The following is a 144,179-nucleotide window of genomic DNA, read 5'->3' on the forward strand; positions in this document are numbered from 1 at the left end:
CCAAGCTTCAATGCATGATCATCTCCTCTATCAAGCTAATTACTAAGCTAAATCTATGCTAGTATGAGTGATTATGTGAGGAGATGTACATCTTTCTCGTAAGATACTCCTTCTTCCTCTCAATCTACTCTCATACCCTGCTAGCTCTCACCATCTTCGAAGGTGTGTGAGGTCTTGGGTCTAAGAACGGGGATAATTAAAGTTGTGTTTACTAAGTGTTTTGCTTAGTGCATGAAGCTTTCATCTTCATTGCACTAGCTAGTCTTGAAGGAACACAAAGAATTGTATTGTACAATGTCTCTCTTGATGGGAGAAACCATAATACAAAGCCTTTTGAAGGGGGGACCAGCTCCATGCAAATCCGGTCCTCAACTGTTGTCAATAGCTTAATTTCTCTCTCTTTTGAAAGTATTGTTGATGCTATCTAACTAGGCTTTTTGTTGCTCTCTCCACCCAAGCACTCTTGTAATTCTCATTAGGAATCTATTCTAATGAAATGCCCACTATGTTCATGCTAATTTCCGCTACACACAAGTTTTTAGGCCATTAAATGTTACACCGACAGTTAAACAGTGCAGAAAAGAACTACACAACCACCGAACAAGAAGGGTTACGAATGATTTATGCTGTAAAGAAATTCCGGCATTATTTGCTCGCAAACAAATTTGTGTTCTTTACAGATCATCAAGCTCTTCTGTATCTGGTAAATAAACCATGCAATACAGGGAGAATTGTACGTTGGTTTATTATATTGCTAGAGTTTGATTTCACAATGGTGGTCAAAAAGGGTAAAACCCATCTACGAGCGGATCATCTTTCAAGGATACAGAACGGGGAAGCTCCTGAAGGAGTAGATGATGACATACTAGATACTTATCTTTTCAATATTGAAATAATACCCAAATGGTCACAGGAAATAGTTAGCATTCTTTCCTTTGGAATTAGGTTTGATAATACGGAATACAGATCCAAACAACAAACAATTCGATAAACAAAAAACTTCCAGTTGATAGCAGGACGGCTGTATCATCTAGGATCGGACCAAATCCTACGATTATGTATAAATCCGAAAGAATTCGAGTGCTACCTTGAAGAAGCACATGTCCAGGATTGTGCATTTCATTGTTCAACAGTGAAAACACACCAGAGACTGAAACAGTTAGGGTTTTATTGGCCAACTATGTATGCGGACACACATTCTTATGTTACCAATTGTACTATATGTAGTGCCAAACGACCAGTGGATCACGCGACATTGTTTCAGGTAAACATTGCACCTACATGGAGTCAATATATCATTGATTTCTTAACCACCAGGACGTTTCCTGAGAACATCAGAAGAGCACGGAAAAGGGCTATAGAGTTGGAAGCTCGCGACTTTCAGATAATTGGGAACCAACTCTATAAGCGAGGAAAGGACAATCAACTTAGAATCTGTGCAAGTGAAAGCGAATACCTGCTGATTCTAGAACATGCACATAGCGGAATAAGTGGAGACCATTTTTCGAGCGATAAGACGCCAAAAATTGTCTTAAGCGCAGGTATATGATGGCCTACATTGCGTATGGATCTGAAGAGTTTGTAAAACGTTATAACGAATGTCAGTGCACCAAGGTGCCGATAAAGAGAGATGAGATGCCACTATGGCCAATGATGGGAGCACAAGCATTTGCAAAATGGGGCATTGATTTTGTGGGACCTATCTCACCCCCTGCATATCGCACCCATACCCAATATATCATTGTGGCTACGGACTATCTTACAAAATGGACGGAAGACAAGGCAACGCAAAAAGCAGATGCACAAACTCCTGCACAATTTTTGTATGAGAATGTTTTTGTACGATACGGTTTACCAATAGAAATTGTCAGTGATCGTGGGACACATTTTCTTAATGATGTCATTGAATATCTGCTAGAGGAATTCATGGTCATACATAGGAAATCTGCTCCATACCATCCATAGGCCAATGGACAAGCTGAGGCCACAAATAAAACACTATGCACGGTTCTCACTAAAATAGTGTCACAGTCAAGAACAGATTGGGATCAGCAGCTATACTCAACCCTATGGGCATACAGGGTAGCTTACAAAACATCGATAGGAACAACACCGTACAACATGGTGTTTGGCCTAAATGCTATACTACCCATAGAGTTTTTAATTCCAACTCTACGAGTAGCGAAACGCTTAGAATGGACAGGGCATGAGCTCTCTTCAAGAATAGATGATCTTGAAAAGCTAGATGAACTCCGCTTGAGAGCTGTAGCTTCAATCTATGCTAAAAAGAGAAGACAAAAAGAGTTTTTTGACAAGCATGTGCACACTAAAGAGTTCAAAACAAGTGATTATGTACTTGTTTATACTTTGAAGCAACATGCCAAGAAACTTAAAAAGCGAGGGATGGGACCCTTTGTGATTAGCGATATATCACAAAGCGGAGTTGTCAAGCTTGCTACATTAGCAGGTGAAGAATGCCGAACTGGATTAGTGGATGTCGACTGAAGAAATATCATCTACCACTCACACAGGAGATGCTCCAAAAAATCCATCAAGGAAAACAACGAATGAAGGAAAAACAGAGAGTACAAGAGGAATCTCAAGCAGAAGCACAAGAACGCATTGCAAAAAGAAGACTTCTGCGACAACAACAACAAAGTGGACCACCATTGCGAATCAATGCCATTTGACTAACGAAGTTGGATGAAGACACAGTGGAGCCAATAATTGCAGTCAAAGTGGGTAGCAATCAAGTTGAATCGACGGCATTGCTTGATTTTGGAGCTCAAGCAAATTTGATCTCTTACGGATTATACCAACAGCTCAAATCCACAGGCCAACTTCATCCTACTCCTTAAGTGCTAGAAAGTAGTACATCACACTCGTTGAAAACATTGGGCTGGACTATATTGCATGTACAAGTACATCAATATATTTACCCACACAAATTCTATGTGGTGGAGAATGAAAGCACACAACACCCAATGATGTTGGGACAACCTTGGCAAAAAGAGTACAATGTGCAGATAGATTGGAATGCGAATGCAGTCAAAATTCAGCATGCACAAGAACAACAGGTGATAGCCTTTGCTCAGCAATATCGGAATAATCAGCTGCCAGCAATGCAATCACTGACAAAAAAACCAAAAGCAAGAATGCCACCAAAGAACAACATAATACCCAAGGCCAATAGACAGGTAAAAGCCAACCATGCTAACTACATACATACAACGTCACCGACCGCAATGCAAAGATCTAGATTACCAAACAAGGGAAACAAGTATGGATGCGAAAGGATAGAAATGACATGGCAGACAAGCAACAATGCAACGAAAGAATTCAACCGAAGCAGATAGTTCAACCAAAAACCAAGGGCATAAAACAGATATGGATCCCAAAGAAAATGCTCAGCTATAACCCAAATTTTACTCGCATTTGGATACCAAAACAAAAGCAAAAGGAATTCCCTTCAGTACAAGCAACAACGGAAGGCAGACATCTACATTTGAAAAAGGACAACCAACTTAAGTGGATGCCGATCCGCAACAAAACAATGGCAACCAAGGAAGTAGCAAAACACCTACCAAAATCGGCAAAAACAAGCTACCAATGGACAGCAAAAGAAATACTATCCACGGCCATTCCGACCAAGCCAATCCTCTCCATAAAAACAACTACGGTTATATCAACAGTAGCAGCAAAGCAATTGCCTTTTGCAAAAAAGACAATTAAACAGAGAGCAGTAGAGTTACAGCTGTTACTTGCAAAGAAAACATGAAACCTCGACGGCGAATGTCAATAAGCATATGGTTTATTCCCTTCTCTTGCACAGCATTAATTTTTCCATGCATTGACCGAGTATGCATAAATTAGGGCCACATTAATCGGCCAAGCATTAGCAAAAAAAATTCAACCTATGCACGGCACATACTCCGAGGCGATACCTTGTCGCCCGGGAGGACTCCGGCTAGGAGGGGGGGAGGCATTCTCAAATGCGGAACCAATAGTAGAAAGAGCAAAAAAGGGGCATGATTTTCGACTATTTTAAGGGGTTGTTGTTTGATTGCAAAATTTTCTAGACTAACCCAAGTATATATGCCCTTATACAGCATGTATCTATAGGTATATGGGGCCAAACGCCAATCAAGCCCCTAGGAGTGTGTATATAAGTAGAAATAGCCATTTTTCGAACAAAATATTGGTAAAACGGAGAAATCCGACCATAAAAGTGAATGTGAGTGTATATAATGTTTTGCGGGATTTTTTGGGTTTGATTTGCTATTTTCCTTTTAATTTTGCTAATTTTCGGCAAAAAAACTCCAAAAATACAAAAAGCAAGTGAAAAGTGGTCGTAATGAAAAACAAAAAATATGGGGATGATCAGTGACTATAGGACAACCTATGGTACAGTGGGGGTGCAATTATGAGACTGGAGCGGAAAGCGTGTTTAGGCCAGGTTTTGATCGAAATGCCAAATTTGTTTAGGCAGGTTTTGATCGAAATGCCAAATTTCTGGTAAACAGAGCAAATGGAGTCCAAATCAAGAAATTTTTTAGTCTAAACCGCATCTTGCAAGAAGTTGGGAGCACATGTCAAATTTCATGAAAAGTGGTTCGGGGACCTCCATTATAAGAAATTTTCACCTCATTTTTAGCTGATTTTCACTATTGACCTTTTGGAGAGAGCTTCTGCCACCTAGAGCGAACGGACCTTCCAGTAGCTTCTATGACGCGCACGACTACCCGACGGGCTTCAGACATGAGAGGTAGGCTCACCACCTTGAGCTTTTCGCGCATGTTTGTCGTTTTGTCGCGAAAACTAGCGTAGGGTTCACACACAAAGCGGGCGGTAGAGACCTACAAGTAGAGACGGCGACCTAATGGCTAACCCAAAAGCAATGAGACTTCATTGGCAGCTTACCCTAGCATAGGAGACCAGTCTTGGATGTCCAAAGGCAGTAGAAAACCATCGGGAAAAACCCTAATTCCAAGAATCCCGCAAGAGGCCACCAAATGGGAAATCGGTGAAAAGACGCCCAAATGCTACCAAAATTCATGGGTAGGAGCATCTCGACATGCTCGACAAGTCTATGTGACCCACATGACCAAAAAGTGACCCGAAGCGGCACTAAACTTCAGAAACGGCATCAGACACACAAAGCGTCAAATTGCTCTCACGGCCAAACCGCATGGCCGTTTGCCACCAAACTTCACGAGCGGCTTTCCTAGACCATCAACAACAGAGTCCTATGGTGGTGGACCACCACAAATCATTGAAGACGCAATCACGGGTGCTTCTAGAGCGACAAATTGCCAAATGAAGCTCCGGTGAAGCCAAAGTCGACAAAAACCATACGGCAAGGATCCCTAAGGGATCGGGAAGCTATGGAGACCAACATCAAGAAATTTCATCGCCAAAAAGCACTCCAGAAGTCAGAAAACGGCTCGGAGGCTCTGAAGTCCACACGGGGAGTTACTTTCTATCCATTTGACTTTTTTGTTGAAATTAGGCTTAAAAGGGACTCAGGGGGACCAAGGGCAGGCACTAGTGGCACATTCCATTAAAAAATCATCAGGAGACATCCTACGCGGACATCCTACACATAGGATGTCTCAAGGGCCTTTCTGGGCACAGATCCCAACATTTTTCATCACACACATTTTCTGAATGACCTTTACATGCTAGCCACCAAGTTTTATCACAATTGGATCAACATTGACCTCATATGCATGAAAAAACACAAAGTTAGGGCATAGAGGCAATAATGAGCCATAGACCTACCAAATCTTGTCCAAATCACATGAAACTTGCACAACACATTCACAAGCACATCACCAACCAATCTGTGTGGTCAGAAGCAAAAATTGATGAAGTAGACATCCTACGCGTAGGATGTCTATTTGACATTTTTGGCCTACAAAGGATGTTTTTCATTTCTAGATCCAATCACCTCATCATCAAGAGCTCACATACCAATTTTGAAGCCATTCTAATCAATTTTGACCCCAACACCTTCAAGATACACTTTTTGAGCCCAAAAACACTACACACGCTCTTACAAGAATCAATCCTTGTCCAAATCCATATCCAAGAGCATAGCCATGTTCCATAGGCCAAGGACCACCCACAGAACAAATCTCATGCCATTTTGATGAAATAGACATCCTACGCGTAGGATGTCTCCAGCATAATTTGGACCTTCTGTGTAAAGAGTGACATCATGGGAGCCAATGCCATGGTGCAATGAGCCCATAGCACATGCACAGTTTCACAAGTTCCTTTTAAGCTTTATTTCAATTTTCAAGTCATTTGGATAGTTAAAACTCTGTTTCTCAGCTAATATGGAAAAAACGCTAACTTCGGACTACTGAGTGCAATAGGATCTATGGCAGCCGCGAAATCACCAGCAAAGAAGAGAAGAATGACCATTAAGGATAACCTAGAAGAAGTGGAGCCCTTCGTCATACCAGAAGGAACACTAAAGCCCACCAACACATGGATCTAAGAAGATCCGATGGCCGAGTACTTGGAGAAGATTGATCTCCACAACTATTTTGAAGCAGTGCCGGCAGGGGTTGACATAAAGAGAGTCTGGGAGTTTGTGACGACCATCAAAGAAGATGGAGTGGCCAGAGTAACTGATCTGCAAGGCAGGACAGAAACATAAATAGTCATCACCGAGCAAGTTGTAGCAGATGCACTAGACCTCTCCAACAAGGGAGATAGTGTAACTAAAAAAAGGGATGAGGTCAAGGTGTACACTGAGAAGAAAGGTAACTACACTTTTGAAGATATTGCCAACCAAGAGTGGCAATCATGAGCCAGTTGTACAACCGATACTTCCATATGTGTGCGAAGAGGCCACAAAAGTACAGAATGCCGCCAGGTGCAATTGCCACGACATTCACTTGGGCAATGATGAAGAGCACTCCAAAGATAATCAATTATGCAGCATATATACATGACAACCTAGTGAAGATGGGTAACAAGAAGCCAACGTATATTGTGCCAGGAGAACTAATCACTAAGGTGATTTATGGGGCATTGCACGCAAAAGGAAGATGGCCTGACCCCCCATCACAGAACGGCTGGCTGAGACTCAAAGAAGACAAAGAAGACGAGCCACAAAGAGCACCAAGGGTTTCCACAAGATTGAAAAGACGGCTAGAGCCTGTTCAAGAAGAGCAACCTGAGAAAAAGAAGGGAAAGAAAGAATTTGCCCAAGTGAGGAGTCTAAAGAAGTTGAAGCAATGCAAAACGCCAAAGAAAAGGTGGAGATAGATCAAGAAGCCAGCCAGGATGAGGTCCTTGAGCTCAAGGACCACCTTATAGTGAAAGATCAAACCATCCAGAGGCTGCTGGCATCTCCTGCCAGAGTCAGAGCTACTAGCTCGACTCACATCACTACGGAAAGCCAACTTTATGAAGAAGAGATGCAAGAACTCCAGAAGGAGCTGACTCTATAGAAAAAGCAACGATTGATGATGGCAGAAGGGTCAATTGTTATGCAAACACGAATGGAAGAAGACCAAAAAGCCCTGCAAGAAGAATTATAAAGTATCAAAAGAAAGCTCGAGGAGGCGGAGAAGATAAACGCCGAATTGAACGACCTCCTCGTGAATATGGGCGAAGAAGCTAAAACAAAAAAACAGAAACTCCTAAAGTAGATTGAGGAGCTGAGAGGACAGCAAGCTGGAGAGCAAGAGGGCACAGGGCTAGCGGCCGATGAAGGCATAGATTTAGAAATTGTGGCAGATCCAGTGGACACACCTATGCAAAAGGAAATCCTAGAAGGATCCTCTCAAGAGCCACAAGATCTGACAAAGGAAGAGGAGGAACAGCTACGTAAAGCAATAGAGGTGGAGATCAGAGAGACGACTAAGGACGCCTTGGAATGGGAGAAGAGGGTTTTCAAATCCATGACTATCCAGAAGATCGACGTCAGCAACCTCAGGCGCGAATGGCTTCAACCCTCTCTCGCATATCCTTTGTTGAAGTATGAAGCTTCCACCATCAATAAGAGGATTAGAGAAGAGCCTACAGTGCCACTCTACAACACAGATATCTCCCAATCATAAGGGGTCAGGCTAATAGTTGACTCTCAACCAAAATGGAGGAAGGCGTGGCTAACAAAGTACCCACAATACCTAATCCATTTGGTAGAGGCACCGAAAAACATCAAAGACAACCTCAGCTTTTGTCCTCTACCAAGGATCAGGACGTGGAAGGCCCAGGAGATATTACAAAGGAGCCAACCCACTTGGCTAAATTATCCTAAGCTGCCGGGCGTGAAGGTAGGTGAGAGAATAAGTGTCCAATACATGGTGAAAATCCTAACGAGCGCCATCAAATTGTTCACTGGCTCACCTGACCTTACGTGCATCATGATGAAGAAAATGACCTTACGTGCATCATGATGAAGAAAATCTGCAAAACTCTTTTAGCAGTATTTGAGACATTCAAGCCAGGCCAGGTGACAGACAGTATCTTCTTCTTCCAAGATACTTACAGATGTGCCTATGATCTGTCTGGTCAGCCTTCCAAGGAGGTGATACATGAGTTCTATCAAAGGATAATGTTTCTAGCATCCTATCACCTCCAGGCCTTTGAAGAAGCATTCTACACCGGCTTCTTCACAATAAACACTGATATTTTCGGCCCAACAATGATGAATCTACATGCAAGATAGAATCATTGATCAAGATGCGTGAAACCATACGATGAAGAAGCAGATCAGCGGCCATGTCGGGGACGACATGAACAAGGAGGGGGGGGAGGGAGTGTTAGAAGCTGGACACACCCCACGGAAACTAACTACTCGGAAGATTGTCATTTTTTGTAATTTTTCATTTATTGAGGAAACCCGATTTTTCACCTTGTAAATATTGGGGCTTACAGAAGTTTTCAGATTGTATCCCAGTTTTGATAGTTAGATTGAGTAGATGGTTGATTTTGGAACTTTAGGGTTTGAGAATTGTAAGGTATATATACCACTTTTTGACCTTAATGAAAAAACATTTTGTCATTTTTAAAAAATAAGTTTTGAAGTCTGTGAGTGAGCGTACTGTGTACGAGAGAGAGTGTGAGCTTCATCTTGACGCTACGTGTGCACAGGTGGTCGAAATCGAGTGCGAAGAAGTGCAGTGTGTTGCCCCCGACGAGAGCTACGCACCAATACCTACATTGTGCGCGTAGGGTCCGATTTTGTGAGCTCCTTCTACGAGCTTCATCTGGTGATTTGGTGAGCATACGTTGTCCGATTTTGCATTGCAGCATATCTATGCGTTCACATTGAGTAGAGCTACACATTAGGCACTTTAGATTTCGGAAACGAAGACCTGCAAATTTCGGCCAGACATCCTACGTGAGTTTGCACTAGGTGTTTTGGGTTGGGGTTTTGGTTCATAGACCTTAGGGAGAGCGACCTATTGGTATTAGTAGGGTCTCCTTCAAGTTCTATGGTGTTTCGAGATTGTTTGATGGGTGTTCGGCTCTAGAAAGCGTTGTAGGAAGTTTCCTCTTATGCACTCTTGAAGGCTGTGGCTTAGACAATTGGTAGAGACCTCTGTAGGAATTAGTTAGGAGTCGGTTGAGTGTAGGTTGACACCCTATGCTTGCTTCCACGCGCCTGCGGGTTGAGCTTCGTCATTAGCTGACAAATCTTGTTAGGTGAGTTCTCGCTGTGCTGACGTTCGTCATGGCGTATCCGTCCAACAGAGCCTGTTCTTGACGAGCTGATCAAAGGTATACAAGAATAAAATCAAACTTTGAAAGCAATTAAGCTTGAAGGGGTAGGCACCAATGTTGGAATTAGGGTTGCAGAGAAACATACACAGCTTGGAGAAGACAAAGGAAGCTCAAGGCACACAATTGAGAGTATGTTACTTAGTGTGCAACGGAAGATAGATAGCCCTAGAGTGATGGGCATATATACAATGCACGGGGGAAAAAATCTCCTAAAGAGGCAAAAAATGACCCCGCGGTCCTAGTGTGTTCACACACATCACTACCACATGTATATGGTAACAAATCCCCCCTGGAGTGATGCGGTGAACGAGAGCTGGCACATGAGTAAAGGGAAGTGCCATGCCCTAAGGACATGATCAGTCCACAAAGGGAGTAATCCCAAAGCTTTGCGAAAAGCTTCGAGCTTCTCACAAGACAATGCCTTTGTAAAAAGATCTGCAAGGTTGTCCTGTGCCTCTCCCTGACATAGTGGTAATGCACCTCAATGTGCTTTGTGCAAGCATGAAAAACCGGGTTCCTCGCAACTGTCGATGCGCTCTGACTATTAGTGTAGATAGTGTTGGCAGTGTCCTGTCCAACACCCAAATCAGCCATAAGGTGTCTGAGCCATACACACTCAACCGTAGCTGTGAAGACTTCCTTGTACTCAACCTCACAACTCAAAGTGGCCACAGTAGATTGCTTCTTTCTCAACCATGATATACATGAACTGCCAAGCATGAAACCAAAACCACTTGTGGACACTCGCGTGTCAAAACAACCAGCCCAATTTGAGTCCCAAAAAGCATGTAAATCTGTCGGCAATGATCCCCCCCTTGGGATAAAACAAGCCAAGATGTAAAAGTGTCACTAAGGTAGCAAAAAATCCTCTTGACAACCTGCCAATGCTTAGACCCTGGGCTATGCATAAATCTATTGACCTTTGAGACTGCAAACTAAATATCTGGCCTCGTGTTGCATACATAAATGAGGCAGCCAATAGCATTTTGGTAAAGAGTGACATCAGCAGGATCGTCAGCATCATGTAGACTCAACTTCAAACCTGTTTCCATGGGAGTGGCAATAGGTTTGCAATCCTCAAGTCCAAACTTACATAGCAACATCTCTATGTAACTTTTTTGACACAAGGTAATACCACCATCACACTGCTTAAACTGTATGCCCAAATAATGATGCAACAGTCCCAAATCTTTCATCTTGAAAGCAGCATTCAAATCAGCCTTAAATTCAGCAATATGTCTCTCATTTGGTCCAGTGATCAGCAAATCATCTATATAAGGAACCACAATGAGAAGTACATCACCCTCACGCTTTGCATACAATGTGCTTTTTGTTGGACTGTTACAAAAGCCTCGTTTGACCAAATGAGTGTCAGCTTTCTCATACCAAGCACGAAGAGATTGCTTCAACCCATACAAAGCCTTCTTACATCTGCACACTTTGTCCTCTTGTCCTTTCACGACAAAACCGCGAGGCTGCGTTACATAAACTTCCACAAATATGTCACCATTCAAGAAAGCAATAACAATGTCTGATTGATGTACATCCCAACCAATATGAGCTGCCAATGCATATAGAAAACACACAGTAGTCACACGACAAGTAGGAGCAAAAGTCTCTTCATAATCTATGCCTTTTTGTTGTGCATAACCCTTTGCAACAAGTCGCGCCTTATGGCGATCGATCTCACCATATGACTTGCAACTTGTAAACCCACTTTGTACCAATGGCCTTTTTGTCAGGAGGCAAATCACATAAAGTCCATGTGTCATTTTCTATAAGTGCATCATATTCTGATTGCATGGCAGCCATCCAATTTTCTGAATTCTGTGCTTCATCAAAAGACAGAGGTTCCTCAACATCATGTAAACTAGACACAACCAAAGCATAACAATCTAATGCATAAGATGCATGGTGAGAGCCTGAAAGAGTACGACTAGACAAAGGTACATCCAATTTACTATCACGCAATGTATGCAGCAACCATTTTGGCATACCTCTAGCCTGCTCATTTTCAGTCCTTTCCTCATCAAGTACATCATGTACATCTGCATCAGTAATAGGCTGATCTATAACATTTTCTGAAACCCCCATAGTTTGTACATTTGCCTCATCGGAATTTATGTTCGAACTTCCACCACTAAAAAGAGGCAACAAAGTGTCATAAATGTCCTATGAGCTTACATTACTATCTCTAGTACATGACAGCAAGGACTGAACAGAATCTTCCACAAACACTACATCCCATGAAATCAAAATACGCTTTGTTTGTGGATGATACAACCTATAACCTTTGCTTTCAGCACTATAACCAACAAAAATACATTTGACAGGCTTATCAGCTAATTTCCTGCGCTGTGTTTGTGGCACCAAAGCATATGCCAAACAGCCAAAAACACGCATGTGCTCGATAGAAGGCTTTCTATCATGCCATGCTTCATATGAAGTAACAGACTGCAAAGCTTTCGTAGGACACCTGTTAAGTACATAAGTGGCACACATGATGGCCTCAAGCCAAAAAGAATGCAGCAAAGCTTGACTTTTGATCATCCAATTTCCTGCGCGTGCCATTTTCGTAAGTGACGTGTTTTTCCTCTCAGCAACACCATTTTGTTGAGGTGTATAAGGAATTGTACATTGGTGTTTTATCCCACGACTAGCCAGAAATGCATTAAATTCATGAGACATATACTCCCCCCCTCGATCGGAACGGAGGGTGCCCATAGTACATTTCTATACATTTTCAGCCATAGCCATAAATTGTTTGAAGCACATAAAACTTCGGACTTTGCTTTAAGCGGAAATACCCATGCATGCCTGGAGTAATCATCAATGAAAGTCACGAAGTAAAGGTAATTGCCCAAGGACGGAGTTTGCATGGGCCCACAAACATCACTATGCACAAGCTGCAACCTGCATGTGGCCCAAATTGAACCATCCTTTGGAAACTTAGAATGCTGCATCTTACCCAAAATACAGCCTTCACAAACATGTTTGATAGGTGCTTCAATAGGTGGCAAAGAAGCAACCATATCAGATTTCTACAAACGCAGCAAACTGGCTTAACAAAATTTTGTCCACACTTGTCATACAAAGTGAGCTTATATAGCCCACGGCACAAAAGCCAAATGCAACGATTTCATCACCAAAACTGAGATCATGAATTGTACATCTGTCATCCAAATATTTTAATACTAGTCCAAGTCTAGCAAGTGCGGATACAGACAAGAGATTCTTTTTGATCCCAGGTACAGAAAGTGCATCAACAAGTGTGAAGGAACTACCATATACAGCAGTAAGCACAATCTTTCCAACTCCCTGAACCAGATAAGAGGCATTGTTGGCACAAATGACTGAATTCCCATGAGGGACAGACTTGAGAGAGGTGAACAATTCACGATGTGAGGTAATGTGCTTTGTAGCACCACTATCGAAATACCACACATGTGAATCTACAGCAAGTGACATGCATGCATCATGGACAGCAGGATTGTACGTGCACTCTGCACTAAAATCCCATTCTGCATCAACATCAGCATTACAGTCTCCTTTTATAGAAGACTCAACAATGACTGCATTTGTAGTGGAACCAGCATTTGCAGAGGAGCCACCCTCTTTCTTCTTAGCCTGTTTGGCCTTTAACTTAGGACATTGCTTGATCAAGTGATCATTAGCTTTACAATAATTGCAACGCATCTTCTTTTTGCCCTTATCACCAGAATTGCCAAACGATGTGCTGCCAATAGAAGCATTGGGACCAAAAGTTTTGCCACTTGCAGCAGAACCATAAGAAGTGGCTACATTGGTGTTACCACTCTTTCTTTGAGAAGCAATAAAAGCTTGTTCAACTGCACGCTACCTAGTCTTGTTTTTTCTGGTAAGTGACTCTTGCAACAGCAATGTGCATAATGCATCAAACTTGACAACTTCTGGATTTCCTTGGGTCATAGGTCTCCAAGTACTAGCAAAAGTCTGGTAAGAATCTGGTAAGGCATCAAGAACAATCTGCACAAGGGAACTGTCTGAAATGACTTCACCTGCAAAAATAAGTTTCTCATTGATATCCTTGACACTAGCAAGGAAAGTGTCCATATCATCTTCCTCATGCATAATCTTTGATTCCAGCTCTTTACGCAGCAAAGCAATTTTAGCCTCATTGCGGCTTGCATAAAGACCTGCTAGAATATCCCAAGCCTGTTTTGCAGATTTTTCTGAATGAATGCGAGGAACAATGGTGCACTTCACAAACAACACAATCAATGCATGAGCCTGTGCATTCTTTACATCCAACGAGCTTGTTTTGCCGTAGGTAGAACAACTCTAATAGCATCAATCCTTGCAGCAATAACTGTAACATCCTCAACATCGTCTACATCCTCAGAACTAGGACGTACATCAATGCCCTGCACAATATTCCAAAAGCCCTTTGACACAAGAACGTGTTGCATCGTATAAGCCCACATAGGGTAATTGTCCCCATCCAACTTGCCCTCTGCCAGCAAACATCTTGAAGACATTTGTTTTGTTGTCAGCCATGGTAAGTGTTGCAACTGATGTGAAAATTGCCCGAAAATAAGAGAAACGGAGCGAGAACAACACGTGCTATATAGCACAAACCGTAGAAGACTGTAAGGCACCTGTTATGCAAAAAACAGCACTAACAAAAATTCTGCACAAAATGACAAAATTGCCTATGCAGACCTGCCTGTAGTGGAAACGGAGGCCGAAATGAGCCCAAATCAAAAATCTGAGCAGCCTCAGCTCTACGAGCTAACCCGAAATATTTGTTGACCTACGAACGCTCGCGAAACCTCATTGTGATCGGAGAAAGTGAGCAGGCGTGTGCTGGAGCAACTAGCGACTAAGCCCGGGAGGACGTAACCTGCCTTGATACCAATCGTTGGAATTAGGGTTGCAGAGAAACACACACAGCTTGGAGAAGACGAAGGAAGCTCAAGGCACACAACTGAGAGTATGTTACTTGGTGTGCAATGAAAAGATAGATAGCCCTAGAGTGATGGGCGTATGCACAGGGGGAAAAACCTCCTAAAGAGGGAAAAAATGCCCCGACGGTCCTAGTGTGTTCACACACATCACTACCACCTGTATATGGTAACAACCAAGTGTTCCACTTTAGAGCCTCGGCAATGACCTCCATGCAAAGATTGGGATGACCACTGCATGTGGTGTGATAGTAAAGATCATGAACGCAAGGACTGTGAAGATTTTGATGAAGTTTATAAGAAAAATGTGGTCTTTTGGAAAGACAAGAAGATTCATCTCAAAGCGATAGGTGAGCCGCTCCGCTTGAATTTTGGGAGGGGTGGTATGAAGAAACTAGTGCATATGATGAAGGTGCAAAAACAAAAGGTGATTTGTGGCCCTATGCTTTGAAGACTACAGAAGCACGCAAGGTGACTCATGGACAATTTTGTCAGGTTGGGAATTGCATTAGACAAACTACAGGATGGGCAGATCCAGTAGATTCACTTTCAGTATATGCATTTATTGCCAAATCTCAAGCTAATGAAACTGACGGGTGCAAAGCGCGACACGGAGCCCGACGGCCTCAAACGCCAGAAGCCAATGCATGCCGAGCCAACCACGATGAAGCGAATACGTGCACCATCTAGCTTTGAGCGGCTAGGACGCGGACAACGGTGATTGGAGATAACACAAACTCTACACACCTAGAGAGAGAGAGAGAGAGAGAGAGAGAGAGAGAGAGAGAGAGAGAGAGAGAGAGAGAGAGAGAGAGAGAGAGAGAGATGACGCTGGTGATGAAAAACCTCGGGCTGTGAGGAAAACTATTTTCATGCATTATTTACAACAACCTTATTTCTGGCGAGGTGGCAACCATGGTGATAGAGATATAGAGGGAGAGATAGTGAGCCTAATAGTGCGTTCTCTAGAGGTGACTCACAGGCAGGGAGATTTTTGCTAGCGTGAGTGTGCGTGTGGAGACCATTGGAGTCAAGGTGTAAACATGGCTTCTTCACATAGCGCTAATTCCCAAAATGCTGCACTAAATCTCCTCTCTCGTTATGCAAGTGTTGCCAATCCCTCCCAGCAAAATGCTACCAAGTGATGACCCCCCCGATAGTGACCTCTCAATGCCTTTTTATAGGTGCTGGCTGCTTTAGGTTAGGGTAATCTGATAAGGTTTAGGGCCCTAATCAAGGGAGATAAATCAAGGTGGTGGGTCCTAGATGGTTGACTCTTGCTTTGTCTTGGGGAATTATAAAAATGAAAACTCCTAGGTGGGCCTTTGTGGCCATCACCTAGAGAGAGGTGATAATTTACAAATTGGGATTTTTATAAAATGTCTTTAGAAACTGGGGAAAAATGATGACAACCTATGGATTTCACTGAAGAGGGCATCGTGGATGAGATGTCGGCGAACGGCGGGGCGGGCCTAGCTGGTGCGTCGATGTAGCATGTTCATCAATTTCGGGGCCGGTCGGCGCATGCCTTCGGTGCCTTTTCTTGTTTCGGTGTCAGCGGCGTGCGACTCGGCCTTCTTCTTCTTTTGGGCATCGATGTCGACTCCTTCAAGTTTTTAATGTTCTTGTGTGTATATGCGTGTGTGTACTATGTGTGGATATGTGAGTGCGCATAGGCGTGTGTGCTTGTGGATGCATGTGAGTACGTGGGTAATGTGTGAGTGTTTTTCTTATAAAAAGTGTTGTGAGTGTGTGTGCGCATTGCTCGGGGTTGTATGTGTATGTATCCAGAGAGTGCGTGCGTGGGAACAAGAGAGTATACGAGGAAATATATATATTTAATATATATATTTTTATGCTTTTTTACGTGCTGCCTGCTACAGAGATGGCGTGAGTGAGGGTGTGTGAGTGAGGGCAAGATTGTGTGTGTGTGTGTGTGTGTGTGTGTGTGTGTGTGTTACGGCAAGGGTGCGTGTGTGTGTTACGATAGAGAGAGAGGGAGTTTGACTCTATGGTGCCTACGGGTTTTAACACACACACACACACACACACACAGTTTCCTTTGAGTAACACCATGCTATTGAGGGATACATGGCTCTATACATTGTCCTTGAATATGTTATCCTCCCCTCAATTAGAACTAAGGGTGTCTACATACAACCAAATATGTCTTTCACTATAAAAAAAAAAATATTAAAGCATATGATTAAACCAAATATTCTTTAACACTAGTCTATGGGGAAGCTATGGATCCATGAGTGCAAGAGGGGGAAGGAGAGAAAGGGGGAATAAGATGAAGCAGACACACAGACTTGGGTTAGTGAAGTAGGAAGTGAGAGCTCTCACTTTCTCTCCCTATATTCATTAGAGAGACAAAGTAAATATGGGGTAGAGGGTGGCCAAAAGTGGCATCAATATAGTTAGTCTACACAAAGTCAATGAAGCATTGCCTAGGCTTCAGCCTACACCCATAAGCTCTATGCAGTGCGTAAACCACTCGGAAGCTAGGCTCTTCGTGAGAGCATCTACGGGGTTGTCATCAGTGTGAACCTTGACAAACTCAATGCGCTTGCCAGCCAATACATCTCGTATGACATGGTATTTTACCTCTATGTGTTTTGACTTTGAGTGAAACACCACATTCTTTGCCAAAGCAATAGCACTTTGACGATCACAATGCAGTACTCGAACCTCGTGAATGCCCAAATCTCCCACTAGACGAGCTAAACATATTGTTTCCTTGCTGGCATTAGACACAGCAACATACTCTGCCTTAGTGGTAGATGAATACGTGCAGTCTTGGAGACACGATCTCGAAGAGATAGCACTCCAGCAAACATGAACACATAGCCATATGTAGATCTTCTATTATCCACACAACTCGCATGATCGGCATCCATGTAACCCACAATAGATGCATCATTGTTCTCGAAGCATAAACACTTGCTAGTTGTACCCTTCAGGTATCTGAGGATTTTCTTCATTGCTTCCCATTGTTTCTTGCCATGGTTTAACATGTACCTACTAACCACTCCCACTACATGTGCAATGTTTGGTCTTGTGGCTACCATAGCGTACATCAAACTGCCAACTGCTGAAGGATATGGAACTGGGGTACTCAATGACTTCCCCCCTGCATACTAAAATGTTGCAAGACCTTGTGGATGTACTTTTCTTGAGACAATTCAAGAATTCCACGTTGCCTATCTCTCTTGATGCACATACAGAGAAAGTGATTGGCATGTCCCAAGTCTTTCATGGAAAAGTGAGTGCTTAGTATCTCTTTCAATTGATTGATATCATCAATTGATTTTCCTATGATGAGCATATCATCTACATACAAGATCAAGACGATTGAAGAACCATCATTCAACTTTCTTGTGTATAAGCAGTGATCCTCTTTAGTCCTTATTTAACCTGGGACTGCATGAATTTGTTGAACTTTTGGTACCACTGCCTTGAACCTTTCTTGAGGCCATAGAGTGTCTTTTTAAGTCTAGAAACCAATTCTGCCCTCGTTGGCTTTTGATTTTCACATACAAAACCCTTTGGCTATTTCATGTAGACATCTTCATCTAGATCCCCGTGAAGAAATGTTGTTTTCACGTCCATTTGGACAAGTTCCATATCTTTGATAGCACGGAGCAAAGTGTAGTTATCTTTACTAATAAAGAGAAAATATCGTCAAAATCCACACCTTTTTGCTGCTTGAATCCCTTGTAAACTAGACGAGCCTTGTACCTAAGCTTGGGATCTTCCGATGTATACTTCTTCTTGTAACACACTTGCAAGGTAAAGCATGTTTTCCCTGTGGTAGGTAAACCAAATCCCATGTCTCATTAGCCACAATTGAATTGTATTCTGATTACATAGCCTGTTCCCACTTAACGCTATCATATGTATAGCTTCTTTATAGCAAGTTGGCTCTCCAGCGTCAGTGACCAAAATGTGGTATATACTTGGCTCAAACCTCTCGAGCGCAACGTGATACTCTCATAGAGTGTCTTGGTGCTTGACTGTTGGACTCTACTCTCTCTAGAGCAATAGTAGTATCTTGCACTTGAAGATTAGGTGCATCACTACTAAATTGAGTTAGTTCAGAGGCTACATCCTCAAATCAAACGTGCATGTACTCAATTTCTTTAATGGGCTTCTTGTGCATCTTTGATTCATTGAAAATGACATGTAAGTTGCGAATGACTTTGCGCGATTCTGGGTGCCAGAGATGATAGCCCATCTGTCTATCTACACCATAGCCAATAAAAATGCATTTTTGTGACCTAGGATCTGACTTGCGAAGTTCTTTGGGAACATGTGCATATGCCTCACATCCAAACACACGTAAATGCTCAGCTCGACCTATACCCCAGCCAATACCTATCGGGCTAGTGTCAAAGGTTAAGATCACTGGCCTTCCACACGTATAGTCAACCTTTCTCAAGGTAGGAGCCTCGTGAAGCATCGTTTTCAAATTTTTGATGGCCATTGTATGAGCTTCTTCCCATACAAACCCTTTACCCTTCCTTAGCAATTGGTAAAGTGCCTCTGCAACATGAGCAAAGTGAGGCAACCAAATACGATAAAATACACATGATCCCAAAAATCTTTGAACCTCTATGACCAATGTGCATGTTTCTTTCATCTTTTGTATAGCTTCAACTTTAGCCGGACTTGGTCGTCTTCCATCTAAGACACACATATACCCCAAAATTAAAACCTCTTTAGCACCAAAAGTTGATTTTGGCCCTGAAGGTTTCAAGTTAACTTCTTCAAGCCTAGATAAAATGGCATCACAGTTATGTTGGACAACAAATTGTCGACACCCATTCTAGTCTTTTACCTCATCTTTGAACCCTTCTTCACATTCATTGATCGACAAAACATTGGTGAAAGGCATAGTAATATGAGGAATAAAATCCCTTAGTACCTTATTCATACCATTCATCATATGAGCTACACAGTTAGTAGCACCTTGTGGTAGAGTGTCAATCCTTACTAAACCAAGAGGTGTACGCATTGTAGTAAGATCCCTGCTCTCCAAAGCAAGCTAAAATTGATCATATCCTGAGTAAAGATCACCCATAGAGTAGATAGGTCTTTCTGCAAAGGCTGCAACAAAACTCGTCCACTATTGGACCTATACCTACATTATGGATTGTTACTTTGTTGACTGGTTGCATATCCTAAATGAACCTTAGGGTACCATTCTTCTTCGGAACAATAAACCATCGATAGAGTATGGTGCACATGATGGTTCCAAAATTCCCACCCTTATCTTCTCATTTAACAAACCAATGAGCTTTGGCAAGTGAGCTTTGGGTACCGGAATAGGGCGTAAACTCCGTGGCATATGAGGAACAATAAATATAACCAAGGAGAAACAACATTTGGGTCTGCACACCCAATCTCATCATGCTCAAAAGCAAAGGCTTTACCATGATTTTCAAGCACCTCTCAAAAGCATTTGATCTCCTCTTCAATAAGAAAATCCTCCTCTCCAATTTTCAGCTGCTTCAATGTCTCTTCAGTGAACTTATGCCCAATATTTTTTGGATCTCTCAGTATAGGTTGGCAAGAAGCTTTCTCCATCACTTCCTTTTGGCAAAGGTGTAGCCACTGGTCTCACCTTTTTTGCAATAGATTTATATTTTGTCTCTACCTGGACTTCAACTGCTTCACCCAAGTCCTCCTTTATATGTGTAAGTGCTTCATATAAATCCAATTCTTCATACATGTCCATTGAATGTACTTTAACTATGTCAGTTCCACTTTGTAACCTGTATTGCATGATCTCTTCTAGCTCTGACATAGTATCCACATAAGAGACCTCTTCAAAGATCCCTGAAATCACATCATTTGGTTTAAGCACATTACATCCCTACAATTCACTTTGAATACCTGACACATATTTTTTTCCCATTTAGGTAGCACATTGAACTTCCTGTGTCATAAAATCTAATATCTAACCAACCCAAATGATTTTCTCATATTAAATTGATCACTTAATGTGGGAGAATAAACGGGAACAAGTGTTAAGATATAGATATGTGCTTATAGATCTATCTCAACACGGGGCCAATGGTAAAGGGGCCCAAAAGGGAGATGGTCTATCAAAGAGCAAGGCTAACCGATGGAGCATAAGACCTTAGGGTTAGCTTCATTGAAGACCTCCAATAAATGTGTGTAAAGGTTCTTTGACCTTAGGTAAGCTAGGGTTGAGCTTGAGGTGGGAACCCGGCCCAAGCTCGAGGTGCTTGTCCTGCTTGAGGTGCTTGTCGTGCTTGAGGTGTTTGTCATGCTTGAGGTGCTTGATTAAGATGCTTGAGGTGCTTGACTGGCTCCATGCTTGAGGTGCTTGACTTGCTGCATGATTAAGGTACTTGAGGTGCCTTGAGAAGCTTGACTGAGATGCTTGTGGGAACACCCCCTAGTTCAAGTGCTTTGTCATGCTTGGTGAGTAAGGTGCTTGATCACCTCAAGTCAAAAGCATTCCTACAAGAGGGGGGGCGAGCCCTTTTCCTAGGGGCTAGAGAGAGAACACCCACTCACACACACAAGGGAAGCCCCAACTTGAAGAGGCAGCAAGGACACATGTCAGGCCCCTACCCATGTTACCTTCATGTGTTGCTTGAAGCCTATTGGCTAGGCTTCAAAGGGGTCCAATGATAAATTACATGAATTATCTAATTGTTTTAGCATTTATCAAGTCCTCTCTCTCAAAGGGGAAAGGGGGACACTTGTCCCAAGGCTACCCATGTTGCTTGTAATGGCTCCTGCTTGTGATTGGCTAGGCCTGGAGGGGTCCAATGAGCTTCAAGCATGAGCTACAAGGGGGGGTTGACCCAAGCAAGCTAGGGGGGTGCCTAGGGGGTATACTCACCCACACACACTCACAAGCACTCTCATTTTGTGTACTATGCAAAGTGCAAGAGCTCCCTCTCCTTCTCCAAGCAAGTAGAGGTTGAGAGCCTACACCAACAATCTTGACTATGGAGTGCAAATCCAACCAAGAGCCATGCTTCAATGCTTAATCTTGCCATCTCCTTCTTCTTCATTACTATGCTATTATGTATGCTAGCAACAAGAGTATGATAAGTGAGGAACTAATTCTTTCTCCTACGAAATGTTTCTTCTTCCTCTTCCCTACCCTCATTCCCTGCTAGCTCTCTCCACCTTCGAAGGTGTTTGAGGTCTTGGGACTGAGGCTTGGGATAGTTAAATATTTCTTCAAGTTTATGTTATGTTTGTGATGCATGAAGCCTTCCATCTTCATGGCATCACCTAGGTCACAAGGAACACAAAGAATGTATTGTAACAAGTCTCTCTTTATGGGAGAAATCATAATACAAATGCCTATTGGAGGGGGGACCGGCTCCACATAAATCCGGTCCTCAACTGTTGTCATGTTCTCTAAACTCTCTCTCTTGCAAAAGTATTGTCTATGCCAAGTTAACTAATTGCTATGATTATGTTGCTATCTTCAATTATGTCTACCCGCTATGCTCACAAAATCATTTCTTGAAAGTACTCTCATTAAATTCCACTATTCTCAAATTGAATAGGCAAATTCCATTACATTGGTATCAGAGCATTTGGTTTCTCTTTTCTTGCTTAAGAAGAGAGGTCCTTAAGTAGCCTATAAATGGTTGATGTTGTTAATTATAATAGAGTAAGTGGAACTGGGATCTAATATCGGTTTTGTTAAGCCCACTATGTGGGGGATGGTGCACACCTCGGGAGCTTTGGACTTAATAATGGAGTCTTTTTAGACTTGCCTACGGCTTTACCATTATTGAGCCATAAGAAGTCCGAAAGGAGCTAGCCCTTGGCAACTCTGCTATGTTAGACCTACTCCTCTACTCTCTATAATTAACCACTTTGAGTCGTGGGTGTAGATACTTAAGAGCCAATTTTCAAAGGCTAAGAGGAGTGGCAACTAAGGTTTTGAATTGTCAAAGCATACACTAAGTACATACATAAAATTTTGTTAACATGGCTGACAATAATCAAGAGAGTAGAATGAACATTGATAGCTTTGATTTTGCACATGAAGGTGCTAATGATGATGCTCCCATGTTTGTGAATTATCTTGTGACTAGGTTGCAACAAGCTATGGGCAACCCTACCTTGCAAGCCGAAGTTACTCAACAACTTCGTGCCTATGGAATTTCCCTTCCTCTCCAAGAGGAGAGAGAGCTTAGGAGGCCTCTTGAAGAGACCCCCAAAAGAAGACTCTCTCCCATTCGAGAGGAGGAATTCAAAGAGAAAGAAAGCAATGAAAGTCTAAGTTCTTCTGAAGATGTGGCTCCACGAAGAAGGCGGTCTGGACGATCGCCTACTCCTCCCAAGAGGAAAAGAGCAACCCATAGTCCTTCTCCTCATCACTCTGAAAAGCAAGAGAGGAAACAAAGAAAGAAAAGGGCTAGGAAGAGGTCACCCTCTTCTCCTTCTTCTTCACCTTCCTCCTCTTCCGATGAAAGTTATGGCTATTCTCCTAGAGAATACAAGAGGGGAGGACATCGCAAATCATTTCCTGCATGGCGAAGGTCACAAAAGCTAAAGAAGTTCAAGGAGGGAGGAAAGAGTATCTCTTTTCTCACCTACGATGGCACCTTTGGTGCAACCGACAAAGTGTTGGCCTTCATCCAGCAATTTGATGCGGCCTTTGGGGACGAGGGCTTCACAGAGTCCTCCAAGCTACGCCATGTAGCTATGCACTTCCAAAAATCAGCTCGTCAATGGTGGGCTAGCCTTCGTGGCAATGGAGAAGCCCCAAAGACATGGAAAACTCTACGAGTTTCCATCATGAAGCAATTTCTTCCAAGCGATACTAAAGATAAAGTTCTTACCGAATGGCGCGGCTTGAAGCTTCTCTCTCATGAGTCTATCAACAAGTATGTAGACAAGTTTTGGGATTTACATCTCAAAGCTACTGTCTTTCAAAAGATAGACTTTGCAGAGCAAAGACAGCAATTCTGTGCGGGATTACCTGAAGAGATGGCCGAATACATCAACTCTCAACGGCCCGGTACTATTACCGAAGTAATCCACCACACCATGGTTGCTTCACGCATCAATTTCCATCAAGGGGCTAGACGTAATGTCAAGCCCATGGAAAACAAAGATAAAAATGATGCAAAGGGGAAATCCAATGCTCAAAATAATTCCCAAGGCACTTCCAACAACAACAACAACAACAACAACAATCGGTCCAAGGAGAAGGGAGTTTACAAAGGTAAAAACAAACTCTCTCCTGAAGAGCTTGAAGCTTTTCGCAAGGACCATAAATGTTTCGAGTGTGGAGAGCGAGGACATGGCTATCGTTCTTGCCCCAAGAAGAATACTCGCAATGAGACTCCTAGGGCTTCCACCATCGAAGCTCCAAAAGAGGATGCTCATTGCAAAGGATCATCACTCTCCTATGCTTGGGGAAAGGTAAGAGAGCATGATGCCTTCATCTTGTTTGACCCTGGCTCTACTCTCAACTTCATATCAATAGAGTTGGCCACCAAGTTGGGCATTCAAGCTTTTGAGATGGGAGATATAGTAACAGTTGATGCAGCTTTCAAGGGACAACAAGCCTCCGTTACTCCCTTGATTGGAAAGTTGAGGCTTCATGTCCAAAGCTATGTCGACAAAGAAGACTTCTTCATCTCTCCCCTCCAACATCAGGATGTTATCCTAGGGGCACCATGGTTTGATCGCATGGCTGCCAACATGAAGTTCCCTGAAAGGAGAATTTACTTCACCTACAGGGGAAAGAACATGTATATAGATGCTAGTGAGCATGGTCGCACTATTCCACTTGTAAATCCTCTTTCTTTTGATAAATCAATGAAGAGCTCAGTTTCTGCGTACATGATTTATGTCAAAGAGTCTCTAAAAGCCAATAATGTTTCATCAAATGAAAATGATAGGAATCAAGAAGAGTTAGACTTGTCTACTTTTCTAAAAGGATTCCAAGATGTGTTCATCGATGATATCCCTATGGACCTACCTCCAAAACGAGGGGATGATGACCATCGTATCGAGCTCCTTCCAGGAAGCTCACCACCTAACAAACCTCCTTATCGAGTCTCACAAGCTCAACAAGAGGAGATCATGAGGCAAGTACAAGAGCTGGTAGACAAAGGGATGGTGAGGCCTAGTTCCTCTCCCTTTTGTTCTCCAGTCCTTTTAGTGCAAAAGAAAGATGGTACATACCGTATGTGTGTGGACTATCGAGCACTAAACCATATCACTACCAAAAACAGATTTCCCGTACCTCAGGTAGAAGATCTGTTTGATAAGCTACAAGGCTCTACCTACTTCAGTAGGAATGACCTTAAGAGTGGCTATCATCAAATAAGGATAGTGGATGAAGATATCTTAAAGACCGCGTTTCGCACAACATTTGGTCTTTATGAATATCTAGTCATGCCTTTTGGCTTGACTAATGCACCAGCTACTTTCAATCGTCTCATGGAGAAAATTTTTAGACCATATCGTAAATTCACTGGAGTGTTCTTTGATGATATCATCATCTACTCCAAGTCTTTGGAGGAACATAAGCAACATCTCCAAGTGATTTTTCAAGCCTTGAGGGAGAACAAACTTTTTCTCAACCAAAAGAAAAGTGAATTCTTCCTTCGAGAGATTCAATATCTAGGTCATATTATCTCTCACGATGGTATTCGTATGGATCCATCAAAGTTAGAGGTAATAAAATCATGGCCTAACCCAAGGAATCTACATGAGCTAAGAAGCTTTATTGGTATGTGTGCATACTATAGACGCTTCATAGCAAAATTCTCTCAAGTAGCAGGACCACTACACGACTTAACAAAGAAGAACGTTAAGTTCGTATGGACTGCTAAGGAGCAAAATGCTTTTGAAAAACTCAAAGAGAAGCTTACTTCCCAACCAGTCCTCGTGCTTCTGGATCTCTCAAAACCATTTGAGGTCCAATGTGATGCTTGTGGTGATTGCCTTGGAGCGGTTTTGCTTCAAGAAGGGCATGCCATAGCATATGAGAGCCGAAGGCTCAATGGTGATGAACGAGTCTTGGGCATTTATGAGAAAGAGCTTTTAGCTGTTCTACATGCCCTAAACATATGGAAGCACTACCTATTGGGGACTCCATTTATCCTACGAACCGACCACCAAAGTCTCAAGTATTTCATGACGCAAACCAAGCTTTTCGACAAACAAATGAGGTGGGCAAATTTTCTTTCGCAATTTAATTTCCATATTGCTCACATAGTTGGTAAGCACAATCAAGTTGCCGATGCACTTTCACGACGACCAAAAGTTAATGCGGTGTCTATAGCTACTCACAATGATCTATCCTCTATGATAGATGAGTATGCTACTGACCCTGACTTTAGAGACATAATGTCAGCCCTTGCTTTGGGGAAGAAAGAGGAACCATTCACCTTGCAGGATGGTTATCTTCTCCACGGCAATAGGCTATGTGTTACCCATTCCCTTCGTGAGAAGGTTATGTATGAATCCCATGCTCCTCCATATGCAGGGCATAGAGGTATTCAACCTACTCTCCGAGGAGTAGAGACGTATTTCTATTGGCCTACCATGAAAGTGGACATACAAGAGTATGTTTCAAAATGTGTAGTATGCCAAAAGACCAAGTATGATAGAGGGAAGCAACCTGGATTACTCCAGCCATTGCCTATTCCAAATTCACCATGGGAGAGTATATCCATGGATTTCATCTTTGGATTACCCAAGTCTATCCATGGGAATACAGGAATATGGACAATAGTCGACAGGTTTAGCAAGCAAGTACATTTTATTCCTGTTAAAAAGACTATTAAGGCACATCAAATGGCAACTCTCTTCATATCTCAGATTTTCAAACACCATGGATTACCCACATCCATCGTGTCAGATAGAGATTCTAGAATGACTAGTAATTTCTGGAAAGGTCTCTTTGAAAATCTAGGAACAAGATTGAATTTCTCTTCGGCCTATCACCCACAAACGGATGGCCAAAGTGAGATAGCCAATCTTACGATACTCGATCTACTCAAGACTTAAGTTACCGAAGTAGATCAACGCTCACAATGGGAAAAGTATTTACCGCTAGTAGAGTATGCATACAATAATACTGTACATACTTCTACGGGGAAAGCACCTTTCGAGATCATAGAGGGAAGACCTAAAAGTCCCTTGCTATTGAAAGTACATGGGAAGATCTTCGCCGCCGATGAGTATAGCCGTGACCTACAAGAATCTTTTCAAAAGATTAGGGAGGCTATAGCCATCTCTCAACAAAGGCAAAAAGCTGCTACTGATAAGCACAGAAGAGCCTTAATGTTCAAAGAAAATGATTGGGTCTTACTCAAGTTTCCTAAGGCTCGATTAAGGCAAACGACGGGCAAAAATCCTACGGGCCATCAAAAGTATTATGCTAAACTAGCAAAAAGATACTATGGTCCTTTCCAAATCTTGAAGCCTATCAATGAGACGGCTTATCAACTCAAGTTGCCCAACCATTGGCTTATACACAATGCCTTTCATGTAAGCTTACTTAAGCCCTACAAAGGAGAGCCACCAATTGCACCAATTATTGAAGACCCTCCCGAAGTTGAAGACCAAGAAGAGGTGCTACAACCCGAAGCTATCCTTCGGCATAAAGACAAGGTACTACGACATGGTAAGATTATCCGACGGTATCTTATTAAGTTCAAAAATTATCCTTTTGAAGATGCTAAATAGATGCAAGGAGTACAACTTAAGGATAGTATGAGCCTTGTCAATGCTTACAATGCTACATTAGAGTAAGCAAATGTACAAATTTCTTTTAAATGACTCATGTTTTTGTCTTATATGACTAGTCCTCTTTTTAATTGTGCACAAATTTAACTACTATGCATGCTTAGAATCATGTTTGTGATGACGACGTCTCTCAAACACCAAGTAGAATTTGTCACTCTACTTTGGGAGAATGAAATGGACTAAAGAGCAGACATGCTTGCGGTAGCTATGTCTCCCAAGCACCAAATGGATTAGTCATCCATCTTGGAAAGATGTCGTAGGGTAAAAAGGGATCCTTTATCCGCTAAGTACGATTGACTAATGACTAAGACTTTATCTCTTCTACCTCATAGTCGAGGACGACTATGATTTCAAGAGAGAGGTAATGTCATAAAATCTAATATCTAACCAACCCAAATGATTTTCTCATATTAAATTGATCACTTAATGTGGGAGAATAAACGGGAACAAGTGTTAAGATATAGATATGTGCTTATAGATCTATCTCAACACGGGGCCAATGGTAAAGGGGCCCAAAAGGGAGATGGTCTATCAAAGAGCAAGGCTAACCAATGGAGCATAAGACCTTAGGGTTAGCTTCATTGAAGACCTCCAATAAATGTGTGTAAAAGTCCTTTGACCTTAGGTAAGCTAGGGCTGAGCTTGAGGTGGGAACCCGGCCCAAGCTCGAGGTGCTTGTCCTGCTTGAGGTGCTTGTCGTGCTTGAGGTGTTTGTCATGCTTGAGGTGCTTGATTAAGATGCTTGAGGTGCTTGACTGGCTCCATGCTTGAGGTGCTTGACTTGCTGCATGATTAAGGTACTTGAGGTGCCTTGAGAAGCTTGCCTGAGATGCTTGTGGGAACACCCCCTAGTTCAAGTGCTTTGTCATGCTTGGTGAGTAAGGTGCTTGATCACCTCAAGTCAAAAGCATTCCTACAAGAGGGGGGGCGAGCCCTTTTCCTAGGGGCTAGAGAGAGAACACCCACTCACACACACAAGGGAAGCCCCAACTTGAAGAGGCAGCAAGGACACATGTCAGGCCCCTACCCATGTTACCTTCATGTGTTGCTTGAAGCCTATTGGCTAGGCTTCAAAGGGGTCCAATGATAAATTACATGAATTATCTAATTGTTTTAGCATTTATCAAGTCCTCTCTCTCAAAGGGGAAAGGGGGACACTTGTCCCAAGGCTACCCATGTTGCTTGTAATGGCTCCTGCTTGTGATTGGCTAGGCCTGGAGGGGTCCAATGAGCTTCAAGCATGAGCTACAAGGGGGGGTCGACCCAAGCAAGCTAGGGGGGTGCCTAGGGGGTATACTCACCCACACACACTCACAAGCACTCTCATTTTGTGTACTATGCAAAGTGCAAGAGCTCCCTCTCCTTCTCCAAGCAAGTAGAGGTTGAGAGCCTACACCAACAATCTTGGCTATGGAGTGCAAATCCAACCAAGAGCCATGCTTCAATGCTTAAGCTTGCCATATCCTTCTTCTTCATTACTATGCTATTATGTATGCTAGCAACAAGAGTATGATAAGTGAGGAACTAATTCTTTCTCCTACGAAATGTTTCTTCTTCCTCTTCCCTACCCTCATTCCCTGCTAGCTCTCTCCACCTTCGAAGGTGTTTGAGGTCTTGGGACTGAGGCTTGGGATAGTTAAAGATTTCTTCAAGTTTATGTTATGTTTGTGATGCATGAAGCCTTCCATCTTCATGGCATCACCTAGGTCACAAGGAACACAAAGACTGTATTGTAACAAGTCCCTCTTTATGGGAGAAATCATAATACAAATGCCTATTGGAGGGGGAACCGGCTCCACATAAATCCGGTCCTCAATTGTTGTCATGTTCTCTAAACTCTCTCTCTTGCAAAAGTATTGTCTATGCCAAGTTAACTAATTGCTATGATTATGTTGCTATCTTCAATTATGTCTACCCGCTATGCTCACAAAATCATTTCTTGAAAGTACTCTCATTAAATTCCGCTATTCTCAAATTGAATAGGCAAATTCCATTACATCCTGTATGACACCGAACCCTCAGATGTTAATCCCAAAAACCCCGAAGAGAAAGTCTCTCTTTGCGAGAGCTTTCCCACCTCCGTACCACCATAGTCCCGCTTTGTAGTGGCACCCCGAGGAAATCCTGTGAAAACCTGTGTTCTTTGAACTCTTTGCGTATCTTCCACAATGGATGATCACGTAGGCTATCTTTGTTTCTGGCATGTTCTACACAAGCAGTAAAAAACTGCACAACCCTTTTACTATCCCTGCTCCGGATCCTTGCGTCAGCCGAGCCATCATCTAACACCTTTGTTTCAATGTGCACAACCGTAATGTAGGGTTGTTTGAGTATGAGTGAATATGACGAATGCTCCTGTATAAAAAAGTTTTGTGCATCACAAACATCCCCAATAATTACCTTAACATTTGCATATGCACCATAAAGATCCCCTGGAAGCATATTGGCAGCTCGAATCCGCCAATCGTGATCAACATCAATAGGCCATCCTCCTTTCTTGTGCAAGCTCTTTGCCATACGATTGATTTTTGACCCATGGTCCACAAGTGCTAAAACTGGCATTTCAATATCCCCAAGCGTCACAATGGTTTCTGTCGTTGCTCTGGCCCAATGAGTCCTAGAAAAGTGGCTCTTGGGCACAACTTCCTCATCCCCTTCGTCCTTAAAATGAACATGCCTTACCTCATATATGACTGGATTTGAAACCACCATAGCCTTCAACTTTTCATCTTCAAATGCTTCTTCATAAGCATCCAGGATTGATTCAATGCTTAGCAATTCCCAAGATGTCACCTAACGTGAGCTCCACTTTGCTATTGAGAATGCGCTCTTCAAAAACCTTCTTTAGATCTGTAACCAACTCAATATCCGATTTCATCTTATAAGAAGGTCCCTTAGGCTTACCCTGCTTCTTATCTTTTGATGTCTCTTCCATTACCACTTCTGGAGTAGGTTTGGGAGCAGGCCCTTCATCTTGCTTACTGCTAGATCTAGTTGCTCTTTTTGATGTTCCTGCAATATCTTCATCCCTTTTGCGCTTCTCTTCTACTATAGATTTGATAGCCGATTTTCAGAAATCAAGAAAAAAAAAAGTCTATGTTTTCTCTGCCCGAAGCACGACAACACCACCGGAGGGCTCGACAATTCCCCAGTCAATCGTGAGCCACAAATTCTCTCTCTCTCTCTCTCTCTCTCTCTCTCTCTCTCTCTCTCTCTCTCTCTCTCTCTCTCTCTCTCTCTCTCTCTCTCTCTCTCTCTCTCTCTCTCTCTCTCTCTCTCTCTCTCTCTCCTGCCCCCACCACGGCCCATGCGACCGACACCCCTGGCCATGGCCCATCACTATCCATCATTAGCCCCGACTTTTGGAGTCGCGGTCGCAAGAACCAACCCCAATCGAGGAGAAGCACAATACGAGAAAACAATGAAAAACCGTTTTTACATTCACCTTACAGGCAGTGGACCGCCACCAGTTTGGCCACACCCCCCTCCATTATCACCAGAAGACAGAGGTCTCTCTCTCTCTCCTGCTCAGTTCGCCAATCCACCATCTCTCTCTTATCTATGCTCTTATGTCACCTAGCCCCAAGGGCGCATAAACCAAGTTGCCGCTGGCTTTTCTTCACTGGCGGGCCGCCGTGTTTTTACAAAGTCTCCCTCTCTCTCTTTCATTATTTTCCACACTATCTCTCTCTTACCCCCTCCTTGCTTGTCTTTCTCCCTCTGACAGGGCCGCCATACCTCACCCACCCTCTCCTCTCGTCCACACTCTCTTGGCCTCACACCCCCCCCACTCACGCTCACCCTCTCTCTGACCTTCCCTGTGGCGAGCCAGCATGCATAGAGGATAATCTCTCTCTCTCACACCCACACACCCCTCACCTCTTCCCTCAGCCTCACCTTCTCCCTCCCTTGGCCCGCTACTTCCTCACCCTATTCCCCATCCCGTTGACCAAACCCCCCCCCCCCCCCCCCCTCTCGCTCTCTATCGGCCAGCAGTACCGAGGCCTCTCTCTCTCTCTCTCTCTCTCTCTCTCTCTCTCTCTCTCTCTCTCTCTCTCTCTCTCTCTCTCTCTCTCTCTCTCTCTCGCGCGCGCGCGCTCTTTCTTTGAGTCAGCCTGAAGGCGCATTATAGAGCTATCCTCTCCCTTACACACACACACACACACACACCCACCCTCGCACACTCCCTCTATGTGTGTGTGTGTGTGTGTGTGTGTGTTCGTTCAAGCCCGCAGGCGCGTTGTTGGGTCAAACTCCCTCTCTCGCTATCGTAACACACACACACACACACCATCTCGCCCTCACTCACACACCCTCACTCACGCCATCTCTGTAGCAGGCAGCACGTAAAAAAGCATAAAAATATATATTTCCCCTTATACTCTCGTTCCCGTGCACACACTCTCCGGATACATACACACACAACCCCGAGCAATGCGTACACACACTCACATCACTTTTTATAAAAAAAAACACTCACACATTACATACTTACTCACATACATCCACAAGCACACACGCCTACATGCACTCACATATCCACACACAGTACACGCACACATATACGCACGCACAAGAACATTAAAAACTTGAAGGAGTCGACATTGACGCCCAAAAGAAGTAGAAGGCCAAGTCGCGCGTCGTCGACAACGAAACAAGAAAAGGCGCCGAAGGCATGCCGCGACCGGCCCCGAAATTGGCGAACATGCTACATCGACGCACCAGCTAGGCCCGTCGTTCACCGGCATCTCATCCACAACGCCCTCTTTAGTGAAATCCGTAGGTTGTCATCATTTTTCCACAGTTTCAAACCAAATCTTGTAAAAATCCCAATTTGTAAATTATCACCTCTCTCTAGGTGATGGCCACAAAGGCCCACCTAGGATTTTTCATTTTTAAAATTCCCCAAGACAAAGCAAGGGTCAACCATCTAGGACCCACCGCCTTGCTTTGTCTCCCCTGATTAGGGCTCTAAACCTAATCAGATTACCCTAACCTAAAGCAGCGAGCACCTATAAAAATGCACTGAGAGGTCACTATCAGGGGGGTCATCACTTGGTAGCATTTTGATGGGAGGGATTGGCAACACTTGCATCAAGAGAGAGGGGATTTAGTGTAGCATTTTGGGAATTAGCGCTATGTGATGTACACGTTGACTCCAATGGTCGCCACACGCACACTCACGCTAGCAAAAATCTACCTGTCTGTGAGTCACCTCTAGAGAACGCACTATTAGACTCGCTATCTCTCCCTCTATCTCTCTATCACCATGGTTGCCACCTCGCCTGAAATAAGGTTTCTGTAAATATTGCATGAAAATAGCTTTTCCTCACACCCCGAGGGTTTTCATCACCAACGTCATTCATTCTCTCTCTCTCTCTCTCTAGGTGTGTAGAGTTTGTGTTATCTGTAATCACCGTTGTCCGCGTCCTAGCCGCTCAAAGCTAGGTGGTGCCCCTATTCGCCTCACCGTGGTCGGCTGCGTGCATCGGCTCCTAGCGTTTGAGGCGGTCGGGCTCCGTGTCGTGCTTTGCGCCCGTCATTTGGTGCTCCCACTGAGGATCAAACTCAAAGACCTTCAATTTACAATGTTGATGAGAACGAACATCATCAACCATGGACGAATGGCTAAAAGGATTCTCTAAGTGGAGACGGAGGAGGAGGAGACTGGAGAAGCACTGACCGGCTTCATAGAAGTGCTCCCAGAATACACCGTCGTAAACATCCAAGAGGTAAATTCCCCATCTCGTACTGCTCGTGCTAACCACAAATTAAGAGCATCAGGTGGGAAGGCTACGAAATGTTATCACTGTTATCGACCAAAGCATTTTGTCAATGAGTGCCGAGAGAGGAAGTGAAGAAAGAACGGTGAGTTTTGCTTTTAAAAACTGCAGCACTTTCACGACAGTCATATTTTTTGTAGCACCAAGTGTTTTCTCTCTAATGGTCCGAGAGGAGTCTTCAACTACATCAACCACAAAGTCTAAGCTAGAAAGCCTAAAGCATTTGGTGGACGCAAGTGGGCCTACGCTCTCTCTAGGCCTAGAGAGTTCAAATGAAGTTCGACCACCCAAGCGCCGCTGCCGCATGCAGAATGAAAAGCCGATTGAGGTAGACTCTTCTCGTCCAGTCTGTTCTGAACCTAATGTGGAGGATTGTGCGGACTTCTACAAGAGGTAGAGGCATGTGGTGAAGGTGTCACCTGGTCAACACCTGAGGTACGCAACTCTAAGTAATCAGTTCCCTACACCCGACATGGATAATAACAATAGGCTAGAAGTCTTTCCTTTTCGTTTCTTGCAACACATGCATGTAAACGTGTATATTGATAGGAAGATAATCTACCAGCAAAAGATTGTTTTCCTATTCGGAGCAAAAATGCTTGATGAAATCTTTAGATCCTCACGTCCCATCATCTTGCCCCTTCTGTATTACTACCACTCTTTTGATGTAAGCATCTTTATTCTATTCTAGCTTTGCGATCCATTTTTATCCTATTTTAAATCTATCCACCCAACCCTGCAAAAAGCCGCTATGAGCCGCTAATGTCATCAATGTTATTAAAAAAAAAGTTTGTAATTTCTTGATTTACTACCATGGCAAGTGTCTCTTTTCCCACATTTAGTGGAAAGAAGGGAGAAGATATCACCACCGATTTTCTGGATGACTTCGACATCGCTTGTGTGGTTTTCAACAAGGATGACGACGCCTCACGGCTACGAATTTTTCTTCTACTGATGAAAGTAGAGGCCAAGTCTTGGTACAATGCTTTGCCCCAAGCTACCAAGAATGCATGGATGTACTACATGCTACCTTTGTGAAGAGGTTTGGTGGAGGCAAAACATCAAAAAAGTTACGGCAGCTGCTGACAAAATTAAAGCAGGGAGGTCTGCTAGAGTATGCCACTTACGAATCCAAGTTTGTGGATTTGTGGGAGCGATGGTTTGCCTCACTAGAGGAAGGTGAAGGAGTGCCTGATTTCTTGAAGAAGGACCGTTTCATTGCTGGTATGTGGTCTCCGCTTAAAGAGAAGGTGAAGGGGAGGTTCCCTGCAACGTATGAGTTGGCAGTGGAAGTAGCCTGCCTTAAAGACAAGAAGCTGCTCATGCAAGCAAGAGCTAACGAGTCAGAGGAATCGAGCTCAGTTCGACTAACCCCAGTGACTGCAACACCCGCTCATAGAACCAACCACAGGAGGCATCCGAAGAACAACAAGACCTGTTGAGTCGCATCACTACTCAGCTTGAAAGTTTATCCGTGCATTTGGTGCAGCAAGGGCATACACCTGTCAAAAATCCAGAGCAAGGAAGAGAACAACGAAGGCAAAACCAAGAATACCACTACTACAATTGCGGGGAAGACGGCCATGGCGTGTACTAATGTCCACATCCAAGAAGGCAAAGATTCAATAGAGAAAGAAGGCAGAATCAGATTTCTCCACCAAAGGCGAGATCACCGCCACCCAGCAACCAATCCCACCTGTTCAAATCCCACCATCAGCCATGCAATCACAGCTAGTCCCACCAGTTCAAGTCCTACAGCCACCAATGCAACCACCGCCACAATCACCACTTACACTCATCCTACGCCCACCACCAATTGGTACTCGCACACCAAGTGTCATTGGTCTTGCAAAAGAGGTCAAGATGAAGAAAACAGAAGAAGGGTTAAGCGAGAAGATTGTTCAAAGGACTGAAGCAGTGGAACAAGAGGATAAAGAATCAAAAGATGCTACCCTAGTGAGGGAGGTAAGTCAAGAAAATCGTGTTACAAGTGCTAGTACATCTCTAACCTTGGATAAAGTAGACACCAAAGCGATCAATCGACAACATTGGGCAGTAAGGGTAAGAAGGTGTAAAGTGTTGATCAGACCTCGTCAGAGTAAGAGGAATGCAAAGAGCATGGAAGACACAAGAGAAGAGGAAGACCAACCTGCTAGCAAGGCTTTGCAGAAGATGGGCAACATATCAAGCAAAGGGGGGGGGCTTTGAAAACAGAAGTCTACGCACCAGCATGGACCAAGAACAATGTAGCAAGTTGAAGGAATCCTACATCAAGGAAGTTTCACCAAAGCACCATAACGAAGAGGTAAGTATGAATGAAGGTTTGGAGCTGGACATTATTACAAAGGCTTGGCAGCCGAGCAAGACTTTATTGTGTAGTCTCATAAACTTGGAGATGGGTAATGCCTCTAGTCTACTGAAAGGTGTTATAAACTTGGAGATGGGTCACTATTTGAGATGGTATGATGTATGATCAAAATAAAAACTTTAGTGTATAGGTTTTGGCTTGAGGATGAAATGTGTATCCTCTATGTATTTAACAAGTGCTCCACTAGAGCTTGATGTCTTTCATTGTGTTTTAAGCGTGGCATTACAAAAAGCCTTCTAATGATCACTTGATTGCCTAGGCTTTATATACAAAATAGTAGTTTACTTTCTCACATATATCAATGTGCTCCCTGAATTCATCTTCTTTCACTATGTTGATCAACTCAGTGCATCCCACAGCCAACCACTGTCCCCAGGGTCATGGGTCGTCTATGCTAGAGACTTGTTAGGTCCTTGTAGAGAAGGCAATCCTACACATAGATTTCCAAAACCAACTTCTTAGAAACTTAGATTGAGACTCTCCCTCATACAAGAATATATCTCTTTGTTTCTAGATCAACCAGAGGAATTCAACTTTCAACCTATTCCAACATGACAAGAGGACACATACTAAGTCCCAATAGCCATTATTTCTAGGTACGCTCAAAACCGAGGTCGAAAACCTTGTTGAAGGGACAATTGATGAATAAGTGCTCGATATCTTCAATGGCCAATTGCAGCGTTGCAAAATTTCTTACTAGTCCAATTAGCCTTGTGTCCAATGAGCCAAAGCAACAATAATTTTTGTAGCAGGTGTTTTTGTTCTAGAGGGAAGCGAACTTGAAGTTCTACTACTTGTCATTGAGCCACAATTTTCATCTTTTATTGTATACCACATGGAGCGTTGTGGAGGGGTTGGCCTTGAGTGCTCGGGGGTGAGAGAGTTTGAACCCTCCTTGCCAAAAGAGGCCCAAGGGTGAAAAGGGGAAGGAGGGGGGGGTGGGGGGGGGGACACATCTCTTCCCTCACTTTGACAATCTACCATGGCCGAAGATTACACTTAGTGGAAAGTTTACCATTTGAGAGCCGGTCATGTGAGGCTATGGACCAAATGTCCTTCGAAGTTTTTGTTCCTTTGTTGGGGATACTAAGAAAGGCTCTTAATTAGGTAGGGGCGGCGGGGGGGAGGGATTCTAACAATGGCCACTAGATCGAGTTGTGAGTGAGGAGTGATGCATTATGTTTGAAGAGCCACTTTTTCCTCAACCGGTTTTTGAACCTGTTCCATGCTTGCTAGAGGGATCAGAGGAGGTCCGGCCCAGTGCTGCATGACTTGAAGTGGCTGAACAACAATGTGACAGGGGGCAAAGCCTTCCATCCTTTGTGACCAGTCAAACAAAACCGTTTGAGATGTCTTAGGAGAAGTATGGCCCATTCTTCCTAGGAGGAGGTAATGGTTGCGACAATCATTTTTGACGACTAGCTCATCAGTCGTGGCTGTGATGGCTTTGAACCCAATCCTCCTTTGTGCTTTGGGAAATAACATGTTTGCTGGTTGACCTTGGCAACCTTCTTGATAAAGGGGTTCCCTGATCACATTTTTTTTTGCAAATGCCTTCATATAAGTGCAATGTGTGCGTTGGGAGGAGGCCAACAAGACATGAAAAATATGATATACGGGAGTAGGTTGTGGTTAATAACCACCACTCTCCCAACAGAAGATCTTTCCATCTCGTGAGCTTGGACTTAAACCTATCACATACCTAGTCCCACCTCTACTTCAATGAGACCCCAAATCCCATAGGAATGCCTAGGATTCTAAACACTTCCTCAAGGATCCGAGCTCCTTTAACCACTGAGGGAGAGGGAGGAGAGATTAAACACCTATCTTATTGTGGTTGATGCGGATTCAGAGTCCAGAAGTGGGACAGAAAACATCGAGTGCCTCCCAAAAAGCTTTGAGAGAGTCTCCATCATGTGAGAGGAGGGCATATGCAAATTGAGAGAGACATTGCTAGCGCTGTGAGTCGGAGAGAGTGATTCTTTGATTTGGCTATCCTGAATTTTCTTTCAAACCAAGCAATTGACCCAAAGGGTAGCCCTAGTGTACTGATCTCAAACAGGGTTTTGAACTTTTGACCGCTCTTAGAAGTCCTGGCCCGAACCCCTGACTTCAAAGTTGAAGGAGGATGATGGAGTTATTTAACTGATATTTACTCAGTCGAGAAGCAGGAAGCAGAGGAGACGACGTGCTGCCAAGCTGCGGGCGTCTCAAGGCTTGAAACTCTCACTCAGCTCCGCGTGGTTCCTAATCTTTCCACAGGTAGCATTTTCTCGTTAGCAATGCAGAACGTGGCTGTGGAGAGCAAGGCGAGGCTTTTAATGTTTCTTCTGAGCTCTTTGTGCCTTTTGATGTGCCTATCATTCCAAGTTCAGACTTGTTTTCCATTCTCATGTCTCCCCTTGTCGTCAATCCTGGGAAGTGCTGCAGATTAGAAGACTATCTTGAAGGGCTTAAGTATGGTATGCAATTTTACTTAAAGAAGGATCTTCAGCTCAACTGCAAGAATGTGCATTTTCCCTACCATTGTTATAAGTGTTTAATACTCCTCCACAGCTTATCTTTAGCCCATGGAGTCTTTCTTTGGGCTTAGAAGCTTGGGCCTTGCCAGTAGAAAGGGAAACTTTTTGTTCCTGCCCAATTTGTCTTGAAGCTCATAACAATACAAAAAGTTATCCAAGGAGGTTAAAATTTTATTGCAAGGGAGTTGCGTTGCTAGTTTTGTTATTAGAGCCAAATAAAGTCCATCATCAATGAGGAATTAATCAGAATGTAATGGAAATTGAGAAGAACACAATGTTGGTAAGGAATTGCATGTGAAGTTTGTTCCACTCGAGTAGTTTGTATTTGACAATCAGCCGGGTGGGAGTGAAAGAATCTGTCTAAAGAAAATTTTGATATCTAGAAATGTGTTTTTCTTACCAAGGTTGCGTTCCACACTCGTACTTGACCACCTGTTCTGTCCTGACCATGTGTGCTGTACATGATGCGGCATGGTTGTGCGGGCAACTTGTGACATCAAATTTTTAATAGCCAAAGCAGTCCGCCCTTGTCCTATTTGGCCTTTCGAGTGTCTTAGATGATCATAATGTGCACATTATGCTACTATGTGCTTACTGATGTGGTCAAATGCTAACTGTTCAATATGATGTATCATATTGTAGATAGTATCTCTGGTTTTGTGCATGTAAGGTATTTTTTGATTGAGTAGCAAAATCTCAACCATACTGCATCTTTGCATATTTTCTTTTTTGTATCTAGCAGACTTGTTGACAATTGCCTATGGAATGGCTTGGATTTTATACTTTACTCAAAGTATGTGCTGTCTCTCTAAATGATTTATGGTCAAATTGACCAAAACACACAAATGATAGACTTTTTTACTTTGGTTGTCATGTTGATTAGAAAGCTGATTGAGTAATGAGGGGTTTCCTACCAAGAAACAAACCAGTATCTGCAAGATTGGGATTTCAGATGCACTTATGATTTGCACTTGCACTTTGCCCATTTCAGGCTTGTTTTGGCCATTTTTCATTTTTTAGGATGAGGAATTTTATCTTTGGTCCTGATATTTTACATAGATATTTGCCTGACCTTACCCTAGCTCACTATATATGTGATTTAGGGGTTCTTTGTCATATTTGCTGAGTTTGCCATATGGATTTATTGAGCTCTCCAGGTTTTTGTCCATCTCTCTCTCTCTCTCTCTCTCTCTCTCTCTCTCTCTCTCTCTCTCTCTCTCGCCATTGTCTCTTTCCTCTCTCCTTCCTTTGCACACTTGACTCATCTCTTACGAGAGTCCTATAAATAGGATTCTTGTCTCAAATTGAGTTGTACACTTAAACTTTAGGACGTAGGTCCTAGGCAGCTTTATCTAGTGCCTTCATAATTGTGGTGGTGTGTTACGAGACTGTGACGAATACTAAATTTGTTTGTTGGCTTCCTTCCCTTGATTTTTATTTAATTTTTGGGACCCTCTTTTGAAATCACAAATGCTGGGACATTGCACGACCAGTGTGAAACGGTCGTTGGCCAAGAGTTTCACCCGTAGGAGTCAAGGCCGTGTAGCCACGAGATGGTTGGGCGGACTGGCACCGAAATCTAACTAGTAAAGAAGTGGCTAGGCTCAATTAAAAGTCTCTTGGGCCCCCTGACCAGACTTTTTATAAGTTGGAGGGGGTTAGGAATTAAATCAAATGGGGCAAACTGGACACATGTCAGTGGGAGAGCAACCTGCAAGCCAACACACCCTCCAAAAGGCCCATTCCCAGCTAGGGGCTCAATCGCTTCAGGTATTGTGGAGGTGATAAGCGAGTCTCGAGATCCTCCTGGAACTCCTCCCAACTAAGCTCGAGATGGGAAACGAGGAGAGACTCGATATGGGCAGCCTTGTGGGCTTCCTCCTCCTTCTCCATCCACTCATCCTTCCAAGTGATGGTATCACCTGTGGTCTTATTCATGCGCTTGTTTTGATCTGTTGTGCACTGTGTCCCGATACTACTCTACTTATCATACTATTTGGACACGGATGAATATTCAGATGGCACATGTGACATTGTACCTGAAAATTCACCCGTTCATAATTGGTACCAATAAATTCATAAATTCATAAAGTCATTCAGTGTGCACAAAAATCATTTTCATTTATCTATAGCCGTAGCTAAAAATATACATACCTCTTGCTTCTAAACCGTTGTCCACAATTGTAATGCTTCATGATACTGATGCAGGTCTTGCCTCTTGCTCTTGTCTTTAATTGAAATTTTTTGCAAGGTACTAAACTCTTGCTTTCGAGGAGTTTCTTCGAATGCAAGTTTCTGGCTATGAGGACGGACTGCATAATAATTTTAAGAGTGTTTTGGGGGTAGAGCTTCATACTTTTCTGAAGCTGGTTGAAGTCCAACTTCAAAATTGTGCATCTTCTCTTCATCGAAACTTTCATAAAGGGAGTTATTTTAAAAAGGACCTTCCAGAATTTGGCGACATAGTCGAACACAACTTTATTCTCTCTTTGGGAGAGCCAATCCCATTCTTTCTTCACATCGTTGGCAAAGTCAGGGGGAAGGAACTGAGCATAGAACTCCTTTTTGAACTCTTCGCAGTCTTGGGGTTTGCGTTTTTCGAGAATTGTGGTAAACCACCAGTTGCTAGCCGTATCTTTCAGATACATGCTCACATGGTGTAGTTTTGAGCGCTCTGAGAAATTACCTTCTGCAAAGGCTACCTTGAATTGTCGAATAAAAGCGAGAGCCTTTGTATCAATCCTCTTTCCATCATAACATTCGAATTTAACATCTTTATCTCCAGCTTTGAACGTCTTCTTCTTCCTTCTTCTTGTGGTATTGGTACCGCTTCTTGGAGATAGCTTTGGATCTTGCTTTTCTGCTTTTGTTGGTCGATCTACAGCCTTGTCTGGAGGCAACTCAAGTTCCTCATCAAGAATGATATTATCGAGGTTCTTCATAAAAGAGTAATTTGGCGAAGGGATTTCTTCTTCTTTCTTGCTGTCGACATGTCAGGTGCAGCGGAAGTGTTTATGAATTTTAGCTCGGATCTAGTACTCCGCACAAACACAAGGGTTACTTTACTTCACTTGAAAAGAGACTGAATTGAATACAATGAGAGAGAGAGAGAGAGAGAGAGAGAGAGAGAGAGAGAGAGAGAGAGAGAGAGAGAGAGAGAGAGGCATGTTGGGTCCCAATCACCCTCAAGGGCCCCCTTGCTTTGTTGCCAGAGCAAGTACTTGCTTTATTACTTGCACAATGCTGATACAATGATGCTAAATGCTGAGATGCCAAAATGCTAATGTGTCACGCACATCTAACCCTATGTGCATGTGGACAAGCTATCTTAGGTCTAGGGTTCAGGTCAGCTTAGGAAGTGTTATGGCACCTTTGTGAGTCTATGAGCAGGCAGTGCATGTCCAGACACTTACGAGTAGTTGCATATCCTCTGATTGCACACCCAGTACCACCCAACATATGCATTGTTCAAGCACAAGGTCCATTTTCCTAGCCAATTTTGGGACAATACAGTTTACAGGCATTTTGTGTTAAGACCTACACCACTCTGCTGCTTCATAGGTCTAGGGCATACTTGTATGGCTAGTATGTCTCCGTAGGGTGCACCTTGTCCGGCCGTCCGAGTTTGGGGTCGGCCGCCCACTCTTGTCCGGGCGCCCACATATATTTCCATATATCATTTTTCGGTTGGGTCGTGGGGATTTTTATCAGGCCTTGCCCTACACCCCCTTGGGCACCTATTTATGGGGGCAGGGGGGTACCCACTTCCACATACATCTGATTATATTGGGTCTTCTTGTTGGTAGCTGGTAGTTAGTGGGGGGCTGATCGCCCCCTTTCCTACACATAGCGTTTGTGGTCTCTCTCTCTCTCTCTCTCTCTCTCTCTCTCTCTCTCTCTCTCTCGCCTGAAGTTGTTGATATCATGTGCCCTGGTGACTGATACCATGTGAGAGTGCGCGTGTGCTGACTCTGCCTATTCTGAGGTGCTACATCGCATCTGGTTCTTCTCCCAAGGGCTGGATGAGCCAGCGCTTTTGCAACTGGAGCCAGATTTGTTAGCGTTTTTCCATCAGCCAGGCAAGCGCAAAAACGAGAGCCATTTTTGTCGCGGAGGACCTCACCTCAATGTGCGTTTTTTGCAAGAAACATCAGAGCTGTTGATTTCCCTGCTAGCGCTACACATCTGGGACAGTTTCGTCGCTGAAAATGCCCCTCCTGTTTTTGCGTTTTTGATCTTCATCTGCGTTTTTGGGTTTTCAGACCATTTTTGGGGTTTTATTGGTCACTTTGTGTCGTTAACACCTTCCACAAGTTGTTTGGGCACCTACGGTACCCATCAAGCCTTTGTTTTTCCAGCAAATAGAAGGTTTTTGGTGCCAAAAAGTGCAACAAAGGTGGGCTGCAAATTGACCTGCGTTTTTGCAGCAGGAGGGCAGCGCTCAGCTTCTGGACCTTGGATCTTGCCACCACCTACTCAGCCTTGGCATCAGGTGCCTTGCCAACGAAGTTCCTCTTCAAATCTACAGATTTCAGCCATTACCCCTTGCTGTTTTTCCTGTTTTCAGCCCATCTGGGGTAGTGACAGTGATTCACCACCCCTCCCTACACCCTTTGCTCCGCTCCGGACCCTGCCAGGAGCGTACAAGCACGTTGACAATCGTTGGACAGTAGCATTTTCATCACCTCGCAATTGCATTTTTTGGGTGGATAGCAGCCACATGGTTTATGTTTTTCACAGAGGATGAAGTTACCTTTTGCTGGGACACCATCCAATGGTGGTCCATGCGGTCTCTCAGTGAGATGCGGGAGATCAGGCATCCTGCGACTACATCCGGAGTCACCCGGAGCTTGGCTTGGATGGTAGTGCAATTGCTCTTCTACATTCCTGATCATTTGGATTGCTACCGTCAGAGTTGCTTACACTCACCCTTGGTAACCTTACAACAGACTTATCCCCTGACCTGGGCGATAGGCCACTCCCAGCTCATTCACATTGAGAGCCACACCAAGTTGTGGTTTGGTACCGTGGCGTTGTTGGTGCGGATTCTGTATTGGTTGACACTGGAGGATTAGAGGCAGGAGATACAGACAAGACGACACAGAGAGATTGGAATGGCCTTTCCTCTTCTCAGAAGATCTTCACAGCGCAGATTGCTCAGTCTTGCTGTTGCTAAATTGGCTTTATCTCACAGAAAAATAATTCTAAATGAATTATTGTATTTATAAGTGAGAGGGTTTTCTCGCTTGGAACACCAAGGAAAAAATAATTCTAAATGAGTTATTGGAATTTTAAGTGAGGGTTTTTCTCACTGGAGATATCCGAGTACAGAGTATCCCTAGTGCGTCATTCAAAGAAATGACGGGAGCACTGTGAACGGGAATATCTGTAAGGCCACCAGGAACGGGTACTTCTGATGTGTCACATCGGATGGGTGACAGGGAGCATCAGTAAGAAGTATCCGACCATCCGAGAATGGACATCTCTGATGCGTCAAAGGATGGGTGACATAGAGCATCGTGAAGGGGATTGTATCGTAAGTTCAGTAGGAAAGGACTAGGTAATGGGTATTCCTGATGCGCCACAAGGTGGGTGACGGGTGCATCAGAAAGGGAATATCCATAGTCGAGAGGAAATTCGAACTGGAAAGAGGAATATGCGTAAAGACGCAAGCACAAGAATAAAGATGGATTCTGAGAAGCTTTTCTTAAAAAGCGGAATATTTTAACGAGTTTTCTGGGAAGAGCAGACGCTTTCCCGCGAGGAATCTATGTTTGCATTGCATTCGTGCATGTGGTTGCATCCAGGGACGCCTGGGAAGTGTCGTGAAAGGCATTGTTTTTAACTTATAAGGTTTTATTGAGTTTTTGGGCAGGTTCAGACCAATTTTAAAATATGCCATCCGCCCACTTAATAAGTGGGCAGCCACTTAGAAAATAAAGCAACAAAGCCAGCCAGCGAATTCTCTCTCCCTATTTCAGGTAGAACAACACCAAAAAAAAAAAAAAAAAAAAACGGCTGCTATCTCTACGCGAGCAGCTATTCGTGCCATGGACAAGGAGCTATAAAAGCACCACATGCCCTCACTGGAAAGAGGAGTTACCAACGTCAGCAAGAGAAGACTCTGCTGCCAGTTAATGCAAGAGATCGCGAGACTACAAAGCACGAAAGTCGCTTTTCCCGCGCAAGAGCGAGAGGTATCTATTGTGGATTCGCCATACGAATTGTTGTCGCGTGTTTGTGTGTGTGTGTTTGCAGGTACTTCATCGCGAAGGAGAAGCGAGAGGGCTTCGACCTATGCTTGGGAATTCCAAGAACGAAATTCGGAAATTGTCTGCGGAGTCACGACTCTGAGTACAGACAGAGAAAGGGATTGAGAGCTTGTCTCTCGGATTTCCCTTACGGGAAGGAACGACCATCGAGTCAGAGATTTAGAACGGAGGGGTTTTCTTCGGTTCTTGTGCTTGTAAAAGATTCTCCCTAATAAAGGATTCTCTTTAAGGGGGGGGGGCAGCCCATCTTCTGGTCCCAGTAGTGTGTCGATCTTCTCACTCTCTCTCTCTCTCTATGTATTTCTCTCTATATCCTTTGGCTTCAGTATTAAGTGATAAATTCTATTTATCCGAGTATATTTTATATTGTTATGCACTCCCGTTTGTGACAGTGCTGATACCACTATCACAAACGGGAGCGCACACGAATAATCAATAAGATGAAAATAAATAATCTTTCAACTAAACAGAGTTGAGGGAGAAGTTTGACACAGTATTTGGGACCAGAAGATGGCTGGTCCCCCCCCTTAAAGAGAATCCTTTATTAGGGAGAATCTTTTTACAAGCACAAGAACCGGAGAAAACCCCTCCGTTCTAAATCTTTGACTCGATGGTCGTTCCTCCCGTAAGGGAAATCCGAGAGACGAGCTTTCAATCCTTTTTCTGTGTGTACTCGGAGTCGAGACTCCGCAAACAATTTCTGAATTCCGTTCCCGGAATTCCCAAGCATAGGCCGAAGCCTTCGTGCTTCTCCTTCGCGATGAAGTACCTGCAAACACATACATAAACACGCGACAACAATTGGTATGGCGAATCCACAATAGATACCTGTCGCTCTTGCGCGGGAAAAGCGACTTCCGTGCTTCGTAGTCTCGTGATCTCTTGCGTTATCTGGCGACAGAGTCTTCTCTTGCTGACGTTGGTACTCTTCCCTTTCAGTAAGGGCATGTGGTGCTTTTATAGCTCCTTGGCCATGGCACGAATAGCTGCTCGCGTGGAGATCGCGGCCGTTTTTTTTTTTGTTTTTTGTTTTTTGTTTTTTTGCTGTTCTACCCGAAATAGGGAGAGAGAATTGTTTTGTGCTTTATTTTCTAAGTGGCTGTCCACTTATTAAGTGGGCGGCCGGCATATTTTAAAATTGGTCTGAACCTGCCCAAAAACTCAATAAAACCTTATAAGTTAAAAACAATGCCTTTCACGACACTTCCCAGGCGTCCCTGGATGCAACCACATGCACGAATGCCATGCAAACAGATTCCTCGCGGGAAAGCGTCTGCTCTTCCCGGAAAACTCGTTAAAATATTCCACTTTTAAGAAAAGCTTCTCAGAACCCATCTTTATTCTTGTGCTTACGCATTTACGCGTATTCCTCTTTCCAGTTCGGGTTTCGGTTTCCTGCCAGACCAATGAGATATTCCCTTTTCGATGCTCCCATCACCCCATCACGTGATGCATCAGGAATATTCGTTTCCCGGTTTCTCCCACTGAACTAACGGTAAAACCCCTTCGCGATGCTTAATGTCACCCATCATATGACGCATCAGAGTTTTCCGTTCTTGATGGCTTTTAATAATTCCAGTAGATCTACAGTTCCTAACCTTACGGTTCCAGTTTCTCTATGCTTTGAGGAAGGCATCCAAGAAGATTGGGATCGGTTTGCCCAATAGGAACACGAGTGAGTCAAAGCAAGTAGTGGTTCACTCTTGCCAAGGTAGCTCCACTCTCGACCTCTTTCAGGGAGGAAAGATGAAGTGCAACAAAGGACTTTTGTCCAAATTTTGTAGACGCATCTGCAAAATACTTTGTTCAGATGGTGGAGTCAGCAATAAAAGCTGAAAGTGTACACTAAGGTGTACATAGAACCTAATCCCCGCAGTGGGACGAGAACCATTCAACACAAACAACGAATTTTTTTATTTCTCCTTGAAGGATATGTTGCTATCCGGAGAAAGTTTGGAGTAAGGGAATTCAATCTAACTCCTGAGTTCTTGAATAGAAGACCCTCAAACATTAAGTGAGAGGGCAGGTCTTTGATCAAAGTTACAAATCTTTGAGGAAATCATAAAGTGCATGGTGCTTGTTTGCTCTTTTGCACGAGGTATGGTTATGTCTGACCAGGACTACTCACTCTTGAATGTTTATGAGAGCAAGATCAAATTGAAACATTGTTTCTGAGATGAATTGGTTTGCTTAACTAGCCAGAAGGTCAACTATTGATCTGGTATCCAGTAATTCTCAAACAGATAACCTGCTATTGCGGGTAGGAAATTATGAAGGAACCACTATGAGCTTTCCAGCAAAGAAAAGCTTTCATTAAGCTTGAATACTCTTTAAGCCCACACCCCCTACCCGGTAAGGGAAGATATGGTAGTGCTTTTTGCACAAGTGAATGAACACTCTCTTTACGAGGGAAGGAACAAGGGATGACTACGGTCTGTGCTCGAGGAATCCAAGGATTGAAATCCTAGATTTTTTGATGAGCGGGTTTTGCTCTAAGATTGAGCCAAGGGATCGTCAGGTTGAGCGTCTTCGCTTTAAGGATCTTACGAAGGGAAGGTAATTTCCTAGGCTCACTGAAACTTATGTACACCTTTGAGTACATGGATAACACACGAAGATGCAGACCTATGCCAAGAAATTGGTCGAGAGTTTGTTATACTCTCTTGAGCGCCTTTTTTTTTTGCACGCAAGGATATTCCGACACGAGAATCTCTATTTGAGATGTGTTTGGTAGAAGGAATTTGAGTTTCTCTATGGAGAAGAGGTTTTCTGATGGTCCTTGATCATTGAGTACACCTTGTGCTTTTACCATTACAGTAGCAACTTTTGGTTGCGGTATATGTTTCTCCATGAGCAGGTCAAGTAGCATTTACACGCTGCTCGAATAAATTCGAACTATTATGTTTGTAAGTATAGTTCGCCAACCATTTCAAAATGGTGGTAAGTACATACGGGAGAACATCCCTGAGAATCAAAAGAGGATTCACTCTATTGTGAATCGGGTTTGAACGTACGTTCAGAAAATGCTATGTGAAACCGGCCTGTACTTTCAAATAGGGCGGTAGACCTTAGACTTAAACCTCATTTGCTTTCACCCATTTAATTTGTCGCCCACTTTACCTGTTCTTTCAAGACACAACAAAGGGGAAAGGGATACAGGCTGCTAGAATGCACCTGTATGAGAAGACCGACACGAGATTGGCCCCTAACTTAGGCGCCCCTTTCGGTATTTCTTTATTGTTTAAACGAGGGAATAAACGCTGTGGTTCCCTACAAGCTGCCCCGCACAAGCTTGGCTAAATTTCACCTGTTCCGGCCCGATTTCGGCAGCATAACTATACTAGGATCCTTCACAGTCAGTATTCTCACGCATTGAATGACTTTCCCGATGCATACGGGCACTTTGCAAAACCTGGCGAGAATCTGCAGCAGGCTGAATTCTCTGTTTTCAGCCCCGAAAATGCGCCAGATCACCTGTACAGCGGTCCCCTCGCGTCCCCGAACCTCCTGGGGGTATTAGGGACCGTTTAGGGCCAAAACCCTAAACATGCAAAAATACACAGCAGGCTGTAATTTACTGTTTCGGGCTCTATTTCGCGTGCCGGTCTCATCCGTAGCAAGTCCTCGAGCTCCCGCACGTGTAGGGCTACTTGCCCTTTGAATCGGACGAGATTTCTTGCGTGAAACCTCTCCGAAATCACCTGTACCTGCAGGGGATTAGCCGCTAGCTAATCCAGTACCTGTGCAAGAGGCTCTTGCCTCGGCAATCGCGCATGAACCCACACAACTGTACATTGGTCAATTGAAAAGCCCACTAGAGGGGCATAACATACTGCCATAGGGGAGAGAGAGGGCAGCTTCTTGTTGCATGAGGAAAGTGCACAGAAATATGCCACTTGGCGCATTTACAAGCTATTTCCCGTTTCGGGGTTGCCGCCTAAAAATCTCCCGACCGGTTGCCTGGTTGACTTCATTGCAGAGTAATAAAATGTTCCCCTTGTCATTCCGGAGGTAATGACGCGAACACATTTTCAGGTCCCAAAATAGCAGTTCCCTAAATTTTAGGAGATGCTGCCATTGTATCTTTCTAGGTCATCTGACCCCCTTTGTACACTGCAGCCACACCCAAAACTGAAATGTAGCCTATGTAGCAAAGGATTCCACTTTGGCTAGTCAATGACCCCACTTTGGCTAACCATAGTCCTTGTCCAACCTTAGTGCTCTCTTACCCTCAGGCCTGGACTCCTCTGAACAGTTCCACACTAGCTATGCAATGCAGGGCAGTTAGATTTTCCGAGGGGTGTTTCCAAAAAGTGAAAGTAAATAAATAATAAGAAAGAAATCAACAAAAAGGATAGTAGTCACACGCTGGTGACATACCCCCCTCTTGAAATCTCAAACGTCCTCGTTTGCATCTATGTCGTACATTCTCAGAGTCAACACTGATGTATTCAACACCTGTCGACACATGTACGACACATACATGCTCATTGTCAACCCTTGTGTATTCAACACCTCGTCGACACATGTATTGCCTGGGTGTGAATCCTGTCCCAATGACATAGTGGTAGCTTCGCACTCTGCCATTGCTTTGAGTCACTAACTTTCCAATGACAAAATGGTAGCCACACATTTTGCCACTTTCTTATAGTACACGTTGGGCCCAGTAACACTTTCGAGCATACCCAAACCGACAGTTTAAGAATGCAGTTACACATGTACCCTTTAATAGAAGCAATTACTGTATCCTTGACAAACTAACAAGAAATACTCACTTCTATAGCACTAACCAAACTTTTGGACATTCCATAAGAGGAATTGCCAAACTGACAATCTGTACAATAACATTCATGTAACATGTACTTGATTTGAGCTCACTTTAAATACCATGTACATCATTTGTTTCAGAAGCCATTGTCACACTGACAATCCATGTAGCTTTGAAACTCAAGGGGTCAAGGTAGGTTGCAAGTTGAAGGCTTCAAGGTAAAGTGATAACACAGTTGGTGACTCTGCAAGTTCACCTTCTTCCATCCACTTAGCATCCATTGGTGGATAGTTTCTGAACTTCACCAAGTAACGCCTAGCAACCTTGCCTGTCACTTTTCTTTCTTTATGTGCCAAAATCTGTTCCGGGACCAAGATCTCGTCAAGTTCCTCGACTTCCGGCTGATCTTCAGCTGGCATATCCTCTGGCACATCACCCACATAGGGTCTGAGAAGACTCACATGAAACGCATTGTGAATCTTCCAACTGTCAGGCAATTTCAGCCTATATGCAACATCACTGATTATGTCGCACACTTGAAAAGGCCCATAGTAACGCATGCTTAGCTTTGGAAACAATCTTTCCTTGCCCTTCATCTTCTTTAACCTTGCCTTTTCAAAGCGTAGAAGCACCCAATCACCAAGTGGAAATACCACTTGACGTCGGTCACGATCAGCTGCTTTCTTTTGCTTTGCCTGAGTCTTTTCTAAGGCCACTTTGACCTTCTTGTACATTTCATCCATGTCCTGAACATACTTGTCTGCTTCAAATATCTTGTCCTTTGTATGCAGTATGGGAGGAACTTTCTTGTCACCTTCAACTATCTCAAAAGGTGCCTTGCCAGTTGATGAATGCACTGTATTATTGTATGCATACTCCACCAATGGCAAATACTGCTCCCACTTTCCTTTATGCTCTGACACATAGCACTTCAGCAGATCTAGGACAATAGAATTTGCCTCTTCTGACTGCCCATCTGTTTGAGGATGAAATGACGAAGAGAATTTGAGCGTTGTGTCCATATTCTCAAACAAGCCTCTCCAGAACAAACTTGTCATGCGTGGATCATGGTCGCTAACAATCGACTGTGGCATGCCATGATACTTGAAAATATTGCTCATAAACAAGCGTGCCATCTGATCTGGCTTTATCTTCTTCCTGACAGGAATAAAATGAGCTTGCTTGCTGAATCTGCAAATGATGGTTCAAATACCATCATTTCCTATGTGTGTTCTCGGAAGATCAAAGATAAAATCCATAGCAGTACTTTCCCATGGTTTATCTGGAATAGGTAGTGGTTGCAATAACCCTGATGCCTTTTGCCTGTCAAACTTGACCTTCTGGCATATTAGGCATTCTCGCACAAAGGCATCCACATCTCTTCTCAATGTAGGCCAGTAGAAGAATGTCTCAACCGCTTTAACAGTAGCATCGATACCACGATGCCCTGCATACGGTGGGACATGACTCTTCCATAACTTTGCGTCGCAATGGCTTTGTGAGACACAATCTGCCATGCATCATCATGAACCCATCTTTGAGAAGATAGTGTTCATGACGTTGTCCATCCATTAGCTGCTCGAAGACCCTTGCAAAATCTTCATCATTTGCATACTGTTCCCTCATATCGTCAAGTTCATGATGATAAGGAATTGACACAGCTTAAATTTGTGGCTTCCTTGACAAGGCATCAGCCACAACGTTCTTCTTGCCTTCCACATGCACAATCTGAAAGTGGAACATAGACAAGATATTTGCCCATCGCATATGCTTCTCAGATAACTTTGCCTGTGTCAAGAAGTATTGCAAGGTCCGATGGTCCGTTTGGACAACAAAGTCTGCACCTAGCAGGTAGTGTTTCCAACTTAAGAGTGCATGAATCACGGCCTGCAGTTCTTTTTCATAGACTTGCATAGTCTTTTCTGGCCTTGCAAGATTCTACTCTCATAGGCTACTACCCTGCCATCTTGCATTAGCACTGCACCAATGCTACTACCGCAGGCGTCGCACTGGACCACAAATGACTTCCTAAGATCTGGCAACACAATGACTCGATTTGAAGTCATCTTTTCCTTTAAGAGATTAAAAGCTGAAATCTCTTTCTGTGTCCATCTAAAGGTGACTGCCTTCTTTTGAAGAGCATGTAAAGGTGAAGCAATCTCAGCGAAATTTCGGATAAACCTTCTGTAATAGGAGCATAGTCCCAAGAAACTTCGGACATCGTGCACCGTCTTCAAATCTAGCCATGGCTTGATCGCTTCAACTTTTGCAGGATCCATTCTGACACCATCCTTTGAGACAATGTGTCCCAGAAAGTGAATCTCTTCCAGAAAAAATTCACTTTTCTTTGCATTGATGAGCAACTTATGACTGCGGGAGCTCTTTGAACACAATGGCCAAGTGATGCCTATGCTCCTCTTCATTCTTTGAGTAGACTATCATGTCATCAAAGAATGTACCAACAAACTGTTGGTGTGGACGGAAAATTCTGTCCATCATCCTATTGAATGTAGCAGGAGCATTTGTGAGACCAAAGGGCATCACTAAAAATTCGTAAAGGCCAAACGTCGTTCTAAAAGTAGTCTTGTGCACATCCTCTGATCTAATGCGGATCTGATGGTACCCACTCTTCAGATCTATCCTGCTAAACATAGCTGCTCCTTCTAATTTGTCCAGAATATCATCAATTCTAGGTACAGGAACCTATTCTTGATGGTATTCTTGTTCAGTGCACGGTAGTTGATGCACATACGCCATGAGCCATCCTTTTTATGCACCAACAACACTGGAGAACAGAATGGGGATGAACTGGGCTGAATCAGCCCTTTTTCTAACAGCTCCTGTACTTGGCCCATTATCTCTTTCTGCTGAGCCGCACTAACCCTGTACGGAGGCTTATTTGGTGGGCTACTGCCTGGCACCAAATCTATCGCATGGTCCTCAGGTCTCTCTGGCGGTAATTGAGACGGTAATGAATCGGAAAAACAATCACTATACTGTTGTAAAAACATTGACCTTTCTTTATCTAGCACAGATAAATTTGATTCATCACAATCTGACACTTCACGTGCAAAAACCAAGTATGCAGAAAGATGCTTTTTCATTACAGAAGTAATAGCAGAAGCTGATACAGTGGGAATAGACTCCCCTTTAACTTTACATCCAGAATGTGAGTCTTTTCCCTGCTCTGTACAGTGATCTTTTTGTTGTAGGCATCCATGATTCCCTGTACACGAAACAACCAAGGAATACCTAGCAACACATCACATCCGTCCAGTGGCATGATGTAAAATTCTTCAGCATCTACATAGGACTGGATATGTAGGCGCAACTTTCCGATGATGGGTGTCACAGCCTCTGTATGGCTAGGACATACCAAACCTGCCTCTGCTGTATACCCCATCTCTTTAGGTCTGATTCCCAACTTTGAAGCCAATTCTGGGGAAATGAAGTTGGCTTTGGCGCCCGGATCAAAGAAGATAAGCACTGTTTGATCCCTGACCTTTCCCCATGCTCTGCAAAGCTCACTTGCATCTGAATTTGGCTTGTCGCCCACCATATCTGGCACTAGACCAGCCATGGGCTTCTTTCCTTTCTTGTCCTCCTTGTCTTCAGAATCAGCTAGCCTTTTCTTTGTAGGACAATTGTAAGCAATGTGGCCAGGCTGCTCACAGATGAAGCATTTGTTCTCAGACCTCAGGACCTTCTTTTGCTCTTCCGACTTGCGAGGAAAACGTCTTTTCCATTTCTTTGCTGGTCCCTTTTCTGATTCAGCCGTAGCTTTGCCTTTCCCTGCATTGGCTGGCTCCTGAGTCCCTTTAGGAGCCTCATTGGGAACGTGCTTCTTTGCTGAATTTTTCTTGGCTGATCCTTCCTTGATGCCAGTATTGAATTCGCAATCTTCTCCTTTGAGCAAACCATTGCCAGTGTTTGCTACCTCGATGAGTTGCGTCAAAGTAGTGACTTTGGTCTTCGTGCAGTACTTCCTTAATCCTTTGGGTAGGCCACAACAGTATTTTTCAATCTGTTCTGTCAATGGCACAAACCTATAGGAAGTTACTGGAAGTAGAGCTTTCCAAAACTTCCGATTGTAGTCATCGAGATTCTTGCAAGTGGCAACATTAAGCTGGTGTCGTTCTGTCATGACATCTGCTTCAAAGTCATCAGATAACCATGTTGCTGCAAAAATCTGCTTGAAGTAAATCCATGTGGACGGAGCTTGCCCTTGCAGCAATAAAGTTGTCCACCATTGTCCCGCATTCCCTGTCAAGAAAGTGGCTGCCGGTTGTCTTGCGGACCTTTGAAGCCTCTGTAAAGTTTCCCCTTGCATAGGCCTTGTCAAACTGCTGGAGGAATGAGAGAGCCTTCTTCCTGTCATCAAACCCTGTAAAGGTCGTGAATGTCACACCTTTGCCACCTTCTTTGTACGGAGTTGGCCTCTCCAGCGGCGTTACGTTGTCATATGGAGTGATTGAAACATGGGAACACTGTTAGGGTTCATTTGTGTTCCCTGACCGCAATTAAGTTGACCTGGAAATGCCATATTTGGCTGCCAGCCATACCAAAATTTGCCTGTGGCATCCCAAATTGGCCTTGAGTGCTTTGAAACCTTGGTAGCATGCCCGTGACACCATACATGGGGTTAGGCATCATTGTTTGAGCACCCCCGAACACTGTTCCTGGCGTGTAAAACTGATTTCCAGGTGCATGACCAGCCATGCTCTGGAATACCGATCCACCTCCAAAATAGCCAGGGTGTACTGAAGGTGGTGGGAAGACTTGTTGCATAGCCTGTAGGTTGCTTCCGTGCCCATTAGAACCAGCTATAGGCTGTTGAAAAGTGGCTGGCTGAACTGGTACAGCTTGAAAGACTGGCATCTCAGCCACCTGTTCTTGCACCTTAGGCACAAGTTGTGGAGACTGCATGTTCTCCGTCAAGTGTACAGGTGTTTCCATTGACTCTGCAGTATGAATCACCTGTGCTCGAGCCTTAGTAGGCTTTTGAATATGATCCAGTGACCCAACTTGCTGAGACGGAAGAGGAGGTTGCAGAAAGGCCAAAAACCTGAGGTTCTGCATTACTTGTGTGAACACAGCCACAGCAGTAGCCAACTGGGTCCTGAATATATCATCATCCGTCTGTGGTGGTCTTGAAGACTCACCCACTTCATGTGTCTGTTGACCCTGTGAAGAGGAAACCTCTTCAGTCACATCATCTGGTCTGTCAACCATAATTGCAATTCCCTGTGTCTGGTCTATGATCCCCTGTGTCTTTAAGCCCAAACTGACCAAGGCTCACTTCTATAGGAAAAAGTGATTTAATCCCGGCGATGGAACCATGAAACCGGCCTGTACTTTCAAAAAGGGCGGTAGACCTTAGACTTAAACCTTATTTGCTATTTGTCGCCCACTTTACCTGTTCTTTCAAGACACAACAAAGGGGAAAGGGATACAGGCTGCTAGAATGCACCTGTATGAGAAGACCGACACCAGATTGGCCCCTAACTTAGGCGCCCCTTTCGGTATTTCTTTATTGTTTAAAAGAGGGAATAAATGCTGTGGTTCCCTACAAGCTGCCCCGCACAAGCTTGGCTGAATTTCAACTGTTCCGGCCCGATATCGGCAGCATAACTGTACTAGGACCCTTCACAGTCAGTATTCCCACACATTGAATGACTTTCCCGACGCATACGGGCACTTTGCAAAACCTGGCGAGAATCTGCAGCATGCTGAATTCTCTGTTTTCAGCCCCGAAAATGCGCCAGATCACCTGTACAGCGGTCCCCTCGCGTCCCCAAACCTCCTGGGGGTATTAGGGACCGTTTAGGGCCAAAACCCTAAACCTGCAAAAATACATAGCATGCTGTAATTTACTGTTTCGGGCTCCGTTTCGCGTGCCAGCCGCATCCGAGCAAGTCCTCGAGCTCCCGCACTTGTAGGGCTACTTGCCCTTTGAATCGGACGAGATTTTTGGCATGAAACCTCTCCGAATTCACCTGTACCTGCAGGGGATTAGCCGCTAGCTAATCCAGTACCTGTGCAAGAGGCTCTTGCCTCGGCAATCGCGCATGAACCCACACAACTGTACATTGGTCAATTGAAAAGCCCACTAGAGGGGCATAACATACTGCCATAGGGGGGAGAGAGAGCAGTGTGTAGCGTGCAGGGCATCACTCCTGGCACCGCACTGTACATAGGAGGGAAAGGAAGCACTCCATAGCTCTTAACCTGTGACAGGAACTTGCAAAATGAGCCTCCTAGCTATAAATTCAGCGCCACTTCTTGTTGCATGAGGAAAGTGCACAGAAATGTGCCACTTGGCGCATTTACAAGCTATTTCCTGTTTCGGCGTTGCCGCCTAAAAATCTCCCGACCGGTTGCCCGGTTGACTTCATTGCAGAGTAATAAAATATTCCCCTTGTCATTCCGGAGGTAATGACGCGAACACATTTTCAGGTCCCAAAATAGCAGTTCCTTAAATTTTAGGAGATGCTACCATTGTATCTTTCTAGGTCATCTGACCCCCTTTGTACACTGCAGCCACACCCAAAAGTGAAATATAGCCTCTGTAGCAAAGGATTCCACTTTGGCTAGTCAATGACCCAACTTTGGCTAACCATAGTCCTTGTCCAACCTTAGTGCTCTCTTGCCCTTTGGGCTGGACTCCTCTTGAACAGTTCTACACTAGCTATGCAATGCAGGGCAGTTAGATTTCCCGAGGGGTGTTTCCAAAAAGTGAAAGTAAATAAATAATAAGAAAGAAATCAACAAAAAGGATAGATAGTAGTCACACGCTGGTGACACTATGCTAGAATCCTATCCACCTGAGATTTTGCAAGGCGTCATTGATGCTCGCAAGGTGAATCATTTTTTTTAATGATTCTGTAAGGAAGAGACTCTAATGGGCGTCTGGAAAACACTGCTGGTGGTAATAACTCGCAGGAGGAAAAGATTGGAAGGAAGAGCCGCCGTGCACAAGGAATCTTTGGATTGGAACCGTCCGCCTACGTTGAGCGATGGCTTGGAACAAGAACCTTCTTTAAGGTGATCGCAAATTGTGAAAGCAAGACATCGAGATTATTGCTGTATGACTTGGGCATTCCCTATGTGGGAGGACACAAGAGGTTTAATACCCTCTAGACTAACAACGCAGGATTATGCGCAAGGACAAATACCTAGATTGATTTCTAGGAGGATTATTCTTCTCGGGATTGAGAAGGTGGAATTGAGTTAATAGATTCTTGGATGAGGAAACTTCCGATCTGTTGGAAAGACGCGAATGACGAGTTCTTACATGGCTCGTAAGTTTGATGATTGGTGAAGGATATCCTCGAGGTACCAGAGAAAGGACATGAACCGGTAAGGTAAGTATTGGATTATTGAATTTTTGAATTTCTGTTTAATTTAATTTTTAAGTTCTCATTTGAGAAAGAACGAGCTCAACTCACCATTGAGCAAGATTTAGAATTTTTCCGGTTTCTCCCTGGCAGTTCAGTTGGACCTCTACAGTTGAGGACAACTGTTTATAAGTGAGAGGGATGTTGCTAAATTGGCTTTATCTTACAGAAAAATAATTCTAAATGAATTATTGTATTTATAGTTTATTCGCTTGGAACACCAAGGAAAAATAATTCTAAATGAGTTATTGGAATTTTAAGTGAGAGGGTTGGAGACATCCGAGTACAGAGTATCCTAGTGCGTCATTCAAAGAAATGACAGGAGCACTGTGAACGGGAATATCTCTAAGGCCACCAGGAACGGGTACTTCTGATGCGTCACATCGGTGGGTGACAGGGAGCATTAGTAAGAAGTATCCGACCATCCGAGAACGGACATCTCTGATGCGTCGTAGGATGGGTGACATAGAGCATCGTGAAGGGGATTGTACCGTAAGTTCGGTAGGAAAGGACTAGGTAATGGGTATTCCTGATGCGTCACAAGGTGGGTGACGGGTGCATCGGAAAGGGAATATCCATAGTCGAGAGGAAATCTGAACTGGAAAGAGGAATACGCGTAAAGACGCAAGCACAAGAATACAGATGGCCAGATTACATGGCATTATGCCTCCCCTCGGTGGTTTCTCCTCCACTCATCACACAGACCACCACAAGATTGTTCTAGTCGAGTTCACTATAGTGGCTCTCACCCTTACATTTAGCTTGTACACCCCACGTGATAGGCTATTTTGGCATCCGCTGGGGATTATATTGTACTCAGTAATATACAACCTTGATTTTTCCAAAAAAAAAAAAGAAAAAAAAGAATACAGATGGGTTCTGAGAGCTTTTCTTAAAAAGCGGAATAATTTAACGAGTTTTCCGGAAAGAGCAGACGCTTTCCCGCGAGGAATCTATGTTTGCATTGCATTCGTGCATGTGGTTGCATCCAGGGACGCCTGGGAAGTGTCGTGAAAGACATTGTTTTTAACTTATAAGGTTTTATTGAGTTTTTGGGCAGGTTCAGACCGATTTTAAAATATGCCGGCGGCCGCCCACTTAATAAGTGGGCAGCCACTTAGAAAATAAAGCAACAAAACCAGCTAGCGAATTCTCTCCCTATTTCGGGTAGAACCAAAAAAAAAAAAAAAAAAAAAAAACACGGCCGCTATCTCTACGCGAGCAGCTATTCGTGCCATGGCCAAGGAGCTATAAAAGCACCACATGCCCTCACTAGAAAGAGGTGTCTGCGAGTGTGTGGCATACCCAGAGTTTGTGTGGCGTACCCGGTGACTTTCGGGACAACTTCTGTTGGAGCCTCTTCGAGCGCCCTTCCCTCGGGTAGTACCCCTTCAAACCCATGGTCGCACCCCTTCATGCGAAAGGGTACCACGCCGGCAGGTGCCACCTCTTCCCAATGCTCGCACCCCTTGGAAGTGCCCCTTCAGTTTGAAGAGTTCGCACTCCTTCCCAAGGATTGCACCCCTTCACACGAACGGTTTTCAAATCACTTGGCGCCATGAGAAGTGCAGATGGGCTGAATTTCTGCAAACGTTGGCTGCAAATCTGAAAAGCTGGCTGAATTCTGCTACGCAAGGCTGAATTTTTGAAGCGCTGGCAGATTTAACACTTTATTGCTGGCTGAAATGTCACCTCATGCTGAAACGCTGCCTTCTAATTTGCAAGCGCTGGCTGCCAATAGACTTTCGCTGGACTTATTTTTCTACGCTGGCTGGGTCTCTGTTTTTACGCTGGGCAAATTTGCCTATTTTAAAGTTTAGGTGGCCGGCCAAAACCCATAATTAAAAAGGCCTATGTGAAAGCACCTAGAATCCATTTAACTTATTAAAATACCTCAAAATTTCAGCCCCAAAGTGGCCGGCCAACATTGACTGACATGCCCTAAATTTTTAAAACCCATGTGAACACTTAATCATTTAAAAGGCCCCAAAATTATTAGGTGCTCTAGGTGCTCCTCTTCGTGCTCACAGTTGCATGGATGCAGACGCCAACGAGTTCCGCGTGCCCGTGCTATACTTGAGCTACCTTGACGTACTTCCAGAAGAGCCTCTTCTGAGAACCTGTTCCCGAACCCGAAATTATCATTATTTCCAACTTATCGGCACCAAAACCAATTCCAGAGGTTGTCCCAGAATCTGTTCCCGACCCAGAACTTACACCTAATCGAGTTCCTTTTGAGACGTAACCATGCCGAATTCTTAGGACGAAGGTGGTCAATCTGACGATGCCCTTACTCTTATTAAGGAGCAGATGGCCACACTTGCTATAAGCCTCGCATCACTTCACACTCGCTTGGATGAGATGCACACGGAAAACACTTCTCGAAGTCGACCTGTTGTTTCTCGAACTACACATGCTGAGTCGACACCTTCATCCGAAGCTTCAGTGGATGAACCAAACGAACCAGACCCAATTGAAGAGGTAGACAATTGCGAACTTCAATTACTTTATAAAATTTTTAATGCTGCACAGAAGAAGAATCTTGATGTTAAACTGTCGGAACCGTATAATGGTCGCTGCGACAAGCGCGTGTTGGACCAATGGCTGTTCAAAATGGAGATTTACTTATCGAACACGGACTTGGTCGAGAGTAAAAAAGTTGCACTTGCTAGTTCTCTGCTCAAGGACACAGCATTTCTTTGGTGGCAACGACGGGTTACTGATGGTAAACACATACCTTCTTGGGATAAATTCCTGCGTGCTATTCGCAAGGCGTTCGAACCTGCCAATGCGGATTTTCATGCCCGGTCCTCTCTTCGCCGCCTGAGCCAGACAGGTTCCTTGGCCGCGTACATCACAAAGTTCCAAAGATTAACTCTGGAGATAGAGACCCTTAGTCCCTCTGATAAACTTCACAACTTTATCGATGGACTCGAACCCAACCTGAAGGACGATGTGCACAAATACAACCCTACCACCTTGGATGCTGCAATTGTCTATGTGGAGCGTCTTGGCGATAAACAACGTCCTACACGGAATTTTCTCCCTGGTGATAGATCTTCAAACAGCGCTCGCTTTTCACAGCGCGATCGCAGAGACAACTATAGCTAAAGTCAACAACATCAGTCTCAGTTCAGACAGCAAGCAACGCAACCTTATTCAACTTCAAAGTTCTATTCTCAAGATCGACAATCTCAAAGCAGATCTTCTTCACATGCTCCTCCACTTGATCGTGGTAAAGAACGTGATTTTTCTCAAGATCGGCATTCCAATCCTCAGCAAGGCTCTTCGTCAAATGGATCTTCGACTTCAAAGAAGGAAGGATTGTGTACAATTTGCAGTGGTGACCATAGATGGTATCAATGTCCAAAGAGACCAAATCCGTCTTATTTGAAAAGAAACTCCAATGCGGAAACATCATCGAACTCTGAACAACCAGATTCTGCTAAGGATAAAGGAAAATCTGTGGTCAATATGATTCGTGTCTCAGAGGATACGAGTATTCTTATGAAGTATGCTCAGTGCAATTCTTCAATTTTGGAGCCTCTCTCAAAGCAAGTTTTGAGCCTTCTTGGACTACTCAATGGTCGCTCCATCAATATTTTGGTGGACAGCGGATGCTCGAATAATTTCGTCAGCACTCAGATAGTTCAACAGCTTGGCTTACCAACTCAGAAGACATCTCACTTATATGATGTGGAATTAGCAGATGGATCAATCTTGACTTGTGATTAGACAGTTCGACAATTGCAGTTCGAGATTCAAACTTATGCAGATCAACTGGATTTTGAAGTCATGTCGATCTTATTACGACATGATTCTTGGTCAGCATTGGTTATTTCAATATGATCCAGCAATTAGCTTTCGAGGACGTACTATCAATTTGTTCAAAGATGGACGTGAATTGATTTTACATGGGCTTTCTCATGCGGAAAGAGTGATTCAAGCCTCACGTGTACTAGTCAAACAGCATGATACAGTGGATTATGAAGAGAATATGATTTCCGATGCAGATGCAGATATTATTATTGATGAATTTTTGAATTCATTAACTTCTCCCGAATCAATTGATGAAGACAAAGATAAAGATATAGTTGCAGATTCCGAGTCTGAAGACGACTATGCTTTCTTTGATTCTTTATTGGATGATGATATACCAATTACAAGTCATGAAGTTACAGTTCCAGAAGATGATTCTGAAGAATTTTGGGATTCATTATTGGAAGATGATTACAGTCTCAAGCCAAAATCCTCTCCAGTGATTCATAAAGTTGAAGTTACCCCATCTGAAGAGTACCTTGAGAAGATTTCCTCTTCCCCAAATATTTCACAGTTATTGGAAGATTTTAAACCAGAAGGCTTACATCGCATGAAAGATTTTGAAGATCAACCTCTTGTTGCAGTCAACCTGATTATGCCAGATTCCTCTAAAAAGTCTTTGAATAATGCAATGACATGGGATTTAGCAGTCAAAGCAAAAAGGTTTCGCAAGAAGCAAAGGTTCAAGACAAAGACTTCAGATAACTTAAAGACTGAAGATTTTCAAAGATTCAATGCTTTTCCAGAGTTCTATCAACATCAGAAGTCATTTCTTTGACACGGGCTCTCATTTTAAATGGCAGGGAATGTCACGATTGTGACTATGTTAACAACAATACATGTACTTCTAGTTGCAGATACGCGAAGTGCCATGCCAAGGAGGACCCCTGCGCTTGGATGGTCACATCCCTTCTCCCAAAGGACGTGTCTCTTCGCCAAAAGTCACACTCCGACGACTGGTCACACCCCTTCGCTCTACGGGTGCGACTCTTCTCCCAATGGTTGCAGCTCTTCGCCGAAAGGATGTGTCTTTACGTCTAAAGTCATGTCTCTTCACCAAGAGACGTGTCTTTTCATTTGTGTCTATTCGTCTCCTATATAAAGGAACCCTTGTATCACACATTCAATCAATCAAACACAGAGTCTTCTAATTCTTGTTTTGAGTACAGTTCAAGTTTCTTAAGTCTTAATCATGAGTTTAAGTACTTAGTAAAGGATTAGTACCTAGAATCCTCACAGATCACACCTCTTCTTCAATGTGACATAAAAACGCGTTTCATGCATATGAAACCCCGAAACCTATGAAACGTTTTGCCGAAACGCATGAAACGGACATGCATTTTTTACGAAACGTTTAAAATTGGGGCTTTTTTTCCAAAAACTTTGTTCAATAGAAGTACTTTGCTAAATGAATCAATCATGCATCAGTTATGATTCATGAAACTAGTGGCTGTGTTTTAACTTTCATCAATACTGAACATCTTTTTGATCGTGCTCACTTGAAGTTGCTTCTAAGCAGTGGGCACGTCTCTCTCTCTCTCTCTCTCTCTCTCTCTCTCTCTCTCTGTTGTGGACATTAAAGTCTAGAGTCATGTGTGCTACATTGTATACATATTTATTATATTCTATTAATATATAATTTAATGTCGTTTATGAAACTTGTTTCATGTTTTTGACGCTATGAAACGAAACGTTTCAAAACCTCGAAACCCCGAAACGACCGAAACCACGAAACGTTTCATGTCACATTGCTCTTCTCAGAGGCCCTTTACAGCGCAGATTGTTGAGTCTGGCTTTCCCCTCATCTTAGATTACCCTACCTACGGACAGGACACCATCCGGTGGTGGTCCTTGTGGTCTCCTGGTGACTGCTGTAGCTTACGGTAGCTTCTACAATGCAGACTGCTTAGTCTCGCTTTCCTTGATTCGGAGGGAGTTTATGGCGCAAATTACTACATATGGCCTTCCTGGAGTTTTACACAGCTTAGCCACCTGGCCACACTGAGTTGCAGGTTCATGCATTGACAGGCTTCCGTGCATTCTCATGACGGTTCCTGGGCTTCTCCATTTTCTTTAGACGGTTTGACTACAATCACCATAGATCCTATTGGGCAGGATACTTGCAGGTCTATTGGCACTTCTTTCACGACAAGGAGTTGTTTTCACACTCAATTCGGGACCTTCCAAGGTGGAAAGGTACGGAGTGTACGGTACGTAATCAGTACGCAAGGTACGTCCTTCTGTATGGATCGGCCTTTAAGGTACGTGACCAATACGTAACATTTGTAACAACAAAAAGAATAGTGACTTTAGCCTTTTTCAGCCTATACATACTAGGAACTACATAGAGTCTAGACATAGATACTACTTCAAACATCCATTAGATACTGCTTCAATCTGGTTCCTAAAAACAATCTCAACGGTTGTGTAACGCACAACAACGTTTTCTTCATCAAGTAGCCATCCCGAATGGAATATCCCGCTACTACCTCCCCATTCTGTATTCGATTGAATACGTTTAAAATGTAGATACTAATGGCAAGATGTCCCTAAAAAAAAAAAAAAAAAAAAAAAAATTATGTGGGGAAAAAAAAACGTACACTACCTATCCGTACGTACGGAACCGTACCGTACGGATGTAACCTTGGGACCTTCATGTGGTATCTTCACCTTGTATCGACGGAGTACAGCAATTTGCTACACTGCTCGTGACGGCATCGTTCCATGGAAATTTCTTGGCGGTCGAGACACCCTAGACTGCTGCTACACTCGCGGAGCTCGCCGGAGTATCGTCCTTCAGTCGACATCCCATCAGACATCTTCATCATTTGCCTCACATCTTCGGCTTCATGCGGTTTGTTCAGCATCATGTGCTGAGAGGGGGTGTTAGACTTACACCACTCTGCTGCTACATAGGTCTAGGGCATACTTGTACGGCTAGTATGTCTCCGGGCTGGCCACCCATAGTCTAGGTTGCACCTTGTCCGGCCATCCGAGTTTGGGACCTGTAAGGTGCAGCGGAATGAATGTTTGAACTTTGCTCAAGATGAGTGCTCCGAACTGTGCTCAAGGTTCCTTTTGTTCTTATGGAAGGGAGAGCCTTCCGTTCTTAATGAGAGTGCAATGGACACAAACAAAGTGAATGGTCACTGTGCGTGAAAGTGTATGAGACTGAGAGATAGAGAGAGAAGAGAATACGACACCAAAGACGTTGTAAAACCCTCCTCCGAAGGCCCCACTCTTTATGGCGAGAGCGGTCTACTTATGATTGCACAAATCTCTACAATGCTTGGACTTGCCGACGATGTCGACGACAATGAGGATGACGACGAGACGGGCTGAAATCTGAAAACGCTAAGGGCTGAAATCTGCAAATCTTTATTTGCTGAATTTTGACTCTATGTCGATGGCGACGATGCGACGACGACGCGCTGTAAACGCAGATGCTGAAATCTGCATTTTCTGGGCTGAAATTGTAAACCTTGCGGAAATTGACCGTGCGACGAGGAACTGCTGCGGGAAGGTGAGATCTACGAGGTTCGGGACTTGATCTGCGGTGTCTAAAGGCTGAAAACTGAAAACGCTGATGGTTCTTGATGTTCCGTCACGGTGAATCTGCAAAATGCTGGGTTATGGTGCAAATGGAAAAACGCTAGGGCTGAAATGTGCAAATCTGTCGCCAGTTGTCTTGCAAATGATAAACGCTAGGTTGATCTGATGTTCTGCTGTCGTCGGAATCTGCAAGTGCAAATCGCTGGCTGATCTGGTCCAAAAACGCTAGGTGGTTGCTGTGGAGCAAAAATGCTAGGCCTCTTGGGTTCTGCTGAGAAGTTGCTTGTTGAGCAAGGTGCTCCTGCTGCCTCGTCTGCTAGAAAGTGCTAGCTCTGGTTTGCTTATATACAAACTTAGCAAAATTGCCCTACCTACTTTCCAACAAAAGTCACTTAAAAAATAATAAGTGAAAAATGTCAAAAATAGGTTTATGCACTATAAAAATGCTACTGATGGTTTCTGACTGGAATCTGATGGTCATGCTGTGTGCAGAGGATATGCACGGTCTCCGAACAGACTCACAAAAGTGCTAGATCACTTCCTATTCTAGACGGACTTAACTAGACTGAACCCTTGTCATGAAGTAGCTTGTCCACGTGCACACAGGGTTAGATGTGTCACGTGATAGGACCGCATGTCCACTTTTGTCTGGGCGTCCACATATATTTCCATATATAATTTTTTTGTTGGGTCGTGGGGATTTTTATCAGGCCTTGCCCTACCTCCCCTTGGGCACCTATTTATGGGGCCAGAGGGGTACCCACTTCCACACACATCTGATTGTATTGGGTCTTCTTGCTCTGGTAGGCAGTGGGGAGCTGATCGCCCCCTTTCCTACACATAGTGTTTGTGGTCTACTCTCTCTCTCTCTCTCTCTCTCTCTCTCTCTCTCTCTCTCTCTCTCTCTCACGCTTCCGCACACGCGCGCTCACATTTTGGGCATTTTATTAATTTAATTACCAGTTTCATGAGGTCGTGGGTTGTAGGAGATTGCTCGACCCAAATTTCCACATCTATATAGGCAGACATGGCGCGCCCAGTTTTAGCAGAAGAAGCGTAAGAAGTTCTAGCAACTTGTAGTGCCCTTCTCAGCAAGACCGGCAGAGAGCCTAGCGTTTTCAGCCAACAAGATCTTATGGCGTTTTTTGTAGCAGATCAGCTCCAACGTTTTCTGGCGTTTTTCTTGTAGCAGATCAAGCCTATCGTTTGCATTTCCACAACGCCAGATCAGCCCATCACATCAGCGTTCTCAGTTTTCAGCACTTAGCCACAACAAATCTAGCCCCTAGCCTCGCAGATCTCACCTACCCGCAGCCGATCCTCGCCGTACCGTCAAGTCAGCCAGCGTTTACAGTTTCAGCCCGCTGTTTTCAGTTTTCAGCATCTTCGTTTTCAACGCATCGTCGTCGAGTCCTTCATTTTGTCGATACATTGTCAGAGATCAACAAAAAGTCAGCGTTTTGCAGATTTCAGCATTTCAGCCCTAGCGTTTCTAGTTTTCAGCCCGTCGTCGTCATCGTTGTCGTTGACATCGTTGGCAAGTCCATTGCATCTAGACCATTGTACGAGATTTGTGCAATTTATAGCATAGACCTCTCTTGCCATAGAGAGGGGGGTCCTTGGAGGAGGGTTTGAGAACCGTCTGGTGTCGTATTCTTCTGTGTGTGTGTGTGTGTGTGTGTGTGTGTGTGTGTCTCAGCACCTTCGTTCACAATAGCATTCGCTTTGTTTGTGATCATTGCATTCTCTCTAAAGGAAGGGAAGGGCTTCCGTAAGTAAAAGGAACCCTTGAGCATAGTTCGGAGCACTTATCTTGAGCAATATCAACATTCACTTCCACTGCACCTTACATTGGTATCAGAGCTTTGGCAGTCTTCTGTATCACTCAAAGAAAGAACCACAAGAAATTTCTCTTTTGTTGCGATCGCACGTAACCCAAGTCCACTTGGGTGTGTCGATTCCTAATCGTGTTTTTGAAGAGTAAGAAAGAAGGGCTTGGCCAGCCTCCCCTTGTTCCTCTTTTCACTCATTAAGAGCAAACCATGCACTTAGCGGTTGGCCAATCGACGTGAGGTGGGAAAAAGAAACTTTGGTGTGAGCGCAAGGCCGCCAAAGGGTGCGCCCGCAGGGAAGAGTCGAGCTTGAGTAAGAGAAAAGCCTTCTCAAACACCGATTGCAAGCTACAGAACCTCAAGAACTTGAAGAACTCAGGAACCTCAAGAACCCAAGAACCTCAACAACCCAAGTTCCGCGAGAACTTAAGTACTCAAGATCTCAGTGTATGGTCATCACCCGAAACAGAATGGATACTTTGCGTGAAGGTGATGAGCATGGAGGTGGTGACAAAGAATTTTCCCCACCAGGAGGATTTTTTTCCGACCCTCCTTTCCCATCTATGCAATGGGTTGTATCAAATCCTATGGAGGCTTTGGTCAAGTCGATGATGGACATGATGCTACAACAAGAGGCGCAACGCGCTGCCTTGGATTGCGAGCGTAATCAAGCGCGCTTGGTGGCCAAAGAAAGAAAGGCAGCTATGGAGCTTGAGCGTGAGCAAGCACGCGAAGCTCAACGCATAGCGGCCGAAGAAAGGCGAGCGGCCTTGAAATTAGAGCGTGAGGCATAGAGAGACCAACGCATGCAAGAGTTGGTCCTACAACTACTCATCTCGAAGTTCGAGCCGGTCAAAGATGTGGGCAGTTCATCAGGTAGCGGACTCCAATAATCCAGTCACTAAGAAGTTGACGTTCGGTAAGTATGACAGTAAGATGGATGCTAATGTTATTCATTCTTGGTTGCATAAATTTAATGCTTACTTTGCAAAAACTAAGAAAACAAGAAATAACAAAGTTTTGACGGCAGCCATGTGTCTTGCCGGTGATGCCATTAATTGGTATCACGCATGGCAAGAGGCACAGTTGGCCGCGCACCTAGAGGAAGCCGAAGAAGGCGTGCCCCTTTCCTTCAATTTGGGCCACTTCCAAGACAAGCGCTAGGCGCGTTTTATGCCACCTCAGTACCTAGCGCGGTTGAAAGACGATTGGCGCAGTCTCAAGCAACATGGTATGCCAATTATGTCTTTCTCTAATCGTGTTTTGCAGCTTGGTACCCAATTACGCAAATCGAATGATGAGCGCAAAGAGGCATTCCTTTTTGGGTTGGACGAGTATATCAAGTTTGATGTCGAAGTACTTGATCCCGTGGATCTCAACAAGGCTGTAGCGATTGCTCTCGCACAAGAGATGAAGCACAACAAAGGAAAGCCTAAGGAGAACAAGTCTTCTCACAGTACCTCTCAGACTCCTCACAACCCACAGAACGGTAAGAATAGTAAGAACGGTAACTCTTCTAGCCAATCTTCCTCTAATCCTTTGGAAAAGAACTCTCAAAATGAATTTCAGGGTAAAGCTAAAACACCTGTTAAACCTAAGCTCACCCCATATGAAAAAGCTACACAAGGAATTATAGAAGGATACATAACGCAAGAAGAAAAATTCATTTATGCTAAGGAAGGTTGATGTTATCAGCGTCACGCCAAGGGTCACATTAAGAAGGCTTGTCCTAAGACAGCACCACCTAAAGAACCCAAAGCACCGACAGCTACCACAAGCACTTTAGTGAACCAATCTGAGTCTCCATATGTTTCTGACACACACATCGATGAGTCTCTCTTTAAATGTTAGGGTCATGTGAAGGGTCAACGTTTTGTCATATTGTTTGATTCAGGCAGTATGCATGATGTTATTGGTGCCTCTCTTATAGAGAGAGCCCGCCTACAGGTTAGCCAGATCCGGTATGGACTCTCTCATTATGCAAGAGTGCCTTGTTGTGTTATTTACTGTTCAAGAAGCTTCCTTCCGCAGAAAATTTGTCTTGTCTCCTCTCTCAGGATGTGATATGATTTTGGGCATTAGATGGTTTCGTGAGCATAACCCTCTCATTGATTAGGCAGACAATACTCTCACTCTAAATGCCAAAAGCGACTCTCCCATGATCATTCGTGGTGAGGAGGGTCTGCATTCTTTACCTCTCATTTCTCATGTGCAGGTGAAGCGTGAATTACGAAGAGGAGCACAAGCGGCATTCATATATGCCTCTCCAGTTACCCAGAGCATTAAGGCTCTAGACAGGTATTCAACTTTGTTTACCAAGTATGAGCACCTCTTTTTGCAGAATGATTTTCAACCCCGTCTCCCTCGCGAGCGGTTGGAGGACCATCGCATTGAACTCACTGAGGGGGCACAGCCAGTCGGTAGGGCTCCCTACCGTTTGAACAAGACTCAGAAAGAAGAGTTAGAGCGGCAACTCACGGAGTTGGTGGCCAGAGGATTCATACGTCCTAGTGTAAGTCCTTTTGTTGCTCCTATTTTATTTGTCCACAAGAAGGATGGTGTAACAGACTTGGACACTCCAAGTCAAAAATCAATCGCGACAGCACCAAATAACCACTTCAAAACAATTCTCAGATCACAATAGATTTGCACTGGCCCGGCGGAGTTCCGTGCCTAGAGATATTGGCCCCAAAGACTGGCGTCCCTTTCGGTATTTCTTTTTATATTAATCAGTTCAAAGTACAAGAGAGTGGCTAGGGTTTCACTCAGACTTTGCGTGCAGATGCTCTGAGAAGTGAGGCCCTCACCACTAATTTAAAGGTTACAAGGGATGCCCAAAAGCAGAGCCCCAAAAGCTTTTAAAAATAAAAAGCATCAGTTCTCTCTCTCTCTCTCTCTCTCTCTCTCTCTCTCTCTTAGAGTCTCTTTAAGTTCTCTCTCTTTCTCATGGAGTAGAGAAAAAGCAAGATTCGCGTCGCTCGTCATTATTATTATTATTATCTATATATTTTTTTCAGCCTCCGCGATTTTCGGAAATTAGGGTTTTTGGCAGAAATTAGGGTTTGCAGGAATTTTAGGGTTTTTGGCAGAAATTAGGGTTTCTGCTGTCCGCCACGTCATCACTTTGTGACATACCCCCCTCTCGAAAGCATTGTAATCGACCGCGATTACGTCTGCAAAACCGACAAAAGCCATAAACCGTCTTAGCAGACACCGACTGTTAGTACCTACATACTAGGAACACACATCTAGCACATGTACAAAATCGACAGTCACATCACATGACATCACAGGACATCACCAGACATCACATGACAATCAACATTCATTCGGTCTTAGACCATGATTTATCGGCAATGTAGCTAGCAATCACATCTAGGTTCAATCGGGACCTCATCGATGTCCGATTGACTAACCCCTATTGCAACCATGTCTATTCGAGATCAATCAGACCAAAATGCTACAGTCATTTCGGCTATCAGTTCCTGCACTCAAAAGAAGTCAAGAACAAATCAGTATCATTATCAGGAATTCCATTTCATAAAGTCATCCAGCAGAATACTGTCAGCTCTCAGTATCCCTGAAGCTCAAAGAGACATCAGTGACTTTAGTATCAAAATCAAGGCATCTGTTGACAAAGGAGCGGAGTGACTCCCCTCTTGTGCATCCCACTACACCAGATCTCCGGCCAAGCTGAGTTCTGGGTTCCGTTTGGAGTAGACTATGCTAAACCAAAACATCGAGGTAAAGTTTCACAATCCGAGGAGTATCTGCTAGGTCCTCCTCCTCCATCCACTTCGCATCAAATGCAGGAAAGTTCTTGAACTTAACCAAGAATCGCCTTCGGACTTTACCTTTCTTTGTATCGTTATGTGCCAAAATCTGTTCAGGAACAAGGATCTCCTCGTTTTCTTCCACTTTGGGTTGCTCATAAGGCTCCCCATCATCAGGCACATCACCCTTAACAGGTTTCAAGAGACTCACATGCAATGCATTGTGAATCCTCCAAGTATCTGGCAATTTCAATCGGAAGGAGACATCATTTATCTTTTCAGTAATCTGGAAAGGTCCGTAGTATCGCATACTAAGCTTTGGAAAAAGCCTCTCCTTTCCCTTTTTCTTTCGTAGGCGTGCCTTCTCAAAACGTAAGAGCACCCAATCATCCTCCTTCAATTTCAAATCGCGACGATGGCGATCCGCTGCCTTTTTTTGTCGTTCTTGAGACTCCTACAAAGTCTCGCGAACCTTGGCAAAATCCGTATCCAAATCTCGCGAATATTCATCCGCTTCAAATATCTAATCTTTCGTGCTCAGGAAGGATGGAACCTTCGCAACACTTTCAACAATATCACATGGTGTCTTCCCCGTCAAAGAGTGTATCGTGTTATTGTAGGCAAATTCCAGCAGAGGTAAGTTCTTTTCCCATTGAGTCTTCTGATCCGAGATACAAGACTTCAATAAATCTAAAATCACTGAATTGGCAATCTCAAATTGCCTGTCAGTCTGCAAGTGGAACAATGACGAGAACTGCAACTGCGTGCCAATGTTCTCCCAAATTGCCTTCCAAAACAAACTCATAAATCTGGAGTCTCTGTCGGAGACAATCGTCTCAGACGTGCCATGTAATCGGAAAATCATCGTGATCATTCTGTGTTCTTGGGAGATCAAAAATGAAATCCATTGCAATACTTTCCCAGGGGTGGGTGGGTATGGGTAAAGGCTGTAACAATCCGTGTGCCTTATGCCTGTCAAACTTGACCTTCTGGCATACCAAGCAACTGCGCACAAACTCTTCCACATCCTTTTTGAGTCTCTGCCCAAAGAAGTATCTCTCTACCCCCTTCATGGTGGTAGCAATGCCGTGGTGACCCGTAAAAGGTGGACAATGGCATTCAGTCATAACCTTATCCCTCAACGGCTGTGTAACGCACAACACAGTCTTTTTCATCAAGTAGCCTTCCCGAAGGGAGTATCCAGCTACTGTCTCCCCATCCCGTATCCGTGTGAAATATCTGCAAAATCTGTATCTGTGGCATAATTGATCGACCATATCCTTGAAGCTCCTATGATGTATTGCAGAAACAGCCAGAACCAACGGTTTCCGAGACAAAGCATCTGCCACCACATTCTTCTGTCCCTGCACTTGGACAATCTGGAAGTGGAACTGTGACAAGATGTTCGCCCACCGCATCTGCTTTCCGGAAAGCTGCTTTTGTGACAAGAAGTAGCGCAAACTCTGATGGTCTGTAAAGACAGTAAAATCCGCTCCGAGTAGGTAATGCCGCCACTGAGTAAGAGCATGGATAACCGCCAAAAGCTCTTTCTCATAGATCTGTGCTGTCATCTCCGGCCTAGAGAACAAACAGCTCTCGTAAGCTATGACATGGCCTTCTTGCATCAAGACCGCACCCAGACTACGACCACAAGCATCACAATATACTTCAAATGACTTCTGCAAGTCCGGCAAAGTCAAAATAGGTCCCGTAGTCAATTTCTCTTTCAATGTCCGAAAGGCAGTCACCTCTGTGGGTCCCCACGAAAAAGGTACTCCTTTCTGTGTCTAGGTATGCAAAGGGGAAGCAACCTCTGCAAACTTTCGTATGAATCGCCTGTAGTACGAACACAGTCCCAAGAAGCTTCTAACTTCATGGATATTCCTCAAATCGGGCCAATCACGGATAGTCTCTATCTTGGCCGGGTCCATTTGCACTCCTGCTGCTGACACAATGTGTCCCAAAAAGTGTATCTTTGGTAGGAAAAATTCACTTTTCTTTGCACTAATCACTAACGTGTGATCTCGTAATGCCTGAAGCAGATGATCTCTGTGTTCTGCCTCATTCTTGGAGAAAACAATGATGTCGTCAAAGAAAGTGCCAACAAATAGCTTGTACTCTCGAAAAATCCTGTCCATCATCCGGTTAAATGTCGTAGGAGCATTGGTTAAGCCAAAAGGCATCACCAAAAACTCAAATAACCCAAAAGTCGTCCGAAAAGCTGTCTTGTAGACATCTCCTGGCGCTATCCTGATTTGATGATATCCACTCTTCGAGTCAATCGTGCTAAAGCACGAGGATCCCTGTAACCTGTCAAGTATATCATCGATCCTAGGAATCGGAAATCTATTCTTGATGGTGATTTTGTTGAGAGCGCTATAATCGATGCACATTCTCCAAGATCCGTCTTTCTTCAAAACCAACAACACTTGAGAGCAATACGGTGAAGTACTAGGTTGGACAAGACCCTTTTCCAAGAGGTCTTTCAATTGGTTCATAATCTTTTCATTCTGTACTCGGCTCACACGATAAGGTGGCCGATTCGGTGGCGTGCTTCCAGGTATCAGATCAATGGTTTGATCTTCAGGCCCTCTGAAAAGCAATCGGCATGAGTGTGGAGAAAAATCTTGGCGTTCTTTTGATCAGGTCAAAACATATTCAACCTTTATCCAACGTTCAGTTCTCTCCCAAAAGAATGAGTAAGAAACTGAAGTTCATCAAGTACAATCTCTAAGCCCTTCATTTATCAAAGTCGCTTTCTCGGCCCGGTAGTCAACCACAGCGTAGTTCTTGTGGTACCAAGGGATCATGAGTAGAACGTCACTCGCGTGCCCTGAACACCCCTGTCATTGCAAACAAAGTTTGCCAATGCTCGGTGTAATGGCAACATCCCATCCGCGTGCCAGTCGAACTACCTCTGCCTGTGGTGTCAGTCTGTCGGGCGTAATTCCTAATCGAGCCGCCAATTCCAAGTGAAAAGAAGTTGGCCTTGGCTCCTTCAAAAGAGCTTCTTGATCCTTCACTTTGCCCCAAAAGCGGCAAAGTTTGTACTTTCATTCATTAGATTCGGTGGTGCAGGTCCCACGCCATGTGGTACCAGTTCTGCTTTTCTATCTGCCTTTTCTGAGACATTCCTCAGCTGCTCTCGAACTCTCAGACCTGTCGTCGTCTTTATCATTCTGTTCTTTCTGTGCCTTATTAGGGCACTTCGCGGAGATATGTCCCTGTTCCCCGCATCCAAAGCACTTCCCCTCTCTGATGAAGCGAGCTCCTCCTCAGGAGTAAGCTTGGGTCGTGCATCATTTTTCTCTGGGTTGCTCTTTTTCTTTCTACTTTCATTCCCAGAAGTCTGTTCGGCTCGTTGTGTCATGGCCTCATCTGTGGGGTAGGTCAGATTGCCAGAGTGAATGGCAAAGCCCCGCTTTGCATGACTCATCAACTCCTGAATAGAAGCTGACTTCTGTTCCAAGCAGTGATCTCGGATCTCTGTAGGTAGATCCAAGGTAAACCGCTCAATCTGTTCTCTGAACGAGATCTTCTTGAATGAAGAGGCGGGTAGAAAAGAGCTCCAGAATCGTTCACAATAAGCATTGATTGTATCTTTCTTGGTCATCCGAAGATGGTTCCAAGCAGCTCGTACATCTCGTTCATATTCTTGCGTCAACCAAGAAGAAATAAAAAGCTTCTTAAATTTCAGCCATTTAACTGGTGCACTCTTGTTAAAAGAAGCGTGGACCACCAAGTACGAGCATTCCCCTTAAGGTAAGAGGGAGCTCTCCGAATCTTGGAGTGCTCTAAATAGCGTCCTTCCGCGAAAGCAATGTCAAACTGCTGTGTAAAAGACAAAGCCTTCGAAGCATCTGAGTATCCTGAAAAGTATCAAACTTGATCGAGTGGCCACCTTCCTTAAACTCTCAGACTTTCTTGCTTTTATCTTCGAGAAAGTCATACTGGTTGGCTTTGTAAAAATTCTTCTTGTTCGCATAAAACTTTCCGTCATCGGAATCTGAGCTGTCTGTAGACGAGTCCTCAGTAGAATTGTTAGTCTCTAGGCGAGATGTAGCCTTCTTTGCCTTTTTCTTGCCCTTTCCAAAGCTTTGTTTCTTGCTTCGCTTTTTACCTTTTCTGTCTTCTTCGCTCGAATCCGAGGAGCTAGAAGAACTATCAGAAGAAGAAGAAGAAGAACTCGGTACTCCTTCAAATCGAACACGCTTCTTCTGTTTCTTTGCCTTGTCAAAAGTCGACTGACGACCCAAATAACCTGGAAAGTCGGTGCTTTTCTTCTACTTTTTGCCGTGCTTTTTGGCTTTCTTTTGCGCGTCAAAAAGCTGAGCAATCCATGCATCAACCACGTTCTCCAGTTCCTTCTCCGTATATTTTCTTGGAGGCAGAAGGTTTCTTGAGAGCGGGTTTCGGGAGTGGTGTTGTGGTTCTCTGCGACGATCCATCAAAGAACATCTTATCTTATGGAAGGATTTCCCTGTAGAAGATGCTACTTGGGAAGATGAGACATCCCTTCTTAAGGATTACCCTTTACTGCTCTTGAGATGAGGGCATCTTAAATTCTAAGTTGGGGAGATTGTAAGGTCTCTACTTTCAAATTGCACACAAGTTCTATTACGCATTTGTATTTTTTTGAACCATCTCTCCTTATTTAAGATATTCGAGTTCAAATTATGAATCGTAGGTTGAGAAAACCTAGAAATTAAAATTTACGCTACAAAATTCTGACATGTTTAGCTATATGAATCACTAACTAACTTATTGCAAGATTTATTTACTGATTGTAGAATTTTCTTTTACTACTGTAAAGTTAATATAAGACTATAAAGTTTAACTTAAAAATGTAAAGTAGATTATCATTAAGGAAATAAGATCAACTGGCGACGCTCCATCTCTCGCCGCTCCGCCTAAGTAGGCCAAGGCGGGCCATACTCTCTGCCGGAATCTTCGTTGTGATCCCTGCCCACATCTCCAGATGCAGAGGGAGTCGACTGATCATTGCTTGAAGCCATAGGTGCCGCTGAAAAAAAATTCGGGGATCGGATTTCCCGTAGAAGAGAAATCGGCCGTGCTCTGATACCACTGTAACAGACTTGGACACTCCAAGTCAAAAATCAATCGCGACAGCACCAAATAACCACTTCAAAACAATTCACAGATCACAATAGATTTGCAGTGGCCCGGCGGAGTTCCGTGCCTAGAGATATTGGCCCCAAAGACTGGCGCCCCTTTCGGTATATTAATTAGTTCAAAGTACAAGAGAGTGGCTAGGGTTTCACTCTCAGACTCTGCGTCCAGATGCTCTGAGAAGTGAGGCCCTCACCACTAATTTAAAGGTTACAAGGGATGCCCAAAAGTAGAGCTCCAAAAGCTTTTAAAAATAAAAAGCATCAGTTCTCTCTCTCTCTCTCTCTCTCTCTCTCTCTCTCTCTCTCTCTCTCTCTCTCTCTCTCTCTCTCTCTCAGAGTCTCTTAAAAAAAAAAAAGCAAGTTCTCTCTCTTTCTCATGGCGTAGAGAAAAAACAAGATTTGCGTCGCTCGTCATTATTATTATTATTATTATTTTTTCAGCCTCTGCGATTTTCGAAAATTAGGGTTTTTGGCAAAAATTAGGGTTTCTGCTGTCCGCGACGTGATCAGTTTGTGACAGATGGTTCGTCTCGTTTGTGTGTAGATTACAGGGCATTGAACAAGATGATCGTCAAGGAACAAGTTTCCGATGCCTCGCATTGAGTATATCCTCGATAGGCTCAATGGGGCAAAGGTTTTCAGTAAGGTCGATCTCAAAATTGGATACCGTCAGATAAGGGTATTCAAAGGCGACATCTACAAGACCGCTTTTGGCACAGAGCGAGGGCAATGGGAGTATGTGGTTATGCCTTTTGGATTGACAGGTGACGTGGGTACATTTAATAGTCTCATGGTAGGCTATTTTGGCGATATGGTTGGCGTGTGTGTGTTCATCTTTCTTGATGATATTCTCATTTTTTCTGCATCGTGGGAATAAATGAAAAGGATGTAGAAAGGGTTTTAACCCGTTTGGATGAGTGACAGCTGTATATTGCAGCTAAGAAATCTGAGTCTTTTCTTACTGAAGTTACTTATCTAGGTTATATCATTTCCGCAGAAGGCATCAAGCTAAATCCCGCGGAGGTAGAACAGGTACGTAATTCTTATTTGCCTAAAACTGTGCTTGACAACTACACAGGACGGAGAGATATCTCCAAGGCACCGTCTCTTATCAAGCAGTTCGAAGTTGCTTTTGCCAACTAGAACTTCATTGAAAAATTCAAGTCGCGTCATGTTGGGATGCATCTCAAGGAGACAACAAGCAAATGGTGGTTAGCTAAAATTCTGGAAGGTACACAAGCCAGAACGTGGGCTCAATTCAAAGCTGAATTTTATGAATAATTTCTTCCGCCTGATTTTGAGGAGGACATTACGAAGGAATGGGACTAGCTTGCCTAGAAGGAACAAGAGAAAGTCACGGCTTATGTCGACAAATTTTGGTCGGTTCTTCTGAAAGTTACGCCTTTCATGAAGAACTCTGATGAGGAAAAGATGCGAAAGTTTGAAGCGTGCCTTCAACCACCGCTTTGGAAGAGCATGAAGACGTACCCACACGACACTCTTCAGTGGATGATGGAGTCGGCAATCATTGCCGAGGATCTACATTCCACTGGTACCCCCAGACGGATGGAAGATAGCGGATGGAAGATAGCATATACTTTTGCAAGGCAAAGAGCTGTTTATGATGGCCATGGCAACCAAGGCAAAAAGCCTCCGGAATGTCCGGAAGATCATCGCATTGATCATGTATCAGGTAGCTCTTCCCCAAACCAACAACCTTACCGGGTTAGTCTTGCTTAGCAAGAGGAAATTTTGAAGCAAGTCAACGAGCTTTTGGAAAAAGGTCTAGTATGACCAAGTACTTCCAGAGTTACCGGGGAACGTCCCTACCAAGGCCTGGAATGGCGTTATCGGCCGGCTGCAGGTGCACGGAACGGCTCAAAACAGCAAGGCGTTCCGACAGACCATACATCACCGAAATGGCAGGGGGGAACGGGGCCGGAACGTCTCAGAACGGCAGCAATGGTAAGAAAGCATAAAGGGGTAGATTTTGGGTGTGTGTTTTCCCTCCCCTCTCACCTCTTTCCTTCACAAATGCAACAAGTCTCAAGGCTCTCTCTCTCTTCCTTGCTCTCAAGCTCTACCGTTGCGCTTGGGCCTTAAGCCCTCAAGCTCTCTCTCTTGGGCTTGCTCTCAACTTTCAAGGCTTCAAGCTCTCTCGCCCTTGGTCTCAAGAAGTGAAGCCTCTCTCAAGCTCTCTATCTCAAGCATGCATTGTGTCTGTTGTGAATGTACTATAACCGCGCATCACCACACGATGCAATCAAGCCATAATAAGGTGGAATGGTCTTCAAATCATGTTTTTTGTGAGTATTAGAGTCAAAGGACTCTAATACTATTTGTATTCAAACACATAATGCTAAAAATTGCATTATTTGGGTAATTTTTATGCCTCCCGTTCCGTGCCATTCCCATTCCGGACCCCTTGCCGTTCCCCCGTTCCGTGGGGAGGCCTGTCGTCGTTCCCGTTCCGCGTTTCGGGTTTAGCCCGACACCATTAACCTCGGCAAGGCCATCCCCTCTATTTCTCCTCACTCCGGCATGGCTAGCTCCTCCTCCTCTAAACTTGGCGGCATCTTCTCCAATACCCTTCAAAGTGGCATCCTCACCAATCCCTCCTTTACCTTCCCCTTTTCTTTCGGCTCTCTCTCCGCGAGCTCTTCGAACTTGACCCCTTCTTCCTCTCCAATGTCTCTTCCCATTTTGCCGGCCATAGACAAACCTTTGGAATTCAATAAAATTGTATCCCTTTGTTTGGAAGAGTTTAAAGCCCTCAATCTTAAGCTCAACAAAGCCAAGTCTTATCTTACCCACCTACAAAACCTTCATGCCAAACAAAGAGCTCTGCATAGTCTTTGCATGAAGCCTCCGCGTCTTACCTTAGAAGACGAGACATGCACAAGCACGCTTAAGCGCCAAGTTAGAAACCCTCAATATCCAATTTCAACTAGATTACACCAAAGTCTACATTCAAGCCTAAACCTTACTTGTAAAGAACCTTCAAAAGAGCTTTGATGAATACCACGACATCGTGGAAGAAAGTCTTTTGGAGCTCACTAAAAAGCTTGCATCCATCTCGAGTTCAACCATCAGCTTGGGCAAGCCAACTACTCTTGTGGAAGCAAGCCTCTCTTAATGAGCTTAATGCTCTCTTGCAAAATGAGATTCTTCAAACCCATTTGGCCTCTTCCTTGAACATGGCAGCTCACAATGCTAGGAAGAGATCCCAAATTTCTCTCCTAGAAGTAGTAGAATCTCTACCTAAAGAAGAAACGGTGGGCGAGTTGGGTCTCCACGAAGTCACCACCCAAATGAGAAGGCTTCTTTCACCACCACCCCCAAAGAAGTATTTTAACCTCAAGCCTCCCCACCATACTACCCACCAAAAGCTCCCTCCCTCGTCGATGGTTGGCACTAGGCAACCCTTCAAAAATTATCCTCCTTTGTCCAAAACCTCCCATGAAGAGTTCACCCGACAACCTTTTAAAAAACCCAAAACCTCTCCCCCATTAACCCATCCCCGCTCAACGTCCCCCTCTTATATTTCTCCCATTCTAACCACTCCAAAAATTCCCTTCCCCTCTCCTTCCTCTACCAACCCTTCTTGTCTACCTTCTCTTCTCCAAACCCCCAACTATCCTCTAAACTCTCCTTCTCCTAACACCTCCCGCTTACCTCAATCTAAACCACTTCACCCCAAATATAGCTTGCCTAGAAACTCAAAAAACTTGCAATGGAGGAGGTTGAATTACGGAAGGAGTACCCTACAACTTGGGTCCACGTGCTTTTTTCTCAACCCCCTCTCTTCTCTCACATTTGAACCCCTCCTCCATGTACTTTCGCTCTCCTCCCTCACCCCTCCCTTTCGGGTAAAAAACGATGTAAATATTGGCTTCCTCTCACAAACCCTCACCTTTTTAAAATTTTGGTTTTAAAATATCTCTCTACCTTCTCTCTTGAACACACAATCACCAACCTCTCTTCTCACAATCTCTCAAAACGTTCCCTCTCTTCCGCCGAACAAAGATTTCGTGGTCTTGGACTCAACTATATTCCTCCCTCTCCTCCACCCCCACCAATCTCAATCCTGGAAGCATACTCTAACCTAAAAAGAACCCTTCAACTTAAACTTTTCTTTAAAAATGCTTCCCCCTCTTCTCCCCTCTCTTTGTCTATCCCTATTCCCGCTTGGAATCCTCCCTCTCCTTCCTCTACTCTTAACCTCGCCTTTGAGCACATCTTCATCTTCCTTAAACCCCTTTTCTCTCTCTCTCTCTCTCTCTCTCTCTCTCTCTCTCTCTCTCTACACTCAAAACCATTCTTGATTGAAACCATATCCTCCTTAAGGAATGACCTCAGTATTATTATCAAGCCGGTCGATAAGAATCTAGGACCAATAATCCTCTCCAGGACATGGTATAATAATGAAGCACTTCGCCACTTATCGGACCCCCTTACCTACTCCATATCATCTTCTCCTCCCCTACCTTTTGTATCTTCCCTCCCAGCTCCATTGTCTCAAGTTACCTCCTTCTCCTCTACAATGAACGAGTCTTTATCCTCTTCTCCTCTCTTGGTAAACCCAAACCTTGCCTTTTCTTTCTCCTACCTAAGATCCACAAACCCTCCCTTGTTGGTCATCCCATTTGCTCCTACAAAGGATACATCTTAGAAAATGCTTCTAAATGGCTCCATGCACAACTCTACTTCGTTCTCTTATCTAAAAACCCAACACCTCAAAGACTCCCACTCCCTTATCTTAGACCTAACCACCACCCCCTTTCCTCCCCATATTATTTTGTTTACTTTTGACGCGGAATCCCTCTATCCAAGCATTCCCATACAAGAAGGTCTTCTAGCTCTCAAAAACACCATTCAAGACATCTTTCGCTCTTCCAAAGTCCACTTCATCCTATCCCTAGCTTCTCTTATTCTCAACCATCACTACCTTTCTTTTAATGGGGTTTGTTGGCACCAAATCAAGGGTACGACAATGGGGTCTAACTTTGCCGTTGTCTACGCTTGCTTTTTTCTTTGTTCCTTAGAAGAAGGCACGAATCTCCTCTCCTCTCCATCTCTTCCATAGCTTCTTCAAAGCTATTAGCTTCTTCAAAGCTATGGACGCCCTCTCCAGGAGCATATCAAGATCTCTTCCTTTATCTCCTTTCAAGAGGCGGTTATCTTGGACATCCATTTCTTCAAAGGAGCCTCTTTTGCCACCTATGGAATACTCGATTCACATTGTCACCAAAAAGCCTCAATTCTTACAACTATATCCCTTGGCAGTCTTGGCATCCCACACACCAAAAGATTGCCTTCATTCTTTCGGAGCTTAAAAGGTACATCATTCGAGAAAGCTCTTTTTCAGGTTTTATCACTATCCGTAACCTCTTCTTTGCTAAACTAAGGGCAAAAGATTACCCACCCTCTCTTTTGGAAGCTTGCTTCCGTTTTGTTTCTTATAACACTAGACCTTCTCTCCTTCAAAAACTTCGAAAAACCAAGCCCTCACGCAAGGAAGCTAATGGAGAGGCTAACAACAGAACAAGTCGTTGAAGAGGATATATATGGGGGAAAGATGGAAAACGAGTAGGGAGCTCATGGGTGGAGGTTGGCAGAAGAGAGAGAGACGGAAGAGAGAGTACCCCCTTGAAGCAGAGCACTCTGACACAAAAGGATAGCAGGCCAAGGTGGTAGACCCGGCAAACTCCAAGACAAAAAATGATCTGGATCATAAGAGGGAAGAAGGTGGATGAAACTAGAGGGTGAAGCCATCATCGTGCGAAGGGCTAGAGATGGCGGTGGCAAACCTCTGTCGAGAAGCCGTCCCATACTCAGGATCTGAATCCTTCTTGCGGTCCCGCCGTCGTTTATAACATTTTGCTGCAAAATGATCTTCTTTCCACAGTAGGTACAAGTAATGTCAGGGCGAGAAGGTGTACAACCAGGTCTTGACTGTCCTGGAGCACTACCACCCTACTAAATGTAGAGACCAATGCAGTAGAACCCGTAGAGGTGTCTGAGGTAGTTCTGTCCTGAATGCACGAAGCTATCTACTGCACAGCAGGTAAGAGCTCCTCCCAAGTGATAGGAGTAGGGCGCGTGGAGGTAGTAAGTGATTGGAACATGGGATCATAAGTGTTGGGAAGCTCAAGCAGCAACCGAGTTGCCATGCCCTCGGAAGAGATCTGGTGACCGCAAGCTGCTAGCTCATCACAGAGCAGAACCATGCGGGATATGAAGTCCTGGATAGTCGAAAATGACGAGACGTGTAAGTCCATCAAAGTCTTTTTGAGAGCGAGGATCCTTCCGGGTGTCTTCGCCTCGTACATGTTGCAAAGGAAACCCCATACCTCATGTGTAGTGGTGTGAGAGCGTAAAGACGTCAACATCCACCATAGCCTGTGTAACCACAATACCTGATCCGCCAGAAGCAGTACCATGAGAAGAAGTAGATGAGGAGCTTGCATGTGTAGTAAAGAAGAAGTGGTAGCTGATGATGTCGATGTAGGAGCACCAGATGCAGGAGCAAGGCCGGGACACACGGTGTTTGCAGGATCGGTAAGCCAGTCCCAAAGGTCAAACTGTATAAGCATCACCATGATCTTCATCTTCTAGACGACAAAGTTGAACCGTCAAGCTTTTCGCCGGGAGGAAGATGGGCATGGCTGGAAGTGTTGCCATAGATACAGACAAAAAATCAGCAGAGAAGTCTCGTGTGCAAAATCAGAAGCAAAGGTGAGAATAGGATTGGAAACCCACCCCGGATAGAATGCCAGAAGACCGCGAAGTAGGGGGTACGTGACGGGAGAGGCAAGGGAAACCCGGAGGGATGCCGATGAAGCAAAGTCGAGGTGCTGTCCAAACCTGAAATCGCAGCAAAAGGGAGCTCGAAACACCGCGAGAATGCAGGGGTTTGAGCAAAAACGCATGGTGATGAACACCGGATGCCGAGAAGGTAAGGTGAGGGCTGTAAATGCACCAAAACAGTAGTCACAACTGCTCAGCTTCCAAGCGGGAAGACCAAGGGGCAAGGAGCGGGGCTCTGGCTGGCCAAGATCGACAAGCAAGAAAATGCTGAAGTAGAGGGTAAAAACGCTGGTCGAATAGTGTCTTGGCTGCCTCAAGAAATGCTAGGAATGCTGGCTGCTGCCCTGCCCAAAAACGCTAGGGTATAGGGCTGAAAAACGCAGATCAGCTGGCTGCTGTCGTGCAAAAACGCTAGATCCATAGGCTGGCTGAAAAACGCTGATGCAAGGGAGTCCCTCCTACAAAAAACGCCAGGCCAAGGATGGGGAAAAACGCTGGAGCAAGGAGATGCAGAAGGTGGCGATGAGGCAGAGGGAGGGATGACGCTAGCAGAGGGTGCAGAAGATGATGCTTGCCACCAAAAACGCGGGGCTGCAGCAAAAAACGCCGGATCCCAAAAATGCTAGAGGAAGAAGAGGCACTTCTTTGCGATGGAAATCTCCGCAGTGTTCTCCCAAGGGATGGCGATGGCTGATCCAAGCCTAGAGCTTTGATACCATGTCAGAGTGAGCAGCGGAAGGTGTGGAGAGAGAGAGAGAGAGAGAGAGAGAGAGAGAGAGAGAGAGAGAGAGAGAGAGAGAGAGAGAGAGAGAGAGAGAGAGAGAGAGAGAATGGCGATGGACACACAAAAGACAGATGGAAAAGGTTGGCAAGCCCCAATAACTCCAGATGGCAAAAACTGTTGTGTACAAGACAAGATGAATGGGATAGTGCATCCCCTCCGCTCCTATATATAGGAGAATAGGGAGTAGGTAGGGCAGACCAGAAGCCCCAATGACCATGCACAAAAAGCCCATAAATGAGGAAAAAATGGCAAAGGGCCAGAATAGGTCTGGCCGGGCAAAGTGCTAAGCAAAACCCTAAATGTGCCTGAAGATCCCTAGGTGTATGGGTGGCCGGAGTGAGCAATGTGCAACTGTAAAGAGAGGGTTTCGTGGACGAGGATATCTGCTACATACTCCGCAGTGGGAAAGTATCTTGCAGTAAATACAATCCAACTGCCACCCCCGAAAGACGTTCGGGAAGTAAAATGTTGTCCGTTGAAAGTAAATCCAGCTCTAACAAGAATCTTCACACTTCAACTGACTCACAAGTCGCACAACCAACATCTTCAGAAGGTACTGCTGCTGACCGCTCCAAGAGAATGCATCAAAACTGAAGGTAAAGCTAAAAAAGACTCGTATTCAAATAATTTCCTAAACTTTTTTTTTTTTTTTGCAAAACTCACAATTGTAATTTTTTGAGATGATCAATATAATAATTTCCCAACTTTAAAGTACTACCCTCCAGGAGAGTCGGAAATGTGCACCTCCGGTTATATACCACATGCCAGAAACTCCAAGCTGCTACGGAAGTCCAAGGAAAGGGACAACCGAGGCTACCAGGGAACTATATCTTCGATGGCAAAAAACCAAAGAACTACACGAATCATCATATCGAATGATGAACTACACGAACCATCATATCGAATGATGAATTGCAAACTGTATCTAAAGGAAGTTCATTGGAACTGAGAGTGAAACTGTTACGGATTTTCAACTGCCTGGAACACATCCCGAGAGAATATCACCCCTCTTAGAGTGAATCGGGAATAAACATCCAGCAGAAAGAAACACACATCAATATTGAGACTGTAGCTAACACGGCAAGATAAAAAAAAGATCCTGCTCCCAAGCTCTGCAAGAGAAGAATAAGGTGCTATAGAAAGCAACCAACTAGACTGTCAGTCCTGTTCGCTGCACATGGAACCACTAAAACTGAAGGAAGTAGTCTGTGCAATCTGACTCCCAAGCTGGCTCCACATCCCCCTCTGAAGGGAGAACACCTGAACCATGGATAACTGTCATAACTCTCCAACAGTCTATGCCTGTGTGGTGTAGACTAGCTCACAAGGATCGTAAACTGTCCCACAATTGCTACTGACAAGCTCACAAAAGGGCAATGAAGTGACCAAATCTGTAGGGCCACACTACCACCGGGAAAGGAGAGAACATGGAGAAAGGATAAGTCCACACTCCATCAAGGCCTCCTAAAACTGATGTCATTGTTGGCTAAGGGTCTGGCACCACATGCTCCACCTCGAAACCACATCCAAGGAAGTCGGATGATCAAACAAGAAGCGGTTCTGAAGATAGAAATATCTCCCTCTGCCTGTCAAAGCTAACTTCAACACATGCATCTGAATTGCTGCATACCCGATTACCAAGAGTCAAATGAAGCCGGAACTGGAACTTCCATCCTTAGATGGACAATGGAAAATCAAAGAACATCCTTTGCTTCAAGACGGGTGTCATAACTCTCCAACACTCTATGCGTGTGTGGTGTAGACTAGCTCACAAGGATCGTAAACTGTTCCCACAATTGCTACTGACAAGCTCACAAAAGGGCAATGAAGTGACCAAATCTGTAGGGCCACACTACCACCGACAAAGGAGAGAACATGGAGAAAGGATAAGTCCACACTCCATCAAGGCCTCCTAAAACTGATGTCATTGTTGGCTAAGGGTCTGGCACCACATGCTCCACCTCGAAACCACATCCAAGGAAGTCGGATGATCAAACAAGAAGCGGTTCTGAAGATAGAAATATCTCTCTCTGCCTGTCGAAGCTAACTTCAACACATGCATCTGAATTGCTGCATACCCGATTACCAAGAGTCAAATGAAGTAGGAACTGGAACTTCCATCCTTAGATGGACAATGGAAAATCAAAGAACATCCTGTGCTTCAAGACGGGAAGAGATCCCCCTTTGTCAATTATAATCCACAATTTGGTACAAAATTGCTACCAAATCATCAACCTGCTGCCCATCGGATAGGTAGCTCCGCGACAAATTCCAAGAAAGACGTGCATTTGCAAAAAGGCATAGCAAATCTTCCAATCCATCTCCTCCAAGAAAACACAACCATAGAAGACTCCTCCAAGAGTGATGAAGAAGATCCTACTATTGTCCAAACACTTCTCTATGAAGAAGAAGCTGGAATTGAATAGCTCCCCCTCTGGATCCAACAACCGCATGCTTGCTCCCCTTGTGGGAAGACACGGTAAGATGACTCCATTTGGGATAACAAAAGCAATCCAGCACTGCTACACCTCCTGCAACCTCCATCGGGTTCCTCTCGGTGAAGAGAGGTCGGGGTAATCAAGGGTAAAGATGGGAAAGTCGTAGACTAGGATCCAAGGCCTCCACATACCCAAATCTGTCGCAAACTTGGAGAAAAACAGGAAAAAAAAAAGCAAGCTTCTTCTCTCTCAATCATGTTCAAAAGTGCACCGGATCACCCACATCCGAGCATCCAGATGGTCGTATCACCATAGGGCTATGATACCATGTCAAAGATGGCAGTGGAAGATGCAATGAAGACAAGAACTGGCTCGTGATCCGGTGGGTTCCTTGACTCCGATCTAGAACACCTGCAATGCCAAACACATGAGCAAGGCACATCTGTGGAGAAGGGAGATCACTGAGGTAGAATGAGACGGGACATTTGAGAATGAGAGAGAGAGAGAGAAAGAGAGAGCTAGAGAGATTTGGGAAAGGCTATCCATGCTGATAACAATCTGCTCATACAAGTGACCAAGGGTGGTCCGGCATAGAATTGACATGCAAACTAGATAGACCCGAGGTGCAGACAAGTGCGACTGCTACTGACATTGCCAACTGCTCTGCACATGAGACCATCGACACGGTCTCCACATGGGCATCACCTCCAACATGCTCTGAGAGCATAGATCTGGTCATCTCCTCTTGGCTAGATCTAGATGTGGATCTAGATCTCGGTCGAGGAAAGATGCCATTGCATGGTCGCAAGGGCTACTGATAGGCTGCCCTGAGATAGTACTTCAGCATAGAGATGATCTCCGAGCATTGCTACCGCTGCCCACCAAAAATGCTAGGGCTGAGTGCTGCCCTCTGGCTGGGGGAGAAAAATGCTGGACTGCATGGAAAAAACTCTAGGGTTTCAGGCACCCTGTGTCCACTGCACCTCATAGCCTGCACACACTACTCTCCCGAAGCGCTCCTACCCTCACCTATATCCCCAACAAGGGTCAGGTCGGCCAGCCTCAGCCAGCCAGCCAACCATCACGACCAGGCATAAAATGGGGGATTTAGGGAAAATAGGGTGGAGAGGCAACAAATGCCCAGGGGAAAAATACCGGCAGGGATGGGAAAAATACTCCCACCGTGCAAGAGTCTAATGGCCATGGAACGGAGCCAAGACCCAAGGCTAAACATGGCTAGACACAACCCGACATGAGAAACCTACCTCACACTGGTCAGGCACAACCACAAACAGCCCTCACTCCCCAACACATGTCCCTGGGAGAAACTGGCACCGACTGAACGAATCTGGAGAGATGGGTAGCTTGGTTTTGCTTCAGCTCTCTGTCACTTTCTTCCCATGCTCCTAGCTATGCAGTATCACCCATCTTTTGTAACTTTGTATCAGTGGTAGTTTTTCCCCCTTAGGTTTGTGGTGGTTGATTATCTCTGGGTTTTTTCACTGTTAGATCCGTTATATTTTGTGTGCGTTCGGGTTGATGTAATGCCTTCGGGGTTGTAATTTTGATTACGTAATACAAAAGGTTACCAAGGCCCTTATTTTTTGCCCCCCCCCCCCCCCCCCCCCCCCCCCCCCCGCGGCCCCCGGTCAATACACAACACACATATTGCTAGAAATAGAGTGTTGCTATCCCCGTGGTATTATTAACTGGGGGCTGTTTTGGCTTGAAAAATTTTGGGTGAATAACTGAATTAAATTCAGTAGGTGACTTTGTTAGTAGGAGGTACCTTAAATGGCACCTAACCCTTAGTAGATAACTAGGGTTATGAGGAGGGGCGGGCTGCCTGGCTCTAACTTTTCCATCGTCTTCTGTGTAATATCACTGTGGCCCCCTGGCGGGTCTGCGCTACTGCACTATCTTAAGGTCCTCTTTCTCCCCTCTCTCTCCCCTTTCCCCCCCTCCCCCCCCCCCCCCCCCCCCCCCCTCTCTCTGGACAAGATGGCGAGCTGTATCTGCTACCCAATTGAAGCCGGGCCCGCCGCACTGCTGTGACACACACACACACACACACACACACAGAGAGAGAGAGAGAGAGAGAGAGAGAGAGAGAGAGAGAGAGAGAGAGAGAGAGAGAGAGAGAGAGAGAGAGAGATTGATTTAAGCATTGCAGAGGAGCTTGCCATGTTCAAGAGTCAGCTTCAGGAGTATGCACACAAAGCTGGATGGTCGGCACCTGTTTATGACATAACAAGGGAAGGACCTTCTCATGAGCCTAGGTTCAAAGCTGTCGTGACTGTCCAAAATGAAGCTTTCGAGTCGCCAGCCTTTTACGGTAACTTGAAGAAGGCTGAACATGCAGCTGCAGAAGTGGCTTTGATGGCCTTTTCTGCTAGACCAGAGCTACAGAAACCATTCTCTAACCCTTTGGTAAACCATTGGTCTTGCTTTTAGTGCCAGAAGTTGTTTCATCTGTTGCTTCTTGACTTTCTATGACAAAAAACCATCTCATTATGCAGCATGAATCTGGACTATGCAAAAATCTTTTACAAGAGTATGCACAGAAAAGCAAACTGCCGATTCCAGTCTACACTCTAACAAAGTCAGGGGAGACCCATTCTCCAATGTTTACTGCTACTGTGAAGATCGATGGTGTCCTATACAAAGGAGGATTAAGCAAGAACAAGAAAGAGGCAGAAATAAAGGCAGCTAAGACGGCTTTACTTGCAATATGCGCAGAGCGAGGTCTGCATTTAAGCCAGCCTTTATTGTCTTACTAAGTGACTCATATACACTTGATGCTTTGTGTTTAGTAAGAACGATTATGTCCATTATATCTATTTGCGCCTCACATGGTGTTGATTTGAGCTGGCAGGTGGAACTATGGAACAGGCTTTTGACAATCACCTTGCTGCATTGGGCCAAGAAGCTCCCGCTCCCCCTGTAGCAGTAGTTTTTACTCCTCCAAGCACAGGCGTCAAGCGAAAGAAGGGTAAATACTATTACAAAAGGGGGAAAAGGTTTCAATCAGTCCGATGGTCATCAAAGAACGGTGATGCTCAACAAGGCGATGTAGTTCCAGAAAATAGACTGGGACCGATGAGTAGCATTGAGACGTCAGGAGCTACTATGCTAGCTGCATAATGTAGTAACCAAACAATCGCTGTCCAAGCATGCCTTTGTACTGTCAAGAAAATAGTGAGATACTTGTGTGTTGTGTTGATGCACATGAAAGGCTAAATTTGACGTAATAGTTTGTTGAAAACAGCCACAAAAGGATGACAAGTAAACAGTTCTGTAAGGCCACCCAAGGTTTGAGGAGTTGATCTCGCGGGTAATTTTCCAGTTTGCATAACCGCTGACCTGTTACATGTATACACGATGGAATACAGGTACAAATTGTTGCAGTTATCTTTGGAAGTCTCGCAAGCTCCTCAAAGTGGAGTTGGAATGGCAGCCTGTATGCTAAATTTGATTGGAGAAGGGTGAGAGAGGTAATGCCACATGTGACCTACACGATAAAGATTGAACCATCAACTCTGTACATGTGCTTTGTCGTGCAACGCTGACACCGTGAACCTGCTCACACCTGCTCACGTATGTATTTGAAATTTGTCACATCAGGACAGTCGGTCTCATTGGCGCAACTGATTAAGCACTTGGAAGCATTTTCAAAGGAACGAAAATGTGGTTTTGTGGCATGTGGGAGCTAATTTTCTTTAAGCAGATCTAGCAGGAGTCAGGAGTGAGTGGTGATGCCGGCTGCAGTAGGTTGAAGTCTTGTAAAGCACGGCCTGCAGAGGTGGTAATGGTGTGCGCTAGCGGTGAACATGAGAGTTCTTGCTATTGTTTGACATCATATCATATGCTGTCTTAGTATGTGCTTTCGACTAGACAAACTACATCGATACACTCGTCGATAGTTACATTATTAAGCATTATGATATCACCCTAGGTTCATGGTATCAAAAATGTCTAGTGGCCATCCTTAGGCCATGTGGAATTTGAACTGTCTTTTTTTTGTTTGTTTTTGCTGGGGAATGTCAGTTTCACATAGCACTGGTTCTTCCCACCATGAAATTCCATCCACAATATGAAGTGAATCTCTCCTCTCCCAAACTAAAGTTTTGAAGAGCTTAGAGGTCAAGAAGTCCGAGGCCAAGGCTTTCAATTGCTGAAGAATTGCTTTCAATTGCTTAAGAATTGTCTTATAATCACAAGAGAATATCCTCAATTTTTTGTTGGAAACATTGTCAAGTTTACCAGCTGCGTACTAAAATAAAAATCTAGTGACTTTCCCTATGAGTCAATTTCCGATGAGATATGTATGTTGATGTTTACCTGCTCTATGATGATGATTAACTAATCATTTTGAGTTAATGGGATTAGTCAATAGTAAAGAGTCCTTGGCAAGACCCTTCCCATCATACATACACAATGTGAGCCAAGGATGAGTAAGTCTTGGGGATCATCCTTGCCATATTAATGAACAAGATGGTTCCAATGAAGTGAGGATGAAATCATTGTGATTGTTCAAGTTGCTGGCAAGTGCTAGCATAGCTCTTCGGTGCCAAAGCCAAAAGCTCAAAGATCTAGTTCTCTATGGGCTCAAGGCGATGAATAGAGGAGCTGGAAAGCGTAATCAGTAGGCTTGAGATCTATGCACCGAAGTGGTTCTACATCGAAGCCCAAATATGGGTGAAGAGAATAGGGCAAACGACCTCTTGAAAACTCTATGGAAGGAATATAATGAGGTAGTTATAAAGCCCAAAACCAAACTTGGGGACAACAATAACTACTTACAAGAAGAGAAGGGCTACCATATGTTAGTATACTCCCAATGCTCATCTTTTAGTTTTGCCCACCATAATGTATGTTGCAAAGTTTGCAAGGCCTTTATATGAGGAGAAGCCAATAGTGCACATATATTTGGTGGATTCTAGTTTACACGGTGATGAGGTCTTTATGCTCGTGGATGGCAAAGAGCAAATTTATAAGCCATCGTACTTGCAAGAAATCACTCGTCAGCAAACCGGAAATTTTAGAATATTCTTGTTTGTTGGAATATCTTGGCCGGACACGGGTTGGAAAGTGATTGTAAAACGGCTTGTCGATGGCCTCCAGATGTGATGTAAATTAGTCTATGGGATGCCGTCTCTCGTGAGAGAACAATCCATGCATCCATGTGTAGTCAATTCCACCTAGAAATCCACCACCACCGGCCATTGAAAACGATGAGTCAATGGCCAGTAGAGTTGATGGCCGATGGTTGGTGTCTTGTAGTCTTTGGTCGGTGGACGACATTCAATGGTTGGTGGTGGATTTCTAGGTGGATTGACTACACATGGGCGCATGGATTGTTGTCTCTCATGAGAGAGGGGATCCCATGAGGCTCCTTTACATCTATATAAGGAGGCTATCTCCATGAACCATGGTATCCATATTGAAGGATAATCAATCCCTTATATTCCTACCTAATTGCTTTGGCTGTCTATATCGCCATCTAAGCTCTACCTTCAGAGCGCATGGGTGGATGACGCCATCATTTTATAATAGTGCTAATAATTTGTCACTAATTTACTTTACACTGTATCTCTCATTCTACACTCTTGCTACAAGATTCTATTTTGTTCTACATTTTTTACATGATATTAGAGCATTAGGTGCTTGTACTTAAGATTGTATGAAAAGTACTTGTATTACCTTGCAAAATCAATCCTTTATTATGTTGACTTCAAATATTTCGGTGGTGCTACTCTGCTACGCATTCGTCTACCAACCTTCATGGAAGACAAGCTTGATGGCACCAACTACACTATGTGGAAATTGATTTTTTTTGCATTTTTGGATTCATATGAATTACGAGATACAATGTTGGGACAAAATGGCGTAGATCCAAAGCTCGTTGCAACAATTGATTCGGCAAATCCAACCCTTGTAATTCCTCTTCAGGCTACTCTTTTATGTGCCTTGAAGAAATTGAATGCAAATGCGTTGTGTGTCATTGTCATGCGTGTAATGAAGTGCGCGTGTGAGAGCGTGTGTGTGTGTGTAGCAATGGAGAAGAGAGAAGAAGAGATGCGACACAGGTTTGGGTGACTCCAAATACAGTAGTATTAGGGTTATGAGTCCTGATTCTTTTATGTAGAATGAATGGTCAGTGTTAGTTCTCGGTTAAGTCTCCGATCGCCCAACACTCAGGCGCGGCACATTGGGCTTTACCACCCCAACAACCTTCCACTTAAAGGACAATGTGCCTTTAAGCTAAGGTAATAATGTATATATACATACAATACAGGTAGACAATGACCATGATCATCTACCCAATGCCCATGAGTGCCCGACAATGTGCAAACCGCTCTGAAGGTAAGCCCTTTGTTAGAAGATCAACATGATTCTCAGTGGTGTGAATCTTGGTAAGGTGCAATCGCTTGTTCTCAAGTACCTCAGGAATGAAGTAATGCTTCACATCCACATGATTTGTTTTTGCATAGAACACTGGATTCTTTGCCAATTGTATAGCACTTTGGCTATCACAATGTAGCACATGTATCTCAACATTGATTTCCAAGTCTCCCACTAGCCGACCAAGCCATATAGTTTCCTTGCAAGCTTCTGAAGCTGAAACATATTTAGCCTCTGTAGTAGACAAGGTAACACAATCTTGCAAACGAGATCGCCATGAAACTGCACCTCTAGTGAATTAAAAGAGATAGCATGAGGTGGACCTTCTCTTTGTCCAAGTCTCCTCCATAATCTGTATCCATGTAACCCATTACACATGCTTCCTTTCCTCCAATGCAAATGCACATGTCTTTTGTACCATTCAAATATCGCATAACCCCTTTCACTGCCTCCCAATGTTTCTTGCCTGGATTTGACATATATTTGCCAACAACTCCCATTGCAAAAGCAATATCAAGACGTGTAGCAATCATAGCATACATCAACTCCCAACTGCAAATGAATAAGGCACTTGTGCCATTTGAGCCTTTTCCTCTTCAGACTTAGGGCAATCATTTTTAGAAAGTTTCACATATGGAGGCAATGGAGTACTCAATGCCTTCCCCGTCTTCATATTGAAACGCTTGAGCACTTTAGCAATGTACTCAGATTGAGACAAATAGACCAATTTCTTGCATCTGTCTCGCTTAATGCGGATGCCAAGGATATGGTTTGCTTCACCCATGTCTTTCATTTCAAAGTTTGCATGTAACTCTGACTTCAAGGCTAAAATCTCATCCTTGCATTTTCCGGAAATTAACATATCATCCACATAAAGGACCAAAATCAGCAAACTACCATCTCTAGCTCGCTTAGTGTAGAGGCAATAGTCCATATCGTTACGTTTGTAGCCTTGAGAGAGCATAAACGAGTAGAATTTATGATACCAATCCCTTGATGACTGTTTTAGACCGTAAAGAGTCTTTTCTAACGGACACACCAAGTCTTCATTGCCCTTCTCAACGAAACCTTTTGGATGCTGCATATAGACTTCTTCTTGAAGATCACCATGCAAGAACGCCGTCTTGACATCTATCTGGTCAAGTTCCATGTTGTCTTTAGCAATCAATGCAAGTACACATCGTAGAGTAGTTATCTTGACAACCGAAGAAAAGATCTCATCAAAGTCAATACCCTGCTGCTGCTTAAATCCTTTAGCAATAAGTCGTGCCTTGTACTTGGGTTTAGTATCATGAGGTGTAATTTTTTGCTTGTACACCCATTTCCATGGTAATGCCTTTTTACCTTTAGGCAACCGAACCAACTTCCAAGTTTGATTGTTATGCAGGGAGTCCATTTCTGATTGCATAGCTTTCTCCCACTTTGCCTTGTCATCCATTGACATGGCTTCCTTATAGTAGGAAGGCTCCTCATCAACATCTTGTACTACAGGAGGATTCTGTACTTGTTGTCTGACATTAGGTACTTCAGCCCTATTGTGGATAATTCCATCTTGATAACTCTCATGACATCCACTGTATGCATAGGCTTCTTATGCATCTTTTCTTCATTGAAGTATACGTCATTACTGCGAACTATCTTTTTAGCATCAGGATTTATAACTGAAATCCCATCTCGCTAGGATTGCCATAACCAAGAAATATGCATTTCTTTGACTTAGGAGCCAACTTGTTTCGAAACTCCTTTGAAACATGGCAATACGCTTCACAACCAAAGACTCTTAGATGCTTGTAAGAAGGTGGCTTCCCAGACCAAAGCTCTTCAGGTACCTTCTCATTCAAAGCCTTGTTAGGAGATCTATTAATAAGATGGATAAAAGTTGCTAACGCTTCCGCCCAAAATCCATTAGGCAACTCTGCATTAGACAACATGCTACGTAACTTCTCTTGTATGGTACGGTTCGTCGTCTCAGCAACACCATTTTGCGGAGGGTTATATGGAGCAATGAACTCTCTTATGATGCCTTTGAAATCACAAAAATTCTGAAAGGCTTTAGTGACATACTCACCACTATTGTCTGACCTTAAGCACTTTACTTTCTTGTCAGAGTGATTCTCCACTAATGTCACAAAATGCTTAAATTTTGAAAGAACTTCATCCTTCTTCCTGAAAGGATATACCTACACTTTCCTAGAGAAGTCATCAATGAATGTAACAAAGTACAATGAACCTCCCATGGATATGTTAGCCATAGTATTGTCTGACCTTAAGCACTTTACTTTCTTGTCAGAGTGATTCTCCACTAATGTCACAAAATGCTTAAATTTTGAAAGAACTTCATCCTTCTTCCTGAAAGGATATACCTACACTTTCCTAGAGAAGTCATCAATGAATGTAACAAAGTACAATGAACCTCCCATGGATATGTTAGGCATAGTCCACACACATCACTATGCACTAACTCTAATGGCTTACTTTTCCGAGTGCTTCTCCTTTTGTGTGGTGACTGTGTTAGTTTACCATAAAGACAATGCTCACAAACTGAAAAGTCCGAGAAACTGAAGCCAGGCACATAACCAAAACGAGACAAGATTTTCATTCCCTTTTGAGACATACGTCCTAGCCAACGATGCCACAAAGAAACACTTGGCTGCTCGATTATATAAATTACATGGTTTTTAACATTGGATACATGTAGCATGTACAAAGTCCCAGACTTTGAACCATGTGCTACCACTAAAGAACCTTTGGTAATCTACCACGAACTATCACCAAATGTGCACTAATATCCCGCATCATCCAATTGTCATGTACTAATCAAAATTTTGGTAAGCTTCGGCACATGTCTCACATTCTTGAGCATGAATGAAGAACCATTCTGAAATTTCAGCTGCACATCGCCGACACCAGCTATGTCGCAAGCAAAATCATTGCCTAGACGAACACGACCTTTACGGGCTACATCATATGTACTGAACCACTCTCTATGAGGAGTCACATGAAACGATGCACTTGAGTGAAGAACCCAATCTTGTAAAGCATAGTCATCAATGGCAACCAAAAATGCTGAATCCATGGCAGATATGAGATAAATTTTTCCATCAGAATCTTCAACAGAATCAGTGTTGATCTCTTCAATCTTTATATTGCTTTCCTTAGTCTTGCCTTCTTCCGACTTCTTGTCTTTATCTCTCTCTTGTTTCCACTTTCGACAATCTTTCTTCATATGACCCTTTCTGTGGCAATGATAGCACTCAATATCTTTTCGGCCACGTGATTTGCTACGAGATTTTACTCTCTGATTCTGCTTGCCCTTTTCTTGTGATCGACCACAAACAACGAGAGCATTGCTAGTACCACGAGAAGTATCAAGATTGTTCCTGCTTACCTCTTTAGTAAGCAAACTACCCTCAACATCAGCACCTGTTAGACCATCAGGAGGTGCTGAGTTATTTATGGCTGTGCAAAAAGTATACCAACTTTCTGACAAGGTAAGTAGCAAGAACATTGCTTTGACTGAATTGCCGAAATTGACTCCCTGCGCAGAAAGCTGAGTGAAAAATTGTGTTGAACTCATTGAGATGGTTGCACATGGGTGTGCCCTCATTCATCTTCAAATCAACTAACGTTTTCAACCCATAAACCTGTGATGCTGCACTTTGCTTCTCATACAGGTCACATAAATTCTTCCATAGCTCATAGCTAGTCTTTTTCATGTTCATATTGAAGTACACATTCTTTGACAAAGTCAGCATGATGGTGGACTTGGCAAGCTCATCCAACTCCTGCCAATCATACTCATCCATATCCTTAGGCTCTATCCCCTAAAACCTGAAAATTTTTGGCAGAGTCTCCGCTGCAAAACTGACTTCTGAACCCAAAACAAATGTGTACAATGACTGAAACGCTGATCAAAGTGGCTAAATTGGCAAGATAGAATCTCAAAGAACTGTCGATGCCAGTGTCTCCAACTCTAGAAGAGTGTTTCTGAACAACTGAACATTGTCAAACGCATCCGCATACGCATAAAGATGACAACAATGTCATCCGCATACGCATACGCATAAAGATGACAACAATGCCAACAATGGTGGGTCAGCAGATGCACACCAATACTGCACTAACCACATAAACATATATCCTATGTCGATGCTGAAATTATGGGGATGTCGGGGGCTCGCTCCAAAACCTGTATCACCAAAAGGATCTCCACATTTGAGAATCCCCTGGCTCAATAAAACCTTATCACGACCCTCAACAATAGGCTTTGCATATTTCCATCACAATACATAAACCGCATAAGATCTTAAATCAACCACAAAAACCCTTTTCTGTAACCGTTGCGGTGGTTTGTCTAATTTAACAGACCCTTAAGACCTTACATCAAATATGCACGTGACAGAGATTGTAGAAAGAGTCTGCAACAAAAACCTGTCCGCAGAAGAACCGACGAAGGTAGACCACCCTGCTGTCTGAACTGAATATCCCTCAAACTGTGCAAAATTTGCAAAAACTTTCTTTTGCAAAGTTGTAGACCACGCAAAAACGGTTGGGGAAGGAGGGAATGGACATGAAATAAGCTATTTTTACAGGTCAAAACAGATCTGTAAATATAGCCAGCTTGTACTTCACGACCTACAGGCAGTCTGCGTGACGTATCTCAAAATTGGTGAAGATTTTGAGAAAAATTTCTTCTACAAAGTTGAAGTGGACAGAAAACCACTCAGAAATTATGGGAGTCAACTTGAATGAAGACGTTTTGGTAGGCCAAAATAAATCATCAAAAATGTGCTGCAGTTTTTGCTGCTTCTCCGCTTGCCTCCCTGCTGAGCTCCAATGGTGCTCCCAATCCCTGAGCTCTGATACTAGTTGAAGTGCGCGTATGAGAGCATGTGTGTGTGCAACAATGGAGAAGAGAGAAGAAGAGATGAGACACAGGTTTGGGTGGACTCCAAACACAATAGTGTTAGGGTTATGAGTCCTTATTCTTTTATATAGAATGAATGGTCAGTGTTTGTTCTCGGTTAGTCTCCGGCTGCCCAACACTCAGGCGCGACACATTGGGCTTTACCACCCCAACATGTAAGTGATTCCGTTCTCTTTGATTTAGCATACCAACAACAAAGCACATGAAGCTTAAAGTTTATTGGCTTGTCAATATGAAGCGCACAATCACACCAGAATTATCATTGATCGTGGTCTTTAAGTTTGTTTCAAGCAACTGGAACAAAAATCTTGGATTTTGAAGGGAATACAACGGAAAAGGGAGTAAGATGCAACGATCTTTACGAGCTTTCTGCACTCAGAGTAACTACAAAAAAGGTACAACTCAATTATGATATGAGAGATTTGGTTACCTAAATTGTGCTAAAAGAGATGCAAAGATCTACGATAGTTGCACACATGCTTCAAATCTCAAATAATCTCAGGGTTGCATAATGGGCAAGCAACAAAGAAAGAAATTTCCATAAGATAGTAGTAATGGAGCTCAACCTCCTTTAGAGTTGGTATATGTGGATCTGTGTGGTGAAATATCTACTTTTGCTTTAGGTGGATCTTTCTATTTTCTATTGTAAGTCGATGACTTTAGTAGAAAAATGTGGGTGTATTTTCTTTGTGAGAAGTGTGAAGCTTTTGAAAAATTTAAAGTGTGGCACAAGATTGTAGAAAATGAGACAGGAAAGGAGGTCAAGAAACTTCGAACAAATAGAGGAGGAGAATTCATTTCATATGAATTCAACTACTACTGCAACGAGCATGGCATTAAGCATCACCTTCCTATTTCTTACACACGACAACAGAATGGAGTTGTGAAACGTTGCAATTGGACTGTAGTAGAGATGACACGATGCATGCTCAAGACAAAGGATATGCTAGATTTGTTTTGGACTGAAGTAGTAAGTACATTACTTTATATCCTCACTCGAAGCTACACGAAGGCTTTGAAAGAAAAACCACCTCAAGAAGCCTATTGTGGTAAAAAACCTTCAGTCTTGCATTCCAAAACTTTTGGGTGTTTTCATTATGGTCATGTTCCTAATTCAAAAGAACAAAGTTAGAAGTCAAAAGCAAGAAGTGTGTATTTTAAAGATACAATAAAGAGTCTAAGGCATATAGACTCTATGATCCAGAGGCAAAGAAGATATTCATAGTCACGATGTGGTATTTGAAGAAGAGACACATTCGATGGAGAAAACAAATTCATCCATTTTTTCATCAAATGACGAACTGTGCCATATCAAAGTGAAGTAAAAATTGAGGAGGAGGAGTTGTCTAATGATGACAACTCAAACAAAAGTAACCAACCTATTCTAGCATTACTAGGGAATTTACTACCAATGTGAGCTCAACAGCTCTTTGATGATAGAAATCCTCTTCCTCACAATCCTTGTGAACAAGAGGATGGGTTGTGAAGGTCAAAGAGAAAAGAGGACCAAAAAAGAACCTCCAAACACTTCGTCAACATGGCACTAACGAATGAAATTGTGGAATCTATAAAGGAGCCAACCTTCATCGAAGAGGCCATGGGTGATTCAAAGTGGAAAACAAAGAATGACACTTGGGAAATAGCGGATTGGCCAACAAAGAAGAAGGTCATTGGCACCAAATATGTTTAGAAAGTCAAACACAAGGCTGATGGCTAGTAGTAGGCAAAGTATAAAGCAAGGTTAGTAGCACAAGATTTTTCACAAATTAAAGGGTTTGATGTGATTGAAACCTTCACTCCTACAACTCGAATGACCACTATTCGCCTTGTGCTTGCTCTTGTTGCTATCTTTTATTGGGTTGTTTTTCAAATGGATGTAGTATCTGTATTTTTTTATGGACTTCTCAAGAAGGAGGTTTATGTAGAGTAGCCACCAAGGTTTGATTCCCCCATTTAAAAGGGAAGGTTTGTAGGTTGAAAACTGCTTCATATGGCTATGTAAATTTAAAATTTTTGCTTCTGGATTTGTATGAATTGTTAGATATAGTGTTGAAAGAAAGCAGTGCCGACCTGGTTCTGCAACAATTGATTCGGAAAATCCAAGTCTTGTAATCCCTCCACATGTTAGTCTTCTACATGCTTGAAAGAGAAGGAATGTAGATGCATTGTGTGCCATTGTCATGTGTGTAAGTGACTCTATTCTCACTTAAACTTAGCATCATACCAAAGCACATGAAGCTTGGAGCATATTGGCTTGATAATATGAGACACACAAATTACATTAGAATTCAAAATCTAAAAAATCAACTTGCTTTTCAAAAACTTGCTGATGGAGAGAAGGTAAAGGTATTTTGGGCTGCTATAGAAGAGATATGCTCATTGGCACAAACAACACTCATCAATGGTTCTTGGACTCTAGATAGTGGAGCATCTTGGTATATGACTAATAAGAAAGTTTGATATAGTTGTTGGAAGTCTCAAGTGTAACCGTTGGAAATAATGCAAATTGTCCACTAGAAGGATCCAAAACATGTTTTTTTTTTACTAACCACAAGTGAAACTAAGCAACCTTTGATGTGTTGTCACAAATCAAGAATACTTTTCTCTTGATTGTTGCAATCACTAATCGTGGTCTTGAAGTTTGTTTCAAGCAATCTGGAGCATAAATCTTTGATTTTGAAGGCAATATAGTGAAAAGTCTTTGAAGGCTCAACAATCACAAGTTTTTTGCACTTATGATAACTACAAAAAAAAGGTTCAACTCAATTATGGCATGATAGATTTTGTCACCTAAGTATTGCTATGCTAAAAGAGATGCAAAGATGTGGGATGGTTGCACACATGCCTCAAATTTTAGATATGACTGAAGTATGTGAGCCTTGCATGATGGGCAAGAAACAAAGAAAGACATTTCCACGAGAGAGTAATAACAATAGTCGAGCTCAGTCTCCTCTAGAGTTGGTACATGGGGATCTCTGTTTGGTAAAATGTCTTCTTTAGCTTTGGGTGGATCCTTCTAATTTTTGTTGTTAGTCGATGAATTTAGTAGAAATATGTGAGTGTATTTAATGTGTGAGAAATTTGAAGCTTTAAAAAATCTGAAGTGGTGCTCAAGATTGTCGAAAATTAGACAGAAAAGAAGGTCAAGAAACTTCACACATATAGAGGGGGAGAATTCATTTCAAATGAATTCAACAACTACTACAATGAAAATGGCATTAATCGTCATCTTTCTACCACTTACATGCCACAATAGAATGGAGTTGTGGAGCGTCGCAATCGGATTGTGGTAGAGATGGAACGATGCATACTCAAAACCAAGCATGTGTCAGATTTCTTTTGGCCCGAAGGAGTAAGTACAACAATTTATGTCCTCAATCAAAGCTACTGATAGCCAAATTTCGAAAATCAAAGAAAAAAAAAAAAAGAAAAAACCTATTTCATTTCCCCCCCCCTCCCCCCCCCTCGTTATATTCCCCCCTCCCCGCCCCACGGGCATGGTTGGATAAAATAACTCTCTCTCTCCCCCTCTCATTTTCCCTACATACCCCTCCCTAATATCCTCTCTCCCTCTCTCCCGATTTACCCCCCCACTTTCATCCCCCCCCTGGCCAGGTGAAAACTTTGAGCACTCACCCTCCCGACCCCTCTTTCGTGCTCCCTCTGTGTGAGCCGCATGGAACCTGCCCCCCTCCGCTCTCCCGTATTCTTACACTCACCCAAAACAACCCCCCCCCCCCCCCCCTTTGGCCCGCTAATATTCTTTGCCCGACCCCTCCCCCCTCTTCCCCACCCGCTCCCCTCACCCTCCCCTCGGCTCATTCCCTCCCCCTTGGCCCGCTGATATATTCCCTCACTCCCACCCATTGACTTGCTTCCCTCCTCTCGTCCTCAAGCTCCCATGCAAGACAGTAGAACCACCGCCAAGCAGCTGGTTTCTTTCCTTTAGAAGGTAAGATACGTAAGCATGTTCATTCACCTGCTATCTCAAGTGGTCCTTCCCCTACAACAACTCACCCAGAGGGATGTCTTCTCATGGAGTGAAGAGAACGAGCAGCAGTTTACTGAGATAAAGGAAATCCTAGCTAAGCTTCCCACTATTTCACCTCCTAAGTGGGACGAGCCATTTTATGTGAACCCTAGTGTGGGAAGTGATACACTCGGAGCAGTGCTAATGCAAAAGGACCCCAAAACTTCTTCTCTAGTCGGTCATGACCCCATCAGAAAAAGGATTTACGGAAGTAGAACACATGGTTCTGGCACTAATGTTTGCTACCACAAAGTTCCGCTCCTATCTCCTGCCTAGACCCTTTGTAATCCTGACAATGGAGGAGGTTTTTCCATATGTAATGCGACACATGGATGTCTCGTCTAGGATCTCAAAGTGGTTAATTAGACTACAAGAGTTTGACTACACTATGCAAGTAGAAAACTCCACTAGAGCTAGTTTAGCAGGAATTCTCACTCATTGCCATTATGAGAAGAAGTTGAAGGTCAACACGGAAGCAAAGGAAGAAATACCAACGATAGAAAGTCCTAGGCTAGAGAGAGATCACTCTCTTTTCTTTGACGGAGCATACAAGAGAACAATGGATCAGTCTGCAGCAGGCATGGTCATTTTCAATGAACAGCAAGAAAGAGTGTGCTCCATGGGACAGTTATTACACTCCCACTCCAACAATGAAGCAGAATATACAGCCCTAATTCTTGGGTTGGCACAATGTATTTCACAAAGAATTCAGCGTCTAAATGTGTTCGGTAACGCTTTGCCTTTGATAAGGCAGATAAATGGCACCTGGGATTGCAAAAATCAGGTTTTACTTGGTCAACTTCGCCAAGTTAAGGACCTCCTAAAGAGGTTTGAAGTAGTGAAACTATTCCATGTCCGCCACAGAGCAGAAAATCAAGAGACAGATGCACTAGCTAAAGAAAGAATACAAGACGTTCCCGTAGGGGCGATTAAATTAAAACTACCCCTCTTCCAAGGTAGTGATGCTATGCCTGATATCATCAGTTTTCTAGATACAGGAGAATGTCCAGCAGGACACACCAAAGGCCAAAAACAGTGGCTGGTAAGGAAGGCTACTAGGTACCACCTTATAGACGACCACTTGTATTGTAAGGGTAAAGATCAAATCCTCAGGCGGGTGCCAACCTCCAGTGAAATCACAGAGGTAATTTCAAGTTGCCATGACGGCATCTGCGGCGGTCATTTTGCTCTAGATATCACCAGTAGGAAGATTCTACATGCAGGATACTTTTGGCCTAGTTTGAACAGGGATGTACACCATTGGTGTAAAACATGTAAGGCTTGTCAAGTGGCTAGTGATCGCACGTTAACCTACGAGCCACAAACCCCTATCATTTCATATGGTCCTTTTGAGAAATGGGGAATAGATGCAATCGGTCCTTTACCAAGGGCCCAATCAGGTAAACTGTACATCATAGTGAGTGTAGACTACATGACTCGATGGGCAGAAGCAACAGCCACCACCCGCATTACAGCCCAAGAGGTGGCGAAGTTAATTTTTAAGCATATCGTTGCCGTTTTGGCACTCCTCTTGAGATAATATCAGATAGAGGACCAAGATTCAGAGGTGATTTGGTGGGAGAACTGATGAAAAAGTTAGGCATCACAAGTAGGCATTCCACACCATACTATCCACAATGCAATGGTCTAGTAGAGAAGGTAAATGGAATGATTTGCAAAATCATCACAAAACAAGTGAACAACCACACAGGGGACTGGGATAAACATCTCATGGTAGCTCTTTGGGCGTACAGAACAACGTTCCGAACATCACTAGGTTTCACTCCTTTCCATCTAGTTTATGGGAAGGAGGCAATTCTACCCATTGAGGTACAAATAGCCAGCTTACGAGTCTTGGCTAGCCAAACACATCGTCCAATTGTAAACCTCCGAAACCACATCTTGGATCTGGAGAGACTCCAACTGGATAGGGAAGAAGCAATCAATCACTATGCAGCATAGGTAGAACGACGTCGGCTCACTTTCAATCAAGGGCTTAAAGAAAAGGGACTGGAAAAAGGCATGTTAGTACTGTGATACGACAATAGATTTGACACTAGGAAGGATAAGAAATTTCAACCCAGATGGAAAGGGCCATTCATCATCAAGAAACGCTATGACAACGGTAGCTATAAGCTGATGGAAGCAGATGGGAGAATTCACAAGACTAGGGTCAATGGATGGAGACTGAAAAGGGATTTTCTTAGGTTTGACCCAGAATTCGTGCTAGACATTCCAAAAGAGAGAGAACCCTCTAACTCTACAGCTGAAGAAGCAGAAGAAGGGCTAGAAGCATGAATGTCTCTAGCCAAAGGGAGAGGGCTAATGGTAGACAAATTTCGAAAATCAAAGAAAAAAAAAAAAAAAACTCCCCCCCCCCCACTCTCATTACCCCCCCCCCCCCCCCCCGACGAGCATTGGATAAAATAACACTCTCTCTCTCTCCGTCTCTCATTTTCCCTACATACCCCTCCCTAATATCCTCTCTCCCGATTTACCCCCCCCCACTCTCACCCCCCCCCCCCCCCCCCTTGCCCCGCTAATATTCTTTCCCCTCCCCCTCCCCCCTCTTACCCCCCCTCTCACCTCACCCTCCCCTCGGCTCATTCCCTCCCCCTTGGCCCGCTGATATATTCCCTCACTCCCACCCATTGACTTGCTTCCCTCCTCTCGTCCTCAAGCTCCCATGCAAGACAGTAGAACCTCCCCCCCCCTCTCTCTCACCCACACATCTCCCCTACCCCACTCCATTGCCAAACCCCCCACCCCCTTCCTTCACTCTCTTGTCCGGCGGCCCACAAGGCGCGGCCCTCCTCCCTCTATTCCCTCACACTCTCTCTCTCTCTCTCTCTCTCTCTCTCTCTCTCTCTCTCTCTCTCTCTCTCTCTCTCTCCCTCCCATGAGCCTGTGAAGGCGCCGAAAAGTCTCCCTCTCTCTCCCTTATCCACACACACTCCCTCCCTTACACACCCTCTCTACCCTCTCTACCCACATACCCTCTCCCTCACAATCTCTCTCTCGCAGCCCAGCGCGGACCACCCCCCTCTCTCTCCATCTCGGGCGCTTAGGCTGCGCAAAATCTCTCTCTCTCTCTCTCTCTCTCTCTCTCTCTCTCTCTCTCTCTCTCTCTCTCTCTCTCTCTCTCCTTCTCCACGGACAGCGGCAGTAGAATCTCTCTCTCTCTCTCTCTCTCTCTCTCTCTCTCTCTCTCTCTCTCTCTCCATAGACACACACACACACACACACACACACACACCATCACTCTCACCCCCCCCTTGGCGCTGTGCACAAGCCCACAACAGGACCACCCTCTCTCTCTCTCACCCGGGCGCTCACGCACCGCAACAGAGCGTCATCCATATACACACACACACACACACAATACACACACACACACACCATACCTACACACACACACACATACACCGCACACACACTCACGCTCTCTCTCTACCCCATCTTTCCCCCCATCCGCCCTGCGTAATTTGGCAGGCAGCCGACCGTCAGCCATCCAACGAAAAAATAAAAAATAAAAAATAAAAAAAATATATATATTGTATATATATAAAGCCCTTCCCATGCACGTTTTTGCGCACCCACATACATATACATACATACACACCCGTCCTCATGCACGAATACATACACACACATGCATATACGCACCGCACCACAAATACAAAGGAAAAACGACTACGACATCGACGAATAAAGAAGAAGGATCCAAAGCACACGCCGCCAACAACAAAAAGAGGAAATGCGCCGAAGGCATGCCCCGGCCGACTCCAAAAAGAAGTACGCTCGACATGGATTCACCGACAGCACACCATTCGCCGGCAACGCGTAACCACGACGCCATTCCAATAATTTATAGGTTATTTTCATCATTATCTTCGGTTTTCACCCGAGCCATTGTAAATTTCCATTTTTTGTAAATATCCTCTTTCTAGGTGATGGTTATAAAGGCCCACCTAGAGATTCCCATCTTTTAATAACCTCCCAAAACAAAGCAAGGGTCAACCACACCGGGCCCACCACTTGCTTTGTCTCCCCGATTAAGCTTACCCTAACCACACTGGGATTACCATAATCCAAGCAGCCAACACCTATAAATTAGCACTGAGAGGTCACTATCCGGGGGGGGGGGCAATTCATGAGGAGCCAAGCATTTGGTAGAGTGTAATGGGAAGGATTGACACTATCACCATCACTGGGAGGGGGCTTGTGTGTTGGGTTTGCCTTGGGAATTGCACCATGCGAAGGGAACCACATCCATCTCTCGACTCCAATGGTCGATGCACACACGTATGCATGCTCTTGGTAGTAAGTATTCACAATCATTGAGTCGTCTTAGAGAACGCACCAAGTAGGTTGCACCACCTCCTCTCCCTACCTCTCTACCACCACGGCGTGCCATTTTGTAAATATTGCAGAAATAATTCACCCTCACACCCCCGAGGGCTTTCATCGTTTGCAAATTTCTCTCTCTCTCTCTCTCTCTCTCTCTCTCTCTCTCTCTCTCTCTCTTTCTGTGTGTGTGTGTGTGTGTGTGTGTAATTTTGCAGTGTTCATATCATCGTGGTTTGCGTCCTAGCCGCTCAAAGCTAGGTGGTGCCCCCTGTTCACTTTACCGTGGCAGGCTCGAGGCGCGCCATTTGGCCCTCGTCGTTTTTAGAGGCCGTCGGGGTTCGGGGTCCACTTTGCATCCGTCACTACACAAAGGCATTGAAAGAAAAAACACCTCAAGAAGCATATTTTGGAATAAAATCTTCAGTCTAACTTTCAGAACTTTTGGGTGTTTTTGTTATTCACATGTTCTTCATTCCAAAATAACATAGTTAGAAGCCAAAAGCAAGAAGTGTGTATTTCTAGGATATAGTGAAGAGTCTAAGGCATGCAGACTCTATGATCAAGAGGCAAAGAAGATACTCACTAGTCGCAATGTAGTATTTGAAGAAGGGTCGCATTCAAAGGAAAAAACAGGTTCGTCCACTTTCTCATCAAATGAAGAAATAACCCAACTTGTGCTAGATCAAAGTGAGGTAAAAATTGAAGAGGAGGGACTGGCTTGATGACAACACAAAAAAAAGTAACCAACTTGTTCTAGCATCACGGGAGAATTCACTACCAAAGTGGCCTCAACAGGTCTTTGATGATTGAAATTCTCTTCTTCCTCACAATCTTTGTGAGCAAGAGGATGGTTTGCGAAGGTCAGAGAATAGATGAGCAAAAAAGATCCTCCAAACACATCGTCAACATGGCTCTATTGAATGAAATTGTGGGCTCTGTAAAGGAGCCATCCTTCGTTGAAGAGGCCATGGGTGATCCAAAGTGGAAAGAAGCAATGCGGTCATAGTATGAAAAAATAACAAAGAATGACAATGGAAAATAGTGGATCGGCCAACAAAGATAAAAGATTATCCACACCAAATTACAAAGTCAAACACAAGGCTGATGGTTCATTGGAAAAGTACAAAGAAAGATTAGTAGCACAAGATTTTTCACAAATTGAAGGGTTTGATGTGAGTGAAATCTTTGCTCCCACAACTTGAATGACCATTATTCGCCTTGTCCTTGCTCTTATTGCTATCTTTTGTTGGGTTGTTTTCCAAAGGGATGTAGTATCCGCCTTTTTGAATAGACTTCTCAAGGAGGAGGTTTATGTAGAGCAGCCACCAGGTTTTGAGTATCCCCATTCAAAAGGGAAGGTTTGCAAATTAAGACGACTTTATATGGTCTATAGCAATCACCAAGGGCATGGTATGTCATGATAGATAGTTTTTTCAAAAAGCTTGGCCTTTAACGAAGTGCTTTTGATGCAAATTTATATATACTAAAAGAGAACCGAAAGCAAGTCATTGTTTAAGTCGCATTGTACGTTATATGATGTACGTATAATACGCTTTAAACGGGCGTATTATACAACACCTATCTTTATTTGGTTGTATTATATCAACAAAAACACCGTATCGTATAATTTCTTAGAATTTCGATCAAAATAATATTTCAATCAAAATATAGCCCTCTATATACCGTGAAAACGGACTATTTTCCTCATTCTATTGATCTCTCTTCCCCCTTTTCTCATCTATAGGTGAGCTTTATAACATCAAAAAAATATAAAAACACCATTTTAAATTTAGTTATAGAAAATTTTTAGTAAAAAATTAGAGCTCATGATAAAAGTTAAATTAGTTAAATGTAGTTTTTTTAAAGCTTTGGAGTTTTGAGTTTAGTCTTTATCTGCTATGTGTGAAGTATATCTTATAGTGGGAGGTAAATTAAGTAAAGTGGTTAGTGATTACTTGCCTTGTGTAGAGGAAACTCACACTTGGAAGTAATTTAAGATAGTTAAAGTTAGCAGTTATTTGCTTTGTGTTGAACTATGTTCACATTTAGAATTAGCTTAAGTTAGAGAGTTAAAGTTAGGAGTTACTTGTTGTGTGTTGAACTATATTCACACCTGGAAGTAACTTAGGTTAGATTTACCTAATGATTGTCTATCATGTGTAGAGTAATACTCACACTACACACAATTTAGGTAAATTAAATTATAATTTCTTGCTTTGTGTAGAGGTATTCTCACACCTAGAAGAGATTTAGATAAGTAGTGAATTTTGATTGCTTTCCATGTGTAGAGTTACACTCACACTTGGAGGTAATCTAGGTAGGTTTTTTAAAGATATCTTGCTTTGTGTAGAATTTACTCACACTTAGAAGTTATTGAAATAGATTAAGCAATTTATTTATCATGATTCAGGTATAGAGTGAAAGCTCACACTTTAAAAATAAAATAAAATTGGTATTTATAATTTAAAGAGGTTGAAAATTTATGCTTTTTTGGAAAACGTTGACGAATAAAGTATGTAAATGGTATTAGAGTTCAATTTTAGATGTGTATTTAGTAATTAGTCATGTTTGAGTTTGCAGATCTTATGAGATGGTGAAAAGATATGAGTAGACCTAGGTAGATGAATTGGTCAATGGAAAGACTACATCAAAGTTGAGGTGTAAGACATGCGGCCATAATTTTAGCGGAGATGCTCACAGGATAAAAGAACGTGTTCAAAATTTTGGAAACGTGACAGCTTGCAAAAACCCCCCAAGAGGTATTGAAGAAAAATTTCCCGAGTGGGCGCTCAGGGCAAAGAGAGTACATCTTGAGGGCAAAAAAAAGGAAGTTCCCAAAATGATGGCTCCATCTATGGCTAGGGACGTGGAGATGACACTCGAGAATGACCAAAACCCTCGCTCGATCCCTGCTCAAGGTCAAGGAGGGTGTCATTCATCCTTTGCTGGGGCTTGTAGCTGTAATCCTACCGCAAGCTCTGCTAACATAAGCCGAAGTAAAGCATGGACTGGAGGAGAACCTGCACCAAGTGGTTTTGCTTTGCATCAGGCATTTGATAAACAATGGCTGCTTGAACTCCATCTTAAGTGAACAAAAGCATTTGTTGCATGTGAAATTCCTTTCAATGTCATTTGACTTCATATCTTTAAAGATGCTTTAATGAGCACAACGAAGAAGGGTTTTGTGGTGCCTGATTATAATAAGATGCGTACAAATATTTACTAAAGTGAAAGATACATAAGAGAATATTTTGAAGTGCACAACTCTTGATTATGTGCCACAATATGGATGCACAATCGCTCTAGATGGTTGGACAAATTGTCAGAAGAAACCATTGATTAATGTGATGCTGATTTGTCCAAGAGGTTCCATCTTTCTTGAAGCGATCGATACATCCATGAAAGCAAAAACTAGTGGATATCTTGTTGGTGTATATGAGCGTTTGAACAGAAGAGCAGGGGGACCTCAAAATGTGATAGCCATTGTCACAGATAATGCATCTAACTACAAAGCAGCTGGAAAAGCAATTGAAGCAAAGTATTGAGAGATTACATGGGTTCCATGTGCTACTCACACTTTGAATCTGCTCTTAAAGGACTTCGGAAAAGTTCCTTCTATTAAGCAAACTCTTCTAGATGCAAACCACTTGGTGAAGTTTATCAGAGAGCATTCATTTTCTTATGCTTTATTTAGAATAAAGTCCCCAATTTTTTTTTAACAAATTTTTTGTGTGACCCGTTTTGTGATAGCGTATTAGGTTCTCTCTACACTACAGCAGGTCAAAGCAACCCTTGTTGAAATAGTGGCAGATAGAAGATGGGACATTTGGCTTGATAAATATCCCAAGTATGAACCTGCTGCTTCCAAATGCTATCAGCTTGTAAACTCTCTTATTTTTTGGAGAAATGTAGACAAAAATTTTATTGTCACAGAACACTTCACTCATCTGATACGATAAGTGGAGAAAGAATCCTCTATCTTTGGACGGGTTAACTGGTACATGCATGAAGCCTTTCGCAAGTTAAAAGACTATACACCTTATGGAGGAAAAGAGAAAGCCATGATGATGTCGTTTGGTAAAAGATGATGGGAGCAGCTGCATACTCCTTTACATGGAGTAGGGTTTGTCTTAGATCCCAAGTTCCAGATGTACGATCAATCTTCAAACAATGAAGTGATCAGTGATTTCAAGAAAGTGTGTGCCTAACTATTAGGCAATGTGGAAGGACAGATGGCATACACACAAAAGACATCATATGGAAAGAGTATGGTGGAGAAAAAGTGGAACTTTTGTGAGAGTATTGTCTGTTGCCGCCTCAAGTGGTAGCTGTGAAAGAAATTGGTCTTTATTTGCTTTCGTGCATACTAAAAACGAAAAAATCGATTAAGTCCTCAACGAACTGTGAACTTGGTGTATGTATTTTGTAACATACGACTTATGCATAAGCCAGCAAAGTTAGCCACACGTGCCACAAAAGAAAGCTTCGGGCGCTTTCAAACACACGAAGCAATTGCAAATGAGCTCAACTCCGATGATGAAATGGAATGGAACCCGAAAGATATTGATCCGAAATGTTCAGATGTCAAAGAAATTGATGACATGGTGCCTGTGATTGAGGGGACGGATGATCTGTAAAGTTTGTACTATATTTTCAATTAATTTTGTAATGCAAAAGTTGTGTGGAGTCTACCTTCACAATCTCTCTCTCTCTCTCTCTCTCTCTCTCTCTCTATTGTCTCTCTTTCTCTCCATCTTCTTTCTATCATTGTCAGAAAAGGGAGGGAGAGAGAATAAAACTTACACAATTGCAACAATATCCGACATGTCCATTTGTTCCAACAAATAGAGATTTACATATCAAACAGAGGTTTTAGCTACAAATCTTGAGATTTAAGATACAAAAAGATCTTAGTATTTTTTGGAAGATTTAATTTAAATAATGGGCTGGATCCCCTAAAAGATTAGAGACGTGAAATTTTGAGAATGAATCACTCGAACCCGCATTCCCTATCTCTTCTTCTATAACAAGCCGATATCTTGGCTCGTACCATGCCAACTTTCTTTCTAGCTCTGCTAAACGAGCACGCAGCATGGCTAGGGTCTCCTTGACTTGCCAAATCCACGCCTTGGGTTGCGAGTTGCTCAATGATTGAGGTTTCTTTGGGTAAATATATGTAACCTCTCTTACGAGGAGGTCTATGCATGAATCTTCTGGGCTGGGCATCCTTTGTCGACGCCTCTTGTAGTGGGACGATCATTCCAATGTACTTTGACTCACAATACATAATAACAATAGCATTGTTGCACAAAGTAAATTGCCAATTGATTATTATTTGGTGGCGATCTGTATACTTGGATAAATCTTGAAAAAAGGATATTTTTGGCAAGGACAATGTGTTGCAAATTTGAAACTTTCAAGGGAGCGAAAGCCTTGGCATTTCCACTAACTCGAAATAATGTATTGCGTACAAAATGATTTGGGCATACCTATCTGCATTGCCTGTAATTGAGTGACTCCCCTTGAAGTTCTGATTCATCTTCTTGGGACGCAGCCAAAGCGGTAAGATCTCCTTGAGCCACCCGAATCTCTCCCTCTTTGTAAATTTGTTGTGCTAATGTATGATTAAGCAAAGGATCATTAGGCTGCTCTGCATTCCGATCGGGAGCAATATCTTCCATACCTGAAATGCAAAACAATAAACTTTAATGAGCGAAGTCGTAGCACTTAAAAAAGAGATATGGTTTAGGGGATTTCAGTGATCCAACTTGAAATACTTTAAAACCCTAACTTGAAGAACTTTAAAGACGTAACTAAAAATACGATTAAACATCTAGTTTGAATTATCACCACACATTGCACACCATTAATGACAAAAAATATTGTTACTGGTCTAATCATCAACATGCCTCAAGCCAGATTCGATTACAACATGATAGCCAACATTATGGGCTCCATTCAAACAAAGGCTTAAATCCCATATTTTAGGCCTGTCTAAGGGTTTGGAGAAATTTTCACTGGCAAGATGTTTGTTTACATTTCGCAAAAATTCGCACTTGAGAACCTCAGAGGGCTCTGGAATACACGCAACCAAGCGTCTAAGACTATATAAGAGACTATATATATAAGATGCTTTGGTGAAAGAAGTAGGATTGGTGCTGATATTTTCAGGGGCAGTCCATGGATAATCTCACTCGAATTGAGCTCTAGTTTGAGGGGTGAGATTTGGCAGCTTGAGAAATGTTGCCAAAGTGTTTGATGGTGTACTTTGTCCCCAGTCCACGATTCTAGCATACGCTCCTCACTCGTTAAAATGTAGTAGAATATTTCTAGTGTATAGATCGTTGTGAATGAAGTCGTGATTATGCACGAATTTCATCGTCTGCAGAAGAGCGTTGTAGATTGGCAAAATGTTTTCTATGAACTATTGTACAGTTCCAGATGTGTGCTAAAACCCTCTGATTGCAGGCTTGCTTCCACCATGATGACATGCCTGAATCCACTGCTCAAGTGACCTCCATTCTAAATCTTGAAGATCAACATAGGCCTTTTGCTATAACGAACAAGAGCACGAAGAAATATCATGCCACAATGCTGAGCAGTAGTAGCAATTGCTTTCTTTAGCACGATTTGTAATGTCGGCTTGCTTCCTATCTGGTCCTTGTAGATCTTTTCCGCATAGATAGGATCTTTGAAGAGAGGATGGGCAACTGAAACTTGTTTCACATTTGCAAAACGACCTTCATCTAATTGGGGTGCTTGTTGCAAGTGAAAGATAGAATGTTCCCCAAGCAAGTGTAGGGCAAGAGGACATGTAGTATCATCCACGTGTATAGCTAAGGGCTCGGCACCTGAAGGAGGAGGCACATCCTCTTCTGTCCTAGGACGTTTTTGAGAAACACCCCTCCCCAGGGGTTTGTGCATAGAATATACAATTTTACACTTTTATACAATTTTCAATATACATCAGAGTTGCGGAAGCATTTGTATAGGGGAGGAGTTCTCAGCGCCCGACCAAGCATGGAGTTTAGGCCATGAGCCAGATTGCATCCAGAGGTACCTAGCGACTAGTGCTACCCCTGAATGGGTGTTAAGAATGAAAGCATACTCAAGAAAAATATAACATTGTGGAGGGTGAATATATGTGTACACTGCGTTGCGGGAAGAGAGAGAGAGAGAGAGAGAGAGAGAGAGAGAGAGAGAGAATACAGTGGAGGTTGAAATAGAGTGTACAAAGACATGAGAAATCGACAATAGAGAATCTTTAAATGCCCATCTAAATGGAACAGGCAACCATGTATTAATGCAATGACAAAATCTGGGTATACCATAACATCAAATAGTTTATAGCAAAACAACTAGCAGAGCACCAGACCCTGTGTAGGGATCGATCAGTCCACCCATCCACTTCTGCTCTACTACAGATAGAGAGAATTTCACTTCGTCGAGAGCAAGCCAGAACACGTCCATCCTACCTGAGCCAGACATAGGTGAGGCCGCTTCGCCTCCCTCCATGAACTCGAGCTCTGAAAGGATCCCAAATACCAGAAGGTGGTAGGGTATCAACACCAATCATACCAGTTTAGACACCCCACTTCTTTGATGCCCAACACCGGGTGTTTAGGCAAAGCCAAGGCAAGATCCTCGACGCGTTAGCTGTGTAGGTCATTCAACCCCCGACGCACTAATCGTGTAGATGAGCCTAACAAAAAGAAAAAGACCTAGGCAACACCCCCGATCCAGCAAAGCCCCAGGTCAGCGACCCTTTAGTCTAAGGCTAAGCGATGTAGGTGATCCTAGTCTTGTAGCGACGCTGCCATGAGAAACATAACACATAATTCCAATCACAATATCACTTCCCAGATGCACAAACAATCCTTTTCCAAATAGTCAGAATGTACAGGGTCTCTACCCTTACACGTCTACCATAAACAATCTTAATCACTTCATGATCCAATCCAAAAACCATAATCCATAATCTAATCACATCACACGGGTGAGCTCTCCACCCTACTTGGGTGAGGAACGACCAATCCTGAATTGTCATAATATATAATATCTAACTTTACCAAATGATTTTTTCATATTAAACTGATCATTTAATGTGGGAGAATAAACGGGAACAACAGTTAGAATAGAGACATGTCTTCTAGACCTGTCTCAACAGGGGACCAAAAGGAGAGATGGTTGCATCTAGGTAGGGGTCCAAAAGGAGATGGTCTATCAAAGAGCAATGTGCAATAAGTGCTTCTAGGCTTACCTCAGCAGGGGACCAAGAGGAGAGATGGTTACATCTCAATAGGGGTCCAAAAGAAGGTAGTCTATCAAAGAGAAATGCGCATCTAATGGAGCTTAAAAGACCTTAGTGTTAGCTTCATTAAAGACCTCCAATGGTTAGTGTTAAAAGTCCTTTGACCTTAAGCAAGCTAGGGCTGATCTTGAGGTGGGAACCCAACCTAAACTTGCCTTTGACCTTAAGCAAGCTAGGGCTGTGCTTGAGGTGGGAACCCGACTTAAACTTGCCTTTTACCTTAGGCAAGATAGGGCAGAGCTTGAGGTGGGAAATCCACCTAAGGTGCTTGTCATGCTTGATGACTAAGGTACTTGAGGTACTTGTCATACTTAATGAGGAAGGTGCTTGAGAAGCTTCCTATGCATGGGGGGGTAAGGTGCTTGAGTCAAAAGAGACCCTAAAAACTTAATGAGGAAGTTTCTTGAGAAGCTTCCTATGCATGGGGATAAGGTGCTTGAGTAAAAAAGAAACCCTACAAACTTAATGAGGAAGTTGTTTGAGAAGCTTCCTATGCATGAAAGTCCCAAAGTTAGGGGAATCTTTGACTTAACTTTCCACTCACCCAAAGGGCACCCCTTTTTCAAAGGGCACATGGGACACATGTCAGAATCTCCTTGTGCTTAACCACATGGTGTGCTTGAATGCTATTGATTGGGGCTAAAGAGGGGTCCAATGATCTTCTAGCTCCATCCAACAAATATCTAGATATTTTCAAGCTCTCTCTCTCTAAGGGGTAAGGAGGACACTTGTCCAAAGACTACCCATGTACTTGAATGCATGTTGCATGTGATTGGCTAGGGGGGAGAGGGGTCCAATGATCTTGAAACATGTGTAAAAGCTACAACTCGCCCCAAGCAAGCAAGGTGGGTGTTGGGGGGATATACACCACACACACACACACACACACACACACACACACACACACACACACAACCATTTTGTGAATTCATTCTCACTTGGTGAAAGTTGAGAAACTCCACCTCCTTCTCCAAGCTTGTGAGAAGTAAGAGCCTACACCAACACTCTTGGCTATGGAATGAAAATCCAAGCAAGAGCCATGCTTCAATGCTTAAGCTTGCCATCTTCATTACTATGCTATTATGTATGCTAGCAGGAAGAGTGATGATAAGTGAGGAACTATTTCTTTCTCCTATGGAATGTTTCTTCTTCCTCTTCCCTATCCTCATTCCCCGCTAGCTCTCTCCACCTTCGAAGGTGTTTGAGGCCTTGGGACTGAGGCTTGGGATAGTTAATGCTTTCTACAAAGTTTATGTTATGTTTGTGATACATGAAGCTCTCCATCTTCATTGCACCACCTAGGTCACAAGGAACACAAAGATTGTATTGTACCAAGTTTTACTTAATGGGAGAAACTATAATACAAATGCCTATTGGAGGGGGGACCGACTCCATATGAATCCGGTCCTCAACTATTGTCATGTTCTCTAAACTCTCTCTCTTGCAAAAGTATTGTTCATGCCAAGTTAATTAAGTACCATGTTTATGTTGCTACCATTAATTAAGTTCACCCGCTATGCTCTCAAAGTTATCTCACAGAAGTGATTTATCTAATTTCCTAATTTCGTTACTCTCAAAGTTCATAGGCCATTTCCATAACATTGGTATCAAAGCATGTGGTTTCTCTTTTCTTGCTTAAGAAGAGAGGTCCTTAAGTAGCCTATTAATGGTTGTTTTTGTTAATTGTATTAGGGTAAGTGGGACTGGGATCAATTATCGGTTTTATTGAGCCCACTATGTGGGATATGGTGCACACCTCGGGAGATTTGGTTTTAATAGTGGAGTCTTTTTAGACTTTCCTACGGCTTTACCATTATTGAGCCATAAGAAGTCCGAAAGAAGCTATCCCTCGGTAACTTCGCTATGTTAGACTCACTCCACTACTCTCTATTAACCAATTCGAGCCATGGGTGTAGATACTTAAGTGCCTTTTAAGAAGAGTAGCAACTAAGGTTTTGAATTGCCAAAGCATACACTAAGTAAACACATAAGTTTAATTCACATGGATGACAATAACCAAGAGAGTAGAATGAAAATTGATAAATTTGATTTTGCACACGAAGGTGCTAATGATGATGCCCCCATGTTTGCTAATTATCTTGTCACTAGGTTACAATAAGTTATGGGCAACCCCTCTTTGCAAGCCAAAGTTACTCAACAACTTCGTGCTTATGGGATTTCCTTTCCTCTCAAAGAGGAGAGAGAGCTTAGGAGGACTCTTGGTGACACCCCCAAAAGAAGACTCTCTCCCATACGAGAGGAGGAATCCAAAGAACGAGAAAGCAATGACTCCCTAAGTTCCTCAAAAGATGTGGCTCCATGAAGATGGTCTAAACAATTGCCAACTCCTCCCAAGAGGAAACGGTTAATCCATAGTCCTTTTCCTCGTCACTCCAAAAAGGGAAAAGAGGAAACAAAGGAAGAAAAGGGCAAGAAAGAGGTCATCCTCTTCTCCTTCTTCTTCACCTTCCTCCTCTACCGATGAAAGCTATGGCTATTCTCCTAGAGAATACAAGAGGGGAGGACATCGCAAATCTTACCTTGCATGGCGAAGGTCACAAAAGCTAAAGAAGTTCAAAGAGGGAGGAAAGAGTATCTCTTTTTCTCACATATGATGGCACCTTTGGTGCTACTAACAAAGTATTGGCCTTCATCCAACATTTTGATGTGGCCTTTGGAGACGAGGGCTTCACGAAGTCCTCCAAGCTACACCATGTAGCTATGAACTTCCAAAAATTGACTCGTCAATGGTGGGCTAGCCTTTGTGGCAATGGCGAAGCCCCAAAGACATGAAAAACTCTACGAGTTTCCATCATGAAGCAACTCCTTGCAAGTGATGCAAAGAAAAAAGTGCTTACCAAATGGTGAAGTTTAAAGATTCTCTCTCATGAGTCTATCCACAAATATGTGGACAAGTTTTGGGATTTACATCTCAAGACTACTATCTTTCAAAAGATAGACTTTGCCGTGCAAAAGAAACAATTATTGCGGGATTACCCAAAGAGATGGCCGAGTATGTCAACTCTCAAAGGCCTGGTTCTATCACCAAGGTAATCCATCACACCCTGTTTGCTTCGTGCATCAATTTCCAACAAGGGGCTAGATGGAATGTCAAGCCCATGGAAAATAAAGTCAAAAGTGATGCCAAGGGGAAATCCAATGCCCAAAATTCTTCCCAAGGCCATTTCAACAACAACAACAACAATCGGTCCAAGGAGAAGGGAGTTTACAAAGGTACATATAAACTCTCTCCTAAAGAGCTAGAAGCTTTTCGTAAGGACCACAAAATTTTTAAGTGTGGGGAGCAAGGCCATGGTTATCGTCCTTGCCCCAAGAGAATCCCGCAATGAGACTCCTAGAGCCTCTATGTTTGAAGCTCCAAAAGAGGATGCTCATTGCCAACGATTTCTCCTTTCCTATGCTTGGGGAAAGATGCAAGAGCATGATGCCTTTATTTTGTTTGACCCTGGTTCACTCACAACTTCATGTCCACAGAGTTGACCACTAAGCTAGGCATACAAGCCCACAAGATGGGAGATGCATTGAAAGCCAATGGAGCTATCAAGGGACAAGACGTCTCACTTACTTCCTTAATTGGAAAATTAAGGGTTCATGTCCAAAGCTATGTGGAAAAAAAGGATTTCTTCATCTTCCCTCTCAAACATGAGAATGTTATCGTTGGGGCACCATGGTTTAACCGCATGGCTTCCAACATGAAGTTCCTTGAAAGGAGAATTTACTTCACCTATAGGGAAAAGAGTATGTACATAGATGCTAATGAGTTGGGAAACACCATATTCCTGCAATAAAGGGAATCAAGAGGAATTAGAGTTGTATAATTTTCTAAATGGATTCCAAGATGTTTTCATTGATGACATCCCTAGTGAGCTATCTCTAAAATGAGGGATGATAACCATGCAATTATGCTCCTATGAAGAAGCTCACCACCTAACAAGCCTCCTTATCGAGTTTCACAAGCTCAACAAGAGGATATCATGAAGCAAGTGCATGAATTCATGACAAAAAAGGGATGGTGAGGTCTAGCTCCTCTTCATTTTGTTCACCATTGCTTTTAGTGCAAAAGAAAGAGGACACATATCACATGTGTGTCGACTATAGGGCACTAATAAGATCACTATCAAAAATAGATTTCCCGTGCCGCGGGTAGAAGATCTATTTGATAATTTACAAGTTTTGGCTTGACAAATGCTCCAGACGCATTCAAACTCATGATGGACAAAAATCTTCAGGCCATACAAATTATGTTGAAGAGTAGAAGCGACATCTCCAGGTAACCTTTCAAGTTGTGAGAGAGAGTAAGCTTTTCATTAATCAAAAGAAAAGTGAATTTTTTCTACAAGAGATTCAATATTTAGGTCACATTATCTCTAATGATGGCACCCATATGGATCTAACAAAGTTAGAGATAATAAAACGATGGCCTAATCCAAGGAATCTACATGAGGTACGAAGCTTCATAGGTATGTGTGCATACTATAGATGCTTCATAGAAAAAATTCTTGCTAATAGCAGGCCCATTACATGACTTAACAGAAAGAAATGTTAAGTATTCATGGACTGCAAAAGTGCAAGAAGCTGTTGAGAAGCTTAAGGAGAATGTTATCTCTCAGGATATGCTCACACTATTAGATCTCTCAAAGCCATTTGAGGTCCAATGTGATGCTTGTGGTAATTGCCTTGGAGATATTTGATTCAAGAAGGGCATGCCATAGCATATGAGAGTCAAAGACTCAACTTTAATAAGTGAGTATTGGGAAAATATGAAAAAGAGCTACTAGCTATTCTATATGCCCTAAACACATGGAAACACTGTCTCTTGGGGACTCCATTCATCCTACGAATGGATCACAAAGCCTCAAGAACTTCATGACGCAAACCAAACTCTCTGACAGACAAATGAGGTGGGAAAATTTTCTTTTGCAATTTAAATTTCATATTGCTCACATTGTTGGCAAACACAATCAATGGCAAACACAATCAAGTGGTTGATGCACTTTCATAGCGACCAAGGTAAATGTGGTGTCTATAGCAACTCACAATGATCTATCTTTTATGATAGATGAGTATGCTACTGACCAAGACTTTAAGTATGTAATTACGGCCTTTGCAATAGGGAGAAACAAGAACCATTCACCTTGCAGGATGGTTATCTTCCAAATGGCAATAGGCTATGTGTTAATCACTTATACAATACAAAAGTTATGTATGAATCCCATACTTCTCCTTATGCGGGGCAAAGAGGGATTCCATAGTCTACTCTTCAAGGAGTAGAAATGTATTTTTGTTGGTCTACCATGAAAAGTAAACATACAAGAGTATGTTTCAAAATGCGTGGTATACCAAAAGTTGAAAATTGATCGAGGGAAGCAACTTGGATTGTTTTAGGCTTAACAAGAAAACACACTCTATGTCTGTCAAGAAGACTATTAAGACACATCAAATGGCAACCCTCTTCAGATCTCAAAATTTCAAGCATCATGGATTTCCAACATCCATAGTGTCGGACAAAGATCCTAAAATGATCAGTAATTTCTAGAAGGGTCTCTTTTGGAATCTAACAAGTAGATTAAATTTCTCTTTCGATCTATCATCCACAAACGGATGACCAAAGTGAAATAACTAATCTAATGATTCTTGAATCTACTAGAAGCCTATGTCATGGAAGTAGATCAACGTTCTCGATTATAGAAGTACCTACCTCTTATAGAGTATGCGTACAATGACATTCTACATACTTCTATGGGGAAAGCACCTTTCGAGGTTAAAGAGGGAAGATTCAAAAGTCCCTTACTACTTCAAGTACATGGGAAGATCTTCACTGTTGATGAATATAGCTGAGACCTACAAGAATCTTTTCCAAAGATTAAAGGGGTTATATCCATCTCACAGGAAAGGCAAAAAGGGCTGCTGCTAATAAGCACAAAAGAGCCTTAGCCTTTAAGGAAAATGATTGGGTCTTGCTAAAGTTTCTCAAGGCTCATATGAGGCATACTACGGGCAAGAGTCCTATGGACCACCAAGAGTATGATGCTAAACTAGCAAAAAGATAATATGGTCCTTAAAATTCTTAAGCCAGTCAATGAGATGGCTTATCAATTGAAGTTGCCCAACCATTGGCTCATACACAATGTTTTCCATGAGAACCTACATAAGCCTTACAAAGGAGCACCATCAAAAGAAGCAATAGTTGCAAACCCTCCAAAAATTGAAGATCAAGAAGAAGTACTTCAATCTAAGTCCATCCTATGACATGAAGACAAGTTATTAAGAAACGGTAAGATTATCTGACGATATCTTATTAAGTTAAAGAATTATCCTTTTAAAGATGCTAAATATATGCAAGGAACCTAGCTTAAGGATAATATGAACCTTGTCAATGCTTACAATGTTGCACTAGAGTAAGCATACGAAAATGCATTTTAAATTAAAAATGTTTTTGTCTTATAATACTAGTTCTCTTTTTATTGTGCACAAATTTAAATAGTATGCATGCTTAGAATCATGTTTGTCGTGACGACGTCTCCCAAACACCAAGTAGAATTTGTCACTCTACTTTGGAAGTATGATATGGACTAAAGAGCAGACATGCTTGCGGAAGCTACGTCTCTCAAGCACCAAATGGACTAGTCATCCATCTTGGAATGATATCGTAGGGTAAAAAGGGATCCTCTACCCGCTAAGAAACATGGACTTATGACTAGACTTTATCTTCTCTACCTCATAGTCAAGGATGACTATGATTTCAAGAGAGAGGTAATGTCACAAAATATAGTATCTAACTTTATCAAATGATTTTCTCATATTAAAATGATCATTTAATGTGAGAGAATAAACGGGAACAAGAGTTAGAATAGAGACATGTGCTTCTAGACCTGTCTCAACACGGGACCAAAAGGAGAGATAGTTGTATCTCAATAGGGGTCCAAAAGGAGATGGTCTATCAAAGAGAAATGTTCAACAAGTGCTTCTAGACTTACTTCAGTAGGGGACTAAGAGGAGAGATGGTTACATCTCAATAGGGGTCCAAAAGGAGGTAGTCTATCAAAGAGAAATGTGCATCTAATGGAGCTTAAAAAAGACCTTAGGGTTAGCTTCACTAAAGACCTCCAATGGTTAGTGTTAAAAGTCCTTTGACCTTAAGTAAGCTAGGGTTGAGCTTGAGGTGGGAACCCGACCTAAACTTGCCTTTGACCTTAAGCAAGCTACGGCTGTGCTTGAGGTGGGAACCCGACCTAAACTTGTCTTTGACCTTAGGCAAAAGCTAGGGCTGAGCTTGATGTGGGAACTCCACCTAAGGTGCTTGTCATGCTTGATGACTAAGGTACTTGTCATACTTAATTGTGCTTAAGAAGCTTCCTATGCATGGGGGGATAAGGTGCTCGAGTCAAAAAGAGACCCTACAAACTTAATGAGGAAGTTGCTTGAGAAGCTTCCTATGCATGGGGGATAAGGTGCTTGAGTAAAAAAGAAACCCTAAAAACTTAATGAGGAAGCTGTTTGAGAAGCTTCCTATGCATGAAAGTCCCAAAGTTAGGGGAATCTTTGACTTAACTTTCCACTCACCCAAAGGGCACCCCTTTTTCAAAGGGCACATGTGACACATGTCAGACTCTCCCTATGCTTAACCACATGGTGTGCTTGAATGCTATTGGTTGGGCTAAAGAGGGGTCCAATGAGCTTCTAGCTCCATCCAACAAATATCTAGATATTTTCAAGCTCTCTCTCTCTAAGGGGTAAGGAGGACACTTGTCAAAAGACTACCCATGTACTTGAATGCATGCTGCATGTGATTGGCTAGGGGGGAGAGGGGTCCAATGATCTTGAAACATGTGTAAAAGATACAACTCACCCCAAGCAAGCAAGGAGGGTGCTGGGGGGATATACACCACACACACACACACACTCATTTTGTGGATTCATTCTCACTTGGTGAAAGTTGAGGAACTCCACCTCCTTCTCCAAGCTTGTGAGAAGTAAGAGCCTACACCAACACTCTTGGCCATGGAATGCAAATCCAAGCAAGAGCCATGCTTCAATGCTTAAGCTTGCCATCCTCATTACTATGCTATTATGTATGCTAGCAAGAAGAGTGATGATAAGTGAGGAACTATTTCTTTCTCCTATGGAATGTTTCTTCTTCCTCTTCCCTATCCTCATTCCCCGCTAGCTCTCTCCACCTTCGAAGGTGTCTGAGGCCTTGGGATTGAGGCTTGGGATAGTTAATGCTTTTTACAAAGTTTATGTTATGTTTGTGATGCATGAAGCTTTCCATCTTCATTGCACCACTTAGGTCACAAGGAACATAAAGATTGTATTGTACCAAGTCTCTCTTGATGGGAGAAACTATAATACAAATGCCTATTAGAGGGGGGACCAGCTCCGTATGAATCCTGTCCTCAACTATTGTCATGTTCTTTAAACTCTCTCTCTTGCGAAAGTATTGTTCATGCCAAGTTAACTAAGTACCATGTCACCATCAATTAAGTTCACCCGCTATGCTCTCAAAGTAATCTTACAAAAGTGTTTTATCTAATTTCCTAATTCCTCTACTCTCAAAGTTCATAGGCCATTTCCATTACATGCATAACCACTTTAGAATATAACATGGCTGTAAAAATTTTGGCAGCATAACCCAATCCAGAAAAAAAAACCATAAGCCACACCGACTTCCACCAATAAAATATCAACCATAATCCATGAGGGAATCTCAGCTCTTAACCATAAATCATAATCACACTGAACCAACTTCCACACTTGGAGTTTGACACATCCCGTGCAATCAAACGGAGTCTACACACATGTGACCCTTAAGATGTGATTCTTTTATGCATAAAAAGAGTCCGACCAGCAAAGAATCATGATATAAGAATCCAATTTTGACAACATCCAACCATGCAAAGTTGATGCATCACATCTGCAGTTTACCACTCTAGCACATAGAGCTAGTTTTGACTTAGAAAGGTGCAAAGCAATCATAACCATGCATATGAGGCATCCACATCGATCCATGAGTTCTCATACATCATATAATAACATTCCAACACCATAAACATGATGCAAAGCAACTCCAACCTTTAGTTCAACCATAAACCATAACTGCACACATGTGCAAAAACAACTTTCTGACATTTTCGGGAGCATGAAAAACATGAAAATGAAAGCGTTTGACCTCAAAAAAATACATCAAGTTCAGATCTATAATATAGACTATCACTCCATCACGTCACTTTGACCATATGATACTCACACAACAAACGGTAACCCCAAAAGAAAGTCACTTTATTCATATCTGCCTATGCGGTTCGAAATGTTTAATCATATACTCCCATGTAAGTTTAGGGCCATCTAATAATTGAAATCAACTCACCAAAACAAACCATAAACATATCAAAACGGCTCGGTTAACTCACGACGTCGTATGTATCCCCCTTTGATAGCACTCCTACGCGTGTAGGTAAAACTCATAATAGAGTGATTAATAACTCGCATTCCCGAAGTGATAACGGATACCTAAATTCATTTATCATCAAGTTTCATCAAGCTTTCAATTGGTTAAGTGTGTTTGCCGATCCAGTGAATCTACATAGTAGTTCTCCAAGGAGCCTGAAGTCAATAATTTTGTTGTAAGTGTAGTGGGAAGCAATCTGTTTTTTGACATTATCTCTTAGCTCGTGCGTGTTTTTCACATAACACATAAGAGAGAAAATGTTCTAAATGATTTTTTTTATCTATGGTATAAAGGGTTCGGGCTGATTCATAATGGTTTGTGATTTATGACCAAAACAATATTCCTACTACTTCTATGACGTGAAAGGAAAAGCACTTTTTTATGCATGTGCGTGACCATAACGCATCATGTGCATAAATCAACGTGTAAAACATGATTAAACAATCATGAGACAACTTTGTATGTACTTGGTTAATCCATACATGCACTTGCATGAAAAAAACAGTCACCGAGAGGGTGACTACGCAGAAAAAATGACAGAGAGAGAGAGAGAGAGAGAGAGAGAGAGAGAGAGAGAGAGATGATGACTATGGATTTTATGGTTTCTCACCGTGCTTTACAATCGATTTGGGGTTTTCAAAAGGCTTCTTGCTTTGTCGCAAGAGAGCGGTGATGAGAGCTACGTAGAGGTATCCGCCACGAAAACTTCCAGAGAGCGCGTACATCGTGAAAGGAGAGAAGAGATAATAAGCAAATAGAGAGAGAGTATCCTTCTTCTTCTTCTTCTTCACGAGAGAGAAGAGTTTATGGAGATGGTGATGAAGAGCTTGCATCACTCCGTATAATAGATAGGTAATTCTAACGTCAAAGCGAGAGAGCTTCCGCATCTGAGAGTGTATCTATCTCCTCAAAGTGAAAGAAGAGAGGTCCTTATATACGCTCTCAAGGCCAAAAGCACTAGCTAAGAATAGAGTGAGCAAGGAGAGACAAGTTTGTACACGTTCGCGGTTTTTCAAAAATTAAAAAAAAAATTATTTTTTATTTTTTATTTTTGAAGACACGGATTTCAATGCGCGATTTAGAGACTCCAAGAAGAAGCTTGGCTTCCAAGAAAAGAGTTCTGACTAAGCTCCTTCTCTCTTTTTTTAAAAGACTCTTTCTTTCCTAAAAACAAGCCTTTGCTTTTTTGTGGTCAACTCTCCCACTTACCATTCACTTTTTGGCCTGCTAAAGCATTGGCCTTAGTGTTGGGCTCGCTTGGGCGTCCTACTAGCTATGGCGTCCACGTAGAGGCCAATGGCGTGTGAAATTCTATAGAGCCTTAAAGGCTTAGAGCCAGTTCATGTACTCGGCGATTGCGTCCAAGGTTGTGAGCAGGTTTGGGATTGCACGCTACTGATCTTCTGTGTACTTGTGCCAGACCGCTGCGTCTTCTCCAAAGTAGAGTTCCAAGCGTGAGTAGGTTTGGGATTGAACACTGCTGCTGATAGTGAGTTGGTAACACCGAGGGACCGAGGGTCAGGAAAGGAAAGCGGCTGAAGGAGTTCTCCATATCCAGTGTACTCGGCTGAGTTGGGAGTCAGCAGTGAGCAAAGGCAACATGGCTGCATGAGAGCCTTGAGATGTGCAAGCTGCAAGGCCGTGAGGAGGTGCTTGAAGAGCCAAGTGGTCGGTACCGAGAGCGTGGCAGAAGATGTAGAAGCGCTGTCACGTCAGTACAGCTACAGACTCCAAGGCTTGATAATCGGTGCAGAGTTACAGGTCCTCGAGCTGTTTCCCTGTGACTCTGCGACTTTGGGAGTACTCCCTTGGAGCCTGGAGGCATAACGGTACACGGCCTCGTCACCACCCTCTGTACCGAGGCTTGCGGAGCTCGATGAGGCGATTGCCTGAGAGAGAGAGAGAGAGAGAGAGAGAGAGAGAGAGAGAGAGAGAGAGAGAGAGAGAGAGAGAGAGAGAGAGAGAGAGAGAGAGAGAGAGAGAGATCATGGCAGACTGGCAGTCACCGTATTTTGTAATTTACCTCGAAATTTTATATTTGAAAGTGTGAAAACCTACAAAATTTTAAGAAAATTAATGGGAGTTCATTGTAAAACCCTTCAAATTTTGTCAATTTACCTCTGTTGTTGGCCTGCTAAAGCATTGGCCTCTACGTGGAGGCCAGTGGTGTGTGAAATTCTGTAGAGCCTTAAAGGCTTAGAGCCAGTCCACTGTACTCGGCGACTGCGTCCAAGGTTCGACAATCCATGGAGAAGCACTGGACGGAGCTGCTCTTTACGAGGTTGCGGAGGGCGAGGGAGCTGGTCTTTGTGAGGCTGTCGGCGTCAGTACGGCTGCAGAGTTTGAGCATGAGATCCTCGAGCTCTTTCTCTGCGAGTACTGTGCGCACAGTGACTGGCTGCAATTGATTAGAGTCAACAACAAATTGTGCCACAGGGATAGGCTCCACAGGTACTCCCTTGGAGGCATGACAATACACGGGCTCCGCAAGCCTTGGTACAGAGGGTTGGCTACAAGTCGATGAGGTGATTGGTTGTGATTGTTTCAACTTAATACCATGCCGTTTCGATTTTGAAAACGCTGTCAAACTCAAAAGAGAGAGAGTCTTTCTAAAATGAAGTTCTAGCCTATTTACGGCTTAGACCTTTGAGGACCGTTAGTGTCAGTGGCTCATGGTGAAGTAGAGAACTGAAGATGAAATCGATTACGTGGCCATCATCCCCAATGTTAAAAAATAACAAGCATGATCTCCTCTCTCTCAACTTAATACCATGCCGTCAGTGTTCCGAAAAAATTTGTCTCAGCTTAATATCGTGTCGTCTTCAATTTCCAAAATGCCGGTTGAGCGCAAGGGGAAAAGGAGGAATTCCGCCCTCTTCCTACTTCTTAAAAGCACCTCCACAAATCCTTCCAGTGGTGTGTGAAATTTTGTAGAGCCTTAAAGGCTTAGAGCCAGTCCACTGTACTCGGCGACTGCGTCCAAGGTTCGACAATCCATGGAGAAGCACTGGACGGAGCTGCTCTTTACGAGGTTGCGGAGGGCGAGGGAGCTGGTCTTTGTGAGGCTGTCGGCGTCAGTACGGCTGCAGAGTTTGAGCATGAGATCCTCGAGCTCTTTCTCTGCGAGTACTGTGCGCACAGTGACTGGCTGCAATTGATTAGAGTCAACAACAAATTGTGCCACAGGGATAGGCTCCACAGGTACTCCCTTGGAGGCATGACAATACACGGGCTCCGCAAGCCTTGGTACAGAGGGTTGGCTACAAGTCGATGAGGTGATTGGTTGTGATTGTTTCAACTTAATACCATGCCGTTTCGATTTTGAAAACGCTGTCAACCTCAAAAGAGAGAGAGTCTTTCTAAAATGCAGTTCTAGCCTATTTACGGCTTAGACCTTTGAGGACCGTTAGTGTCAGTGGCTCATGGTGAAGTAGAGAACTGAAGATGAAATCGATTACGTGGCCATCATCCCCAATGTTAAAAAATAACAAGCATGATCTCCTCTCTCTCAACTTAATACCATGCCGTCAGTGTTCCGAAAAAATGTGTCTCAGCTTAATATCGTGTCGTCTTCAATTTCCAAAATGCCGGTTGAGTGCAAGGGGAAAAGGAGGAATTCCGCCCTCTTCCTACTTCTTAAAAGCACCTCCACAAATCCTTCCATTGGCAGGCCCTCGTGATCCCTCACCTTGTTACATTAAATTTGACCATCCAAGCAGTATCTAACCAACTAATGAAAACCGTAGCTAGACTACGCCACACCCTAACATCCCGACATAATGATGACTTTTCAATAATTTCAATCAAAATTCGACGAAATAGATATTGAAAGTTATTTTTATTATTTTTAGAAGAGATCCAAAAATTGGGGATCTTACAGTTTTGAAGAGCCTTAGACCTTATCCTACTCTTCGATTCTGAATGTTGATGTGCCACAAGTTGCATTCGCTCTTTGATTCCAGATCTGGCTTTGATTTTTGGATGAACCATACTCTCAAAGCTTCTAGTGACTTGGCCTAATAATTGCTTTACCGTGTTATGCATTACTCCATTAGTGTGTTGAGCTAGGTCAAATGAAACAGGGAATGCACTGCATAGTTTCAGCCAACTTTGTTCCACAAGTTCAATCACAAAATAATCGAACTATGCCTAAAGTGGATCAAATGCCTGACGCAAATGATCGTCTGAAGCTCCATAGAGAGATAAAACTAGAGCATCACAAATGATTTTGCGATGCTGACGCGCTAACTTTGTCTCTACCATGATTGAAGCTTGAAAATACATGAAGCAAATATAAGTAAGGTAGATCTAGAATAGATATAAATTTGATATATATGATTGTAAATAGTTCTAAACAAAAACATTTCATGGACAATAATAACAACCAACAACGAAAGACCTAAACATATATAATTCCTCTCTGCAGTGCAACGTAGTGGTCAGCACAACCAGAGATAAAAAAGTGTATAATACCAATCTCCATGTAGTGAGACGTGGAAGTCAGCAGCTGTCAGGGACGAAGGATTTAAAATACATAGCCCCTCTCTACAGTACGGCATGGTGGTCAACAACAGCTAGAGACGAGAAATTTATTAAATCCAATCAACCTGCAGTGCGACACGATGATCAACAACACTCAAGATCAAAGGATGTAAGATATCTATCCCCTCTCTACAGTGCGACACGGTGGTTAGCAACAACCAGAGACGGAGAATATATTAAATCTTCCTGCAGTGTGACGAGATGGTCAACAACAACCAAGAACGAAAGATTTAAAAACCCTAAACTCTTCGTTGCAGTGCGACACAGTGGTCAGCAACAATAAGAGACGAGGAATCTATTAAATCCAACCTTCTTGCGGTGTGACACGATGGTCAGCAATAGCCAAGAACAAAGGATTTGACAACCCTAAACCCCTCCCTGCAGTGCGACACGGTGGTCAACAACAGATATAGATGAAGAATCTATTAAATCCAATCTTCTTGCGGTGCGACGCAATAGTCAAAAACATCCAAGAACGAAGGATTTAAAAATCCTAAACCCTCCCTGTAGTGCGACACAGTGGTCAGCAAACAAACAGAGACAAAGAATCTATTCTATTAAATCCAGTCTTCTAGTAGTGCGATGCAATGGTCATCAATAACTAGGAAGAAAGGATGTAAGATAGCTAATCCCTCCTACAGTGCGACTCGATGGTCAGCAACAACCAGAGACAAAAAATCTAATTGTACATCCTAAGCTACTCCATGCAGTGCAACACGAAGGTTAACAGTAGTCAAGGACGAAGAGTGTAGAGTCTAACCCCCCTTGCAGTGTGTCATTAGGATCAACACAACCAAGGATGAGTGTCTAAACTCTCTCTCTTTGCAATGTGACACGGGGGTCAACACAGCCAAAGAGAGTGACAACCTGCAAACTAACACTGTAGTGCGAACAAAGCTCCACAACAACAATGCTAGCCAAAAAAACATGCAAACTAACACTAAGGTGTGAGCAAAGCTCCACAACAACAACGCTAGCGAATAAATTTCACCAATAAAACATAAAAAATAGAAGAAGAGATTACCTGACTATCACGATGGCACTATCAGTATCGGTGTAGGCTCTCTCTCTCTCTCTCTCTCTCTCTCTCTCTCTCTCTATATATATATATATATATATATATATATATATATATAAAATAGAAGAAGAGATTACCTGACTATCACGATGGCACTATCACTATTGGTGTAGGCTCTCTCTCTCTCTCTCTCTCTCTCTCTCTCTCTATATATATATATATATATATATATATATATATATATATATATATATCAGCAAAGTCGGTGTTGCGACAGTTCGTCCGAACTATCGCGGCACCTTTTTTTATAAATAAAACAGTATTTCGATCGAAATCTTGTTTATTTGGATACACGTATAATACGGGTATACATCATATAATACCAAAATATACGTACAATTTATGTTATACGGGCGTATAAATGCAACTTGGGTCATTGTTATCTTGAATATAGATGACTTAATTATCTAAAGCAATCACCAAGGGCATGGTATGTCATGATAGATAGTTTTTTTTCAAAAATCTTGGCTTTAAACGAAGTGCTTCTAATGCAAATTTATATATACTAAAAGAGAACCGAAAGCAAGTCATTGTTATCTTGAATGTAGATGACTTAATCATCAAAAGCGACCATAAAAATATCATTTAACAAACTTCAAAGAGTTTGAGCTCAGAGTTTGAAATGACAGACTTGGGACTTTTACATTATCAGAGAAGCAGAGTATAAAATTGCTTGTTATGTAGCTTGTAAAGCTGTTTGGCTCAGGAGAGTTCTCATGGACTAGGTGTTCCTATTGGTTTAGTAACAATACTTCACTATGACAACCAAATTTTGCATGGCAATTGGCAAGAACTCTGTCTTCTATGCATGTATAAATCATATTGAGGTTAAATATCATCATATTCAAGAGCTTATTGAGGATGAGATTGTGGAGGTAGAGCATTGTCCTACTGAAGACAATTGTGCAAATATCTTCACCAAAGCTCTTGGAAAAGACCAATTACTTTGACACCTTCATCAACTCAGAGTTGGCGCACGACTAACATAAAGCATCTTCAAGGGTGTTCATTGAGGGGGGTGTTAGTATACCTCCAATGCCCACCTATCAATTTTGGCCACCATAATGTATGTTGCATAGTTCGTAAAGTCGCTATATGAGGAGAAGCCAATAATCCACATATATGAGGTGGATTTGAGTTTACACACTGATGAGGTCTTTATTTATGATCGTGGATGGTACATAGCAAATTCAAGAGCCATCGTGCGTGAGAAAAATCACTAGCCGGAAAATCAAAAGTTATGGAATATTTCTTTTTGACAAAATATCTTGGCCGGATGGTGGTCAAAAAGTGATCAAAAAACGGTCGGTCAATGGAAAGTAGTCAATGAGTGGTGGCCGGAGTTTTATGGCTAGTGGTGGCCGATAGTGTTTGGCCTGTGGCTGATGGGCGACATTCAATTGCCGTTGGTCACTTTGTAATATTGCTAATTTAAAATTTGATTTTCCACTAATCTACTCTGCATCATATCTTTGTTTACTCTCCTTGCTACAAGATCCTGTTTTGTCCTACATTTCTTACACTACAAACAACAACAAACAAGTGACATTTTCTCATTGTGATAAGCAAGGTCATACCTTGGGTTGAGTTCGGATGAGCACCCTTGCCCTTCAAACTTCCAAGATTTTATGATTTTTTGGGCATATTGGTGTATTTTTTGAAGTGAAACTCTCATATAGAACCGTTAAATACAATAAAATGGGTTAAATTCCAATAAAAGCAACCTTGGTCATACCATTGAAGAATGTTGGAAAGCTTTGCTAATGTTGGGCCAAAGATAACTCGCCTCAAGAATCAACAAAAAGAGAAGATCAAAGACATCAAGCTTTGCTTCATGTTGTCGCCCAAAAACAAAGTGGGATCACTTTGCTATACTATATAGTATAGTAATTGTAAAGGGGTTTACTATACTATATATATCTATTACAACAACAACCACCCCGACCCCCCCCCCCCCCCCAAAAAACCCCACGCCAAGTGGGATCACTCTCTATACTATATAGTATAGTATTGTAAAGGGGTTGACTATACTATACATATTTACAAAAAACAGCAAACCCCCCCCCCCCCAAGTAGGATCACCCTACTATACTATATAGTATAGTATTGTAAAGGGGTTTACTATACTATATATATTTACAACAAAAACACACCCCCCCCCCCTCTCTCTCTCTCTCTCTCTCAAAAAACCCACACAACACACACACACACACACACACACCCCCCAAAAGGTGGGACCCCTTTTTGTTGGGGAGTTGAATTGTTTGTTTGGAGCATAAGCCTTAGGCTACACCCCATGCTTATGGTCATATTTGTAAAAAATAATGTCTATATTTGAGTAATCTATGAAAATACTATGGGAGTAAGTGAGCGGGGCTAGGGTTTTGCCTGCGGAGCATCGCATGGCTTGGGGGGGCCTCTGACGAACTTGCAGTAAGACGACTTTGGATCGCAGTTGGGATTTTTGGAAACATAGGCCCTTAGGAGACCTCCTGCGCTTCAGCATGGCAAGCCGTCTTTGTCTTGGCAAGGGAAGAGCCTCCTAGCTCATGGGGGAGCCATGTGCGAGGGGTACGACCCTTTGCAAGGAGCAAGTACCTTCCATTCTAGTTCATGGGCTACTGCAAGGGCTATTACCCTTCGATGAGCAAATCAAGTGTGCAGGGCCTGCGAGATCTTGTAGAAGGACCGCTGATGTTGTTATGTCGGAAGAATTGGGTCCGTGGGGTGGTGTTTCGCAGTGGGGTCGGATGGTGGATGTGCTATTTTATCTGATGTCGTACTTGGGCTATTGGTTGGTGGCTTCGGCCAGTCTGCGTGCAATTCTACTATTCAGTTGGTGGTGTCCGACTCTTCATCTTCCAGGTGGAGTTGGTTGATCTCGATTGTACCTTTCTTATCAGTTTGTGTGTGCTATGTACATTCACTCTCTACTCACTCTATCATCTCTGAATCTAGCGATGTCTACAATGCATTATCCTCCCCCATGGTTAGAAACCTCTATAGAAGAAGAAGAAGAAGAAGAAGAGAATTTGTAACGTGGTGGAAAACTATCCAAAGAGACCTCAAAGATTTATCCGACGAGAGTTGAACTCAAGATTTGTTATTCAAGACGGAAATGGCATAACCAATCTATCGAGAGTATTAATAACAAATGAAAGAATCACGGTGGCTTTCTAAAATAATTAGAACGTGATAAAATCATTAGGTTGAGTTTAAGTAGAATTAGTATTCAAGAAAGGATTGCCTCAGCTTAGCCTTGAGCCGATTGAAAATGGAGACTACCTGGTTGCAAACCATGGTAAAAGGAAGAAAAATTGATGAAAGTGAAATAAACATTTAAGGTAAGTCTCCATCATGGCACTGAAAACAATGAAAGTCTCCCTAACCCAACACAACACTAAGGTTTCTTTTACAAAGCCAAAAAGAGGAAAATGGTATAAACTTTCTAGATCTCTCTATTTCAATTATTGACAATTGTTTCATTATCATCACTTTTTTTCATAATGGGACACTAACCTTCAATTCATGCCAAAATATCTCTCTCTCTCTCTCTCTCTCTCTCTCTCTCCCCCCGCTAAATATCTAGCACCGTCCTTAACAAAACATTTCACCATACCAATACCATTTCAAATAACCTAACAATCGTCAACACCAACAAACCCAACAGATATTGTTGAATGAACCAAATATAGCAAAGCCAAATGATCCTCATGAAATTTAAAAGAATGTCCCAATAAATAATGAAAAATTTTCTTAATTGTATACACCATCCCCAGATATTCTCTTCTAGAGATAAATTTTTTTTCTGCGATAGCATAGTCGATGACTACATAATAATCAAACGATACAACCACGATCTATTTGTTGCATTAAAGGACAACAATAGCAACATTCAAAGCATCCAGAAAAACATAAATTGCCTTCTCCAATGTAGATGCATCAATAATAGAGCATGAGGGAAGAAATCGATAGGAAGAGGTTGAAAGGAAAACAATAAGATGCCCGCAAGGCCACCTCTTTATATATATAGAATACAAAACTCTTTTGACTTCCCATTTTAAAGAAGCTTTTGGTTTCCTCTCTTGCAAATTACACTTCACTTGTGCATTTTAGATGTTTTGAAACGAGTTTTAGTTTTTGAAAGCTATGATGACCCACTTACATTGTTCGGTTCGCCAAAAATTCTCTGAGTCTGATGAGTACCCACATCGAACAAGATTTCCAAATGCATTAGAAAACAAACATTGTGACTAAATCATCAACTTTACCCTGATAATCATTTATATTCTTGGAAGATGTATGTGATTGATAATAGTCAAACTTTATCAAGATCCACCGCATTGACCTCCCTCCATAGCAAGAGCATACTACCATGATTAAGCTTACACAACCGCAATTTTTTTGAATGATCCACAAGAAACCCATAATAACTAACATCATACAATAAAAGCAACTTGAAATTTGACTGAGAGGGATCAAAAATATCTTTTTTGTTTTTTTCAAAACTCCCAATTGTGAGTGATTGTATTATAAAGTCACTGACAAATATACAAATCAACCTCAAGCTCATGCCAAGCCTTGAGGGACAGAAGGTTACATGCCCCTAGTAACATAGCAGAAAGTCCAATCTTTTACACAACAAGATTTTTTCACCGTTCTATCTAAAATATTTTTGACCCCTTATTCTGGACCAAAAATATCTTAAATAGAACGGTGAAAGCTACCTAGAGCATTCATCACTTTGAGCCACATGACTATACAAACAAAAGCTTCCTTTATATTGATAAAAGCAATTTTAGACAAGCATTTAGGAGACAAACAAATTTGACTACATCCACCAAGCTCATGAAGAAATGTTCAAAACCATCATCAAGATAGTAGTCATAAACAAAAGTGAAAATGAACCTTCTGCTTAGAAAGATGAGGCTTTGTACGATACCTTGGCAAGAGGGGAATCCATCAGGCTTCAATGCTGATAATTTTTTTGATCAAGTTCTTTCGTATGAAAATAATCCTCGCTTCATCATGGCTTTTCCATGCAAATATTCAATATCCATTACATCTTCATTGACTTGAGATTTTTTTAAAGAAATTAGGCATGCGACACATTTTTTTAAAGAAATTAGGCTTGCCTTTCCTATCCGTGCGACACTTTAAAAAAAGGTTACAAAGAGCCTACTGGTTAAGGTGAGGGGCTTTAAGCGCACCCACTATGGTTCAACCTTTGAGACATGTGGGCGTGGGTGAGTGGATACAATCCCGTAAAACTAGTCGAAGTGAAGCTTCAAACGGCAAAAAAATAAAATAAAAAAATAAAGGTTACAAATAGCCCTTAGATGTAATGACTTCTGTTTTTAAACAATTGAAGGGAAAACCAAAAATTGTTTGTTCATGGTGAATGGATCAAGATTTAAAATATTGTGATGTGCATGAGTGGAAGGCAAGATTGGACGGAACTGAGTGTATCCCTTTTACAAGAGATCACCGGTGTCCTTGTATTATGCTTAGGTAGTTACATGTGGGCATTCACACCACGACGTATCAAGCCACCCACACCACACCTCTCCCCTTAGGGAGAAAAAGATGCACATCTTTTTACAAATTTTAGGAATGAGGAGAGACTCGGCACGATTGAAGGGACTGCATCAACCCCAACGCCTCATGTGGGGGGAGTGACTAGGGGATTTGGCTTGACGATCGACATTCAACATCCCGACATAGGCAATGCATTAGGTCACTATCCCAATGAAAATGGCTAAGCGAAGAGTTACAAAATGAGGGCTACGACATAACGGGCATGAACATGATGTTTTTGGCAACATTCATCCCTCCCGTAATTGTCTTTTTGTGATGATAACGATTATTCAACAAATACTAGATTTCAAACGAGCTAAAGGTGAAAAAACTATCACTATACACAGTGAAAGGTTGAGCTTGAGGGTCGTAGCTCTACTTCATGACCAACAAGACAATCGATGTGCAACAACTCCTATCTTTTTGAATAGCTTGACAACAATTAAAAACCAGAGAACCCAAAGAGTTGAACGCCCCAAGAGAATAGGACTTCAACTAGAGATCATTGTAGGAAACGCTCACGAAAATCAAGGCGTGATAACCAGCTGGCCACTGTGTGGCCTTGGTAGAAGGGTTGGACTTGAAAATGATCGAGTCGATGTGCAGGCATGGCAAACTAAGAGAACTCCAAGAGTTGTAGTACGTTGGTGCAACAATTAGGAAACATTGTGCTGATGGCAAAGATAGCTGATTGCATGAGTAGAGAAATGCCCTAAGGAGGCTACATGGACTGTGGGGTAGTATCAGCATCATGATTGGCCTCTTCAAGAGACAACACTCCTTCTTGAATGTAGTTTGCAAGCAGCAGCAAGCTCTGACTACAGATATAGAAAGCAATTTTGGGTAGGTTGAATTTATCCTCGGTGACTCTCTGCATAGGGCCGGTGATGAAGAGGTCGGAGATGAGGCCAGTGCTGGGTGGATCGTGGGGATGCAGCAGCAGCTGCTCGATTTGAAGGGAAATGATGTTGACTGCTGCAAAGAAGCACTCCATGGTGCCAACCCTAGCTAATTGGCTCGGATCGGGCATGGCGATCTACACTCTCCATATATCGAGCCTCATAACGCCCTCATCTTCTCCATCTCTCTGCTTGTCGTCATGCTGTTGGTGCAGGTTTGATGGCAGCTACCCTCATTGCTCAGATGTAAAGTAGGCTCCGGCTTCACCATAACGTTCGACCACATGACGCTCCTGCTTCGCCAGCTTCTTGCAGAAGCTCATGAGTGAGCTGGCTTGTGACACAGAAAGTCAAAGAAGGCAGGGCCGGCCAAGGCCACATAACTTGGAGCTAGAGCGGATTGGCCTGAGAATGATGGTGGGAGCAGAGCAAGGAAGGTCGCCTACCCAGGCTCATGGATGAAGCTTGCCATACCTACGTAAAGACCCCAAGAAAGCGAAAGAAAAAAACCAAGAAACTTTTCTAACTGCGCGTCTCCTCACCGATGTGATGTGCATGAGTGGAAGGCAATATTGGATGGAAGTGAGGGGGGTGTCGATCCTTCATGGCAAAATTTCATTGGTTGGAGTTGAAGCACTCTTCCGCCGGGCCCTCCATTTTTCTTCCGACCCCTCCCCCCCCCCCCCCCCCCCCCCCCCCCCCCCTCTCAGAAGAGTTGATGGCCTCTCTCAGCCCCCTTCACTCTTCACTTTTCACTTTTTTTCCTCCATTGTTCACACTAGGCGGCGGCACATTTAGAAAGGCTTGTTTCTTCCGCCGGTTCAGTATGAACCCAGCCTGAGTGTGTCCCTTCCACGAGAAGGCACTTGTGACCTCCTTATATTGTGCTTAGGTAGTTACATATGAGCATTCACACCACTACCTATCCGGCCACCCACACCACAATATTAGATTGAAATACAACAAGCAGGCTGGCACAAATGTTTTCTTGACGGGTATCTACAAAGATACTACTTAATATATCTCCATGGAATAGCAATACTAATAAATGAAAAGACACAGTCTAATGCTGACTTTCTATTCTCCACACCCTCTACCGTCAAAGCACATTTTAGCTAGTATGGAAGGCCAAGCTCTTGACTCCTATGCCAAGGGTTTGTTTCTATCCACATGTCTCAACGTTATTGCAAAGAGCTCTTAACATGAAGTAAAGCTTGAAGGATTCAAGATCAATGCTTGATTGTTAATGAGGAAGTTGGCTAACATTAGACTCCATGTGGAATTTTCTGGCATGATTCACTATACTAGTATATCAATGAAGTTGGAGATGAATTCAACCTTCTCAAGGTCATGGAGCACCTTCTTTGGGACCCAATTTTGATTTGAAAATTTTCCATCACGCACGTGACACTGTCCTTGCTACGGTTGAGAAGCTTTTGGTGTCCATACTAGCCTTCTTTTTATTGATCCTTTTTGTCCCTTGGCATTGAGATTTCCTTGAAGCTTTGGGTTGAATGGTAGCCAAATTTGTTAATGGCCTTTGTGGTAGCATTGTGAAATGAGGAGATCCTTGCATACCCACTTTTGCATTGTGTGCTTGGGAGGGAAATGGTGATCCTTGGAAGTAACAATAGGGTAGAGGAGCCAGTTTAGAGGCACCCAACTTGGGCGAGCAGTTGTGGCGACTCTGCTCCACCATTTTTGGACCCAAGATGTGCATCCGAAAGCTCTACGCAGTAGAAACCTCCAGCAAAAACGCCATCTTCAACAACGGTCGAACAACGCCGTTTTTTGATTTGCATGTAACAAAAAGCAGGGCCAAATGCAAAATTGACGGGAGCCTGTTTAGAGGTTGTGCTGCCAACACAGATCGAATGCACATCAGACGGTCGAAAGTTTTGCGAGGCTACGCTATCCACGAAAACACTCACGGCTTGCTGTATCTAAACTCACGCTTATTGGTAAATAATATGGGGGTAGACATGCCTCTAAAAAGGAGGCCGTCTTATAACTGGCTCCTCTACCCTAGTAGCAATAGTAACAATAGTCCTTGGAAGTAACAATAGTACCTCTACTCAATAACTCAGGCTTGTGTATCTTTTGCCCATATTAATGTAACTTTTGTCGATGACATGATCTTGTTTGCCTTTATACTTTTACTTTTGAGTCTTTGGCTACACAATGTGAAAACCACCCTTTGGACACATTGGTCATTGATTTTAAGCCTTTTATTGATTGATGTTTGTCTCCTTCACTTATTGTTGGGTGTTGATTAGTGTTTTGGGACTTGCCTCCATTGTAGTCTTTGTTCTCTAAGTGACAGTTATACACCCTTGGCTTCTTGTTGAGAACTTGTGGTGGCTAGTCTTGTTGAAGCATGAATTCCATAGGAAAATTCTCTTATGAGAGATAGGGATAAGGTTGATGAGTTGGAACAATGAACTCCATCAAAATTTGTAGACTTGCCCATTCAGGAGGCTTCATGGAATGGCAAAAGTGAGACGTGTTTTTGTTAGTGAAGCATTTCCACTATTATACACCATAATTTCAATAGCCAAACATTTTGGGAGAAGGTAGAAATATCAGACTCTCAAGGATGTGACACCTTTGAGAGTCGTCCAAGTGGCGATCGTGTTGACCTGTTGGGTCGATGTAGCAGGTCACATTTCAACCCTTAGCTTTTTCGCAAGCCTTTTAGTTTGCACAAACAACGACATGCTTAATGACTACAGACCATTCACCCACATGGATTGAACACGAGTGCCCGCGAAGAGAGGCCCTTGCTCTACCACTAGCAAGACTTCGTTGCTCAATCCTCAGCTCGTGTTCAAATAGATACATTGTTTAAACTTTGGGAGGGGGGGGGGGGGGCGGGGGGGGGGGGGGGGGTAAACCTTTGTTAGAAGTAACCGGTTTGCCGGTGGACGGGACTCCCTGCCACTAGGAGTTCGATATCTAGGACGAGCCAGATAGAGAAATGAGATAGCAAGGTGTTGAAGTGATTGGTGTTGTAGAAGCTAACACAACACTTAATAATCTTCATCCTTGGTGGAGGGAGTCAAGTTCCATTTGGATATTCTCCACAAAATCTTACCCTTCTTGAAATTTTCCCATTACCTTTCTCACCAATTTCTCCAAATGCGCACAATCCCCAGTCTTCAATGTCAACATCTCTTCCTTGATCTCGTAGAGACTCTCTTAGAATGGCTCATCTTTTCTACCAGATCCTAATTAGGCTTAGGCTGAGTTGAGAGAAAATATCATCAAAAAACTTTCTTAGACTAGGCCTCTGGTAAGTCCTTTCATATACATGGAAATTCCTTTGTCTCTAGATAATCCACAAAATTTTAGATATGGCTTTGTTCCAAAATGCAAAGTTCATAACAAGTGTGCAAATATACAAATATATGTTGCAAATTTGCACGAGGAAATACACTTCCCAGTGCCATTTTAGGTCCTATCCAAGTAGTCACCTTTTTGGGGAGAGTATTGTGGATAGAGAGAGAGAGAGAGAGAGAGAGACAGAGAGAGAGAGAGAGAAGGGGGGAAGGGGGGTGTTAGTAGTAGGGAGGATCTTGGAATGATGGAGTTCATATCCTCCTTCCCATCTAGAGATGACATGAAAATCGTGCTCAAATTCCATCTAAGATGGGGTAGGGAATGGTCCTCAATCGACCATTCCCCATAATCTGTGCGACCACATGGCGACCGGCGGGAGCCGGGAGCCATGGTGGGAGCACAGATTATCGGAATGGTCGATTGAGGACCATTCCCTCTCGTCAAGCGTCCAAGGGAGAGGGGCCACAAAATTGGTCTCTGACTAACACAACTACGAGCAGGTACAGTCGCACAGGCTGTCTAGGAGCGATTATGTATGGTGAGGTGTCTTGCAATCATTGGCAATGATTGCCTTGCACAGTATGGGTCCTGCAGATTTTCCGCCAGCTGAGGTGTCAACAGTTGATCGTTTTCCCTGCGCTAACATGCCGGCTCTTCATTGGATGCATGGGAGTGGGTTCCAGGTGCTGACCTGGCAATCATCAGACAGTTGCAGGCAAAAATTACGCTCAGTAATGGGCAGTTGATGGACGCTCCAGATTTGCCGCCCCGCGACCCTGGACCTTGACGGGTAGGGAAAAGCTCACTCATGCTTTGAGAAGTTAGATTTATCAAGGTCTAAGGTTGTTGAAGTGTATGGAGAGGTTGAAATCAAAGATCCAATAGCCTTCCAACTTGATCCCAAAGATTGTGGAGGCAAACGGTTGGTCCTTGCACACATTCACCAACCTCAAGAATTGCCATGATCAGGGGACCGTTAAGACTGTCATGAGAAGACCAGTTCGTCTTGATTTTGAGCTTATGTCTATTCCAAGCTCAAAGTGTGACAATTTGAATTTACTAAGGCTTCTCATTACCATTGAAGTTGGATGCAAGACCAAATATAAGTCCACTACGATTCTAAATTTTGTTTTAAAGAGGGGTATCTATACAATTATAAAAGGGGGAGGGATTCCGGCTCCCTCCACGAGCCAGTGTGCTCTGAATCTAGCGCGCTCAGCGAGAGAGAGAAAAGGCCTGCACGAGGAGAGAGAAAGAGAGGCGGCCAAAGGTCACCGTCAATACTAGTCTAGTTTGATTTTTATAGGGATTCTTCCTCCTGACCGATAGCCTGAAACCAGGTTCTGGCTTGAAAAGTACAACTAGTACAAAAATCAGCACTGATTAACTACTCATTAGCTCTCCTAAGCTCAAGTTTCATACGGTTCATCTCGTAAAAAACCAAACCCTAAGAACAGCAAATAGAGAACCCTTTTTCCCTAATGGCTATTGGGGAAATTTTGATGAAAAAAAAACAAGGGAATCAAGTCAACCCGCTCCAACCCTACCTCCAAGCTAGAAAAGAATATCTCCAAGCTGGAGGAGCAGATCAACAATATGGACAAAGAGCCGCTGCAAGACCTCAACAAGGAGAAAGTGATATCGGACTCTACACTAAAAAACATTGGTACCCACAGGTCCTCCATGGATACTAGATTGAGAGAAGTCGTCAAGGATCATTCCTAGGCTCACTAAATTTTTGGGAGGGCCCATGAACGATTTGTGGAAGAGGTTCGAGTGAGACTGCTAGCTAACAAAGTAATAAAGATACCACGACACTAAGTAACACATCTCATTGAATGAGGGGGGTTAAGGGGATTGACGGCCTAAAAGTCCAAGGCGGGATCCTGAGGCGGACTAAACTCGGGCAACACAAAAATCGGGGCGAAGCTAAACTCGAGCAGCGCAAAAAATTAAGGCCCTGCCACTAGGTTTTGAACCCACAACCTCATAGCTCAGGTTTTGTGACATATGGGCTAGCCATCTCACCCTCGCGCATATGTTGAACTCCTACCCATTTTTATAACCCTTTATTGGAAACCAATATACACTATCCGGGGTAGATCCCAAGCCCCTAGGGCCGTTAGATGGCCTTTAAAACTAAACTCCGACACTCACTGAACGTGAACAGAGGGGTCAGTCCACAAGTTTACTATCTATAAGATCAAACCCGGGCGGCACATTTTCAAATGTGTGTGTGTGGGCTTGGTGTTTAGCACACACGTTGAAAGTCATTGGGGCATGGGGTCATGGGTTTGAGCCCGGGTTTCGCAAGGGTGCCTTTCATTTTTGGGGGGCCATGTTAACCTCGAGATTCGGGATGGCAGTTCTCCGTCGTTGATCCCCTTACTCCACCCTACGTGCGGGCATGTGTCACTTAGTGCCATGGACAAGCGCTCTCTTGCCAACAAGGAAGCAAGGTTGGATAAATGCTACATATGGATAATGAGAGATCTATACTAAGGGGTATCTACTTAGAGCCGGGTCGCACCCAAGTTAAGTTGCAAGACTCGCCCCTTTTTTCTCGTCTTCCTCCGTTCTCCTGCCATCACCCCACATTTCGCGGCCTCCTACGTACCAACCCATGCTCCCTATGAGATGCCACACTGGCAGCAGTACTAGTGGTGAGGGGAGATGAGCTTCGGTAATGAGAAAAGCTCACCCTCCCATCAAGCAAAGCTAGTGTGTGCAGCAACACAAGATTGTTAGTTGCATGCCATGGCAATCATTAACAGCATTGTGCGAGCAAGCATAACAAGCATCAATATGCAAGACTCAAGGGCATTCTGAGAGAGAGAGAGAGAGAGAGAGAGAGAGAGAGAGAGAGAGGAACACACATACACACACAAAGCAAAAAAAACTATTTTTGAAAATTTTCAAAAGCACGCTCCTTTGCATCCACAAATGATTCCTTGTTTTTGAGATGTTTTCAAATTGTGCACACATACTTTTACTACTATTAGTTCACTCGATACATAGTGCAAGGACACTTTAAAGAGAAGAAAACGCTAAGGGAAAAATAAAGGAGAAGAAAAACACAAATGCACCAATATGAAGTCCACCACCTCTTTATATGAACACAAAAAGTTTTTTGACTTTCCACCTTCATTCGTCTTGTACCATTGTATCACTTAATCTGAAACTACACTACATTCCAAATTGCCTCTTATTCAATATCTCATAATCTGAACTTGTCTGTTCAATTCCTTGAATTCATTTTATGAAGTCTGAATCTATCTATCCAATAGTTTGGAGTAATTTGGTTTGCGCTTTGCCTGATTCTATGCCATTTGATCATCTAACATCTAAAGTTTTGAACCCTTAACCAGACTCGATGCTCAAACTTTATGTTCAATCACTATAAGTCTAACTCTGGAATAGGTGGGATTGGTCAAAGCAAAGTCCTCTAGGCTAAAAGTGATCGTCCATCTAAACAATCACAATGGAGAATTACAAATCATCCATTGCCCCGTGCTTAGAATATTCTAGGCCATTTCAATGTCTTTGAATTCAAAGAGATAGTGATTCTTAGGAAGAGGTGGATGGTACCCAACCGAAAGCCCTAGCTTCTAGATCTAACTCAAGCTTTTTAATATGGGCAATAGGAAAAGTAATGTAGGGCTAACCTCTTCAAGATTCTGTGAGACCGATGTTAGTAACGTCTATGCCTTCTTGGCAAAGAAACATCGAGATGGACAGAAGAAAAGCACAGATCCTTGCCTTACCCTCCTGGGAATTCTCTTGCCCACCATAGTGGAGAAGGCCTTGAGCTCTTAGGTGGAAAGTTGTCTCCAGATTGTTGGCCCACTCACAAGGACTTGGTATGGTGCACCAACAAATTGAAAGGTAGGGATGTTAAAGGACAAAGGGGAGGCTGTTGGGGATGATGGGGGAACAATGGGGGAGGGGATTAGATGAATCCTAGGCATTGAATGTGGTAGCATGATGGTAGGAAAAGAGGGGAGGGAACCCAAGAAGGGGCATCCCTTTCCAAGCTCAAGGACGACTATAACTAAATGGGGGGGCTACACTATCGCTAGATTCAAATACTGGTAGGGTTCACTTGCCACACTCTCAAACAATCTTTATTTGTTTTTGCAGTGCATTTAATGACTTTTTACAGTGCATTCAATTGACTTTGTTTAGGAATACATACAATAGCAAGTTTCTATATACAATTGATCGAGACAGTATGTATAAGGGAAAACAAAAAAAAACTCTTATAGAACCAACAGATTTTAAACTGCCTCAAATGATATCATACACCATTACTTGGCAACCACCTATAGTGATCAAATTAATGCAACCGTTTACAAAAAATCATGGTACTTGCAACTAAATCATGAAACCATTAGGCAATAAAACGAAGTTTGAATTTGTATCAAGTTTGATTTAATCTCAACAGCAGAATGATATACACTTGTTCTAGTACATGTGCATATTGAAGGTAGAGGAAACGCAGTATGTACAAGTCGAAATGGGTCGTTACACTTGTATTGAGTTGCTATTGCTTTTATTTATGGTAATATTTTTTATGATCCTTTTGTGCATTCAAATACCTCCAGTGGCAATTTCCTTGCTTCCCAAGCTCCAAAACATCCATCATCCAGGGACTCACTCCTACACCACCTACAATGGTCCAAAGACAGACACTTGTCTTTGGAGGCAATGCTGGCACAGTCCTCAACCTCCTTGAGTCGCCTCCTTTGCGAGCCATTGCAATTCACGCCTAGCTTACTCACAACAGCTAGATGATGACACTCTTGAGGGAGCTCACACCACTCACATTGCTTCGACTGTGCTTTCTCACATGTGTGCTTGTCATTAAATATGCATCGTGTGTTGTCCCTCAACTCTACGCACTTCGTCAATAAAGCACGTGCATTCAACATGATAATGACACCCAGCCACAAGCTGCAAAATGCCATTTCCCTTCATATGTTTACCTTGCAAGCTACACATCATCCAGATATTTGAAAGAATTAGTTAGTTGGTTGCTGACAAGAGTCAAAGATAGCACTTAGAAATAAGATGTTAGAAAAATGCAGAAATTATTAGGCATATTCAGTGTCAACATTATCTTCATCACAAATGTTCAGATTGATTCCTCAGTAAAAGATAAGAACATAAATTTAATTGCTTCACTTTTATATCTCTACCAAATAAAGAGCGTATGTGCAACTAACGACTTTCACGAGAGTTTTGTGGAAAGCACAAAAAACAACCCCTACACTCTCATTTGCTCTCTCTCTCTCTCTCTCTCTCTCTCTGGGGGCGTTGGTGCAGCGAGGGCAGCGGGAGCAACTGACCATTAGTCGCGCGAATAGAGTCACGCGATTTCTGACAAAGGTCAGACTTTGCCGACGTGGATTAAAAGGAGCCGTATGGCAAAAGGTGCCGTCAGGTTTCTCCAAGCTGCATTAGGTGCTGCAGTTCACAAAGGTGACAGGGTGCAAGTGCAGCAGTTGGGCACGCAGGTGGAGTAGAGTTGACAAGAGGAGCGGGGCATGCAGGTACGGGGAGATTGATCGCGAACGAGCAGGCCTCACAGCTGCAGGGAAACAAGGCGCCCCTGTGAGGGCTGGTTCCATTAGCGCCTTGCACGGGCTGCCCGTGCCACATGCTAACCCCACAAAGGGGGCCGCGAGTTGTTCATTGCCATGCAGATTCACAGCGCAGGTTCAACGCAGCAGGTCTTTGGTCCCTTGTTCCTAGTGGCATTGAGCATTGCCCGCAACGGGCTGTGGGTCCACTGCTTCTCATTGGGGGTTGGTGTGGTCTTGCGACAAGGTACTTTATGCAAAGCATCACACGAGGTGCCTGAGGATGGACCAATCAGCTGACCTCGAGGATGACGATATGAACAGAACCTCGCCTAAATCGAAAGCGACATTTAGACGGAGCAATTGAGAGAGCACACTGTCGCCGGGTTCTGTGAGAGCGAAGTCAAAGATGACTTAATGTATGAGAAGGTACATGTGATAATTAAGGCGGAGCTAACCCTTGTGAGGGTGACATTGAAAAAGAGATGTATCATGTATGCAAATGCAGAGACTTACAAAAAAGCTATGTATGCATATATGAGGAAAGAGTTGGACAAAGAGATGCTTGGTAAGCGTGACGAGATGTACACATCATTGAATGTTGAAATGTAGACTATAGTGACGGCAGAAGTGAATGTAATGGAATATGTGATGCAAAAAAGATTAGAGGATGCACCTATTGCTTTTGAATCGTGGAAATAAAAAATGGAAGAACACATGAATGAAAAGGATGCATTGATCGAAACACTTAAAATCAACCCTCAATTTTCAAAGAACTCGAAATCATTAAGGAGTAGTTGAAAACTCTACTAGAAGAGGAAGAGCGAAAGGCACGAATAACCTCTTCATGGACGGAGCACCTGTTCAAAGTACAAGAGAAGGTTGATAAAGCTGAAAAGTGGATCGAGGACACAAAGTGAACTAAGATGCTTGAAACCACACCGACATCCACT

At 43.2% G+C, this 144,179-nt stretch overlaps 1 protein-coding gene across 1 annotated transcript; it reads left to right on the forward strand.

Annotated features, from left to right (window-relative positions):
• Positions 1–37,738: 37,738 nt before the first annotated feature.
• On the forward strand, positions 37,739–88,072 carry LOC147433712 (double-stranded RNA-binding protein 6-like). Its single transcript, XM_086490340.1, has 4 exons — positions 37,739–37,880; positions 86,891–87,147; positions 87,237–87,462; positions 87,593–88,072. Exons 2-4 carry the CDS (start codon positions 86,902–86,904, stop codon positions 87,859–87,861), a joined length of 741 nt encoding a protein of 246 aa, XP_086346466.1. The 5' UTR covers positions 37,739–37,880; positions 86,891–86,901; the 3' UTR covers positions 87,862–88,072.
• The last annotated feature ends 56,107 nt before the right edge of the window (positions 88,073–144,179 follow it).

The sequence above is a fragment of the Adiantum capillus-veneris genome, chromosome 19, assembly GCF_014529385.1.
Source record: "Adiantum capillus-veneris isolate H3 chromosome 19, ASM1452938v2, whole genome shotgun sequence".
Taxonomy (NCBI): Eukaryota; Viridiplantae; Streptophyta; class Polypodiopsida; order Polypodiales; family Pteridaceae; genus Adiantum; species Adiantum capillus-veneris.

Coding starts and splice junctions, on each gene's coding strand:
- LOC147433712 (XM_086490340.1), top strand. CDS start 86,902: ATGTTCAAGAGTCAGCTTCAGGAGTATGCACACAAAGCTGGATGGTCG. Junction 87,148..87,236: donor AACCATTCTCTAACCCTTTG/GTAAACCATTGG, acceptor CTCATTATGCAG/CATGAATCTGGACTATGCAA. Junction 87,463..87,592: donor TGCAATATGCGCAGAGCGAG/GTCTGCATTTAA, acceptor TTGAGCTGGCAG/GTGGAACTATGGAACAGGCT.